Here is a 144,179-nt window from a genome sequence, read left to right on the forward strand (position 1 = left end):
CTTTTGGATGTCAGTGGAACCAGTAATCTTGATTTCTAAACACTGTTGACATTATCAATAATAAATTTAAGTTGAGTATTTCACCTGTAGTTTATAGACTCAAACTATATATTGAGCTACCTCTTCCTATGACCTGCAGTAAAAAGCAGTATATGAGCAATTACAGCTGATGGTATACACATAGTTTCATAGGTGTATACTAGCCTTATGACCACTGGGACCTTTATAAGCCTAACTGCCATGCAACCCAAATGTATCATACAAGTTACTGTGCTTCATATGTTATTGTAAGTGATGAATGTTAATTAGGGAATAATTTAATGGCTGTCTCTGTCCATCAGAGAGATAGGTGTCAGACCAGGGGTGAATTTCCAATTTTTCATCCTCTGGTCCAGGTTGCACTAGAATAAGGTTAGGGAAGGGTTCGACTTCTCAGTGAAGGGGGTGTTAAACTTACTACAGTCTTCCACAAAATTTGAAACAGTACTAAATGGTGTTATGAAAGATATGCTCATACTAAAGTATTCCATGTGACCAATCCTTAGCACCTTGCATTTTTACCACTAAAGCATTTAATCTGTCACCAGGTCCATATAGACTTCAATCTGGAAAATGTTTTATTTGTGAAGTGCTATCCTAAATACTCATTAGAATATTATGTACAGCATTTATCAGGTGCAGCATTGTACCACCTCTCATTGGATTTATTCATTACAAGAAGGTGAACATACACATACACAAAAACATATGCTATGTATATTTGAAACATAAAGGCCAAAGCAATAAGGGAAAAGGGAGATGGACAACATACAGTATGTCCACCATAGTAAAAAAATGCTAAAACTGGCACAGAATAAAGCAGGACAAACATATCTAAGGAAATACATTGCTCATGCATGTGTCACCAACACAAGATGGACTTCAAGTCCCCTGCAAGGTATATTGAAGCAAATGGTCAACATCTGACACATGTGCATTGGTGATGGTTATAAACATGTCTGTGTACAAATACAAACAATACAATAATGTGCAACAGTTAAACAGCAAATGGTATAGGTACAGCCACAAAGCATTCTATAGCTATGTCAAGAATCTCGATGGCAACACCCAGATCTGTTCTGAGTTACAGCACAACGGCATGAAAATTACAGAACCAACTGATATTGCCAACATCCTGGCAGATAGGTTCAGGACTAACTTTACCCCCCCCCCCCATAAAGGGCCCATATCTATACAGGAAGAATGTAGAGTCCCTGTAATTACAACTATGCAGGTAAAAGCTGCACTCGCTAAAGCCAAAAGCACAGCATCCATGGGACCGGACAACATCTCAGGCTGCGTTTTACACAAACTTCAGAATGAACTGGCTCCCCACTTAAGCACCATGTTCAATAATAGCCTCGCATCAGGCTTTGTGCCCACTGAATGGCACACAGCAACAGTTATCCCACTCCACAAAGGGGGAGCCACCACTGATCCCAGGAACTATCAACCTATTAGCCTGACGAGCCTGGTTTGCAAGGCCATGGAACGTATCATCATGGAACTCATAAACAAAGACATTGCTAACCTCCAAACTCTGGATCACACCCAGTTCGGGTGTGTGAAAGGCAGGTCATGCCTCCTTAACCTGATCGACTTCTTTGAGGCAGTCACCAAAGCCATAGATGAGGGTAAGGTGGTTCACATAGCCTACCTTGACCTTGCCAAGGATGTCAACACCATCCCCCATTCTGGAATTATAGCTAAACTCACTAAACTAGGTATAAATCCCTATGTCACAAGATAGGTTGCCAACTGGCTCACTGACAGAACCCATACTGTAAAAGTTGCAGACTCCAAATCTAACCTCACAGCAGTGACAAGTGGAGTACCACAGGGTTCCGTCCTGGGACCTCTCCTGTTTGGTATCTACTTCTCTGAAGTACAGGCTAACACAGAAGGCCTCTGGCTAATGAAGTTCGCAGATGACTGCAAACTAGGAGCCATAGTCATGTCCCCAAATGATGTAGACGTCCTACAGAAGGGCCTCACTGAGACAGATGCCTGATGTCAGAGCCATGACCTCAAGCTCAATGCCAAAAAGTGCAGTGTCATCCCCTTTGGTAAAAACTCTGTACCCATGAACTCCCACATAGGCAGCAATCTACTTAACACCGAATGTGTGATAAGAGACCTTGGGACAAAGGTGGACAGTAGTCTCTCCTTTGATAGTCACATCACCACAGTAGTCAAGAAGTCCTTCTACATGGCACACCTCATCATAAAAGGGTTCTCATCCAGGAAAAAAGAGGTCATTGTTCCCTTTACTCGACACTCATTAGACCCATTATAGAGTACAACGCCCCTTTTGAAATTTACCTCACAAGACATCTGCCACAGCTGGAAAGGCCACAGAAGTACCTCACAAAGTGGATTACTGGCCTCAAACAAATCCTCTACAGTGACTGCCTCAAAAAACTCCAGCTTTACTCCATAGCATATCGTCTACTCCGAGGTGATCTCTGCCTAACATATAAAGCTATGTCAAACCCAGAGCTGTTGGACATGCTACACCTAAAGAAATCCCAATCCCTCCAAGCTACACGCTCTAGGGACCTAAACCTTGTCACCACAATAAACAAGACATGCTGGAGGGATAGATTCCTGTCCCAGAGACTTCCCATACTCTGGAACAGGCTACCCATCTATGTCAAGCAAAGTTCTTCATTAGCACTCTTCAAGAAATATCTTGATAAGTGGATGGGAAATAGGAAATACACCCTGAGGATCACTTCTGTGTCTCTGCTCAACAGTGGCACAGGAAAATAACTTTCTTGGGTGGTGTAAGCCAGGGAACCTTGTTGGCTAGGCTTACGTAGGCCCTTGGGATGATAGCCTAGTACCTACCTATGAACCTATGAACCTACATAACAAAAGTAGGTTTGAATATTACATACCCATATATACTGCAGTACTAATACAAGATGACAGGTGGCATCTCATAGAAAATGATATGAATAGAACATCTAAATGTGTACAACTGATCAAAGGATAGTCGTATATATGCATCTATAGCACAATATAGGAGGGTGAAAGACGCATACATACTACAGCTGTACAATGGGTGACTACTGTGTTTGTGATGTTAGGGACATTCAATTGTTCAGCCATACAAATGAAGGCTGACATATTATACATAATGACCATTGGGCGGGTATAGTGACATGTGCTTTATACATGTCAGATGTGCACATGTTATAATAAAGGCTATATGCACACTACAACAGTGTGGGCTGGAATAAGTAGGCCACATGATATAGTCACTCAATACTTGCATCACTCATATGATAACAACATGGAATCTAGAATGACAGAGTGGAATGCCAGTCTATGTCAGTTGCAACAGCAATGTGACATACTATAGAATTTTTTCCACCAGAGCTATATATTACATCTGTGGAATAAAAAAGTGCACTACATGGTACACAAGTTATCAATAACCATCACACACAAGAGTATAGTGCCAATGAGACCTCCAGACACAACAATGTCACCAGTGGCGCAAATACATTGATATGCCATGTATGTAAACAGGCATATCACAACCAAAATGTGACCAAGATTGTGAAAAATATGCACATATATCCCCCATTTGAAAGTAGTTTCAGGAGAAATGCACTAGATTGGTATGTGTGGGCGAAATGTAAAATGTGTAATGCATCATAGTTGCTAATGATAGAAATTGTTCATGTTTACATGTGAATACTGCCAGCAAGGCAAGTGCGTCACACAGACAGAATGCCACCTGTGGCAGACATATCTGTCACTGAAAAGGACAGATTGTATCTGCAGAATATCGTGACTGTTCACTGCATACAGAAGAGGCAAGCCACATACAGAGTGCAGGAATACCTGTCCGCCATCGATAACATTGTCTGCAGGAATGTCAGCATCAGTTGAGATTGTGACAGCATGTTGATATTGGCATTGTCATACTGTAACAACTGTCATACATCAGTAACAATATATAGACCCATACAAAATTAATTGTGAAGTGTGCATCACAAGGAATATTTTACATGTATGACCACAGTATGGGATTTGTGCACAAATGTGTGCCTAATAATGCTAAATTAGCCAGATAGGGACACACCATGGTGGCAGCATTGCATGAATAGATCACACAGACTATATTTATGGTCACCCTGATGGGCTTCTCTCAGAAGGAATCGAGAATGGCTCATGCCATATCCTGGAAGAAATTCCGTAACATGTCTCTCATCTGGGCCTGGAATACATAGGTGATGACATCAAGGATTTGGTCCATCAAGTCATCTGGCTGGTATGATCATTATCACCATTAATGTTGGCCTGATGGAATGATGATGCATTCTATTCCTGGTTCTTTATTATCATCATCTTCATCCTGGTTTCAGGACTGGTCCTCAGAGTTTGACTCAGCAGGAAGTGGTCATACGTATTGCCATCATCATCAATGGATGGATAGACTGTCATGGGTGCCACACTCTATAACATGACAATAATTGTACATTCTTGCATATTCCTGAAAGATCTTCAAAAGGAAAAGAAAAAACAGTGATATGTACAACAATATATACAAGTCATATTCCACAAACAGTAACCAAGTGTTACGTATGTGATGTTTAAGTCGGTCAGTTCTGTGCCTGTGCAAATCCACAATACAAAAAACTCTTACATTTTCAAACGTATCTGTTATGCAAGTCATATTGTACTAGGCAAGACATTTGGAATGGATCTATCTCATAAGTAATGCATTCACAGAATTGACTGAAGATGACAAACAATACACACATACCCTTTTGTACAAACATCATGTTAGTCATGTGCCATTATATTTACTGCCAAAAATACAGTTACTTAAGGAGTCATGCCATTAATATTTGAAAAGTAAAAAGATCGGAAATATGAGACATCTGCTTACATGTAAGAAAAGCATTTGAAATGGCCTGTAAAGGAGGAAACATTCACACATACATATCCTAAACTATCGGTAGGTTATCCACATGGCAAATAGTATCATAGGCGAAGGTATAACTAATGCATCAACAAATATATTGTACTTATCTAAAGTTATACAATCATAAAAGAATAATGACAGCCACACATAGCAATGACTATAACTGTACATGTCAACATATTGTAGCATAATTACAGTATATCAAATGTGCACTTGACAGCAACAACATACCCTATACATGGTAAGTGTATTGATTGTGTACCTATTGTTATGGTCATGGAAGGAGGTAATACAGGTGTAAAGGACACATTAGTGGATGATAAGGAAAATGCCCAAATGAATAAGAAAACCTAGAAATGTTTATGCATCATATGCTGAAGGAAGGGTGTATGAAATAACTACACCATCACAATACATAAATATTAATAAGCTATAGACACACATTAGTGCCTCTGTGAGTTTAGAAAAATGTTAAGTGCAGAACACAGTACCACCATTTACAAGAAATCACACGAGGCATTATAGGGTCATAGGTTCATAGTTGTATACTAGGCTAACAACTAGTAGGGCCCTTATAAGCAAAGCTGTGCAACCCAAATGACTCACAAATTTGATTTATATAGGGGATGACTTATGACTGTCTCTTCCATCAGAGACATACGTGCCAGATCAGGGTGAATTTCCAATTACCCATCCACTGGTCCAATTGGTTCCTAAATAGGGATAGGGAAGAACTCTATTTCAAATGGATGGGGAGCATATTCCAGAGAATTTGAATTCTTTGAGAAATAATCTGTCTCTTCAGCATGTCCTATTTATCTCACGAGCAAAATTTAGGTCTTTTAATTTAGTAGTTCTGATGCTTTTTGTTTCATGGATGTGCAAAGGGTTAATCAAAACTAGTTCCAGGGATGCCATATATGCCAAGTAAACATCCCCTTTCAGAAATCTGAATAATACTGGAAAGAGACAGGGCTTTGAGGCAATCAGCATAGGACACTGTGTTTACTCCCTGTATTCTTTTTTTAAGTAACCTTTGTGGATGTTCCAGTTGCTGAATGTGTCTGTTCAGGTACATACCAAAGGAGGCATTATACTGGGTCTATATTAGGAGAAAAAAACCTGAATGAGAGAATCCCACTTGAGTGACACAGAAAGAGCGAAAAACGCTAATATCGTAAGAATGAACAGGGGGAATTCATCCCTTTACTTCAATGCAGTGCAATCTCGGAGTTGGTATATTTAAGTAGGGGGATGGGGGGGTGCAGGGGGACTTGCCCCCTGCATAAAACACTTATTGAGAGTTTACGTGTTTTACCTGTTTAGTTTCCCCGGTTCGATATTAGCGGTTTTCGCTCTTTCTGTGTCGCTCAACTGGCATTTGCTCATTCAGGTTTTCATTCTCCTAATATAGACCCGATTATACCCTATGATGGGTCTGATGATGGCCAATTACATTGGTATGATGATCTGTTTGGACCTAGATTCCATTCTCTTGCTTATAAGTTGAGCAACATAGAAGGAGTTTCTTACTACCTTGGACAGATGTTGGTCAAAGGCTAGGTTACTATCTACGTGAGCTCTCAAATCTTCTCAAAGCCTTAATTACCTTTTTCAAACATATCCACCAGATTCAGTAATCTTGACCTTCCTTTGACAAAGTTAAACTCTGATGGATCCAATGTCGGGGGCTTTCTTTGCCCTTGTTGATAATTTCCATAATAATTCTTTCCATAGCTTTTCACATAAGACTAGTCAGACTAATGGGTCTGTAGTTTCCAACATCTGTTGAAGGTCATCCCTTATGAAGGGGAATGGCCATCACAGTCGTTCATTCACATCGCACAAAGCCTGTTTTAGGACTATAGTTAAATAATGCCCCCAGGGGTCCTGATAAGTTATGTTTTAGAATGTTCAGGAGGCTTGCTGGAATGATATCAGGGCCCACTGAGGCCATGTTCTTGGCTTTAGCAAGTACAGCCAATACATGCTCCATAGTTAAAGTTGGATGGATTATGTTTGAAGGTATTTTTTGGAGGATGGTTGGGGTTCAGAGAGGGATAAAGTGGGAACTGAATTTGTCTGCTAACTAGTTCGCTATATCACCAGGCTCTGTGAACATGGTAACATTAAACACCAGTTCAGCACATTGCTGTGTGCTGTCCTTGAGGTTTCTGACACAACTGAAGAAGGCCTTATGGTTATATTTAACCTGAAAGGCTAACTTAACCTCAAAATTGGTTTTGTTTGCCCTAATTATCCCTCTTAGCTGCCTACTTAGTTTTATGAAAGAGTTGTTATATTTATGGGAATTACCCCTCCTGAGTTGTATATCCTGCTTAATTTGGGATACCACCAGGGGCTAGTCCTGGGCTTCCTTCTACTATGTTTATCAGCCTCTATGCAGCCTTTGACATGGTTGTACAGAGTTTCTAAGAGCAATTCAGCATAGGCTGCAGTGTTCCTGGGGTTTGGATGGGCATTCAGTTTTGACAAACCATCACTTAATAAAAGGTAATTTGCCTTGGAATAGTTCCTAACTGTTGTGGTTTTAATGAGATTATGGATTTGATGGTCGGACATTACTAGGAAGAATGAGAAATTGGGGGGGTGCAGTGTTATTCCATATTTGTGAGCATGAGGTTAGGTATGATGGAGCCTCTAAAGGGCATATTCACTGTTTGGTCAAGGCTGTTTTTACTTACAAAGTCCAGTAATCTATGTTCCTGTAGATTTGATGCCATGTAGGAATCCCAGTTTATAGGGAGGAAATTAAAGTTCCCCCATGGATAGGGTGTTAGGTTGGAGGATAAATGTATACAGTAGGTACAATTATGCATTGTGAGCTTCTTTGGATATAGAGGGTGACCTATAACTGGCTAGGATATGGTACACCATTTTGTCTGTAGTGATCTGCATGTGGAGGAGCTCCAGCACATTATCCTGTTTGACCACCCTAGAGGTATGCTTGTTATTGATGTAGGTGCAGTCCATCCTTGGCAAAGAAATGTGGTCTGTTACCCATGTCCTCCCAAGCTGACAAATATTGGATCCCATTAGAATGATGCCAAAAGGACATTTTTTTGCTCATATTGTAGTATCATCCTCTGTGATGGTAATATTCTACCCAATGCTAAGTTCATATCAACCTGAGACATATAGTCTGAAAACTCTATAATGTCTCCCTTCACACAGTCCAGGGAGGTACATCTCAGGTCATTTATACCTACATGGACGATGTTGGAATCTTACTGGTACCTGCGGTGTAATGACTTGGGTGCTCACCTGATTTAGTGGATCCTGGCTCCAAACAAGCAACAACTTGTTGTCTTCTCCTTCTTCAGCCTGGTTACAGGGCCATCAGTATATCTTCCAGTGCAGTCCCCACGATGAGTCCTGGGAAGTGAGTTTGCTTGCCTTAAGGGTTTAATGTTTGAGGGTCCAATGAGAATGACACTATGTGTGGTGTTAGGTGTTAATTTTTTTAAGTGTTTGCTGAGGTACAGCTTTGACATTAGGCACTCAAGGTGATCTGTAGCAAGTATGCATTGTGAACTTTTGAATATGGAGTCTGTTTAGGAAGATTTAAGGTTACTACTTGTCCCTCATTGTGTACAACAATACGACAATCCCTATTTGGGGAGTGGTGTCCTGTGAAAAAAAAATGAAACATGGCCTAAATATCCTGATATTTTGGGAGAAATAGTTTCTAATTTTTTTTTAACATTTGCATTAAACAATTACTTTGTATATGAAACACCTAAATATTATACAAAACAGCATAAGCAACACAAATGCTATGAAAATAAGCCTTTATTTTAGCAAAAAAGTAAAGTTCAGTCCTTTTCTGTACTTGTGGGTATGGCTTGTCCTGTGAAATCTCATTTCCACCAAAAAGTCCCTCTTCAGGCATTTGAAAAGGTATCAACCCTAGGAAGACTGTTTCAATGACACAGCATATGTTAATCTACATATGTGTTATTGTGACAGTCTGATGTGCATTTGGATGGAAGAGTTTAGCTTCCAGTATCATTAGGATGATAATTAAAGATACAAGGGCATGTGTTGCAATAACAGTCTGTTAAACATCTTCAAACAACATATGCACAGCATAAACATACTATCACCCACTGCACATGTTAAAACGTTGTGCAAACAATCAAAAATTATCAGACACCAGTGATCTCACTACAATGACTACCACAAATATATATGTTGAGGTGTCATAACAACAGTAACATGCAATCATAAAAGTGTAATATATGCAATGTCTACTACATGTGGAGATCACACACATCAGATATGTGACATTTAGAACATCATTTCTAGATGTGGATGTCTATAGTTGACAATCAAATGCAAATCATGTGTGCAGTGCATCACAGGCAACATATAACATCACAACATACTTGCATCAAGAATGGAATCAAATGGTAGGGTCACTTCTGTGCAGTATGCAATCTCCAGTGGCAGCATGGCCTTGCCTAGGCCATTTGTATAACAGATGTACAAACATTTTCTTGTCAAGTCCAATGTATGCCAATGAACCCAAAAATATCACATTGACACATGTAGAAGCAATATTGAAAAGAAGATGCTCAAATTTGCCCTTCATCCTGATTGTGCCTATAATTAGACCATTTGCAATACATACTTAAATATGTATTAAAGAGTGCAAAAGTCTAAGCAATAAATCACAATGATGATTGCCATACAAACCAGCAGGTTGAAATTATTTATGTAAGAGAGTACTGTAACAGACTTATGTACCTAGACATAGGTGCTAGCATAGTGGAACTCAAAAAATAAAACTGTCCCAAATTACTGATAATGCAAGATGACAATTTAACACATGAATAGGCAAGCTATGCACACCACATAGTAAGCTGGGAACCACTACTAGTAAAACATTAAAAGTTATGTTGTATGCCACCAGCATTATTCATTTATTCATCAAAAACTCATAACTTAGATGTAAGATATAGACACTGATCACTCTGTGCAAGTATATTAAAGCTGCATAACATTTTAATTGTCTCAATTAACAGCCTATGACCTCATAAGAAAAATGCTTAGTAAAACCTGTACACTATACATTAACAATTACAATAAATACATTTTGGATGCATGATGGGAGTCTTGCCATCTAATTTGCATAAACTGATGCCATCTGAATAACATTTACATCCAGGAAATGTTAATGATGGGGCAATAAGACTGATGATAATAAACCATACCTCTCTCCCTTCACTGGTCCTTCAGCCTGTGCATTCACTCATTGCATAAGGATTTGTTTTGTACATGTTCCCACACATCTGCAGTAATAAAATGCAAAGAAATGTTAAGTTGCAAAAGTGAATGTGCATTATGAGGTTTAGCGTGTTAGGTCTGAATTTACTGTTAGCAAATTACTCACATTATTCAGCAGTGTTAACAATTATAGGTCACATTTAGCATACTGAGTCACTTTTATCAAAGTGCAACTGCATTACACATACTAGGAAAATTGATTAGAAGCAACAAAATGCTGGATTCAAGCCTATAACATTCACACATGCTCACATCCAAATCCAGAACCATACCTACCTAGCTAAAGAACAGTTGCTGTGGGTGAAGGACTTAATGGGTGTCTAATAATAGTGATCTATGACTGTGCAGTTGAAACATGACATGCCATGTATCCCTGTCCAGACATTAATAATGATATATGAGGTGGCATCTGGACAGAATGAGAGGCAGGCCCAGTGTGACAGCCAAACAATTATGTGATTGACATTGGGCTCATGGATCAATGTTATTGAATAAGTATCAAACTATATGCATAATAATGTCAAGAGGAATGGCCTTTAAAAGCTTAGCATATATCCCCCAGTAATCCATGCAATGTGTGCATACTGTCATATAGCGTACAGCAGGAAAAAAGACAACTGCTGCAAAACTGGATAATAATATGCACACTCATAACAGTAACAGTGCAGCCATATATGTAGAATATTAAACAATGACGAAGTCTGGACTAATATATAAATAGCCAATGTACATCAAATATAAACATGCATATTATCATACAAAGTACAGACAGGGACCAATACATACACATCAAAACAATAAGGGGATAAGGTAAACCACAATGAAAGTAAAAATAATGAAGCAGCAAGTGAATAAATAAGCCTGTCTATCTAGCAAGCACACAGTTGTGCATTACAAGAAGTAAATAGCTGATGGGGGATTCAAACTCACAAAGCCAAGGTAAGGTAGACTGCAGTCATTCATTTGACCTCTCATTCCAGCTCTCTAAAAGTGCCACACTTAAGGCACTACATACTCAAATATGCAGTAAATGAAGTAGGATTACAACATACACTCAAATGGAATGCACATTCCATTGTAATGTATGCAAAATGTCCTAGCAAGGCAAAATATCAATAATAGTGACCAATAACACTGTAATATATAATGCTGTGCATACATGAAAGTATCTAGAATTACTGTGGATAACAAGGAATACATAGTTATCCGCAGCATTGAAGATTCTTCTAGTACAAAACAGAGATTACCCATATAGGTTACAAGTAAAATACATCTAAATTGTAAAAAATAATGTCCATGACCACAATTAAAACACACAGCGGGTTTATATCAGTTAGGAATGCAGTTATTGAGACAAGCCAAAAGTGGTAACCATCAGCTATGCTACAATGTAGTGCTTATATCTCAACATTTGAGGTGCATTCAGTCCTTTTACTATACTCTGTCATATCAAATGCATGATAACCTGTGTTAATGTTACTTTTCTTGTATTCACTCAGGAAGTAATGCATGTCAACTCATATAAATTAACACCTAGAACAAAGCTCACAAAATATAACTTTTATGATCTTTGCAACGGAATAACACATCAGTGTTAAGAAAGTGCTTGGTATGGTACATTCTCGAAGAATTGCAGACAACAGCAAAATGTACAGACATCAATTGCCTAGTTGCTGTAATTAATGCACTCTAAATTAAATAATTGTAAAGCTTACTCCCTCAGTCAGACAAAAAAATACTATAAACATATTAATATGAATTTAAGAAAATTATAAGAGTTTGTTTATACATTTTTGTATATCAATGAATTAGTGGGATTTGAACCTATAGATAATCTACCTCAATATATATATTTTTAAATCTCAGAAAAGTGGGAAAAAAGCAAGATTTTTTTTGTTTTTGTTTTTTCAGAGACAGCAGAGGTTCACAAGTAATATCAAGTTATAACAGTGCAGTAAATGACCCCACACAAGAGTGCAAGGTCAAAGACAGAAAATATGCAAGTTTTGAGAAAAAAAACGATTTTAAAATTAAGTGCAAACAGGAAATTCAGTATGCAGCTTTTGGTTGTGCTCTAAATACAGCTACTAATGCAGAAATCAAGTTTAACAAGCCATAAAATGCTCAAACTAGGCAGCTATGCAGAAAAACTTATCAAATAAACAGAGGAAAAATACTTAAAATCTCAAAAGTGGCTCCTTTCTTCTCTCAGCGTTTTCTCCTCTTGGTGGGTGCTTCACCAACAGCCAACAAGCCTGAAAAGACACCAAAACCATGAGGCAACTAGGTTTTAAGAGAGGAAGATGAAGGAGTTTTGGAAATGACCCCTTTTGGCCAATAAAACTACAGTTTCAAGTCAGTAACCACTCCCACGGGGGCATAGAAGCAGCTCAATGTTTATCACTGCCACTGATCAACAGAGAGACTTTCCTTTAGCCCAAGCAAAAATGGCCTCACAGAAACTTACAAAACAGTTCAAGAACAGCAAGCCTGTAAGTTGAACTTTTTTAAATCTCAGAAAAGTGGGAAAAAAGCAAGATTTTTTTTTTTGTTTTTTTCAGAGATAGCAGAGGTTCACGAGTAATATCAAGTTATAACAGTGCAGTAAATGACCCCACACAAGAGTGCTAGGTCAAAGACAGAAAATATGCAAGTTTTGAGAAAAAAAACTATTTTAAAATTAAGTGCAACTAGATTTAAAAAACTCCTTCATCTTCCTCTCTTAAAACCTAGTTGCCTCGTGGTTTTGGCATCTTTTCATGCTTGTTGGCTGTTGGTGAAGCACCCACCAAGAGGAGAAAATGCTGAGAGAAGAAAGGAGCCACTTTTGAGATTTTAAGTATTTTTCCTCTGTTTATTTGATAAGTTTTTCTGCATAGCTGCCTAGTTTGAGCATTTTCTGGCTTGTTAAACTTGATTTCTGCATTAGTAGCTGTATTTAGAGCACAACCAAAAGCTGTATACTGAATTTCCTGTTTGCACTTAATTTTAAAATCATTTTTTTCTCAAAACTTGCATATTTTCTGTCTTTGACCTAGCACTCTTGTGTGGGGTCATTTACTGCACTGTTATAACTTGATATTACTTGTGAACCTCTGCTATCTCTGAAAAACCAAAAAAATCTTGCTTTTTTTCCACTTTTCAAGTTACAGGCTTGCTGTTCTTGAACTGTTTTGTATGTTTCTGTGAGGCCATTTTTGCTTGGGCTAAAGGAAAGTCTCTCTGTTGATCAGTGGCAGTGATAAACATTGAGCTGCTTCCCTGCCCCCATGGGAGTGGTTACTGACTTGAAACTGTAGTTTTATTGGCTGTTTTGGGTCAATTCCTGGCTCTTTCCAGCCCCTGCTATCAAGCACGCTTTAGAGTGCTTTAGCGTGATTTAGCGCGGAGTTGCCACTAGAGCAGCATCGGGCAGCGCTGGTTTAACAAGGTTAAACTTTTTCTGGCTCCATAAAGTCTGTTCTTCATTTTTTCCCCTTAGAACTGCTCTACTAGTAATCTAAACAGTATATCCCTTAACTAAAAAGCGCAGCACTTGTTCCTAAAAGCTTTTACTTGTCTTAAAAGCATCATATTTTCAGGTTTAGCACTTCTGTATTATACAAAGTCCCTCACTAGCAAACCCCCCCAGGAGTACCCACTTCCTTACTAAGTCCTCTCTTATTCAGTTACACCTAACTTCTAAATTTCTCTAGCATGTCAAAGGGCCAGATGCTGGCGTCCTCTCCTGTCCATTTGGTGAATTTGGGAATATTGAGGCAGTGTTACAATTGCCTCATGTACACTGACAACCCTCTCCTCCTCCCACATAACACAAATACTTGTGAGAGATGCAGCTATTTAGCCAAACTGGAGGCTGAGCTCTCTCAACTCAGGACTGGCAAGACCAGACAGGAGGAGAAGGCAACTACACACACCACAAAACCAGTCTCACATAAAGCTATCACAACAATGAATCAAACACATAAACACACAAAGTCATACTCGGAGGCTCTGAGCAAAAATTTACCTAAACAGCAGAGGCCTCCAAAGCAGACATCCAAGCAACTGCCACCTCATGACACACCACAGGCAACACATAAACCACAAAATCAGTGTGCAAAGCAGTCACAGCCCTTAAGGTCAAATACAACACCAAACATACTTGTCATAGGTGACTCCATAGTCAGACACACTGACGTCCCACTCACCAGGCTGAACAAGGAGAGAGTCACAGTAAGCTGCCTATCGGGCGCTAGAATCCGCCACATAACACAAGCACTCGGGTCACTCCACAGCAAGCACAAATATGACACAGTCATTGTCCATGCTGGTGTGAACGACCTGAGACGTACCTCTCTGGACTACATGAAAAGAGACATAGAGGAGTACTCTGATTATGTAGCCCATGCAGGTATGACCCTGACCCTGAGCAGTATCCTTCCTTCACCAAGAATGATGCCACAACATAGAGACAAGATGATCAGCTTTAACAATTGGCTTAATTTCTGGTGTCATTCAAAGGGGATCCAGTGTCTGTCTGCCTGGGATGACATGCTTGACAAGCCACGCTGCTTTGCAAGGGATGGCTTGCACCTGTCACCCCTGGGATTCCGGATATTGGCTAAGGCTCCTGCCACCCCCATAGTGCCTTTTTTAGGCAAGGCTCAAATTCTAAACCTACCACCCTAGAAAACAAAAATAGGAAGAAACTAAGGGTAATGCTGCTCAATGCCAGAAGTCTAAATCTCAAAATGCATGCTCTCGAGGCCCTTCTCTGTATGGAGAACATCGATGTCTGTGCTGTGACTGAAACCTGGTTCAAGGCACCTGAGAGCACCCCGGCACTATCAGGTTTTACATCATATCATGCGTTCCGGCCCCAAAACCCGGACCACACCACAAAAGGAGGGGGTGTATCTATATTCATCAAGGATACCCACACCTCCAGGTTGGTGGCAACGCACAAAGCATCGGAAACCATCCAGGTGCAATTAACCATAGGCAAAACTGCTCTACAATTTGTAGCATGCTACAGGCCACCCTCTCAAACTCAGGAACCCCACACAGCCTTCCTGAAGACACTGGAGGGTATAAATGTATCTCCAAACACCATTATATTGGGTGACTTCAACTACCCGAATATAGACTGGGAACATTACTCAAGCCCCAACTTTCTAGCCCAAAGGTTCCTGGAGTTCATAAATTTAAATGCCATGGAACAACTAGTCACCATTCCCACAAGAGGAGAAAATATACTAGATCTCATCATCACAAACATGGGGACAAAATGCTCCACACCGAAGTATATCCCTCATTGGTGAGATCAGATCACAAACTTATCTCACTGGAAATCCACATCCCGCCCCCACCCCAAACAAAAAAGACCACAGTGAAGAACTTCTCTAAAGCAAACTTCACACTACTCAAGACTGGTGTGGTATCCTTCAAGGCCCCCGAGCCAGTGGAAACCACAACCCAAGCTGCAGAAGCCCTTACAAATGCCTTCTACGAACACCTCCAGGACTGCATGGATCAGGCAATCCCTAATAAAACCAAGACTCTTTCCACCAAGGGCAAACGTCCAGTCTGGTGGACCCCAGCCATAAACAAACTTTACAATAAGAGGAGAAAGCTGTTACATGATAGAGCAAAATCCATAAAAGAGAAGACACCCTTGATCATTATTAGTAAAAAATACGAGCACTCATAAAATCATCCAAGGCCAAATTTGAGAGAAAAATTGCAATAGATTCAAAAGACAATCATAAGGCCTTCTTCAGCTATGTTAGAAACCTGGGTGGAAACTCCCAGATATGCACAGAATTAGTCCAAAATTATACAAAAATCACTGAACCCACAGACATTGTCAACATACTGGCAGACAGGTTCAGTGCAAACTTCACCCCTCTCCCCAAAAGGAGAGATAACTATCCCAGCGGAGTGTAGCCTCCCAGACATCTCTAATGCGCAGGTGAAAGCTGCTCTCTCTAAAGCTAAAAACACAGCATCAATGGGACCGGATGGTGTCCCCGGCTGTGTGCTACATGAACTCAACGAGGAACTAAACCCGCATATAAGGCAGCTGTTTAATCTTAGCCTTACCACAGGATACGTGCCCAAGGAGTGGCGTACGGCAACTGTGGTCCCACTCCACAAAGGCGGTACCTCTACGGACCTTGGAAATTACCGCCCCATAAGCTTAACAAGCCTGGTCTGCAAAGCTATGGAGAGGATCATAATGGAACTAATAAACAAAGACATAGGGGACTTGCAGACATTGGACCTGAACCAGTTTGGTTTTGTCAAGGGCAGATCATGCCTTTTGAACTTGGTCAACTTCTTCGAAACAGTCACCAAGGCCATTGATGAGGGAATGGCAGTCCATACAGCCTACCTTGACCTTGCAAAAGCTTTCAACACAATACCCCACTCGGGTATTATAGAGAAACTTACCAGCTTAAATGTAAACCCATATGTCACAAGATGGGTTGCAAACTGGCTAAAGGACAGAACACACAGGGTTAGAGTTGCTGGCGCCATGTCAGACTCCAAGCCGGTCACAAGTGGGGTCCCACAGGGCTCAGTCTTTGGCCCCCTGTTGTTCAGCATCTACTTCTCAGAAGTACAGGCAAACATAGGAGGACTATGGCTGACAAAGTCTGCAGATGACTGCAAACTGGGCACCATAGTGGAAAGTACATCGGACACAGATATCCTTCAGAGTGGTCTCACGGAAACTGATAACTAGTGCCAGAGCCATGGCCTGAAGTTAAATGCCAAAATATGTATAGTCATACCCTTCGGGAAAAACAAGGTAACCCCAAGCTACCATATAGGTGGCAATCCATTAAGCACAGAAGAGGTTATCAGGGACCTGGGGACCCAGGTTGACAGTGACCTTTCTTTTGACACTCACATTGCTAAAGTGGTTAGACAGACCTTCTACATTGCCCACCTGATCATGAAGGGATTCACATCCAGATCAAGTGAAGTCATTGTTCCCCTGTACTCTTCACTTATCAGACCAATGATCGAGTACAATGCCCCATTCGGGATGTATCTCACCCGACACCTGCAGCAATTGGAGAGACCCCAAAAGTTCCTCACCAAAAGGATAAAGGGACTCCAAAATCTGTCATATGCTGCCAGACTGAAGAAACTCCAGCTCTATTCAGTCGCATACCGCCTGCTCAGAGGTGACCTGTGCCTGACATACAAGGCCATGTCCAACCTGGAATTAATGGACATGCTCCACCTCAAAAAATCCAAATCTACCAGATCCACTAGAGCAAGTGACTTAAACCTTAGCACGGATATAAATAGGACATGCTGGAGGGATAGATTTGTCACCCAGAGACTCCCTATGCTGTGGAATAAAATCCCAGTCCATGTAAGCATTCTATAGATCACAGTGAAACTGCCACAAACAATACAGTGTTGTGTATTAACTTCAGGACAGGTGTGCAGATCTGGCACCAATATGATGGCTCTGTTCAAGAGAAATCTTGACCGGTGGATGGGAGATCGTAGGTTTACCCCGGGAATCATCTCTGTGTCACTGCTGGACAGAGGCACAACAAACTAATGGGCACAGTATTTTTTAACATAAGGGGTGGCGTAAGCCACAAAACTTTGGGCTAGGCTTATAAATGCCTTAGGGCAGATAGCCTAGTATAAACCTATGAACCTATGAACCTATGAATATACATTGCTCAGCAAGGTAAGTTAATACACAACACTGTATTGTTTGTGGCAGTTTCACTGTGATCTATAGAATGCTTACATTTCTTCATAATGCCTAATGTTGCTTACATACTCTGCACACCTGCTTGTTTGGCTAAGTTAGTTGGTGGGCATCTGCTGTATGTGCAGTTAAATGTCCATCACCATTTAATTTAATATTTTAATTCCATTAGGAGTTCCCTAGTCATATTCACATATGTATTGCATATGTAATACAAAGAGATGCCATTTCATATAAGAACATTTGTGATTAGTAAATGCTAGCTGTAAGTAATAGAGGTTAAGGTGTGGATTTTGGTATTTGCTATAGGCATCTGGAGGCTGAGCTTGAACCTGAGTGATCCTGTCTCACAAATCAGCCTGGTCCATAGGGTGAAGGCCATCATATTGGTGCCAGATTTGCACACCTGTCCTGAAGATCCCAGTTTGTCCTTACAGCTCCCTTGCAATCTGGTTCCAAATGTTGATCTAGGTGAAATTCCTTGTTCATGCTTGCATCTTACATTCATGTCCATAGTAGATGGCTAGCATTTGTAGAGTCTCATCATCAGTCCAGTTGGCCACCCGGATGCACTGCACCCTCCTCTCAGTTGATGTCTTCACTATTGACTTTAAATGTTAAAGAAAAATGCCTTTCAAAAAAATACTCATTGAGGTCCCACTCAATTTGCAGGTAGCAATGGTATGATAGGAAAATGTATCAATTTTACATTTTAAAAGTGACATATATAGGGTGGTAGCAGACTATTGGTGGGCATCGGACACATGTTACAAATATTCTCTTTTAATGATACCTATTGGGCATTTGCACTGAGCTCTGGACACTTATGCAGAGACATTGGTTAATACACTATGATTTGAGAACTTACATGGACATTTGCTGATGAGATTCCAAGACATTGCATGCTAATAAACTTTATTAATTATGTATAGTATAAAGGGTACTTAAAATATGTTTGCACTTAGATGGTCTCACTGCAAAGTATAACAGCCTGACTGCTGTCATCAACAAAGGTAAGCTATGACACGAGGTCACCTACATGCATTGCTTTTGTGGAAGACACTGCTCATTATCACTCTCCTGTGTTCATATTGTTCTGTGTGAAACCTCTAACACAGTTTTCATGCATATATTCTGTGATATGCTCTGCACATCAAAATATTAGTGCATAAAAGATGGGGTCAGATTTTCCCAATTTTCTTGCATGTGAGTACATGTCCATCTTGATCAGGAAGGATTTTCACATATTCAACTGTATGACTATAAGCTAACCAGCCCCAGTGAATATTGGATACAGATGGAATCCATTACTGTCCATTAGTAATGTAGACTCACTTTTATGGCTGAAGTTGGTTTGTGAATAACAACAACTTATAGGGTTGTGCACATGTTGTATGTTGAAGGACTGATTTATGGGTATTCCCTGATGCTTCCTCATCTAGTGGTAGCTGTAATAACATTGAACAGGACTGGGAAAACTTCAGGATGGCTTAGCATTTACATTGACTGTTGTCATCACATGTATCCATGACCACATAACTGTTCATTTTTCATAAACTTATTTTCTTCTGCCTTAGTGTTTTAACACTTTCAGTATATGTATTGTTTACCACATCATGAAGGCTACATTTGTGCTGCTTTCTGTCAGTTACTGCAATAACATCTGTGATGCATGCCACATGCTTGAGGTAGAATTGGTGGGTGCAGTCTGTCGTGCATGTAACTGTGGTGATAACATCTTTGTACAACTGAAGCTGTGGAGCATTGGTTATGTGTTTGGCCCTTACTTGTCTAAATATCCGCTAACATGGATTCATATTCCAGCACTGCATATATAACATATCCAAACATGTGAAATAGATTGATAGCTGTGCACATGTATGCTGGTAATGGTAGAACATATGGATCGGCTATTCAGACATGTCCATTATGCTTCTCTGTGCACATGTAACATGTGATGACACAAATCATTTCGCATAGCTATGCACTGTTTATGAGACGCGACATGCGAGACATTGAATTTACCTATACTTTGATTGTTAATGTGTCAGTATGTGAACCCCTGTGCTTATCACACTTTATTTCAGATATCCAATCATAATAGGCAGGGCAGTTTTTCAGCCAAGGGAAATTAAATCATTATTGAGGCTCTGCACCAGCAGCACAACCGTAACTTGCTAGAATGGATGGGCAATACTGTCATACCTCTCAACCCCTTAGTGCAAGAAATCTGGACAATGACTGACAAAATGGGAGACAAAGGCCCAAAAACAGGGACACATTTTAAATATTGCTCTTATAAACTTAAAAAGTGGCTAGAGTAACATGGTTTGAGTTAGCATACGTTTTGTGAAAGATATAAAGTTTGAAACTTAAACATATGTAATTATGTATCGACTTCAGTCCTCAGATCATCCCAGTGATTTGCCAGAAAACCACACATTTTATGAGGAATAGACCAAAAATATGAGGCAAAAATCTGGACAGTTGAGAGATATGAATACTGTGTGGAGTCATTAAGTATGGATGGATCTCACAACATGATCAATGCTGTGGATGGACACTGTAGATCTGGGGAGGCCTGAGAGCAACATTGCTTTGACATGATCTTACATGCAATCAACATACTCTGCTGCTATTGGAGGGAGAATAATGCCACTGGAGGTGGGCCACTATTGCCTCCACTGGATAAGATAATGCCGTTCTTGGCCTCCCTCCATAACACTTGCCAGGATCATCATATACCCAGGGGAGGTATAGAAGCAGGTGTTCCAGGATGTTCAGGTATGTCCAACATTTACAAACACACCCTGATGTGGATACATACAGTAAGTGTTACAACATGTTATATTGCCCACACAATGCATAGATAACAGTGTCAGCAACATGCATGATGATGTGTGTTTCAATTGCATATGCCCATTAGCACTGGAACAGTGGAACAGTGACATCACTTGTCATGTAAGTCTCTCCATATTCTGTTAATGTGTTCCATACCTGTTGTGTGTCTCTGCTTCCAGTTATGACTAAGGATATATTCATAGGCTGTTTGTGTTCCATTTTAAACTACAGGTACTTCTTTGCTTTACATGGTGCATTCACTATAAAGCACAGCCTGATCTAGTAAGGTTGTTAATAGCAATGCTATAACACAAGCACACCTGTGATCTTTGATATTAATGGAGACGTGCTCCTTTCACAGGCACCTCATTGGGATATCAGCACCATTTGTCATGCAAGTGTCTCCATATTATGTTAGTGTGATCCATAGCTGTTTTGTACCTCTGCCTCTTGTTATGACTGAGGAGTAGACTCACATGTTGTTTATGCTCTATTTTAAACATCAGGAACAGACAGATAGACCTGGTAAGGTTGTTTCTACTAATGCTATAGTGCAAGCACATTTGTGATCTTTAAAATTCAAAAAAGAAGACAAACCACACTGGCAACTGCTTTAGTAAATTAGCGCTTTCGTTTACTGGCAAATTGTAAACTTCTTCAGATAAAATAACCATTTTAGCATATTGCTTAAATAGTGAACATATTCTGATGTCATAAATTGCATAATTAATTAATTGCAAAATCAAACAGCAGTTTTTTTAAAAAGGAAATGTTCATATAGGACCAGAATGTTGAGTATTTACTACATAAATATTAAACAAATGCAAAACATAAACTTCAGACTCTCCACGTTTTAAAATAGATGCAGAACGATTTATTAGAAAAATGAAGTGAGCGTTTTCGCGTATCTCCAGATACGCTTCTTCAGACAATGTACAACTTAATGAAACCAATATTTATATAGCAAGAGATAGTTCATCATTCAATTAATTAATTAATCAATTCTACAATTATACATTTAAGCTTCATTGGAAATTTAAAGGAATATTAAAACACATAATAAAAGCACATTCGAAATAAGATGTGAACACTCTAATGAACTTATTACATATATATATTTTCATAATATGCTGTTGTGATGAACAATTAATATTTATATTTCACTAATAAATTTCAAAAAACAAGCGATATACAAAGATAAAAACACAATAAATACTAAACATTCAAAATGAACTGCACTTAGTGTAGATTTAAACCTGTGTATACCATATTAAGGATGATCAAAATTTTATAAAAACCTAAAAAGTGGAATAAAGCATGAAATATACTTATTCGAATATGATTGTTTTAAAACTTATGATAATAAATAATACAAAATATAAGGTATCAACCTATTTCCATATATATCATAGGTAGTCTTATAAACCTAAACTCAATGAATGCCATAGATAAAATTCTAATATTTATATATATATAACAATAAATACAAATATGAAAATATATATATATATATATATATATATATATAAGAAAAACTTATAACAAAAGACCTCAATTATGATGAACATTAGATCACAAGAAAGTTTTCAATTCATTTATAAATTCATAAGTATCAGAAATATTAGTGATGAATATGTAAATAATTGTAAATATTAAATGTTAATAAATATGTTAATAAATATGAATAAATATATGAGATTTAAAACCTGTATTAAAATGCTATATCTAATGAGTTGTTAAGAACCAAATAGACAAGTATTATGAAAAATAAACATGAAGTGACTATCTACGTGTGTTAAGGAAAGACCTTATGCTGACATAATTATTTAGACCTGGAAAATAGTGACCTTTAAGCCTAAAAATCCATTTCAATTCATTTAATTCTATTAAATTCATGTAATCACCACCTCTATCATTTTCTTTCACTATTTGTAGTATCCTAAACGCGAAAGAATGTGATGGGTTAGACATGATATGCTTTGCAAGAGCATTTAATTCATTTTTATTTTTAATGTCGTACTGATGATTGTAAATTCTACTTTTCAATTTTCTTTTAGTAAGGCCTACATAAAATGCAGGACAATGTTCACAAGTAGCTAGATATACTAGGCCTGAGGTATCACAAGTAGCTCTAAATCTTGGTTTAAACACATAAGGAAATTCTGGATGTACAAATTCTTGTGTTTTAGTAATATATTTACAATAGTTGCAATGTTGACAAGGGTAGGTGCCCAAAGGATAACTTAGATTAGGTTGAATTTTACTGTTAAAATCAGTTCTATCACATAATATGCTCTTCAAATTTTTATTATTCCTATATGTTATGTAAGGAATTTTGCTCACCAACTTTGATGTGGAGTCATCTGTCAGTAAAGTCTTCTAATTATTAATCAATATTTTCTTGATATTCTGGAAGTCATTAGAATAAGTTGTTACAAAAGCTATCCTCTCATGATTATTGTGGACATCTTTTCTAAAGAAACCTGTTGAAGAACTTTTATACTTTGGGTCAATAACTGCTGTGTTACCTATATGTAAAACAGTATTCATGACATTCAGTACTAATTTCTGTTCATAGCCTCTATCTATGAACATTTTCATCATATTTTCTGCCTCTTTTAATAAATCACTTTTATCAGTACAGATTCTCTTCAATCTAATGAATTGACTTTAAAATTCCCTTGAAAATGTGTCGTGGATGCATACTATCGTATTCCAAAATTGTATTTCTCCAACATTTTTTCCTGTATAATGTTGAAAATAACTTCCCATTTCTAATGTCTAAGCTGACATCAAGAAAATTCACAGATGTATGTGATGCTTCAACAGTAAATTTCAAAAAATGAGTTGTAGTTTCTAAGTAGTCTTCGAATAACATAAATTCTTCAAGGGAACCATCCCATACAATTAAAATATTGTCAACAAAACGTCTATACACTAAAATCTTAGAAAATGAATTATGCTGAAACACATATTCTGTTTCCCAGTGATGCATGAATAAATTGGCATATGTGTTTGCACAGGGGGTGCCCATAGCCACACCTGATGTCTGTAGGTATAGGTTCCCCCTGAATGCAAACACATTGTTTTCAAGAACCAATTCTAATAAATGGCAGATCAAAATTGCCTTATTCCCATCAATAGTAGGAACGTGCTGCAACACGTCTCTCACAGCTTGAATTCCATCATCATTGGGAATTGAGGTGAAAAGGCTTTGTACATCCATAGTAATTAGCAAATGTTTATCTTTTATAAACCTAAAATCAAGTGATTGTAAATAGTCCAGGAGTTGGTATGTATCTTTAAGAATTGTAGGAATTGCTTCAATTAAGGGCCTCAAAGTATTCTCTAAATATATAGATATATTTTCAGTCATCCATTTGGCACCAGATACAATTGGGCGCATAGGTGGTGGCATGATACCCTTATGTATCTTGGGTAACCCTTTAATAGTAGGAACTACTGGTGCATCATTAGAGAAAAATTCATACAAACTCTTAGAAATCTGGAAACACATCAATAAATCATAAAGATCATCCTTAATAAACTTAATTATGCTATCTAATTTTGTTTGATTAATTAGTGAATATGTATTGTCATCATTTAGCATTTCTTGCATTAAAGCATCATATTCAAAAGTGTCAAACAAAGCTATACCCCCCCCCTTTATCTACTGGTCTAAAAGTTAAAGTAAAGTCATTACTAAGACTATATAATGAATTCATGCTGTCGCTTGACATGTTAAAGAATGCACATTTCTTTTTCTTACTATAAAAATAGTGATAAAATTCTGATTCACAAAGCTTAACAAATAAATCAACATGATGTGGCATAGGTGGAACAAACGAGCTTTTCTTTTTATAAACTGGAAAATTTACTGCATTATCTTTTGCTAGTTTTAAATCTTGTGAAAAATGCAACTTTAATGCTATAGAGCGGGCAAATAAACGTAAGTCAATCAATACATCCGATAGTTTGCTCCCTTGCGATGGTACAAACGACAAACCTCTATTCAATAAATTAATGTCATTGTTATTCAACTCATACCTAGACATGTTTTTTTTATAAATATTAAACATGTATATATATAGTTAATAAAAAACTTTAAATGTATACATACATTGATAGTGTAAAAAACATGGTAGTAATAACTACCTATATAATGCTTTTAATTTAAGCAAACTTTTAATTGAGATCATTTCATTCAACCCTGGTGGTGAATTTGCATCAAGCTTAAGCTGCCATAAGATTTCTTTCTCCTCTAATTTCAGGCTGGATGGGCCCCCCCGCCCTGTATCATGAATACATTCAATGATAACAAATTGAAAATTATGGCCGGGGTTATGTATGATATGTCTGCTGTTTGATTTTGCAATTAATTAATTATGCAATTTATGACATCAGAATATGTTCACTATTTAAGCAATATGCTAAAATGGTTATTTTATCTGAAGAAGTTTACAATTTGCCAGTAAACGAAAGCGCTAATTTACTAAAGCAGTTGCCAGTGTGGTTTGTCTTCTTTTCTTGATTTTTATCAGTGTGTGAATTTCCTTTGTTGAGCTGTTTTATGGAAGACATATCCAGCACTGCTTCGCAGCTGCTGTTTGAAGATTTTCCTGCTTTGGGACCATCATTTGCCATTGGTGTTTCTGCATCAAACTTGGAACTTATGGAGGGAACACAAACACCTGTTAGCCCTGTGGATGGGAGCAGAAATGCTCAAGGTGTTAGCGTTAGTTCGGGGACTGAAGCAAACATGGTGAATTCGAACCCTGGACCCTCTAGTGAAATTTCTGCAATGGGCAAACTAACAGCCCTTTTAGAACTGCTGACACAGCGTGTGGATAAACTAGCTCACCAAGTTGCGGTGAGTCTTTCCTATAGTGACGTCAGCATTAGCTCTTCACAAGCGCCTAATAGCTCTTTGCGAGCGCCTAACAGTACTGGTCACTTTGAGAGTAATGGAGCCTCTACGAGTCGTAATAACTTTAACACAATGAATAAAGAGGCTCACGTTTCACAAGGAAATGGCTCTTTTAATCCCCCTTCCAGTCAAACATCTGATAGTGGCGCGATGATAAGGAGAGTGGAGAATGGTGCACTAATCAACCAAACAGGGTTGAATACTGGAGTCAGTGGTGCTAACAGTGAAAATACACTTCGTAACACCTCACCTTGCTCTGCTGTAAGTACTGTTCACAATTTACCCAGTCTTGATGACTGGCTTAATGAACCTGAAAATTTCATCAATGGGCAGCACAATATTATGAACAATAGAATAAATGTTCGAGTTACTTCTGATAACAACGCTGCAGATATTTGTAGTAATTTGAAACTGTATGATGTAAAACTATTTAAATATAAAAAACTACAGATTGAAGTGCTATATTTAACTGAATGTGCTAAGAGGAAACAGATACCAAAGGGGCTTCGACAATGGAAGTACCCCATGGGTGTTGTTATTAATTCCACATTTTATAAAACCTTAATCTATATGTTTGATAGGCACAGTATTGAATATATTGAATGTTTAATTATTCATTACAATGAACAAATTGACACCCTGAAAAATAAACTTTCAGAACTTGATAGCATCATAAGAAATTATCCTGATTTTTCTAGATATAGGTTTGATTTTCAGAGAATATTTTCAAGTATGGAAAATGTTTTAGTGAAACTGCAAGAGAATAAGAGAAAGAAATTAAAAAGGGACCAGGATGCCTATGAAAAAGGTTCCCCTTATCCACCACCACCATCTGTAGGTAATAATAAGTTACAATCCAATACTAATCAGAGTAGTGTCACATCTCTTAATAAAGCAAGTAGGGATGATAGTAATAACTCAGTTCAAAATGATAACCTTCCACCAGTTATCAGGAGAAGTGAACGTGTTGCTAGTAAATCTAGAAAGTCATCTTTTAACAAACAATATAATGATAATGATGATTTTCTGGAAGAGGGGGAGGGTTTTCAGGTATCTTTGAGGACGAATCAGAACCCACAACGATATCAGAACAAGAAACAGGGGCAATGGAAGAAGAGGAAGAACAACAGGAGGAAACGTTAGGCCCTGAATTATTTTTAGGAACTAACAGGACACCTTCAGTTTTACTTAATTCCACAGGTGATTTCAAAATTTTTAATTACTCTTCCTTTACACCTCGAATAGAGTTAATAGATGTCTTGGCTATAGGCTTAACATTTGTTCCTTCTACCCATTTTAAGGTAGAAAAAGCCTTAGTAGATTTAAAAATCTTTACCAGGAAGTTGAACTTAAATTCTTTGTTTAACAACCAGTGCCCTGAAAATCCTCCCACTGATTTGAGGTTAGCAAGTGTTTACAACCCCATTTTACACCCTACTTTGGCTTTATTTGAGAAAATTTGTGAAAATGACATTAGGATTTTAGCTGAAGCCTCTTTTAAATATAAAGATGCAAATTTAACCAGTGAAGAAAGGGATGCCCTGGAATGTTTGAAGTTTACTGATGTTAGAATAATGAAACCGGACAAAGGTGGAGGGTTGATGTTTATGGATAAAGTGGATTATTTAAACAGTATGAGTGAATTATTAGGGACTGATTTTTATTCAGAAGTATCTTTAAATGAAATGAATGGAGCGATACGTAAAGTCTCTGGATTCATCAGGGACCTATTCATTGATGGCTGTATCGACATGGATACTTTTAGATACTTAGATATTTCTTTTCCCATGACTCCATGCTTGTTCAGACTACCTAAAATCCACAAAAATATCCAAAAACCTCCCTTTAGGCCTATCATTGATGGCCATCAATCAATCACTTTTGGCTGTGCGAAATATATTGATAATAGGTTACAAAAGGTTTTGAAAAGCGAACACCAAGTTTGTAAAGATTCCTGGGCTTTTTTGAAAGCAATTAATAAGATACCCTTTGATAACGACAATAATTTTCTAACTATTGATGTCTGTGATTTGTACACATGTATACCTCATGACATCGGATGTGATTGGGTTAGAGAATTTTTATTGCATAAACAAGTGGACCATCAAGAAATAGAAAACATCATATATTTATTAGCTGTAGTATTGGAAAATAATTACTTTCTTTTCAACAACAAAATTTATCTACAGAAATCTGGTGTAGCGATGGGTTCTCCATGTGGGGCAACCTTTGCCAATGTTGTAATGGCTTATTGGGAGAACAAATTCCTATTTACTGACCCTGTTTTCATTCAAAATGCAATCTGGTACACCAGATATTTGGATGACATCTTTATCTTGTGGAGGGGGAATAAAACTTCAGCCGGGTCTCTACTCGAATCCATTGGTATTGACTAATTTTCTAAAATTCACATGGGAATTTAGTTATGAGAACATCTCTTTTCTGGATGTCTCTTTGAGGAAAGATTTGTGTTCTAATTATATAAAATCTAGTATATTTAGGAAATCAACATACTCAAATTCCTTCCTCCATTTTTCAAGTTGCCACCCTTACCATCAGAAGAGAGGTATAATAAAGGGGCAACTTGTAAGGGCATCCAGAATGACCAGTTTGGACTCAGAATTCCATGAGGAATGTCAAATTCTAAAGGGGATGTTCAGTAAAAGAGGGTACCCAGAAAATTTACTGAATGGATTAATACAGGAAGTCACCATGAAAAGATATAAAGGTGACTTTTCTCCCCTTTTAGTCATTAATAAACCTAATTCGGGTGTAGAATTTAGTAGTAATGAACATCCAGGTTCTGAATTGTGCACTTTCAGCACGATATATAATGAAGAAAAAAGAACTGAGCCTGAATGTTTACTTTCCAACTTTGTTACTACTTTCTTTCAAGATGTGGGAAGTCTGAAACAGATTTTTAAGAAAAATTGGGCTTTCTTGATTAATGATGTTGACATCAACAAAATTATTGCACCAGAACCTAAATTCACTTATAGACGGGGTTTAAATCTAAAAGAAATCTTAGAGCAAGGGAGTACTTAACACCTATAAACCCCACTGTGGAATGTACAAGTGTGAATGTTGTTCTTGGTGCAAGTATTATTAAGACTGTCAGTTCTATTACAATACGGAAGCATAGGATTTACATTAATAACAAGTTTAATTGTAATTCTAAGGGGGTTATTTATTTAGGAATATGTGTCCTATGTACATCATTTTATGTAGGCAAAACTGACAGAAGTTTTAAACATCGTGTGCATGAACACATTTATGCCATTAATAAGCAGAATTCTTGTAATGCTCTGGCTAGGCATATTATACATAACCCCGGCCATAATTTTCAATTTGTTATCATTGATTGTATTCATGATACAGGGCGGGGGGGCCCATCCAGCCTGAAATTAGAGGAGAAAGAAATCTTATGGCAGCTTAAGCTTGATGCAAATCCACCACCAGGGTTGAATGAAATAATCTCAATTAAACGTTTGCTTAAATTAAAAGCATTATATAGGTAGTTATTACTACCATGTTTTTTACACTATCAATGTATGTATACATTTAAAGTTTTTTATTAACTATATATATATATATACATGTTTAATATTTATGTAGTAAATACTCAACATTCTGGTCCTATATGAACATTTCCTTTTTAAAAAAACTGCTGTTTGATTTTGCAATTAATTAATTATGCAATTTATGACATCAGAATATGTTCACTATTTAAGCAATATGCTAAAATGGTTATTTTATCTGAAGAAGTTTACAATTTGCCAGTAAACGAAAGCGCTAATTTACTAAAGCAGTTGCCAGTGTGGTTTGTCTTCTTTTTTGAATTTTATCAGTGTGTGAATTTTCTTTGTACATTTGTGATCTTTGATATTAATATAGGCCTGTTCCCTTCACAGGCACATTATTTGGATGTCATCATCATTTGTAATGTAGGTGTCTCCATATTCTACTAGTGTGCTCCATAGCTGGTGTGTACTACTGCCTCCTGTTATTACCAAGGTGTATATTCACATGTTTGCATGTCATTTTAAATGACAGGTTCCACTTTATACTGGGTGATTTATTCTCCAACCAGGAAGGACAGATCTCGTAAGGTGGTCTATATGGTTGCTATAATTCAATGTTGTTAAATACATCTGTGATCTTCATGACTGATGTGGTCATGCTCACCTGCATAGAATACCTGCAATCTGCTCAATATTATTGCCTATCCCATAAGTATATATCTTATTTGCTATGTGATATGTCATGTTGAATGCTACATGATGCCTTGTATGTGCTTGCTACTGGCTTGTTGAGTACATTTTCTTTTTACATGACAGTGGCATTTCAACCCTCAACATCGGCAGTTCAATCAATGGAGGACATATCAGGTAGGTTGTAGTAGTTCTTTTTCACATTGTCCTCCATATTTGCTTGATATGTAACTGACGTAGCATATCTCTGCTTTATAGGGCCCCTGCATCACCTACAGGCAGGCTGAGCCTGTATGTCCATATCACCATGATTATACATTGAAGTTAAGTAGTCAAATAATATCAGTCATATATTCCCTCATTTTACTGCTGTGAATGTATATGACATGTGTCATCTATCTGTATTTGCAGCACATCCACTATGTGCCTCCTCTAGTAGCCCATCCACTGATCCTGAGGTGGAATGAAATGTGCCTCACTCAGCCACTGCACTGAGTTCATTTTTGGCCAGGACAGGGACAGTCTTGATTGTCATGGTGTAGCTTCCAATAAGGAGAATAGTGTGACCAGACATTCTGATGATGAGGGAACATCAGATGACAGACATGATGATGATGATGACCATGACCTGCTGTTCCATGTTGAGTCTGGTAATCATGATGACACTTCCCCATGACAGACTGAAAAGGTCCATTGGACTACATGTGGGGTTGTAGCTGATGTGCATGGATGCATGTCAGATGGTGTCTGTTTACTATTACAGGTACAGGAATATTCACAGCGACATCATGTCTCTGACCTGCATGTATTTGCCTGTTCCACCAATTGTGTAGCACACCAGTTGCATGTGTTACATGAAGGGCAGGAGTGCAGACACAGAGAGGTCATGGCAGCATTGGCTGCACAGCATTACAGTGTGTTAGCTGTTGCACACTCTGATGAAGGCCTTGGAAATGCAATGCTAGAGCAGTTCTGTAGTACAAAATGGCTGTTATGTGCCCACACTTTACTGAGCAAATTATCTCCAATGGGAAGAGGCAGACCCCAACTCTCACAAGACCCACACATGACCATTGTACATTATTGTCTGCACTGCAACATGCACACAAATCTGCTGTTGGTCAATCTACTCTGAACTCAGCAATCGTGTCCAGACAGATACATCGTTCTACTGGTCCTACTCACACTGTGTCCCACACTGCTAGTGCCACCACTTCCAACTCCTCAGTACAGCAGTGTGGGCTGAGTGTTTCCAGATATGGCAGGGACAACCAGGACCATGGTGTGAACCTTCAGTGTGGGCACCCTATACGCTGACAGCTGGTCTAATATGTGCCCTACTTTGTCAATTTGATCCTGTGGCAATGATTACCTCTGTGCTGACCACTGACTAATCCATCTGTAAGTGGTTTCTTACTTTCTGTGCTTTCAAAAAATTGATGGCAAAGTACTCTGTCACATTTTATTTCTATTGGGTACACCCCTTGTGTTTTGGTATCAGGTGGGCATGCATGGAGTCTGCAATTAGCCTGTGCTGAATAGATAATTACTTGGCCCTGTTTTAGCATCTGTTATTGAATCATGTCCACCACTGGTGTCCTTCAGCATGCTGCAACATCCACAGCTTTCCTTTGGAATTCATCCCTGTAAGTTGCCAAAATTTATAGAAAGTACCTCCTGAATTTTAAAAACTTAGCAACAAGTTGTCAATTCATTGTTTAGCAATATCAGGTATTGTATTACGTGTAAAAATGTATAGAAAATGCTTGTCTCAAAAGAAGCAATAACAGGAAAAATGTATAATATGCCATAAATTACATTTGTTTGTTCTTTTTTTCATTTCAGAATCAAATTATCACTTTCATAACATTAAATATAGAATAAAAAATCAGCATGTAACAATCCTTTCAGGAGACTATTTCTTAAGAGTTGCAGACATGCCCCTTCCTGCAAGTAACTAATTTTATCTGCTACTCTTAATCTTGTAAACAAAAATTAGTTTTCTTTTCATTTTCTAGCCTTAATAACAATTAAAGGTTAGTTGCAGTGGAAGACCTGTATCATGCAATGTTTTTTTTTTTTTTTTTTTTTTTAACAAGGCCTTCTTTCTAAATTTTAAAAATGATTATATGAATCTACCTGCAGCAGAAAATTCAAACCTGTGTCAGGGACCCTTGAAGTCAACAAAGCAAAAAGGCCCTTGCAGACTAGAGGACCAAAAGCTTCTTCACCAGATTCTATGACCATAGAACTGAATGTGTTAATGATCCAATCAACAGAATCAAAAATCCATAGCTACTCTACGTTGGTAGAAACAACAGTGAAAATAAAGCCCCTGGAAACCAGTATGTTAGAATTATATAGACAGAAAGCCACATAGAATTCTTATTATTTCAAAATACTCTGCTTCTCCAAAGAGATGAAGGCCTAGACAAACAATGGAAGCTACAATAATGTTTGGTGTTTTGGCCTTCAGCAAAGATTGAGAGGATTGTGAAATAGCTGTTTTATTACAGCAGTGGCTCCCTGCAATTTCTAGCCAAGGGGGGCCCTCAAGCATTTTTTTTTTTTACAAATAGAAAGCATCAGGTCCTTGTGTCAATCAATCAAACTTGAATAATTTCCCAAAAGCTATTATTAATATGTTTTTGTCTCATGAGGACAAGCAAGACAGTTCTGCATGCAGTAAGTGTCAAAGGTATCATACTTTACAACACAAAACTATCCAGTCCAGTTTAATCTGACTTGAAATTTAATCTATTATGAGGAATTTAAGAAGATGCTCATGTTAGATTAGAAATATTTTGTTTTCTATGTTTTGTCTGTTTCTGGCTGCATGAAGGACAAGCCATTTAATAATTATTTAGCAAGAATTAGAAACACAGTGTAAATATAGGATTAGTTAGTCTGCAAATAATGATTGAAAACTCATGATGTTTGTTTTATTTCTGTGTTTCATCTGAAAGCAAATACTAGCTAGTTAAATGTGTGGCTCCTGTATAGTTCAGTAGTGCTGAGATGTACTGTAGGGACGTTCTGCTAAACAGTCGGGGCAGACTTCCCCAGGTACCAAGATGTTGCTTGCAACAGCACATACTTGAAACATTGTTCAGAGTATGCCATTCAGTGATATATCATCTATGAATGAACACTGTAAACAGAATAAGTAAGAACACTGCTATTTATTGGCATCTTCAAGAAACTGTCTTCAGCTAATAAAGGGAATATAATGGCAGAATAGATAAATAAAAACTGAAAAGGGGGTTCTTTCTCTTCCACCTTCATTATTGCCAGGTTTTTCAGGATTTGGATGGTAAACAAGATGATAATTCCCAAATGCAGTCTCTTATTGACTCAGGGAACTGTCTGTGTGAAGGGAGTGGGGGGGGGCTGTACTTAATTTATAAGCACATGGTCAAATAGGGGCACAGAGTGTCAAATATGGTTAGATGGTGTGAGGCACCTTCAGCATTTGGAGAGTGGAAAAGAAGACTGAAGTTAATAGAAGCACATATGTTCATTTATGAAGCATATACATTTTTGTGATATTCATTTATCATGAAATGTGGCTTAAATACAAGAGCAAAATATTGAGTTATTCTGTAGTTAAGTAATGCTCAAATGTTTTTTTTTTTTATTAGAGTACTTGTAAAGAATTAGAAATTGGAATTCTTCTGATTAGTAGGGTGAAGTTATATTTTGGCCAGTAAGGAACATAGTACTGGTTGCAGCTTGTGCTGTGTGTACCATTAAATATTCTTGATATGTTGTGGGGAATTTGCTTCCTGTATGTTATATAATTTTTTAAAACTTCACTCTGATTATAAACATTGTAATTGTAAGGGCTAGAAGCTAATTTCCAGTATCTGTGTCACTGAATGAGTATCCAAACACCCAATGTTATTTAGTGTCACAACAGAAAAACACATCAGCATGGGTAAAGAGATGTATTTATTCTAATAATGTATATGTTTGGAAGTACAAAAGTATAATTCTCAGTGGAAAATCATCCAAAAGCAACCACCTGGAATTTTCTCACTATCTGTAATGTTATCTGTGAAGTAAAATATTTGGATGCAGAAATTCAGTGTACACTGAACTGAGACTGGAAGCGAAAAGAAACCTGAAATGAATAAAATGCCTAAGTTCTTTATGTTGCTAGGGAAGAATACTCAAATACATTAATTTATTTTACGTTTTGAAAACAAGAAAGAAAAAAAAACAGAAGCAATTAAAGACAAGGCCCCAGGGCCAGTGGAAACTACGGCCCAAACTGCAGAATCCTATATAAACGCATTCTACGGACATCTCCAGGAATGCATGGATCATGCTATCCCAAACAAAACCAAGACCCAATCATCCAAAGGCAGGCGTCCAGTCTGGTGGACCCCTGCCATAAATAAACTGTACAACAGAAGGAGGAAGCTACTACATGATAGAGCAAAATCCCTAATAGGGAAGGCATCTCTAATCAGTACTAGCAAAAAATTACGATCCCTCATAAAATCCTCCAAGGCCAGCTTCGAGAGAAAAATTGCACAGGACACCAAAGACAATCATAAGGCTTTTTTCAGTTGTATAAGTACCCTTTTACATATTTTTTAAAAACAAATTCTTTGTTTTTTTTAAAAAAACCCGGTACATGGTCACATTTGAAAACTTTAGTAACCCATTGAATGAGGGACGCCTTTTTACAGGCGTAAATATTAGTGTAAGTGTAACCTTATTACAAGTGCAAGTACATTACAGGTTAATACACACTCGAATACCTTATTTTAACTTTATATTTAACTGTAAGATTTTCCTATTCATTATTGTGACATTTTTCCATCTGGTCACAATAATAATATATGTTTTTAGTGGTTTATCTATTTGATGTTTTAATAGTTTTATAAACATGGTTTTTACTTGTTGAGTTTAAATGTTTGAGCACATACAATGTGAATGTTTGGTTTGGTCCGTTTTTGTTTTAATAAGCTGGACCGGATATTTCTTTTTTGCTAACAGCTCATTATGTATCTCACAGGTTCACCCAATGCATGAATAAGTGCTAATTGATGGGTGTTTAAATGTAAATCCGTTTGAGAGTTTCACTGTTCAAGCTTTGAAGAAGTTTAGTATTCACTTGTCGAAAAGTGTATGTTATTGACCGCACTTCAGTTTTCATTCAATTAAAGGCAGCTTACAACAGCAATTTCGTTGAGAGCGTCCTGTTTTCTACAGTTTTTGTACTCAGTTTCTTTTTCATTCATCAGAGACTTTTTTCAGTTATGTTAGAAACCTGGGATGCAACTCCCAGACTTGTTCTGAGTTGATTCTAAATGACAAAAAATACACTGAACCCACAGACATTGCCAATATCCTGGCAGACAGGTTCACTGCAAACTTCTCCACCCCCCCCCAAAAGAGCAAGTATCTATCCCAGCAGAGGGCTGCCTCCCAAATATCTCTGATGCTCAGGTGAAGGCTGCCCTCTCCAAAGCAAAAAACACTGCTTCCATGGGACCAGATGGCGTCCCAGGTTGCGTCCTACATGAACTCCAAGAGGAACTAATCCCTCAAATAAAACAGCTATACAATCTCAGCCTCACTACAGGATATGTGCCCACAGAATGGCGTACAGCAACAGTGGTCCCACTCCACAAAGGTGGAGCCTCACGGACCCTGGAAACTATCGCCCCATAAGCCTGACTAGCTTAGTCTGCAAGGCTATGGAGAGGATCATCATGGAGCTCATAAACAAAGACATTGGGGACCTACAGACACTAGATCCTACCCAGTTTGGCTTTGTCAAGGGCAGATCCTGCCTTTTGAACCTGGTTGACTTCTTCGAAACAGTCACCAAAGCCATAGAAGAAGGGAAGGTAGTCCACACAGCCTATCTGGACCTTGCAAAGGCATTTGACACAATACCCCACTCGGGCATCATAGATAAGCTATCCAGCTTAAATATAAACCCCTATGTCACAAGATGGGTCGCAAACTGGCTCAAAGACAGAACCCACAGAGTGAGAGTTGCTGGAGCCATGTCAGACTCGAAACAGGTCACAAGTAGCATCCCACAGGGTTCTGTCCTGGGACCACTCTTGTTCGGTATATACTTTTCCGAGGTACAGGCAAACGTGGGAGGACTATGGCTCACCAAGTTCGCAGACGACTGCAAACTGGGCGCCATAATCAACTCGCCAGCTGACACAAACATCCTTCAAAAAGGTCTCACAGAGACAGATAACTGGTGCCAGCACCATGGTTTAAAGCTAAATGCCAAAAAATGTATAGTCATACCCTTTGGCAAAAACAATGTGCCCACAAATTACCACATAGGCGGAAACCCATTAAGTACAGAGAAAGTTATTAGGGACCTGGGGACACAAGTTGATAGCAATCTCTCCTTTGAAAACCACATTGCCAAAGTGGTTAGAAAGACATTCTACATAGCCCACCTCATCACGAAGGGTTTCACATCTAGATCAAGAGAGGTAATCGTGCATCTTTATTCATCCCTAATCAGGCCCATCATAGAATACAATGCCCCTTTTGGGATGTACCTTACCCGACACCTGCAGCAATTAGAAAGACCCCAAAAGTATCTCACCAAGAGGATCAAGGGTCTCAAACAGATGCCATATGCTGCTCGGTTAACAAACTCCAGCTCTACTCAGTTGCATACCGCCTACTTCGAGGCGATCTATGCCTGACATACAAAGCTATGTCAAATCCAGAATTAATGGACATGCTCCACCTCAGTAAATCTAAATCCCTTAGAGCCACACGCTCGAGGGACTTGAACCTCAGCACAGAAATAAATAGAACTTGCTGGAGGGACAGGTTCATAACCCAGAGGCTCCCTTCGCTCTGGAATAGAATTCCAATTCATGTGAGGCAGAGCACCTCACTGAATCTCTTCAAGAAGAATCTCGATAGGTGGATGGGGGATCGTAGGTTTGTCCCAGGGATTACTCCCGTGTCACTATTAGACAGAGGCACAGTAAACTAAACCTTAAAAAGGGCACAGTATACTCAAATCAAGGGGTGGTGTAAGCCATACAGAATCGGGCTAGGCTTATAATTGCCTCAGGGCAGATAGCCTAGTATGAACCTATGAACCTATGAACCTATGAACAAATTCAGTAATTACTGTGAGCTTAGAATGAACATGACATTAATTTCCTGTTTGTTCTTTACAATGGCACAGAAGTCTGCAGACACTGTGGATACTTATGTTACTGAGCTGAAAAATGTAATTAAACATTATGAGTTTGGTGAGCTGTGAAATCTGTTACTAAGTGGTATAATCATTTTGTGGTACAGGAAATGAAGAAAGAAAGAAAAGAAGAAAATGCAAGCTATTAATAGAAACATATCACGTGTTATTGGAAACCATGGCTGTATATGCAACACGTGAATTTACTAAAGCACAGTTAAATTGACTGATGGAAATGCAAATAAGGAAATTAAAATATGAATCAAATGAAAATGCAAATATGTCAAATAAAGTGAGAAATCACTGTGGAAATAATAGCTATGAAAAAGAAAGCCACATGAGTATATATTCATGAAAAATAGAGAAAAGAAGAAGAGACACAAAGTGCACAGGAATAGTGAACAACTGAAGTTTAAACCTCACGTACTAGGTGTAGTTATAAGCATGAGTAGAAACAATGGTCTGCCTTTAATTTTAAGAATCTGTACTAGAAGGAGCACATTTTCAAAGATACATAAAAGGAATGGTGTGTGTTCAAAGGAATGTGAGTGTCTGTGAACAGAAACATGAAAAGAGCAGTTTACTGGCACTAATGAATTGAAAAGAACTGATACAGTGAAATCTAAAAATGAATAATATTCGCTATAAAAAATGCATATCAGAATGTTGGCAAAAAATGCTGAGACTTAGTGATCAAAAGCAGTAGAATAGTTAGCATTTCTGCCTCACATGTTTGGTTTCCCAGTGCAAATCTCAGTTGTACTGTCTTCTTCTGGAGTCTGCATGTCTTGCCTGTGTCCACATGAGATTTTTAACAGGTGATCCAGTTTTCTGCCACATTTCAAAGACATTCCATGGGTGGATTAGAAATTCTGTAAATTTCCTGTATGTGTGCATGACATAAGAGTGAAGTGTGTATGTCTGTATGTGTCTGTCTGCCCTGCAACAGGTTGCTGTCCATCTACTGGGGTATGTTTTGTCTCTTTCATGGCCTTGTATTGAATTAATCAGAGAAATAATGAATTAATTAGTTCAAAGATTTTGAGCTGAGAGCTAATTGCATTGTTAGCATATTCAGGATATTTGTTAAAGCCATTGAGTCACAAGTGACTGACGTGAATTTAAAAACAGTATGTAAAAGATCTTATTTCAAATTTAACACTTAAAAATGTTAACACTCCTAATGTTCTCTGCCATTTAGCTTGTAAGAGCTAGGAATGTTAAAGCAAATTTAAATTGTGAAAGTGAAGTCTGTACATGTAGAAAAGCAGTAACAGACACATCACAGATACTGTATAGAACCACAACATTGACATCCCTCCTAGATGTGCAGAGTTATTTACAAATTTAAATGCTTACTGTGAAAATATCATAGACAAGTAAACCTGATGCTTTTTTTGCTAGCTCAGCAAAAGTAGAGCAGAAAAGAGCATGAATTTAAGTCAATCAAAAATTTATGGATCATGCTATCCCAAACAAAACCAAGACCCAATCATCCAAAGGCAGGCGTCCAGTCTGGTGGACCCCTGCCATAAATAAACTGTACAACAGAAGGAGGAAGCTACTACATGATAGAGCAAAATCCCTAATAGGGAAGGCATCTCTAATCAGTACTAGCAAAAAATTACGATCCCTCATAAAATCCTCCAAGGCCAGCTTCGAGAGAAAAATTGCACAGGACACCAAAGACAATCATAAGGCTTTTTTCAGTTGTATAAGTACCCTTTTACATATTTTTTAAAAACAAATTCTTTGTTTTTTTAAAAAAAACTGGTACATGGTCACATTTGAAAACTTTAGTAACCCATTGAATGAGGGACGCCTTTTTACAGGCGTAAATATTAGTGTAAGTGTAACCTTATTACAAGTGCAAGTACATTACAGGTTAATACATACTCAAATACCTTATTTTAACTTTATATTTAATTGTAAGATTTTCCTATTCATTATTGTGACATTTTTCCACCTGGTCACAATATTAATATATGTTTTTAGTGGTTTATCTATTTGATGTTTTAATAGTTTTATAAACATGGTTTTTACTTGTTGAGTTTAAATGTTTGAGCACATACAATGTGAATGTTTGGTTTGGTCCGTTTTTGTTTTAATAAGCTGGACCGGATATTTCTTTTTTGCTAACAGCTCATTATGTATCTCACAGGTTCACCCAATGCATGAATAAGTGCTAATTGATGGGTGTTTAAATGTAAATCCGTTTGAGAGTTTCACTGTTCAAGCTTTGAAGAAGTTTAGTATTCACTTGTCGAAAAGTGTATGTTATTGACCGCACTTCAGTTTTCATTCAATTAAAGGCAGCTTACAACAGCAATTTCGTTGAGAGCGTCCTGTTTTCTACAGTTTTTGTACTCAGTTTCTTTTTCGTTCATCAGAGACTTTTTTCAGTTATGTTAGAAACCTGGGATGCAACTCCCAGACTTGTTCTGAGTTGATTCTAAACGACAAAAAATACACTGAACCCACAGACATTGCCAATATCCTGGCAGACAGGTTCACTGCAAACTTCTCCACCCCCTCCCCCAAAAAGAGCAAGTATCTATCCCAGCAGAGGGCTGCCTCCCAAACATCTCTGATGCTCAGGTGAAGGCTGCCCTCTCCAAAGCAAAAAACACTGCTTCCATGGGACCAGATGGCGTCCCAGGTTGCGTCCTACATGAACTCCAAGAGGAACTAATCCCTCAAATAAAACAGCTATACAATCTCAGCCTCACTACAGGATATGTGCCCACAGAATGGAGTACAGCAACAGTGGTCCCACTCCACAAAGGTGGAGCCTCTACGGACCCTGGAAACTATCGCCCCATAAGCCTGACTAGCTTAGTCTGCAAGGCTATGGAGAGGATCATCATGGAGCTCATAAACAAAGACATTGGGGGCCTACAGACACTAGATCCTACCCAGTTCGGCTTTGTCAAGGGCAGATCCTGCCTTTTGAACCTGGTTGACTTCTTCGAAACAGTCACCAAAGCCATAGAAGAAGGGAAGGTAGTCCACACAGCCTATCTGGACCTTGCAAAGGCATTTGACACAATACCCCACTCGGGCATCATAGATAAGCTATCCAGCTTAAATATAAACCCCTATGTCACAAGATGGGTCACAAACTGGCTCAAAGACAGAACCCACAGAGTGAGAGTTGCTGGAGCCATGTCAGACTCGAAACAGGTCACAAGTAGCATCCCACAGGGTTCTGTCCTGGGACCACTCTTGTTCGGTATATACTTTTCCGAGGTACAGGCAAAGGTGGGAGGACTATGGCTCACCAAGTTCGCAGACGACTGCAAACTGGGTGCCATAATCAACTCTCCAGCTGACACAAACATCCTTCAAAAAGGTCTCACAGAGACAGATAACTGGTGCCAGTGCCATGGTTTAAAGCTAAATGCCAAAAAATGTATAGTCATACCCTTTGGCAAAAACAATGTGCCCACAAATTACCACATAGGCGGAAACCCATTAAGTACAGAGAAAGTTATTAGGGACCTGGGGACACAAGTTGATAGCAATCTCTCCTTTGAAAACCACATTGCCAAAGTGGTTAGAAAGACCTTCTACATAGCCCACCTCATCACGAAGGGTTTCACATCTAGATCAAGAGAGGTAATCGTGCTCTCTATTCATCCCTCATCAGGCCCATCATAGAATACAATGCCCCTTTGGGATGTACCTTACCCGACACCTGCAGCAATTAGAAAGACCCCAAAAGTATCTCACCAAGAGGATCAAGGGTCTCAAACAGATGCCATATGCTGCTCGGTTAAAAAACTCCAGCTCTACTCAGTTGCATACCGCCTACTTGAGGCGATCTATGCCTGACATACAAAGCTATGTCAAATCCAGAATTAATGGACATGCTCCACCTCAGTAAATCTAAATCCCTTAGAGCCACACGCCGAGGGACTTGAACCTCAGCACAGAAATAAATAGAACTTGCTAGAGGGACAGGTTCATAACCCAGAGGCTCCCTTCGCTCTGGAATAGAATTCCAATTCATGTGAGGCAGAGCACCTCACTGAATCTCTTCAAGAAGAATCTCGATAGGTGGATGGGGGATCGTAGGTTTGTCCCAGGGATTACTCCCGTGTCACTATTAGACAGAGGCACAGTAAACTAAACCTTAAAAAGGGCACAGTATACTCAAATCAAGGGTGGTGTAAGCCATACAGAATCGGGCTAGGCTTATAATTGCCTCAGGGCAGATAGCCTAGTATGAACCTATGAACCTATGAACCTATGAACAAATTCAGTAATTACTGTGAGCTTAGAATGAACATGACATTAATTTCCTGTTTGTTCTTTACAATGGCACAGAAGTCTGCAGACACTGTGGATACTTATGTTACTGAGCTGAAAAATGTAATTAAACATTATGAGTTTGGTGAGCTGTGAAATCTGTTACTAAGTGGTATAATCATTTTGTGGTACAGGAAATGAAGAAAGAAAGAAAAAAAGAAAATGCAAGCTATTAATAGAAACATATCACGTGTTATTGGAAACCATGGCTGTATATGCAACACGTGAATTTACTAAAGCACAGTTAAATTGACTGATGGAAATGCAAATAAGGAAATTAAAATATGAATCAAATGAAAATGCAAATATGTCAAATAAAGTGAGAAATCACTGTGGAAATAATAGCTATGAAAAAGAAAGCCACATGAGTATATATTCATGAAAAATAGAGAAAAGAAGAAGAGACACAAAGTGCACAGGAATAGTGAACAACTGAAGTTTAAACCTCACGTACTAGGTGTAGTTATAAGCATGAGTAGAAACAATGGTCTGCCTTTAATTTTAAGAATCTGTACTAGAAGGAGCACATTTTCAAAGATACATAAAAGGAATGGTGTGTGTTCAAAGGAATGTGAGTGTCTGTGAACAGAAACATGAAAAGAGCAGTTTACTGGCACTAATGAATTGAAAAGAACTGATACAGTGAAATCTAAAAATGAATAATATTCGCTATAAAAAATGCATATCAGAATGTTGGCAAAAAATGCTGAGACTTAGTGATCAAAAGCAGTAGAATAGTTAGCATTTCTGCCTCACATGCTTGGTTTCCCAGTGCAAATCTCAGTTGTACTGTCTTCTTCTGGAGTCTGCATGTCTTGCCTGTGTCCACATGAGATTTTTAACAGGTGATCCAGTTTTCTGCCACATTTCAAAGACATTCCATGGGTGGATTAGAAATTCTGTAAATTTCCTGTATGTGTGCATGACATAAGAGTGAAGTGTGTATGTCTGTATGTGTCTGTCTGCCCTGCAACAGGTTGCTGTCCATCTACTGGGGTATGTTTTGTCTCTTTCATGGCCTTGTATTGAATTAATCAGAGAAATAATGAATTAATTAGTTCAAAGATTTTGAGCTGAGAGCTAATTGCATTGTTAGCATATTCAGGATATTTGTTAAAGCCATTGAGTCACAAGTGACTGACGTGAATTTAAAACAGTATGTAAAAGATCTTATTTCAAATTTAACACTTAAAAATGTTAACACTCCTAATGTTCTCTGCCATTTAGCTTGTAAGAGCTAGGAATGTTAAAGCAAATTTAAATTGTGAAAGTGAAGTCTGTACATGTAGAAAAGCAGTAACAGACACATCACAGATACTGTATAGAACCACAACATTGACATCCCTCCTAGATGTGCAGAGTTATTTACAAATTTAAATGCTTACTGTGAAAATATCATAGACAAGTAAACCTGATGCTTTTTTTGCTAGCTCAGCAAAAGTAGAGCAGAAAAGAGCATGAATTTAAGTCAATCAAAAATTAGGTGATATTAGAAGCAGCTATAAGCAACAGAAAGGGAGAACATGATGGCTGCAGTTGTAAACAAGCAAGAAACTTGTATTGATTTACAAGATCTGAATAAAGTGATTCAAAAGTGCATTGCCCATTGGTTTTAAATGAAGAATATATCTCAACACTGGTGCTGTGGTAGCGTTGTCGCCTCACAGTAAGACGCTGTCTGGTTCGATTCTCAGCTAGAGTGTCTTCTGCGTGGAGACATGCGTAAATGGGCATACCTTCATTGAACGTTGTGCGTCAGGGCTGGTAACTCGGCACGTAAAAATCAACTACCAATCATTAGCGGACCAGAGTTCCGCTGTGGCAACCCCTAACTGGGAAAAGCCGAAAGACACAACAACAAGTGCATACTACTTTTGTTTCAGTTTCAGATATACATTAGGAAATTTTAGCAGATAAAGATAGATGAAAAAGCAATTAAAGTGCCATTAAAAAGGTATATATCCTTTAGACCTCTATTTGTGATTTCCTTCCAAAGAGCATTTTGTAAAGGAAATTGACAGCTTGGAAGGTGTTGTAAACCATAATTGATTTAGAACTGTGGTCCAGTCAAAAATATATAATTTAAAAAAAAAACTGGTGCAATTTCCTGCCTAGATTGTGACAGCATGACTATATTAAGACAGTATAATGTCAAGAAAAGTAAGAGGAAATGGAAACTAAAAGTGACAAATCTGAGTTGCATGCATCATATAATAACATCAGAGGGACATATTATAACATCAAAGGGACAGAAGCTTGATAAAGTAGTTAGTGCAATTGTGCTTTTGTGTCAGAGTGCTAATATTTTCACTGTTACAAAATATTTTGTCATGTGGTTAGAGAAAGAGGTGTCATGTTACCTAATTTTAAACATGGTGTCATGAAGTGTAGAAGTATATATACAAAGTGTAAACATGTATAGATAGGTTAGCACAGATATGGGATCCTACATTTTAGTCTATGTTGCAGAAGGGCATAGATATACTATCACAGAATATTAATGAGATGTGGAGCCCAGTAAAATGTGTGGTGCTAGATTCTATCAAAATATCAGCAGAATGTTAATTACCAGGATATGCAACTCAGCAATGCTGAAAAAGGTAGCCAAATGTGGGTACACTATTTTAGTTGTTCTTTTTATGCAGATGCCTAAACAAGGATTATAAATGCTTGAAACCAGGATGGCTTGTGATCTAAAGCTGTTTAACTCCTTTGTAGTCTCAGAAGGATTGTTGACTAGCACTTCTTTTTCTTTTTTTTGTCATATATTTTTATGATTCTTCTTCTCTTGCATTGTATGCATGTTACAAGATCCAGTCATTATGCAAGATACAGTACAATCATCATTTTTAAGAAGAATTCAGACATAGTTAGGTACATCATGTATCAAGAGAAATTTCAGTGTTACAACAAAAATACAATGATAACATCCTTTGTATACTATATACAAAATAGTGCTACAGACAGCCATTTTCTAATTAGCATTACGTCACAGTTAACATACTTTTTCAATGTGGATACATAATACAGAACAGGGGTGTCATAAAGCTAATGAGGGTGAGTGCTTTTGTGCCCTTTGTCATTAAACAATCACAATAATGTGTTATTCCATAGTCAGCTAATCTTTCAAAATAGTATCCACGAGAGGACTCTAATATTTTAGGAAATAGGAATGCTTACTTTGGCTATTCGTTATATACTTATGTACTGATATATACTTTATTGCCCTACTTATGAAATCCTCCCATGATAGTTTGGTTCAATCTAGCCAGTTTTTGGGTAATATGCAATTTCACTGGAGAGAAGAGAGTAATTAGAATGTGTAGGTTAAACTTGGGTAATTTTTCAGGGCTAATATGCAAAATTGTAAATTCCCATGATAATGTGGATTTTTGATATCCCATCTTCTCTAGTCTAACTCTCAATGAGCACCATAATTTACAAGTGCATTTGCAGCTCCAGAAAATATAGAGTAAATCTGCTATTTGTGATGAACAGCGCAGTTTGGAGAGATCTCTAAATTGAAGTTGTTAAGTATTTCTGGGGGTGAAGTAAGCATTGTTGGTTATCATTAATTGAGTATATATGAGTTTTTTGAAAGGGATTAATTTCAGCATTGCTTCAATAGAATTAGATTTTTGTTTTTCAGACCATTCTTTGATCTTATCAGTCCAGTATTTTGAATGCAGTAATGATGATTGGTATTTAAGCGATACTATTAAATTGTAAGTGTTAGATGGCATCTTTCTCTTTAGGTTTAGTGAGTTCCATTATGTAATAGATGTATTTAAGTCTTTTTTGTTTGCTTTAGAGTTACCAAATATTGAAGTACATAGTTCTCTGATTTGCCTTAGCTTTATGATATATCCTTTTGGAAAGTTAAAATATTTCTTATATCTTCTAAAGACTTTTTCCTATGTCTGTAAATATCTCAAACTCTACAATCCTTAATGAGTGGATACTTGTTCAGATTTAACATCTATTTATTTAATCTAAGATTTGGGTTCTGATGTAATGGTTATAAGAGGATTTAAGTATTTTTTTAGATTTAAAACTTCCAACAATTTCTGAAACCTTATTATTCTATGTTTTAAGGAGAAGTGAAAATTGCTATCCTTTAAGCTCTCCTGATTTAAGAAAGGAAGGGCTGTTTTTGATATAGTTATACCACAGTTTGATCCATAGTGGATACCATTCATTACTCTTGGGATTATAATCAGCAATTCATATAATCCTGTTTGCACATATTATGTCATAATATAGATTGAAATCAGGTAATCCCAATCCACTCCTCTTTTTTGGATGCATTAATTAATGGTAACTAAGTCTGACTGACTTGGGATATCAGATACATTTAACTAAAGCTATATTCAATTTCTTAAAAAAGGTTTTCTGGACTATTGCATTTGTTGTGTTTAGGTGAAATAGTAGCCTTGAAAGAACATTCATTTTTATAATTACTGCTTTTAAAAGGAAAAGTAGCTTCATTTTTCCTCGGCTCTGGATACCCTGATCTATGTCTGACCAAACTTTTAGTAAGTTATTCTGCATGAACAAGTTCAGGCTATGTTCAAAGGTGATACCTAACTATTTCAGGGATTATTTTAACTTTATTCCTGAATTTGGAAAATAGGAGTCGGTGTGGCACATTGGATTGACAGGGAAAATTAAGAACTTTATAGTTATAAGTAAAAATAGAGGTTCTGTATATAAGTTAAAAAGGTAGGGAGATAATGGACATCCTTATCTTGTTCCATTTAAAATTTGTATTGGATTTGAATTTGTCTTGTTTATGTGTAGAATTCAATGAGTGCTCTCATATAAACGTTTTCTTAGATTTGTAAATTCTTTTGGTATATCAATGTGCGGTAATACAGAGAATGAAAAGTTTAAGTTTACTCTGTCAAAAGCTTTAAAATCATCTAAAGCAAGGTATAGATAGGGTCTTTATATTGTTTAGATAATAAGATCATTGTATCTAAAGTTAATGTGTTGTCACATGTCTATCTGCCATTCACAAATCTTGATTGTTCAGGTGATATTGTTATGCAATAATTGTTTTAATCTGTTTGCAAGTACTGTAGCTAAAATTTTGATGTCTAGATTTATGAGAGAGATTGGTCTATAATTTCCAGCATTTTTAAGATTAGACTTGCCTTTAGGTATAAAAATTGTCTTTGAGTTATTTAAATACAAGTCTGTAGTGCCATATTCTCAATGTAAACATAGATTTTTAGTAAGAGTTTGATATATTTTCTCCAAAGGATTTACAGAACTCTGCTGTATTGCCATCTGAACCATGAGCTTTACTTGTTTTCAGACTATTTATAACTGAAATATTTCTTGTTGTGTGAAGGGAGCTCTAAGTGAGTCCTTTTTAGCTTGACTAATCTTTGGGAAGGTTAGAGTCCTTAAGAAGAGATTCCTGTCTAAATGAGTAGTTTTTAATTTTTGTGGGCCATATAGGTTTAAGTATAAATCTTCAAAAGGTTTAATAACTTCTTGAATAGTATTACATGTATTCCCTTGGAATTCAATTTCTGTTATCATAGGGACCTTGCTGTCGACATTAACCTTGCCAATAATTTTAATGGAGTTTGTGCCCAGTCTGAATACTTTTATAGGGTTTTCATTTCTGAGAAGGAGATTTGTTCTGCATGCATGATATATATGTTTTTTGTAAGTTATTCATTTGCTCTTCTAGTAATGAGTTCAGTTTATTTTGGATTGATTCTTCTATTTCATTTATTTTATCCTTAATTCTAGTCTCTTTTTCTTTGAATATGTTTTATAGTATGACACATTCTTTATTAAAATTCCCCTGATTTTAGCTTTGCTTGCTGCCCATTGTATATCATATGGAATATTAGTCAGTGTTAGGTCATGCTCAAGTTCTTCTAATATATTATTAATTTCTTGTATTATATCTTTTCTCTGTAGCAAGTTTGGATTTAGGGACTGTTTGTACCTCCTTTTTTTAGATTAAGATCACTAGGCCAACTTAATCTTTGAGTGGTCTGAGAAAAACATAGGTTCTGTACAGTAGTTTATTTGTGCCTTAAAGAAAAATCTCAAATATTAGAAAGAAATCAAGTCTGGACCATGATTTATAACACTCAGAATAGTATGCAAATTTTCTTGCTGACAGATTTTTGTTCCGGTAGCAAAAAAGGTGAAATAAGTTAAAGTCTCTTACTGTATGTACCTTTAAGAAGCATTTCCAGATGTAGCAAGTGCAGGCAGCAGTGCCATTTTGAGAGAACAGCCAGCATGTTAACATGTATAATGTTGACTGTTCAGTCTGTTTATAAGTTTATTTAAGTTTAAGTTACAAAGCCTCATTTCTGATGTGTTTGTATGTAATAAAGCTGCTTAAACTGAACCCATGAATGTTTGACTGTTTTATCCTGACCAGATGAGCAACATGGTATCAGAACCGGAATTAGAAAAACTTCCTCGAGCCATGAGATGCAGAGTTGAAGCTGAAGGCAGACTAAGCAGGTTGAGTGAAATGGAGCTCAGACAAACAAAAAGTGCCAGAAACAAGCTAAAGGTAAAGAAAACTGCACAAAAACCCTCAGGTGGAACTGCCTCAGGAGATGGTACACCATCTTCCCCTGGGCCTGGGCACAGAGAGGAGGTTGTTACCCAAACTCAGGTTTCAGATATGGTGCACAGGGTCATCCTATGTGACTTGGATGATAGACTGCTCCAGATCAAGGGCAGACTCGCACATCTTGAGGGGCAGGCTGGCCCAAGTGCCCAGCTCCCAACACAGCCACCTTTGGGGCCATGAAGGAGCAGAGGTAACTGCCCATGGGTGGGGATCTCAGTCCCACTGTTGCCATCTGGGGGCACTTGGTCCTCCGATTCCCAACCACTCGTCCAAGGTGTTTACCTCCTCATGTGTCATACACAGTCCCTGTCTGCTGTCTTTTCTGTCTGCAAAAGCAACCTCTCCTACCCAATTTACCTCCCCAAATGTACTTACAATGCTTGCCTAACATCCCACTCTCACCTTAAAAAAAAAAATGGGCATCTGTCCCAAAAACAAAATTTTGTCCCATACATGGCTTTCCATTTCACACCCATGTACACTGCCATGAATCAATCATCCCATCAATTAATCAACAAAGTTATGTCACCCACTCCCCTTTCTGTGGCGTGTAAGGCTCCATATTCCAAATCGTCCACATCATGCACAGCTGTTGCTGCCCAAGAAATGGAGAGCTATGGTCCTTTCCTACACCCATCCTGCAGATCCCAAGCTGCCTTTCATGTTGTTTTTCCTCCTGTTTGCCCCCATTTCACCACTTTCCTACCACCCTTTTTTCTTTTCTTTTTTTTTGGAAATAGAATGGGTTTAAGTGAGAGTAAGCACTGCTTAGCATCGTGGCGCGTTGCGCAAACCCAAGCAAATCTGCTTAAACCTGCTTTAATCAGCTTATCTGATTTTGACATTATTCTGCACATCAGTAAAACAACCAGTCCTTCCAAGTCTCGAACCCAGGACCTTCTGAACTACATTTCAGAGCAATACACTACTAGGCCAACTCAGTTCCAGAGGATTACTGGTGTTTTTGTAAATATATCTTATAATATATATCTTATATATCTTATAACTATATGAAATGCCTGAATTTTAATGAGAACATATAATGTTTTTTTTCCTCACCTGAATCACTTTGTTTTTTGAAATTGGTCATTGTACTTTTTGGCTTGTTAAACTATCATGTATACTTTATTGTATGTAATTGGAGCTTTTCGGGTCTCCACTGAAAATGGGCTCCTGGCCCAGATGGACCAACCCGGTTAGCAAATGTCAATAAATAAATAAATAAAATATCATGCAGTATAGTGATGTAACATTAGGGAAAAAATACACCCCTGCCAAGTATTGCACCCATGACCCTCTGAACTACAGTTCAGTACAGTACACCACTAGGCCAACTCAACTCTGGGGAATTACTTGTGTTTTTATAAAGATACCCTGATTACCACTGACACTACTTCTACATATAATGTGATAAATGACAGCGTACTTGGGCCTGTGATGCAGACACTGAACCAGTACACAGCCAAAGACATGATGGATTGATAGGAGGCCTACAATATCTGGTACAGCTGACAACTGCACGGACTGTTGCAGAATATCCACAGTTGTGTCACCTACTTATGGCATGCTTGTCATAAAACCTACACCACACTGCAGAAAAGATGAAATACGAACTTTACTGGTGTATCCGGTACCATGGCTTACGTCTTCAAGGGATGTTTAATACACCAAGCAGCACATACTTAAATACATCTTTTGTTGATTGAACAATTGTTTAATTAATTAAATATACCAATTCCCACCCTTATTTAATGCATAAATATTTAAAGCCACATTGCATACATCTTAAAGTGCCTGTATTCACATTAAATACCATTTACAAAAATATTTTATTTGAACAACCTGTTGATATATTCCTAAATGTATTTCCTCTGTTCTGTTATTCGTGTTATTTATATTATTGTTATTATTTTTATAAAAGCATATTAAACAAATACATTTTTAATCTTTCCCTTCATTTAGGAATATATCAATAGGTTGTTCAAATAAAATATTTTTGTAAATGGTATTTAATCTATGTCAACTTTTCTGCAGTGTGGTGTGTGTTTTTTGGAGTAATACACAATGGTGTGCTTGAATGATTTTAGCAGCATGTCAAAAGCCTTGAGGGTGGGACACATGTCACAAATGTGAATACATGTCCTAAATGTCCCCTACCATTCTCTGGATGGTACTACTACTTAATATATGTACCAGAGACACATGCCTCACCTGGACTATTATGGGTACCCTCACCCTGGCCATGCTGTGACACAAGAGCTGACACTGCTCTCTCACTGACATATACAGCTTGCTGTCTCCCAGTGTCTTCACAATCCCCAGTATGACTCCTGGACAGAATGCAGCAGCTGTGGTCTGCTATACATGCAGCAATATGTTCAGCTATCTGCTACAGACCTACCACACCTTCCAAACACCTGGAACAGGGCATCCACACATCAACTATACATAAAGGTTTGGGGAAATGTTCGGGTGACAGGGACATATGTCACAGTCCCCCCCTAGAAAGATACACAGCTGACAGACCAGTGTCAGCTGCAGCAGCATGCACATTCAGATAAAAATGATGTATGGCACTCACATCTGCCTGTCTCCTTACTGACCCCAACACACATTGTTAAACAGTAACCTGTCACAAAATCAGAAAGTCTGTTAACACTGGCCAAACATAACATGCAAAATTGTGGACATACTACATCAATACAAACAGTGAACAGTAGTTCTACCTACCCTCTGTGATGCTGTAGCTCCCACACCTCGATAATGTCCTCCTCACAGGCCAGGAAAAGGGCCATGGCCTACACAAAGGCCTTAATTATAGCACTGTGTTCTCATGCCATTGGCTAATGGCAATGCAACCCAGCTCCTCTGCATGCTATTAGCAAATGGGAGTCACAGACTGGTGCACAGGCAATCACCTGTTCATGAACATTACCTACAAAAGGCAAGTTGTTGCCTATGGTACAGTGGCCTGTGATTTAATTCATGAAGACAGACTCCAATTTCCAAGTAAAAATACCATTGAAATTCTGCTTACAAAGGAGTACAGCACTATACCAGGTATGTCATACAGTTAACCATGCAATGGAATGCAGATGGGGGGATGCAGTCATGGGAAATAGGAATGTCAGCAGTAGGTCTCAGCAACATATCTTGGAAGGACATGTTGTTGTTGGTCTGCTGTCCATGACCTACAGTCTTGCCTTTTGGCTCTGTCTGCAGCAACATAGATTGCAGCAACTCTGGCCCCTGAGTCCCCCCAGCAATGGTCAGCCCACATAGAAATGTTACGGGATTGTCTGTTGTACAATAGTGACAATAACTACTGATGGATACAGCTGGCATATCACATCATGTAGTGCCATGAGCCCCTCTCAGTCTGTAAATGCCATACAGGGTTAGTTTAAAGATTGTCCAGGTGTTCCTGACTGTTTCCGCTGTACTCTGGCTAAGTCACTGTGTACTCCACACCTGTATCTCATTGACAGCCATGGCTAGCATACCTGGTGACCCCCTGCAGCAGTTATAGGCAGTAGTAGTGAGGGGACAGAGGCTCCGCCTCAGCAACAGTGTGTACATATTGAGCATACAATGTAAGGGAATGAATAAAGTACCAGATATTAATGTACCATTACTATGTTCCGTGGTGGCTGGCTTGTCACAGCCACATTCCCCTCACTCTGGGACACCCATTACATATTGTTCAACTAATTTCCAGACATCCACATTTGTCTGGCATGACGTCCACATATATCAGGCACATGTACACATTCCAGAAACATCTGAGTACTGCAGATACTAGACACCTATGAGGAGGAAGTCCTACACCACATATGCACTGCTCTCAGTTATTGTGTAGCACGGATGTTGCTGGAGTGTCCATATGCACTTGTAGTGTCACTCACGTAGCTCTCGGATGTTGGCTGTATGACATGGTACTGTAATGTTGCCCATAGGGGCACACCACAGTCAATGGCAGTGATGTGTGTGGACACATAATAACACAGTCTGTCACAGCACACAGGCCATAACTGGTATACCTAGGACCATACAAGGTTACTAGGCTATGTGCCCTGAGCCCCTATATGCCTAGGCCACATGTTAGCCCATGTATATGCAGGGCAGCACCTGATGCCCTAGTCTGACAGGGAAACAGGTGGTATTCCAAGGGTGTATGTGTAATTAACCATCCAGTTATCCAGGGTCCACCTGCAAAGGTGTAAATAGTTACCCTGCCTGATGTGGACAGGGTGACCATTCCACAGCAGGGTGTGTGTGGGACACACATCTGAGCCACCAAGAAGACCAGTTGATGTCACACACCAGGTTGAGGGCGTGTGTGTGTGTGTGTGTGTGTGTGTGTGTGTGTGTGTGTGTGTGTGTGTGTGTGTGTGTGTGTGTGTGTGTGTGTGTTAATAGAGTGGAGCTTGAGTTGTATTCGTGCAGCAGGGCCAACAATGTGGAGTCCGTGATTGCCTTGCATGTCAGACAGATGTCACCTCTGACTAGTATGTATGACACCTGGTAGAGGGCTGGGCTTATAGCCTATTTGTGTATGGTAGATGTTTGAGGCCCTGGTACTGGAACCTCTGTGATGTCCCCAGCTGCCGCATGTGTTGTGTGAGGTGAATGATAAATGGGGCATTGTACACAATAATGGGCTTTATCGTGGGGAATATAGGGATGGTAGGACCTCATGTCCCTGGATGACATGCCTGTAGGTATGAGGTGGTCCATGTAGAAGGTTTGCCAAACAAAAGAAGCAACATAGTGGTCAAATGTCATGTTAACATCGACCTATGTGCACAGACCCCACATAACTGATTGCGTGCTAGGATGTTTTTAGTACTGTGATAATATGTGGGGACGTCACTCTCCACAAAGGATTTGCCACTGCATGTTGTGGTATGCAGCCTGAGGCCATGTTTATGGCACCAGTCATGTATATGCATGAGACCCTCCTAGGCAGATGTCCACATCAGTAAGGAATCCAGTGACAGCACACAGCATGCAGTCATCTGCAGACATGGTTGGTTATAGGCCAATGGCTGTGCCCTGCACCACAGACATGTAAATCACACATAACAGAGGCCCAAACACAGAACAACAGGTTACGCCACTAGTTATGGGTCAACTGCTTGGGGTGGAGTCCCCTATGTGGATTAGTTGGGTCATGTCAGTGTGCCAGTGTGCTACCCCTATGATAACATATGGTGTGATGCATACTTGGGAGCGTATATCTATTATGCCCAGGTGAGTTATAGTGTCAAAGACTTTGTCCAGGTCAAGGTAGGCAGTGTGCACTGTGACCCGGCCCCATCCATGGCTTTGGTGACTGCGTCAAAGAGGCCACCAAGTGTGACAGTCATGAGCCCTTCCTTGACAAAGCATAACTGTGTGTGATGGAGTGTGTGGAGGTCACCAATGTCCTTGTTAATGAGGTTCACTATAAACTGTGCTATGGCCTTGCAGAACAGCAGTGTTAGGCTGATGGATGTATAATGTGACAGATTGGTGGATGCACCACCTTAGTGTAAAGGGGTGACAGTGGTTGTCCTTCACACAGCTGGGACAAAGAAGTTAGTCAGACCTCCTTTGAATACAGTGGCTTATGTTGTTGCAAGGTTATGCTTGGAGTCATATAGGATGCATCTTGTCATGTGATAGGGTCCCATAGCAGATGTATACCATGACTTTCACATGGCAGTGTTGACCTGTTCCCTACATATAGGAGAAGGGGGCAGGTATTGTGGGCATCTTGATGTACTGATGGGGGACAGAGAGTGAAGCCTACACTGACTCTGTCAGGCATCAAGTATGCTATACCTACAGCACCATTATAGCTTGTGTCCTTTACCACCAAAAGTGAGCAGGTGTAGGTGCTACCTGTGATGTTGCAGACATATGTGCAGAGCAGGAGATGATTGTCTGTAGTGGATGTCAACAGGTTTGGCTCTGGGTTTGCTGTGCAGGTTTCCAGATGTGATCCCATTTGTTTGTTCACACCAAAGAGACATTGCTTGTAAATGGCCAGCTGATGCTAGTTTGTCCCGGACAGTGGTATGTCATCCCTATTATAGACACTTATGTATTCCAGATGTCCACCAGACAGGTGTATGAATCCTTGCAGAGGATGATGTAGTCCTGTCAGGTATACCTGACTCCATGCATCTATACAAATGCACATCTAGCACATGTGTGTATGTGTGGATATCAGTGCCAGTCCCTACAGAGGGGTTTGGGGCTGTGAAGTTTGTATACCACCCCCTAGGAGGCTGTATTCCATGTTGGAGGTGTATGTATGTGTGACCCTAGCTGGATGGTTATTGTGGGAGATGGTGACTGCAAATGGGACCACATGATGGCTGCTTTGCCATGGAGGATGAAACTGTAGGGATGCTGCAGGGGTAACCAGTGTTGTGTAATATCCACTGCAATACACCTTCACCTCATGTGGGGTTAGCCCCTAACTGCACTGAGGTGTTTGTAATTCCATTGTTGATGGCTCTCTGGCCATTTGTGTGCTGGCATGGGTACATAGTTCAATGTATGTTTGGTCATTCAAGTGACTCAGGATCAGGGTATAGACCCACATCAGAATGCTGTTGTGGATGTTCCATATAGGCAGGATGAGCTTCCTGGTCACATGTGGTGGCTGGTACCTAGATGTGATTTGAATAGGTGTGTTGCCAATGATGAACTGCTCCAGTGGTGTCCCCTATGCATCCCATTGCCTGTACAGCATGGAGGTGCATATGTGTCTCATATATACTGAAATCATATGTCTCATGCCATTTCCACTCACACTTTGGGGTATGGCAGCATGATAGGATGGTTGACCAGGTAAGGCTGGGGTGCTCTCTGCACCTTTGAACCATGCGTGTGTGACTGCACAGACATCAGCATTTCCCAGGTTTAAGAATGCTTGCATTGAGGGCAGAGTCATGTGTAGACACCTAGAGTGTAGCAACATGGCCTTCAATGTGTGCTGGGCTGACAGTTATATGTTGGTACTGATAACCTCACCACTTTTCCTAATGAAGGCACTATGGGGTGGTGAGAACCATAGCCACATGCCTGAAGGCCAGTTGAGACAGTTGGAGACCATCTGTTGCAGAGTATCGTGGTCTGTTAACCATATCACCCCTGGCTCACAGGTACTGGAACCCCCCTGGAATATCACAGGATAAAAGTCCACTTGTTAAGGGCAATCATTCCCTGAATGTCTTTCAGTATCAGTCTGGGTGATAGCAGAATTCTGCATAAAGCTGGGGATATTCCTGCATGGGGCACATAATCAGTGTGCTCACTCATGTCTCACTGCACATAGTCCAGGGACGTACATCTCAGGCCAGGCACGGCAATATGTATTGTGACTGTAAAATAGGACAATGGAGGGTTAATAGGGTGGAACAAGCCCCAAGATGTACTGGCATTGCACACGCATAGGCAGGCAATACACAAAGACACAAGGGAGTACACTTATACTCACACACTCAGTTGTCATTGTTGGGAGTTGGCCTATCCAACTGTCTACACTATAGCACTATGTACTTATTGCATGCACCATAGGACTTAAACATGTAGATAGTATCTGCCAGTGCTGTTGGGGTGGATGACATCAGTAGCTGCTGACAGGGAGACCACTGTTGTGGAGGACAATAGTCACAGGGCCAAAATATGGGTGGCCATTACACAGACATAGGCCTGTTGCGTGTGTGTATTCTGCTGTACATGTAATACATACAGAAACACACACACGGTGACTGATGTGAGATTACAACCCCTCTCTACCTACTATTATACCAATGGGCCTCACCATAGTATTTGCACATGCGCTGGTTAAAATTGGTGTACATAAGGCTGCTGCAGTACATCACTTTATGCCTTTCAGGGTCCCTCTCTGTCTCTCTCTGTCTCTCTCTCTGTCTCTCTATCTCTCTCTCTCTCTCTCCCCCTGTCTCTGCCTCTCTATAAATTATATATTTGTATATGTTACCTATATATCTGTATGTATATCACACTCAACAGATGCAGATAAATCTTATATGTACCACATACGGGTAGATGAGGGTAAACATGTGTGATGGGAGTGGGGATAGACAGTTAAGGTGTACATAGCTGTCTGTATGCAGAAAGGATATATGCACATCCCAGTTCTATAGTCAGATGTGGGTTCAAACATGGGATGAAAGTAGCTAAGTGTAGGAGCATGCCCAGTATGACCATCAATAGTAAGAGTGGGACTCTAGGCCAGACCTACCTGTACTCCAGTCCAGGATTTTGTGTGCTACAGCTGATTAGCTGATGAACCTCTGTAAACAGTCTAGCACCTCACTGATATAGTGGCTGAGTGATCTCCTGGCTGTGTGCTATCCTTATTAACGGAGTCATATCTAGGGTGGGTACAGACTGTATTGGACTGAGCAGAGGTTTGCATAATATGTGAGGTATATTTTGCACAGCACTGTGATGTCCTCGTATGTCAGTGGCAGATCGATATAGATTAATGTGAGGAACCGCTGACAGACATTTGTCTACTGACTGCATACACTGCAGAGAACCCATGCTACTACACAAAGTGTTCTAGTCTGCACATTCTATGTTTGTCTTGGCAGTGGTTCCTCCTTCCCCTTATATGTGTCCCTTTGTCCTGCTCTGTTCCAGTTGCAGGCCTTGTCTACAGTTGCTGCTCTTATGTAGTTGCAGTTATGGTGTGACTGAGGTAGAAGTCATAACATCACACCAAGGGTTATGTACTGCACACCTCTGACTGTACCTGTTTAGCAGGTTGGCCAGCATTGTGCCCCATACATCTGCTCTGGTCCCCAGATGGTTTGTGTTGCACTGTTCTTTTAAGGCTACATGTTGGCCTTACCTCTCAAACACTTCCAGCCAGACATCTTGACAGGGCCATATATCATGGTCGGACACAGGCCTAGACATGGGGACAGCATCTTAATATTGCTCTTCCAAACGTAGATAGTTGGGTACACTGGTTTTGTATTAGCTTGCATTTTCTTATGGGTTTGAAGTCTGCATCTCAACCATCTGTCATTGATGTTTTCACATCGACCTGTATTGTTTTGTCAATAGTTTACCAGATAAATGCAATGTTATGGCAAACAGAACAGCTATATGAGGCATACGTGTGGACATTCTGAGAAACCCTGACATTCGTGGGGTATGGATTGTGCCCACTGACTTGTTGTGAGTACTGACACAGTTATGTGGCAGCCTTTGTATCCTGGCACTAGACTGACTTGTCACAACCTGCTGTTCTAGTAGGCACCATCTGGGTTACTCAGAGCTGTGTACTATCCATATCTGTGGCCTACTATCCTTCATAGTCCGTCTTTCCTGCAGTAACAAATATTGACTTCTGGACAGCCTGTAGAACTCCTACCGTAGGTGTAGCTGAGATGCAAACAGTAAGTATTGCCAGTCTCAAACCATGGACTCTGTCACCGACAGTAATGTACTTAGCCCAGTGAGCCACAACAGCCACCAGTCAGTGCTGTCTACTTCCTGACACTATTAACCACACACATACATAGCACATTGACCCCTGCATATTGTGGAAATGGAACATGTTAGCAAGTTGATTGGGACAGCCCTGGAAATGTGTAGTCTGCTGCTATTACCTTACAAGCATAACTGTCACTGCAGTTCTATGGTAGCAGAGGTGCGTGGGATGTAGGGGACAGACTTTTGCAGAATGTCCAGATGTTGCCTCACATTTTGGGTCCATTTATCATAACATTGTGGTTGTCTGGGAAATTACTGGCAAATCCTTAAAGACTGAAGTTAGAAAGTAATGACAGACATTTGAGTTTCAGACTTCTTACCCTTTAGAGAATTCATGCTACTGCAAAACCTGTTAATCTATCAACGTTCTACATTTGTAAGAGCAATATTTAACAATTCTTCCTGTTTTTGTGGCCTTTGGCCCACATTTCTTTATGGCTTTGTACAGATTTCTTGCTCTAAGAGGTTTAGAGGTATGCATGGGGCTCCAACATTGACATACATGCATCTGACTTATGACCCTGCTGTTTGTTAGTTCCTCATATTGTGCAGTGGGTTTTGGTGGCTTGGGGCCTACTGCATATTCTGGGGCAGCCAGTATTTGGCAGAGAGTTCCTGTTGTCCCACATAGCTGTCCATTGTCTGCTGCTATCCTGGTAGCCCACTCCATTCCCTTGCATACATGCAGCAATACCATACATATGCTGCCACAGTCTACTACTCCATTCATTTGTTGTTAAGAAGAGCAACTTACCTCATGCCTGCAGCAGTTGAGAGGACAGTGCTTCAGGGCTGACTCTGTTGGATGCACTCAGTACACAGCCTATACATGGTAAAGTATAGGCAGTGTGATGTGGCTGGCATCCTTTTTACTGTGTGTATGTGAATTGAAGTGAGGTGTCAGTCCCTGGGTCCCTAGGTTGTCAGTGTATGTGCTATGCATTGCCTATTTGCCAAGGCCAGGGCGTACCGGGCATGCCTACATCTGTCTACAGGGACAGGCTCAGGGGGTTCCTCCTCCAAATCCCCCTGTGCCTATGGGGACCTTGGCAATGGTGGGGGGCTGTGTCTCCCTTCCCTATGATGTTCCTACCACAGCTGTTTCCACAGGATCATATTGTGTAGTATGGCAGATATTATGAACATGTGTGCACATGTGGCTGGTGAGTACTGCAGAGCTGCACCAGATATGTCAAGGCAGCTGAAACGTGACTTGAGCAGCCCAAACACATGCTCTATGATGTTCCTAGTTTGTGTGTGTGTCTCATTATGGTGTTCTTCAGTTGGTGTGTGTGCATTTCTGATGGGTGTCATCATCCATGGTTCTAGTGCGTAACCAGTGTTCCCCACTAGATGGTCATACGGGATGACTCCCTGGCAAATGCCTGGTACAGCTGTGATGCATGGCAGATGTGGGAGTCATGATACCTGCCAGGGTTGCCAGCACACACATTGATGATAATGCCCTGGGCATTGCACATGACCTGGCAGTTGATGGAGTGATACCCCTTGCAGTTGACATAGACTGTACCCTCCTCACTGGGTGGTGCTTTGATGTGGACATAAGTGCAGTCTATGGCACTCAGTTCCTCTGAGTAGTGTGCTATATCATGGAAGAGATGCAGATTGGTGATCCTCTCCTCAAGTCTGTTGGGGAAGTAAATGTGCTCACTGGCATGTGTTAGTATGACATCCAGGAGCTGGTTGGTGGTGTTCCCTGGATGCAGATGCCTGTGAGACCCCCATGATGTTCCCAGTAGGTTTTTGGAAAGTACATGTAGCTAGCATTCTTAAGATACCTTTGTTTCCACTGGGGTAGGTTCCCCTCTGTTGGCTCTGGGTCTGAGGTGAGGACGGCAGAGCTCAGTGAGTTCCTATAGTATGTCCCTGTCCACCCTGTAGTGCTCTACTATCTCCAGCTCATGTAGCCCCTGAAATGTTACCCTGGGCCTGAACACTGTTCTCCTTCTCAGTCTGGGCATATTGTCAGCATCATCATCATCACTGACCTCAGTCTGTAGCACATACAGATATAGCAAAGCAGCAGCAGCAGCCCATATCATTTTGTCAGTTAAAATTCCCAAGCGTGTACTCCAAGGTGTAGAGTATGTGGGAAAAATCAGATTGAAGGGGGTCTGCATACTTCATACTGGTATGCTGCAGATGCAGCCTGTGTGATTGCCTGACTTTGATACATTGCATCTGCCAGCTATATTACTGAGTGGTTTGAATGGGCCAGTGTCAGTGGAACAGGGCTCATAAGTCATTTGCACTTGGTTGGCTTTCCCAGGCTATTTCCTTTTATTTTTTTTCCAATTTCCTCCACTACTAAGCCCCTCGGCACTCCACGCAAACCCACGGAGCTAATGTAAACATTGGTCAGCAGTTTGGACCCTCCACTGTACACGGCATGCTTAGCTTTTCTTTAACCAGCTGAAACACATACCATGGGGCTAAGTATAGTTTAACAGCCTCAGACACACACCCCTGCTTAGCTGTGCTCAGATAAGTGCAAACAGGCACCGCTAAGCTCCAATCCACTTACATATGCTATGAAACACACCCCTTTTGATGGTACCTATCTGTTCCGCCTACACCAACACAGTTCTAGCCATACCACAGTTAGTACCTATGGACACGGTGGTCCTTTTTGCGATTCAGTAATCCTGACTCATTTACATACACCTAATTGCGTATACCCTGGATACAGCACTACACCATGTCCTATCTCCTTAGCTACCATTATAACCTGCCATTGTATGCCTCTGCATGCTGGCCACTATAATGCAATAACTTTGAAAACCTTTGTATTCCATATTTTACACATTTTATTTTTTTTTTTAATAGCATGTTTGCTCACTGCTGAGTACTGCTTAAACATGGCATATGCATTAAAAAAGATTAATTTTTCATATATTGCATTACTTTTTCATGTCAGTGGCCATAGATTTGGCCACTTGCATGGCTACTGTGACATATACAACCTTTTATTTCGGCTGTTGCAGCCCCTGTTTAAATTTTATAGTCCGGTACATGGTTTGTAACTGCGTACATTTTGCCTGCAAAGACAGCACCTACACAGATGCCTTTCTGCTTTGTGGATCAGGAAATCACATTTGCATGGTTTTCACCATCAGATCAGGTGATTTGCATTCTGCAGACACCTCCATGTTTGCACGGTGTCCCACGCTCATGCACAACCCCAGCCCTATTTCCTGGATCCCTCTGTGGCCATATACTGTGTTCAGGTAGCTACACTATTCCTACACAGAGAATCGGTCTGTATAGGGTTTTGAATTACCACCACAGTCTTTTCCATAAATACTGTAATATATTATAATGCATACAAACCCCAAATTATATTTTTTCTAAACATCCACAAACAAATGTTCATATCTTGAAAAGTATATGACCTAGACATATATTGTTAGAACATTTTTGTTTACCAGACATACACTTTCACATGACAAAGTGCATGTTTATTGAGATATTTACAGAAATATGAAACACATGTTTAATTATATAATTAGCAATATAAATAATGGATATCTCTCAAGATGTACAACTTACAGTGCAAATATCAGAAACAGCTTTCTTCAACAGCTAAGATTTCACCTAATGTCACTTAACAATCTGTAAGTCACTTGTTTTTTGATGTATTAAGTGCATATAGAAATATTGCTTATTTTCATAATTACTAAAAAAACACTAGCAATATTTCCAGCATAGTGTGATATAAACCAGCATTTTCTATGAATTACCCTGTCTCCCACATTAGTGTTTCACACCATCCTCATCATTAAAATGTAGTTCTTTCAGTTATGAAAATAAATATAAAAATATGAATAATAAGTGGCAAACAAATATTAATATCTCTACTGCAGAGCATCCTAAGCTAACGATCTTAGTGTAATTTTGTTAATAACTCCTTGCCCTTTCTAAAACTGCCTGTTATTAGCTGGTAAGTGACATAGTTAAAAAGCAAGATCCAAAAAAAGTCCTGGAAGCCATATGGAGATATGGGTGTAAACTGGAAATATACAAAAAAAGCATTTTAGGCTTGAGAGAGTTAATGGACATGAAAAATATGGCTGTCAAGAAAGAACATGATATGCACTTCCTATATGAGTATCCTGCAGTATCTGAATGCACTTGCCAGAATGGCAAAGACTCTGGAATGTGGGAGTAAAATATCACTATCAAGAGTGAGCTAGCAGCAGGCTTCGATACACCTCAGGTCTTCATAAATCCTTTTGCTTTTACATTTCCTCTGTCTCCCATTCCTTATGCGGTTCTTCTTTTCCTTCTATCATTTCTACTCTTTCCTTGTTTTTTTTTTTCCTTTCACTGCTCTTTGGCAGCCATTTTCTCCCAGCCTACTATGTGGCCACCATTCATTTTGTTTTAATTCTAATTCCTACATTAATTCGTGTAGGAGCTTGAATACTGTCTACCCTCCTACCTGTTCATTTTTAAACCTCAGTCTTCTTTTATCTCCTTTTCCTTCCATTTTTCTGGTTGTTTCTTTCCTATGAAAGTGCCTCATCCTCCTTCCTCCCATATGTCTCTTTCTTTTCCTTTTCTCAACACCATCCTGTATACCCTCTCTCCTGTTGTCTTTTGTCTCCATATTACTTCTTTCCACCTAAGTAAGTTGCATGTTAAGGCCTGTGTGGGTATGTATTGGGGTCCCCAGCCCCCTTTTTTATACTTAGTGTTAGTTTGTTTTTATGAAACCCTTCTCCATTTCCCTTTTTCTATCACGTTTTTCTTTAATTTTATTAGTTTGGTTTCCACTGGAATCACTGGCTGTTTTCTTAGCATATGAACGATAACTGGAAGTATTGTTCTGATTGCATTTATTCTGCCTAATTATGTGTGTGTTTTATGTCCCACCCTCCAGTATCCCATGCATTTTCTCACTCACCTTCTTCAAACTCTTTTGTATTCTAGGTGTGTCCTACATATACTGTCAGACATTTGGATTATCCCTTCTCCTGAATATGTTTTATTCCTCTCTTTCCATTTTCATCTCGTATCCCAACTACTGCTGTCATTTCATGGTTGCATCTAAACCATGAACCCCTGTCAAATCATGCAAAAATGGCATTCTTTCCAGTATGGCCATATCAGCATTTTCCAACAGGCACATGCAGTCAAGAACATTCATTAGGAATCCTGTCTGTATTTCTGTTATTCCCTCCAGGTATATTAACATCTGATTCATCTTTGTGGCCAATTTTTCTATGACTAGCATGAAGAACCCTGGGCCCCCCTTTAGTTTTAGTGACATGGAAAATCCTTCATTGACTACTACCTTTATCTCTGAGTCATTGTAAATTGCCTTTTACATCCCTATAAATGTTTATACCATTTGTCTTTTTTCTTCATGATTCCATGAGGAATTCCCACCTGATTCTGTTGAAGGCCTTTTGTAAGCCAAAAAGACTCCCTGCCTGTGTTCTCCATTTTGCTCTTCCCTATTCATATACCACCTGTGTTCTCCATTTTACTCTTTCCTATGCATATACTACATTAGGGTCCATCAGTTTATTTCCCAATAATTGGTAGGAAACTGAATAAAGTGATAGGGCTTTTAATTGGTCTGCATATGACATGTTGGTTATACCCCGTGTGTGTGTGTGTGTGTGTGTGTGTGTGTGTGTGTGTGTGTGTGTGTGTGTGTGTGTGTGTGTGTGTGTGTGTGTGTGTGTATATATATATATATATATTTATATGTATATTTATATTTATATATATATATATATATATATATATATATATATATATATATATATGGTTTCATCTCATATCGTCAAAAACTCATTTCATTGAATTTCAAAACAGCTAGACCAAATAATTGAAAACTCAAATCGTCGAAAACTCATATCATCGAATCTCAAATCATTGAAAACTACAAAGCAACCAGAAATAACATCCCAGACACTGTTTACTACATTTATGCAGGGGGGCAAGCCCTACGGCACCCCCCGAAAATTAAATATACCCACTCCAAGGTCGCACTACAGTGGGGGTTAGGAAATTACCTTTTTCCCTCACTGTAGTGTGACCTTGAAGTTGGTATATTTAATGTACGGGGGGTGTGGGAGGTGCAGGGATGCTTGCCCCCCTGCATAAACGTAGTAAAAACTCTGTGGAATGTTATTTCTAGTTGCTTTGTAGTTTTCAATGATTTGAGATTTGATGACATGAGTTTTCGACGATATGAAGTGAAACCATATATATATATATATATATATATATATATATATATATCTTTTTTTTTTTTTTGCTGAGAAATGTCTGCAGGCACTTCAACTATTGCAAGTGCCTGGTGAGGCACATGCTAAAGGATGCTTTGTACTTGATTTTTGGTCTGATGAGGGCCAAGTACAGTGGTACTATGACTTCCTTAGATTTGGATGCCATGCCCTTACTTATAAGCTGAGCCACATACAAGGATTTCCTCAACATCGTGGATACATGGTGGTAAGAGTTCAGATTGCTATCTATCTGAGTACCCAGATCTTTTCACTGGGTTTATTCTTAGGGAGGTGGTATCAGTGTTGTAATTTGCAGGAGTATTTGATTTTCCAAAGGGTATTGTTATGCAGTTCTTCGCATTTAGTTTGAGGCCATGGCTCTGATACTAATCGTTAGTCTGCATCAGACTTTTCTGTAGAATATCAGCATCATTTTTTGAGTCATTGATTGTCCCCAACTTGCAGTCATCAACAAACTTGGTCAGCCAAAGGCCATCTACAGTTGCCTTGACATCTGAGAACTATATCCCAAACAAAAGGGAGCCCAGCAATGAACCCTGCTGTACCATCATTTACTGTTTGTATTGTGGTATCATTCTTAGTGAGGGTATAATGCTGCTCAATGCATGGCTCATACCTGCCTGTGACATGTATTCAGAGAGGTCCATCATGTTTGTCTTCATATAGTCCAGGGAGGTACATCTCAGGTCATTCACACTCACATGGACAATGATTGAGTTATACTTGTATTTGTGATTGAGAGACCCAAGTACCTGTGTGATCTGATGAATTCTGGCCCCTGACAGGCAACTGACTGTGACCCTCTCTTTATCCAACCTGGTGAGGGTGCATCAATGTGTCTCACGATGGAGTCTCCTATGACCAAGATGTTTGAATGTGTGGTGTTTTGCCTTAGAGACTTGCTAGTGGAGACACTGAAATGTGTATTTTTATGTGTAATAGTTGGTGTTGACTTTGTTTTGTTTGCATGTGGTTTCTGATGGCAACATACAGGTGGCCTCTGAGGTTTTGGTAAGTTACTTGTGAGTACCTCCTGCATATATGGGTTTATGTGTCAAGACCATATTTAGTGAGGCAAATGATGTGCATGTGGTAACAACCTGTTCATCATTTGATTTGTCATTATGCGAGAGTTGTGTCTCAGTTTTCATAGTGTAATTACATCTCTTACATACTGTTTGTTTGTTTCAGTATTAAGTAGTTATTGGTATACATGAGACAATTGCTACATTGCCTCAGGATGCTCATAGTGACCAGGCTAGCCACAAAGATAGAAGAAAAGTGCCTATCCATGGTTTCAGGTTTTTTACTATAGATTTAACCAGGGAGAAGAGGGGGTAGATTTAACTGGATTGGGATGATAGCACACTGCTGAAGAATGCATGCTATACTTGGTGTGAGCTGCAGCTATCCAACAAGGAGATGCTGCTCTGCAGCCAACTCAAATGCTCCTAGAGCAGCAGGAAGACTGGGCAAGATTGCATAGATAGTTATTCTAAGGGAAATTTTAACTTGAAAGTGTTTGTATCTATGCAGGGCACTGCTAATAACTGCTGCACGAAGAGCAGGCTAGCACAACCACTGGGTTTATATAGAATCAGAAAAACAAGTTTTGCAACAGCAAGGTCTACAGACCAATTATTAAAATACATAATAAACATTCAGTCAGCAGCCCCCAACTCAGACAGGTTTGCTGTTGCACACTTCTACCACAACAGAGTAGTCAAAAAACACTAAAATGCTGGGTTTAGAGCTCAGTTGCAGGAAAACCACACAATCTGAGTACTAGAGCCCTGTAAAACTTGCAGACACAATGTAATTAAGTACTACAGCAGTAGTGGAAACAGTTCTGCTTTGAAACTCTACTAAAGTGCAAGAAATGTAACAAGTGATGACAAAACTGATAGCAAGGAGAGTGGATAAAAGTCCGGAGAATAATACAGGAGGGGTAGAATGGCTTTGTGAAAGGAAGCAGGCAGAAATAAACTGATGGGCCCTAATATAGTATATGGTTAGGGAAGAGCAAAACAGAGAACACAGGCAGGGATAGAAAATACACTGATGGGCCCTGATGTAATATATGGATACTCCTTCTTCGTAACTGTCCATATTGCCTCTCATCCCTACTGTAGTACTCTATCTGGCATCCATCAGGGCCCCCTAACTTTCTGTCTTTTATTGCCAGCACTACCTCCTTGATCTCCTCCAACATGATTTTTGCATTCAGATTTTCCCTCTGTATTCCTCCTACCTTGTACCCCCTCTTCTGTCTATGACCTCCCAAATGATTTCCTTTTCCTTCTCCTGTTCCCAATATATATGTTGGTAGTATTCCATACAGGATCCCCTAACTCTTCTGTTCCCTACGATATCTCCCATTTTTCTCCTAATGCTTGGTACGTCTCTATCACCTTTTCCTTTTTTATATTTCCTCACTTCATGTCTCCCCTATTCCTCCCCAGTATTCCACCAGTAGTTCATAGGTTCATAGGTTAATAGGTTCATACTAGGCTATCTGCCCTAGGGCATTTATAAGCCTAGCCAGAGTGTGCTTGGCTTTCACCACCCATTTTAAATTAATTTTGCTATGCCCTTTTTCAAGGTTAGTATACTGTGCCTCTGTCTAACAGTGACACAGAAGTGATACCCTGGGTAAACCTACGATCTCCCATCCACTCATCAAGATTCCTCTTGAAGAGAGTCAATGAGGGACTCTGCCTAACCTGAACTGGGATTTTATTCCAGAGTGAAGGGAGCCTCTGGGTTATGGATCTGTCCCTCCAGCATGTCCTATTTATTTCAGTGCTAAGGTTCAAGTCTCTCGAGTGCGTAGCTCGATGGGATTTGGATTTTCTGAGGTGCAGCATGTCCATTAATTCCGGGTTGGACATGGCTTTATACGTCAGGTGCAGATTGCCTCTGAGCAGGCGGTATGCCACTGAGTAGAGCTGGAGTTTCTTTAACCGGGCAGCATATGGCATCTGTTTGAGCCCTTTGATCCTCTTGGTGAGGTACTTTTGGGGTCTTTCCAGTTGCTGCAGGTGTCTGGTAAGGTGCATCCCAAAAGGGGCATTGTACTCAATTATGGGCCTGATGAGGGATGAGTAAAGAAGCACAATGACCTCCCCTGATCTAGATGTGAATCCCTTCATGATTAGGTGGGCTATATAAAATGTTTTTCTAACCACTTTGGCCACGTGGTTGTCAAATGAGAGATTGCTATCAACTTGGGTCCCCAGGTCCCTAATTACTTCTTCTGTACTTAATGGATTACCACCTATGTGGTAATTTGTGAGCACTTTGTTTTTGCCAAAGGGATGACTATACACTTTTGGTGTTTAGCTTGAGGCCATGGCTCTGGCACCAGTTGTCTGTTTCTATGAGGCCCTTTTGGAGGATGCTTGTGTCAGCTGGAGAGTTGATTATGGTGCCCAGTTTGCAGTCATCTGCGAACTTGGTCAGCCACAGTCCTTCCGTGTTTGCCTGTACCTCCGAGAAATATATACCGAACAAGAGAGGTCCCAGGACTGAGCCTTGTGGGATGCCACTTGTAACTGGTTTGGAGTCTGACATGGCTCCAGCAATTCTAACCATCTGGGTTCTGTCCTTGAGCCAGTTTGCAACCCATCTAGTGACATAGGGGTTTATATTTAAGCTGGTGAGCTTATCTATAATGCCCGAGTGGGGTACTGTATCGAAGGCTTTTGCGAGGTCCAAGTAGGCTGTGTGGACCACCTTCCCCTCGTCAATGGCCTTGGTGACTGTTTCAAAGAAATCGACCAGGTTTAAGAGGCAGGATCTGCCCTTAACAAAGCCGAACTGGGTAGGATCCAGTGTCTGTAGGTCCCCAATAGCTTGGTTTTATTTGGGATTGCATGATCCATGCATTCCTTGAAGGTGTTCATAGAAGCATTTATAAAGGATTCTGTGGTCTGGGCCGTATTTTCCACAGGCCCGGGGGCTTTGAAGGATTCCACCTTGGTTTTGAGGAGTGTGAAATTTGCTTTAGAGAAGTTTTTCACTGTGGTTTTCTGGGCAGGGGGTGGGGTCGGGATGTGAATATCCAGTGAGATTAGTTTACGGTCTGATCTTACCAGTGAGGGATACACTTCTGGTCTGGAGCATAGAGTCCCCATGTTGGTGATGATCAGGTCCAGTATGTTTTCCCTTCTTGTGGGAGTGGTAACAAGTTGTTCCATAGCATTTGAGTTTATAAATTCTAGGAACCTTACGGCTAGGGTGTTGGAGCTAGAGTAATGCTCCCAGTCTATGTTTGGGTAGTTGAAGTCGCCCAATATAATGGTGTTTGGAGAGACCTTCATATTTTCCAGTGTTCTCAGGAAGGCCGAGTGGGGTTCCTGGGTTTGGGAGGGTGGTCTGTAGCAGGCTATAAACTGGAAGGCAGTTTTACCCACTGTTAGTTGCACATGGATAGTCTCTGATGCTTCATGCTGTGCCACCAACCTGGAGGTGTGGGTATCTTTGACGAATATTGATACTCCCCCTTTTGTGGTTCGGTCCAAGTTTTGGGGCCGAAAATCATGGTATGAGGTATAACCTGGTAGTGCTGGGGTGCTCTCGGGAGCCTTGAACCAGGTTTCTGTTACTGCACAGATATCAATGTTCTCCATGCTAAGGAGAGTTTTGAGTGTGTGCATCTTGAGGTTTAGACTTCTGGCGTTGAGTAGCATTACTCTTAGTTTCTTATCCCTTGTGATACCTATGGAGGTGGGTTTGTCTTTTGAGCCTTGCCTAAAAAAGGCACTATGGGGGTAGCAAGAGCTTTTGCCAATATCCGAAAGCCCAGGGGTGACAGGTGCAAGCCGTCCCTAGCAAAGCATCGTGGCTTGTCAAGCATGTCATCCCAGGCTGACAGGCATTGGATCCCCTTTGAATGACACCAATACTTAAGCCAATTGTTGAAATTGATCATCTTGTCTTCATATTGTGGCATCATTCTTGGTGAGGTAAGATGCTACTCAAGGTCAGGGTCATACCGGCCTGGGCTACATGCTCAGAGAGCTCCTCTATGTCTCTTTTCATGTAGTCCAGGGAGGTATGTCTCAGGTCATTCACACCAGCATGGACAATGACTGAGTCATATTTGTACTTGCCTTGGAGTGACCTGAGTGCATGTGTTATGTGGTGGATCCTAGCACCCGACAGGCAGCTCACCATGACCTTCTCCTTGTTCAGCCTGGTGAGCGGGACGTCAGTGTGCCTGACAATAGAGTCACCTATTACAAGTGTATCAGGTGTGTTGTTTAGCCTTATGGGCTGTGACTGTTCGGCACACTGGCTTTGTGAGCTATGTGTTGCACGTGTTTTGTTTTGGGGTAGCGGTTGCTTGGGTGTCTGCTTTGGAGGTCTCTGCTGCTTAGGCAGATTTTTATTTAGAACCTCTGAGTATGTTTTTGTGTGTTTATGTGTTTGGCTTGCTGTCGTGGTAGTCTATGTGAGACTGGAATTGTAGTGAGTGTGGTTTCCTTCTCCTCCTGACTGGTTACGCCAGTACTGAGTTGAGAGAGTAGTCATTCCATTATCATTGATATACTTCCACTGCGGTTGTTACTTTTCCTTCTAGTTCATTTTTTATTACTGCTTCCTCTGTTTTTAGTACTTCTCAGTCAGCACCATTTTCTCATAATTGTTTTTGTGTCCTGCCCAGTTCTTTTTTAGGTTTTGCTATATCTTCCTGATGTACATTTTTGTCCCGCTATCTTTCCTCATGATTTTCCCCTAACTGTTGCTTTGATTCCATCCAGCAAGTTCTTCCCGAATTCCATCTTGTCTATAGTCTTCTTCTTCATTGTTTTCTCTATCAGTTTTTGTAATTGTTGTTTCCATTCCTGATATTCCTACTTGAAACCTGCACATCTGAATCTCAAGCCCTCCCCTTGTTTCCTCTCTGTCCTTATTGTCATTGCTACTGTTGCATGGTTTGATATGCATCTCTTCAGTATTTCTATTTCCTTAATCCTTTCTAGAGTTTCCTCTTCTCCTACTATCCTGGTAAATATGTGTTCCCTTTTTTCATAATGTCTTTCCCTCCAAGCATCCTTCCAATCACCTTCTTTCGTGTTCTTTTCTAAGTCTGTTTTCAGCTTTATGCTGTACTTTCTGTCTTCCTCTGGATCTAGTGTGATACTGAAGTTTCTTTTGATGATTTCACTTCCATCCCTTTTTATCTGATTTCATTCTTCAACAAATGTGCTGTAAAAGTCCTCTGAATCCTTGTTTCCTTCTCTTTATTCTTTCTTGCAAGATGGTCCATTTACCCTCCCCACTTATCTGCACCCTTTTAGTCACTACATGTAATCCCTTTCTGAATAAGATGACTCTCAGCGCTTTCTCCCTCCAACTTTGTCTGTTTCTCCCTCCAACTTTGTCTGTTTCTCCCTTGAGATACTGTGGGCTAATGATTTTCCCTCCCTCTTTTACCTTTAATTTGGGGTCACAACCTCTTGCATCCTACTCATTCTGCTGTGTCCATTTTTCATTTTGTTCAGGTGCAAAGCCTCCCTATGTTCTAGATTAGCACATTTAGTCTGAGTTCAATCCCTTCTATTCTCTTTGGTTTTAACCCCTTTTCTCCCCTCATCATCACCTTTGAAGAGGTCTCCCTGCGGAGCTGGACCTTCTTTCCTATGGCTTGTACTTGTTCTCCCACATAAAGTTTGATTTGCCTCCCTCCACACTGAAGTTTGAGTGCCTCTGGACTTGAGTCATTCCTTGTGTCCATTTTGTCCAACTTCAGTTTTTGCTCTGTCCTTGCTATATTTTCCCTGATTGCATCTTCTCAGTTGTATACTCATGTTTGTCTTTTACATTTCCAGCAGTCACTGCTTTTCTCTTTTACATTTAATCTTACTTTTGCGACAGTTTCATGCATTCCATTTAAGTTTGCTCTAATATATTGCAATTGAACTTAAGATTGTGGTTTCCATAATTATTTCTTTCTTAGCTTCCTGTATTTTTCATTCAGGTACCACAACACTTTTGCCAACTGCTTGAAAGAAGAAACTTCATTATAAAAAATGGTGAATCATAAGGAAGACCCTATAACAGATTGTGCCCCTCCCTTTACAATGTACCTTTCTCTCCCAGCGTTGGTCGGGATGTTTTAACTTGTAAAACAGCTTGCCTCTATGTATGTACATAACAGTACCACTGAAACACAGTGCAATTAAAAACATTTCTTACTTTCGACTACTACCCCATGTTAATAGATCCCATTAGTCCTTTTTAGTCTCATTTACTTTTTCCTCCTTTCATTTCTGTGACTTTAGTCATTCTCTTTTTTTGGCATGCAGTCGTGATCCAATGCCTGCATACCATGGAATTTGCTGAGTACATTTGTTCATTTTTCCCCCGTCATTATCTTTAATTTCTTCTTTTATTTCTTCCTATATGACCACGCCACCCAAGTCTTGATGGTTTCTGTCTTCTTGGCTACCTCCTCTGGTCTGATTTTTCTGCCACTGCTCTATTTTATTTTTCTCCCCTTCTCTTTTATCCAGTCCAGGTTGTTCATGACCTCTGGGGTCAAGCTGTGGGTATCTGAATCTTCTAAGACTCCAGTTGTACCTCACCCCTTTGGTAATATGCTCTGCTTTTCATAGCTCGGGCCTTGCTCATTCTGTGAATACTGTCGAGCTATCCTCTTCTGATAGACTTCTGCTTTGACCAGCTTCTTGTTCTTCTTACTAACTTTTTTTCTGCACTCCCCTCACATTTCCTCTGTTTCCTGTGTTCTTTCCTCTGTTTCCATACTCTGCTATGCCCAGAGTATTGTCCACCCTTCTTTATCTGCTCAACATTGTTTACTTCCTCTTTAGTCCTTCTTCCCATGGGTGCATCTTTGTTAGATATCTTCTGTGACCTTTGTAATTCTACTCCTGAACTGGCCATTTGTGAGACTGCCTGCCAGTCTATTTTTGGTGAAATATTTGAATTTGTGTGATGCCTGTTGCTCCAACTTCCATTCTGCACATTTTTTCAATAAAAGCTTGCGCTTCTCCCTTTGTGTGGAACCTGCATCTGTTTCCCTTGTATACTATAATTAAGATGGTAGGGCTGTTAATCCACACAGGAATTCTGTGAGTTTCTCACGGCCCTAACAAGTCAGGTATCCCTTCTCTTGGCTTTTCTAGTGAGTCTTACTAAAGTTCTACAAACCTAAAGGGTATCAGTTTAAGTATTCTGGCTTGTCTCATAATAGTTCTTCTTTAACTGTATAGCTGTGTAGGACTCCTAGTATGTGTCTTGGCTGTCTTCCTCTTACACCCCAATTCTACCATCTCTGTAATTGTTTTAATTATCTGTTCTTATAGTCTGAGTACGTGAAATCTTATTTCTTATCAGTTATATGAACATTGTTACTACTCTATATCTAAGTTGTGTCCTTGCACCCCTATTATCCTAATATTGCTTCTTCTTGATATGTTTTCTAGGTCATTCATAGGTTCATAGGTAGGTACTAGGCTATCGGCCCTAGGGCCAATACAAGCCTAGCCAAAAAATGTGCTCTGGCTTTCGCCACCCAAGAAAATTATTTTCTTGTGCCCCTGTCGAGCAGTGCCACAGAAGTGATCCCCAGGGTGAATTTCCCATTTCCCATCCAATCATCAAGATTTTTCTTGAAGAGTGCTAATGAGGAGCTCTGTTTGACATAGATAAGTAGTCTGTTCCAGAGTATGGGAAGTCTCTGTGACAGGAATCTATCCCTCCAGCATGTTCTGTTTATTGTGGTGACAAGGTTTAGATCCCTAGAGGGTGTAGCTCGGAGGGATTGGGATTTCTTTAAGTGGACCATGTCCAACAGCTCTGGGTTTGACATAGCTTTGTATGTTAGGCAGAGATCACCCCTGAGTAGGTGATATGCGATGGAGTAAAGCTGTAGTTTTTTAAGACGGTCTGCGTAGGGCATCTGTTTGAGGCCAGTAATCCTCTTTGTGAGGTATTTCTGTGGTCTTTCCAGTTGTTGTAGATGTCTTGTGAGGTACATACCAAAAGGGGCATTGTACTCTATAATGGGTCTAATGAGTGATGAGTAGAGGGGAACAATGACCTCTTTTTTTCTGGATGAGAATCCTTTTGTGATGAGATGAGCCACGTAGAAGGATTTCCTGACCACTGTGGCAATGTGATTATCAAATGAGAGACTACTGTCCACCTGTGTCCCAAGGTCTCTTATCACATTTCCGGCATTAAGGAGACTACCAGCTATGTGGTAGTTCATGGGTACAGAGTTTTTACCAAAGGGGATGACAATATACTTTTTGGCATTGAGCTTCAGGCCATGGCTTTGACACCAGGTATCTGTCTCAGTGAGGCCCTTTTGTAGTTTGTCCACATCGTTAGGAGTTTTGATTATGGCTCCTAGTTTGCAGTCATCTGCAAACTTTGTTAGCCAAAGACCTTCTGTGTTAGCCTGCACTTCAGAGAAGTAGATACCAAACAGGAGAGGACCCAGGACTGAACCCTGTGGTACTCCACTTGTCACTGGTCTGATGTCGGATTTGGAATCCGCTACTTTCACAGTGTGGGTTCTGTCCATGAGCCAGTTGGCAACCCATCTTGTGACATAGGGATTTATACCTAGTTTAGTGAGCTTATCTATAATTCCAGAGTAGGGGATGGTGTTGAAAGCCTTGGCGAGATCTAGATAAGCTGTGTGAACCATTTTACCCTCATCTATGGCTTTGGTGACTGCTTCAAAGAAGTCAATCAGGTTTAGGAAACATGATCTGCCTTTTACAAATCCAAACTGGGTAGGGTCCAGAGTTTGGAGATTACCAATGTCTTTGTTTATGAGTTCCACGATGATACATTCCATGGCCTTGCAGACCAGGCTCGTCAGGCTAATGGGGCGGTAGTTCCCGGGGTCCGTCATGGATCCCCCCTTGTGGAGTGGGATAACCGTCGTGGTGCGCCATTCAGTGGGTACAAAGCCTGAGGTGAGGCTATGATTGAACATAGTACTTAGGTAGGGTGCCAGTTCATTCTGTAGTTCATGTAGAATGCAGCCTGGGATATTGTCAGGTCCCATGGATGCTGTGTTCTTGGCTTTGGAGAGTGTGTTTTTACCTGAGCAGCCGTGATTATAGGAACTCTGCATTCTTCCGGTATAGGGATTGGCCCTCTAGGGGGTGAGAGGGAAGTAAAGTTAGCACTGAACCTATCTGCTAGGATGTTGGCAATATCAGTTGGTTCTGTATATTTAGTGCCATTGTGCTGTAACTCAGAGCAGATCTGAGTGTTCCCATTTAGATTATTGACATAGCTATAGAATGCTTTGTGGTTGTCTTTAGAGTCAGTGGCAATTTTGTTTTCGTAACTAGCTTTGGAGGATTTTATGAGGGATCTCATCTTCTTACTGAGGTTAACCAGGGAGTTCCTCCAGTCATGGGATTTTACTCTTTTTTGCAACAGTTTCTTTCTTCTGTTGTAGAGTTTGTTTATGGCAGAGGGCCACCAGATTGGCTTCCTTTTTTTGGAGGATAGCATTTTGGTTCTATTAAGGATACCATGATCCATGCACTTGTGTAAGTGCTTATAAAGTGCATTTGTGTAGGATTCGGCAGTCATACCTCTATTGTCCGTCTGCATGTGTGTCGTGAAGTTTGCCACTTCTGTCTTAAGAAGTGCGAAGTTGGCTTTGGAGAAGTTTTTTAAGATGGTTTCCCTAATTAGGGTGGGATGTGTATGTCTAGGCTGATTAGCTTGTGGTCAGATCTGACCAACGAGGAATTGACCTCTGGTATGGAACACCGGTTTCCCATGTTGGTAATGACCAGGTCTAGGATATTGCTGCCCCTGGTGGGGGTGTGAATAAGTTGATGCAAGGCATTAGAATTTATGAATTCTAGAAAACGTTGAGCAAAAGAGTTGGTACATGAGTAGTTTTCCCAGTTAATGGTGGGTAGTTGAAATCAACCATTATTAGGGTGTTGGGTTGTACCCTAATACTTTCCAGTGTATCAAGAAATGAGGAGTGGGAATACTGGGGCATGGTGGGGGGGTCTGTAGCAAGCTACAATTTGGATTGCGGTCTTGCCCAGAGTTAGTTGCACTTGGATAATCTCGGATGCATTATGCTGTGCAACTAGCCTGGATGTGTGGATATCCTTAATGAATATGGACACGCCTCCGCCTTTAGTGCTTCATTCTGGGTTAGGTGGCCGAAAGGTGTGGTATGAATTGTAGCCTGGTAATGCAGGGGTGCTCTCTGGAGCTTTGAACCAGGTCTCTGTCACTGCACAGATGTCAATGTTCTCCATTTTAAGGAGTGCCTCAAGTGAGTGCATTTTGAGGTTTAGACTTCTAGCATTGAGTAGCATTACCCTCAGATTTTGCTTGCTTGTACCTGTTACAGTGGTGAATTTGTCATTTGAACCTTGCCTAAAAAAGGCACTATAGGGGTAGCAAGAGCCTTAGCCAGTATCCGGAATCCTAAGGGCGACAGGTGCAGGCCATCTCTGGCAAAGCATCATGGTCTGTTGATCATGTCATCCCAGGCAGACAAATACTGGATCCCTTAGAATGACACCAGAAGCTTAGCCAATTGTTGAAGTCAATCATTTTGTCGTTGTACTGTGGTATCATTCTGGGTGATGGCAGGATGCTACTCAGGGTTAGGGTCATACCTGCCTGGGATACAAGATTGGAGAGCTCCTCCATATCTCTTTTCATGTAGTCCAGGGAGGTACATCTCAGGTCATTAACACCAACATGGACAATGACAGTGTCATATTTGTACTTATTGCCGAGTGACCTGAGTGCATGCATTATGTGGCGGATCCTGGCACCTGACAGGCAGCTGACAGTAACTTTCTCCTTGTTTAGTCTAGTGAGTAGAACATCAGTGTGCCTGACTATAGAGTCACCTATGACTAGAGTGTTGGGTACATTGTTATCCTGTGGTTGAGTGGCACACTGAGTTTTTGGGCTATGTTTCATTTGGGTTGTGTTGGGAGGTGGAGTTTGCTTATGTTTATGCTTTGAATGTCCCTGATGCTTGGGCAGGTTTTTATTGAGAGCCTCCGTGAATGTAGGTGCGTGTTTTGTGATTCTATGTGTCTGTTTTGGTGGTGTAGGTTTTGAGGGACTATGTGATGAGTGTGGTGTGGTGCAAGTGTTTACCTTCTCCTCTTGACTGTCCAGTCCAGTCTTGGGTGAAGAGAGCTTTGCTTCCAATTTGGCTATATAAGTGCATCTCTCACAGGTTGTAGTGTTGGGTGGTAGGAGGAGAGGGTTGTCTGTGTACATGAGGCAATTGCTGCATTGCCCCAAGATGCCCAGATTCATCAGGTAGACAGGAGAAATTACTGGGAGATGACCCTTAGACATGCCTGGATAAGTGCTTATTTATTAAGTACTAAAAACTGCTTTCCTCTAGACAAGTGAGGAAAGTTGAGTGCTGTAGTAATTTGCAGCTTATGTAGTGCTTACAATGAGTTCTGAACAAGTGCAGTGTTTAAAAAAGCAGATTTGAGTGCTGAAACTAGAAAACTGGCTAGTTATAAGAAACAAAACTAAGCTAGAAGGCTTCCCTCCAACACAGAAGGGCTTGGGGCTCAGAAGCCTACAAACAGTCTAGACCACTTAACAGAAAAGGGAGGAAACAAGTTAATTTTTTTTTTTGTTCTCCTTCCCAGATGCTCTCTTTGTACATAGTAGGTGTGCCTGAAGTCAGTATATGATCTTACTGCACTCAGTTGGGTGAGCAAATGAGATGGGCCCAGAAGGAGTATCTAAACACAAATTTACAAGAGGGACTGGCAGTTTCAAAGCCACTAAGATTAACACCAAAACAAAAACAGGGAGGGTGGAAGAGCAGATTCAAAACTTCCTGCTCAGTTAATATTCGTGCAACAGAATTTAATCACTTTAAATACTGTATTATTTGAAAAAAGTGCAGATAAAGGTACTTAAATTCTCTTATACGTCCAGTTGAATACAGCTAGATCTCAGCCGGCCAAAGCTGAGGTTTGTTACATTTTTCTTCTTTGCCATTGTAGCTTTTTTTCTGTTTCTGTCAGACTTCTACCATATTCTTGCACCTCTGATCTCAGTTCCGCTCTGTTCTCTTCCATGTTCTGGATTATTTCTTTCATTTCAATCACTTCTCTTTGTCAACTGCCTATTTTTTTAAAATGACTTATTGTTTCCCTCATTAGGCCAGGCCTACATCATCAGTGATGCCATCATTTTGTGGAACAGTTTACAAAGCTGTTCTTTCTGTAGAGTGGCTTTAAATTCTTCATTTTCTCCTTTTTTCCATCCTATTCTTTTTTTACCTTGGAAATGGTTGATCATTTTTTTATCCTTTGTCCAGAGGTCTGAGCCTAAGCAGCCACTATGTTTGACCCTCTGGAACTCTCCATACTCCTACATTTTGAAATATTTCCTGTCTAATATAAATACATTTTCTTTTACATGAGACTAACTCATACGAGGCATCAGTATAGAAGCATCTTTTTTTCACAATCTCTTCACAGTATCTAAGTTTATTGTCCTTGATATTACAAATGATCAGTTTCCATTATTTAATCATCCTATTATATTGATACAAAATAAATTTAATTGCCAAAATTTTCAAAATGAACAAATTAATTATTAACTATTAGCTAGTAGAACAGCATCATTTCAGCAAGTAAATATAGGGTGATAAGATTACCATCTATTTCACAAGAGGCAGACATCAAGGCACACGTTACTTCATTCACACCACCGCCCTTAACATAAAGAACTGGTTACCACTGAAAAGAAGTGGAAGCCTAGTGTCATCATGTTATAAAAACTGTACAACTATATCCCTAAATCCAAACAAACTTATCATTTCCCACAACTGAGTATAATTAATATTATTGAAAGCTTTTGTGTCACAACTTAAAAGGTTTGTACCCTTAATTACATTTTAAAAGTTCTGTCCCCTTCTGTAAACTGAGTAACTCAAAAATACACCCTCCCAGTGTTCTGTAGCTATACTCATTATGGCTGTACCAGAAACATATCTTTCATCCCCTTTGAAGGCAATGGAAGAGGTAGCAGACATATACAGAAAAATGCTTTTACCCACAGTTAATTCAGGGAAATCATTCTCTTGCTTACTCTTTGTAAAATATTTTGGGGGGAATCAGATTGCCTCAGCAGTTCCAAAAGAACATTATCAGACAATCCTTGATAACCAAAAATATGTTATCAGGACAATATCTCTTTCAGTATGTTTATAACTCCATCTACACCTCCACATTTACTAATCATTTCAACTTTCACTGTACCCCTCAGTCAAGTAGAAATTATATCTGCCATTTTCTGAACAGGGAAAACTCTCCAACATTCTCATTGAAAAAACAGGGGAATTTCCCTTTTACCTTGGTCAAATTTCCCTTAGTCAACCTGAATACTATGATTTGTCTTCCCTGAAAATAGGCCATTGCCTAGTGGGGCTTACCCAGTCAACAAAAACATAAATAAAAAAAATTAAAACAAAATAAAAATAATAAATAAGCTACAGAACAAAATTAATTTAGGCTAATAAGAACTGCCTAAATACAGCAAACAAAAAGACTGCTATGCTCCTACCTATGCTGTATGATAAGTAGATGTTTGAGCAAAAGAGTTAAAAACAAATTTCCTTATTTCTTTTGTATGTCATAAGTGACCTTGATGAGGCTGTAAGAGGTTTTGCAGTACAAAGAAGTACATTTTGGATGGTCTGACTGTTATCTAGTAGAGCATATGCTGAAACGTCCCTCATTATGGACAGTCTGACTGTTATCTAGTAGCAACATACGCTGAAATGTCCCTCATTATGGACAGTCTGATTTTTAAGTGATACTTTTCTTCCTAGACTTACGGCTAGATAAAATAAACAGTATCTAGTAGTGTGGTGTTCTGTCTGTCCCAAATGATTCTGTCTCCTTTGATTGAACCGCACCATAAATACTCGGGGGAAAAATAATGTGTATATGTCTAGCATCATGCCCTATCATGAGTAAAATGGAAAAAAGGTAGCTTGAAAATAAGCTGGAAATATAAGGGATCAGTATAACACAAAAGGCAGTTAATAAACTACTGTTAACAACATGCAGAAAGAACAGTAAATGTCTAGAACCTCTACAAGGTGAATCCTGAACTTAAAAAAGGGAAAATAAAGTTAAAAATAAAAAAAAAACTGAAGGAAAAAAGGAAACTTTACCTGAATGGGATAAGCCTTAATAAATGAAAGGACTTACATGAAGGGAAGAGTCCATTGTGCTACACTACATGGAAGGGGAAGGAATGGGCCATGATGATGATAAAGAAGATGTGAAAAGAGTATAATAAATAAGGCAGACTAGAAAAGTTGTCACATAATGAATATAGAGAAAGTTAGAGAATGTAGGAAATAATGATGTATGCAGAAAAAGAACAATGGTACCCTGCAGAAGAACATGAAAATGTCCACAAGGTGACAGTATATAAAAAGATGCATACTAGAATAGTCAGCTGTGCCGAAGTTGGAATCAGAAAAAAAGCATTACCTGACCAGTAGGCAGCATGCTTTTCTATAAAAACATTATTTGTTGCAGTTGTTATAGGACTTAGTCTGTGGGATTCCAAAACAATTTAGGCTTGTGATAGCTATCCAAAGTGCTTACAATAAATAATAAACATTTCATCAGTTTCTGTTCATTGTTTATATATATTTTTGTGGTTGTACATCCCAAGTGTTTACACCCAGCTTGATTCTAAAAACTGGGTCTGGGTTTCTGCAATCCAAGAGGGCTAATAACGAACCTCTGAAGTCTATAAAAAAATTTAGAAAATTTTGTCAGGCACATTATGCAATATGTCTGAAATTTTATACTGGCATAAAACACCAATGTAAAATGTCAAAATAACACTAAGGTCTTTTCTGATTAATAAACTTTTTTGGCAGTTGAGGTGCTCCAGCTGTATGTCATGATTGATGCTGTAAGCAATATATGGTGAAAAGGCTATATTACAACACCACCAGTACTGACATATAGGTCAAGTTGTAATGAGGCTGTATTGATGTACTGTATTAAACTAATATTAGAAAAAAGAAAAGTTAAGTTGGGCACTAACACTACCCAAAAAACGACAGGCATGTATACATGTTTGGGGTGTAAGGCTTGTAGATTCATTTATGAAGGCCCTTATGTTTCAATAACATATTTAGATTATACTATTTCAGTGCTAGGGAGGTTAGACTGTGGTACCATTGCATTGTGTTCAGCATGCCCTGCATTTTATGTGGGGATGACAACAAGAACTCTTAGGAAAAGAATAACTGAACATCAAAATGCATTCAGGAGCTGCCTGTGTACAGTGAGATGTTCTGAGGTAAATGTTCTGTTTCCATCCATAGATTCATGTTGTGCTTGAATATGGATGGGGATGAACTTTGCTTTATGTGGATAGGCAGCCTATTCCAGAGCTGTGGTATTCCTTGCAAGATATACCTGTCTCTCCAAACTGTTCCGTTGATGTTGCAGAAGAGGTTTAGATCCCTATCCTGAGCACTTCTGATGTCATTTGACTTGCTGATGTGCAGTAAATTCATCAGTATTGGGTCATACGATGTCCTGCATGCCAGACACAGGTGACCTCTTATCAGTCTGCATAATACTGAGTATAGTGACGTGCTTTGAGTTGTTCCATGTAGGACATGTTGTTTAGTCCTTGTATCCTTTTAGTAAGGTATCTCTGTGGGTGTTCCAATTGTTGTATGTGTCTGGATAGATACATGCCAAAGCGGACATTATATTCAATGACTGGCCTAATGAGGGCTGAAAAAAGGGGATAATGACATCCCTAGATCAAAACACATTCTCTTTGCTTATAAGCTGTGCAATATAGAAGGACATTCTTACAACAATGGATACATGTCAGTCAAAAGTCAGGTCACTGGCCACATAATTTCCCAAATACCAAACTGGGTCAACTCTTAGGGACATATTGTCAATGCGGTAGTATTTCCCAACAGACACAATAATGCATTTTTTCACATTTGGTTTCAGCGCTTTCAGGCTAGCAAGCCCTTCTTCAGATAATGCACAACAGATAAACACATTTGGAGATTCAATGACTGCTCCTAGCTTGCAGTCATCTGCAAATTTAGTCAGCCAGAGTCCTTTGGTATTGTCTTTTACTACAGAAAAGTAGATGCCAAACAGGAGATATCCCAGCACAGAACCTTGAGGGACTCCACTGCTGACTGGTCTCTGTGTGGAGGTAACTTTCCCTATTTTGATTTCTTGTGTCTAATCTGTGAGACAACTGTCAATCTAGCTGGTGGCATAGGGGTTTATTCCCAGTTTATTTATCTTTTCTACTATGCCTGAGTGGGAAATTGTATCAAAACAATCCCTGTGTCTTCATAGTTAGGATGCTGGCAAGGGCACAAGCCATCTCTATTGTCTACTTGTATGATGCCCCCAGCAGATGGCTCTTGTACCAATAAAACTAGGAATTTCCCACCACTGGGAACAAATCGAGGTCAACTATGTGGAAATGTGGCTGTCCACAGATAGATGGGGAAAAGTACTCAAAAGAGTGTCATACATTTTTGCTCAGACATTGTGATCTCTGAGTCACCATTAAGTAGTACACTTTGAGGTCACACATTGCTGTAAGCAACAATTAAAAGTATATGGAAAATCAAGGTATTTAGCAATCATGCTTGGGAAAACATGAAATAAGTACTTATGGACTCAATGGTTGAGGCGAGGCCCTTTAAAACAACTGTAGTGGAAATGTAGTAATGTAAGCAATATATCTTTGTGAAAAAGCAGATATAAGGTATATTTCTGATATCAGGAGGTAGTTTAATCCTAAAGAAGGGACATGAAAATGCTTTTTCTCCTTTTTGAAAACTGATGTTTGCCCTTTTTAGTAAAGCTGTTGTTTACCATGTATCTTAGGCTTTATTACAATTAGTTATGGGCAGTGGAGAACAGTGTCCTGGAAACAGAGGTTCATAAATTCACAGTTTGGTTAACACGGTTATGACCAACTGACCTTCAAGTAGCTTGAATATATATATATATATATATATATATATATATAGAGAGAGAGAGAGAGAGAGAGATTAGATATAGATAGATATATAAATTTATGTATCCTCATTGTTAACTGGATGCAAGAAACAGTCCTAAGTACTGGACAGTATTCCCTGATGACCAAGGCCAAATGACAATAAGCATGTAGCAACATATGCATGTTTGGTCCTCAGCCTTTAATCTAAATAAGGTATTGATTATTGGAAACAATGGACCTGGCCTGCAGCACCAGGTCAACAGGATGGACCTGTTTATATTTTCAAACACCACAGACTTCAGACAAAAATATAAATAATAAACTGTTACCTGAACAAAACCCGACTTTTATTTAAAAAAAACTTACAAGTCTTAAACACCTCAGCTCAACAGCCTTCAAGGATCAAAACTGATTCTAACCAGTTACTTAAAAGTTTTCTCATTATAATATAATTAATTATTCAGATCATTTAAAGTGACAACAGCATTCTGTCTCTAATAAAAAAAATCTGCCAGATTACATCCACATTTAATCCCCAAAGATGATAAATGTGATCATAGCATTTTGATATCATGTAACTTTCCTTGTACAATAACCATTGTTTTAATTATGCTCTCAAATGACGTGGATGCTACAATATAGTCATTCTTTGATGTTAATTATCTCCCACATGCTCTAATATTCTCTTTTTCACTGCCGTTTTTGTTCCCTCTACATAAAACTTAGGGCACGCACAAAAAATAACATATATCACTCCACCCAAATTACATGTTAAGTGATGCTCTATTTTATATAATGCATCATTCGGCAAATATACTTCCACTTCCTGAATAAAATTTCATGCAAGACCCACAATTATAATGTCCTTTTTCTAATGCTTAACCTTGTTGCTCATTGTATTATAGCAGCTATGTACTATGCTATCTGCTAAACTACTACCCTTCCTGTGGAAAAATAAGGGACTTTCAGGTAAAATGCACTTCAGCAGTTTATCAGTTAAGAATATATGCCAATGCTGGTGAATTACACTGAAAATATTAAAAGTACAGAAAGTATATTTAAATATACATACCATAACATCCTATTGTTACTTTATCCTTTCCAAATTTTCTACCAAAGAGAAATGTGCATCAGTTGCTATGTCTAAAAAGTGACAAGTATCCACAAACAATTATGGATATTGCTGTAATTCATAGGCAGACATATAAAAATACACCCATCACAATCTGTGGAATTCAACATAATCCTTAAAATTTCTAATAAAAAAAATTAATAAAGCAAGGCAAAGGGCAATCACAGCCACTTTGCCATGGCTAACAGTAACTAACAATGGGTGCAGGACACGTGTGAGGAACACAAGTAACTCACACACCCAAGGAAATAGGGTAATAGAAAAGCAGATGTAGGGTGAGGGTGAAGAAGAGGTACACACAAGAGGTATGATGGAATAGGAAGGTCAGAGGGAGACTCAAAGGGACATGAGTATTTTTTTTTTTGAGAATGGAAGAAATAGAAAAGACACAGACAGTGGAAGAGGGCAAAAGAGCATGTATAAACATATAAAAATATCACAAGACATGACAGACAAAGTTCAGAAATGCACATAAAGAAGAGGTAAGGTACACAGATAGCACGTGTACAGACTATACAATGCAGGTGAAGGAAAATTGACAAACAGGGTAGGGATACATGCCAGCCAAGGAAAATGCAAAAATATTTATGTACCAATGCACACATCACTGCTGAGATGTTGCAAACTGTGTGACAATCATACCAAAATGAGTACAACCAATGGTATGTGTATGTCACAGAAGAATAGATAGAGAAGCATTACAATTGGAGTGCACAGTAGATATCAAATACACTCAGCCACTAGGCTTTCAGCAGGGTAAGTGTAAGCTACAAAAAGGATGACCAAATGGAAGAGCAGACTAGAACCTCCAACTCTACATGTAAAAGGAAACAGCACAACCACCACATAACATTTATGTGGATATGTAATAAACACATAAGTACTACAAATAATAATAATACTGCAAGCAGCTTATACACAAATATTCAAGCATCCATCAATATGACAGAAAAACACAGATGTCATTCATTTAGGTTGTGTCAGCAACCATCACGCACAATTAAATTATCAAAATAATCCTGTTGATAACTCCCAACACTACATTTTACTTAAATTTATATACACATTAATGTTATTCACAATAAATCTACAAGCATTACACTTACTTTGTAGCTGCATTATGGGAAGTCTGACATAAACATTAGCATGCCTGGAGGTCCTTAGAATACACAATTAAACCTAAAGCTTTAACTATGTTAGGAGTATTTAAAGAGCAATAGAGGTGGACATGATAACACTCTCTCACTTTGCTGCTGCTGCTCAAGCCTGTGCATACACTCTATGTATAATGCACAATTTCAGGCATGGTCATCATCGGCTGCAAACAGGAAAAGAGGACATATTACATGAACAGAGGGATTTTTCAGGTCAGTATATAATTACTGCTATGTACAACAACAGAATAATGAAAATTGTGAATATTACATTAGCTAACCTTGACATAAAATGTGATAGTATGTTTTGTACACTCAGTCATTACTATGTCGTAACCCAGCCACTGGGGATGCACAAGCCAATGCATTTCTTTGTGCCGGTCCCAAGCCCGGATAAATGGGGAGGGTTGCGTCAGGAAGGGCATCCAGTGTAAAATTTTGCCAAATCATACATGCAGACAACAGTACAGAAATACATACCGGATCGGTCGAGGCCCGGGTTAACAACGACTGAAATTGGTCTGCTGCTGGCCAAAGGAGGAGAAGAGGGGGAAGGCATGCCCAAAGGCAGGTAAAGGCTAGGACTGTGATAGTGAGGGTCAGAACTTTGAATGCTGGCAGTATGACTGGTATAGGGCGAGAGCTAGCTGATATGATGGACCGAAGGAAGGTTGGTATATTGTGTGTGCAAGAGACCAGATGGAAGGGGAGCAAGGCTAAGTGTATCAGAGGCAGTTTCAAACTGATTTATCATGGTGAGGATGGGAGGAGAAATGGCGTAGGCATTATTCTGAAGGAACAGTATGCTAAGAGTGTTTTGGAGGTGAAAAGGGTGTCGGATAGAGTGATGTTTATGAAGCTGGAAATTGATGGTGTAATGATGAATGTTGTTAGTGCATATGCTCCACATGTTGGGTGTGCGATGGATGAGAAAGAAAAACTTTGGAGTGAGTTGGATGAAGTGGTGATGACTGTACCCAAGGGTGAGAGACTGGTGATTGGAGCAGATTTCAATGGGCATGTTGGTGAAGGGAACAGAGGGGATGAGGAAGTGATGGGTAGGTATGGTGTTAAGCAAAGGAATGCAGAAGGTCAGATGGTAGTGGATTTTGGAAAAAGGATGGACATGGCTGTGATGAATACATATTTTAACAAGAGGGAGGAGCATAGGGTGACATACAAGAGTGGAGGAAGATGCACAGAGGTGGATTATATCTTATGTAGAAGGGCCAGTCTGAAGGAGATTGGAGACAGTAAAGTGACGGTAAAGTGGTGGCAGGGGAAAGTGTAGTTCGGCAGCATAGGATGGAGGTTTGTAGGATGACATTGGTGATCAAGAAGAGGAGGATGAGTGTGAGGGCAGCACCAAGGATCAAATGGTGGAAATTGAAAAAGGGTAATTGTGAAGTGATGTTCAGGGAAGAGTTAAGACAGGCACTGGGCGGCAGTGAAGAGTTACCGAATAGCTGGGTAACTACAGCAGAGCTAGTAAGAGACATGACTAGAAAGGTGCTTGGTGTGACATCTGGAAAGAGGAAGGAGGACAAGGAGACCTGGTGGTGGAATGAAGAAGTAAGGAGAGTATAGAAAGAGGTTGGCGAAGAAGTGGGATTTTCAAAGAGATGAAGAAAAAGACAGGAGTATAAGGAGATGAGGTGCATGACAAAGAGAGAGGTGGTGAAGGCTAAGGATAAGGCATATGAAGAGTTGTATAAAAGGTTGGACACTAAGGAGGGAGAAAAGGACCTGTACCGATTGGCTAGACAGAGGGACCATGCTAGTAAAGATGTGCAGCAGGTAAGGGTTACAAAGGATAATGAGGGAAATGTACTCACAAATGAGGAGAGTGTGTTGAGCAGATGGAAACAGTACTTTGAGGGGTTGATGAATGAAGAGAATGAGAGGGAGAGAAGGTTGGCTTATGTGCAGATAGTGACTCATGACATGCAGTGGATTAGCCAGGAGGAAGTAAGGATAGCTATGATGAAGAACGGAAAGGCTGTTTGTCAGATGACATACCTGTGGAAGCATGGAGGTGTTTAGGTGAAATGGCAGTGGAGCTTTTAACTAGATTGTTTAATGAAATCTTGGAAAGTGAGAGGATGCCTGAGGAATGGAGAAAGAGTGTTTTGGTACCGATTTTTAAGAATAAGGGTGATGTGCAGAGTTGTAGTAACTACAGAGGGATTAAACTGATCAGTCACAGCATGAAGTTATGGCAAAGAGTAGTGGAAGCTAGGTTAAGAAGGGAGGTGATGATTAGTGATCAGCAGTATGGTTTCATGCCAGGAAAGAGCACTGCAGATGTGATGTTTGCTCTGAGAGTGTTGATGGAAAAGTACAGAGAAGGTCAGAAGAAGTTGCATTGTGTCTTTGTGGATTTAGAGAAAGCATATGACAGGGTACCTAGAGAGGAGTTGTGGTATTGTATGAGGAAGTCGGGAGTGTCAAAGAAGTATGTAAGAGTGGTACAGGATATGTACGAGGGTAGTGTGACAGCAGTGAGGTCTGCAGTGGGAGTGACAGATGCATTTAAGGTGGAGGTGGGATTACATCAAGGATCAGCTCTGAACCCTTTCTTATTTGCAATGGTGATGGACAGGTTGACAGACGAGATCAGACAGGAGTCCCCATGGTCTATGATGTTTGCAGATGACATTGTGATCTGAAGTGAGAGTAGGGAACAGGTGGAGGAGACCCTGGAGAGGCGGAGATATGCTCTAGAGAGAAGAGGAATGAAGGTCAGTAGGACTAAGTCAGACTATATGTGTGTGAATGAGAGGAAGGATAGAGGAATGGTGAGGATGCAGGGAGTAGAGGTGGCGAAGGTGGATGAGTTTAAGTACTTGGGATCAACAGTTCAGAGTAATGGTGAGTGTGGAAGAGAGGTGAAGAAAAGAGTACAGGCAGGATGGAGTTGGTGGAGAAGAGTGTCAGGAGTGATTTGTGACAGACGAGTGCCAGTAAGAGTGAAAGGGAAGGTCTACAAGAGGGTAGTGAGACCAGCTATGTTATATGGGTTGGAGACAGTGGCATTAACAAAAAGGCAGGAGTCAGAGTTTGACGTGGCAGAGTTGAAGATGTTAAGATTTGTACTGGGTGTGACGAGGATGGACAGGATTAGGAATAAGTATATTAGAGAATCAGCCCAGGTTGGAAGGCTTGGAGACAAAGCCAGAGAGGCAAGATTATGTTGGTTTGGACATGTGCTGAGGAGGGATGCAGAGTATATTGGGAAAAAGATGCTAAGGATGAAGCTGCCAGGTAACAGGAAAAGAGGGAGGCCTAAGATAAGGTTTATGGATGTGGTGAGAGAGGACGTGCAGGTGGTTGGTGTGACAGAGCAAGATGCAGAGGACAGGAAGAAATGGAAACAGTTGATCTGCTGTGGCGACCCCTAATGGGAGCAGCCGAAAGAAGAAGAAGAAGAAGAAGAAGAAGAAGTCATTACTGTGTCATACTTTAGACTATAGACACATGAGGATTACTGTAGTCAGAGATTCAAACCTACAGCTGTCACCTGTGTTTGCATTACAAACCAGAAGGCTACTTATCTAGGTAACTGATCTTGGCTGGAGAGACACTGATTGAGGTTCCCTATTGATTTCTCGACAGCTTAGGTTGTCGAATGCCTATTCATCGACACCTAAGTGTCGAACGCTTAAAATAGCGAACAGTCACATAATTGAATTCTTTCCTCAGGAAAGAATTTGCGTGGCCATTCTCGGGGATTTGCCCTTTCCCCAATGCAGAGCGGTCTCAGAGTTGGTATTTTTAGTTAGGGGGGGTGTGGGGGGCAAAGCCCTGTTTGGGTGTGTTTGTTTTTTTGTGGATGGCCAAGTGAATTCTTTCCCTAGGAAAGAATCAAATGATTTGGCTGTTCGCTCTTTTTAGCTTTTGGTGCTTAGATGTCGATGATTTTGGATTCAACAACCTAAGCTGATATAGATGCTTGATTGATAGTTATTAAACAAATTACATCTTTGAATTTGCAGGGAAGGATTACAAAAATAAAATGTGAGGTTGTGTGTGTATATTACATGATGAGTAAAATAAATGTACAAGTGCTACCATGTTCTGTGTATTTCAACAACAAAACTATGCAGTCATCACTGAAATAACCACAACTATAACAATTCAGAGTTCCAGCTGTCATAGTTTGCAATAAAATATTTGATTGCACTTGAAACACATAAATAGACATTAAAGGAATTATTGTTCAGCTGTGGGATTTAATACATACACATGTAATTTAGGTATGAGGGCAGTCAATGAAAACAAGTAATGGATTATAACATAATGTTCTGTAATTCAAACTGTATAGGAAACATATGTATGTATTACCTAGCATTTACATATACAGCATTATTAATAGAAATATGATGTTTCTAGAAATGTTGAGGCTAACAGAGATTATGTGTAGTCATCCACTGCCAAAGCGCTTTATGTGTCAATGCACCACAGCCATCAGAGGAAGAGCTGGCTTCATTTGCACCTCGTGCTGTTATCTCAAACCAGCACCCATCTCTCAACTCTTCAGGCTGACTTACTACAGTGAAGTGCTTTTTTATAATTAGATTCACCTCTCCCCCAAAGGAAAAAAAAAATCTCCATTCTTTCTACAAGCACACCAGCCAGGTGGCCAGATGCATGAAATGCCCCACCCCTTCCTGCCTCAGTCATTCAGGTCCCATTTCTGTGCCCTGCCCCAACCCTCTTTCCCCTGCCAAAGTTTAAAAAAAAACTTCTTTTAAACTGTTGAAAACTGCTTGCTACAAATGTAGCAAATAGTTGCTACAGGCTATACCCTGCCTGCACAGAGCATTAAGGCTCTTACGTATTAGAAAAAAAAAGTCTTCATTTAAAATGTAGCAATTTGCTTGCTACAAATGTAGTAAACAGTTTCGACAATTTAGGACACACACAGAGAGCTGCAGTCCTCAGATTTGACCACAAATGCAATACTGGCTTTTGAAAGCTGGTATTGCACTAAAGAGTGATTGGGATGATTAATGGCCATACCTCTAAACCTGGAAACATCAAAAATCTGGACAAAGGCCCATGAAAAATAGATACAAATCTGTACGCTGATTAACATAAAATTTGTGTACATAATTATGTAACCCCGCTCACTCCAATGGAATTGTGGGATATCAACTTTTCAAACGCAAACTGAAGAACAGACAACCAAAATATGGCCCCAGACCCACACCCTGCATTAAATGTTAACTATTTTTTTTAATTTGTAGCAATGATGTTCACTGGGAAGGGAGAAGATGATGAACCTTAGGATTTTGTTTTTGGTGACTTGCAGTATGTGGGTTTTATGGTAAAATGAGGGCATTTAATGGTAGGCAATAGTCTAATCTTAGCAAAAGAATATTATACTTTGCTAGGACCTCCAAAAGTCATTTTTCATGGCCTACTGATCAGTGGCATGGCCCTTTGAGTCTGCTGCCCTTCCCTGCTCACAAAATTATGATCGAATGGAACCTCCCCATACACAGCCCTCCCCCTGCAACCATTCCAATGTCCCATTACTTGGCTATTTTGCCCCATTTATCATAAACACTGTAATGTGCATACTGCTTTACTTCTGCAATGCTTTGGATTTCATTTAAAAGTTTTATTTTACATTTTACAGCACAAACACTAATAGACATATGTTAAACAAAGCAACGCAGTCTCACAATGAAAATAGACTTAGCATTAAAACTGATCTCCCCTTGAAATTCACATTCATTGAAACAGCACTGAAACCCACAGTCAAAGAAAATATATCTGGCCAGTGGCAGATAAAGATTGCCTTTGGGCTGTTTTCAAATCATAATGCCCCTTGCACATGAAACATACATGTGTTCTTTGATACACCTTCCAGAAAGTATTAAATTATATTTCCTGTATAATGCAGTACAGTTGTTAGAGGGTGTTTTAACTTTTTTGTTTTGAACATTTTTCCAGTAAACAATGAAACAAAATGCATAAACTAATAATGACAAAACTGCCCAATTCAGAACATTTCCATCATAAAAGTCTACTCATACTGCTGCATATGCACAATATGCACAATCCCTACAGAAGTAAAAGTCATCTAAATAATTCCACATTAAAGAGATCTGTAACTAATGAAGAGGTTGCTGCTGGCAAATAACTTTATATTTCATTGTTTCATCTACAAATAAAGTGCCTGTAACCCTTGAGGAATAAATTGCCTATGTTACATTAAAAAATGATAAGTTAGTAATACTGCAATAGGCAATGGAGGGCAAACTGATAACAGGTTCATAGTTACTAGTTATCACCACCAAAGAGGACATGCTCAGGACTGCAGCATCCACCCCTTTTAAAAGTACAACACAGTACAGTATCAGCAATGCATCTACATACTGTTGCAGTACAGCCCACAGCGTTCTGCATCAAAAGCAAGCATTCTACCTGCTATGCTACTAACAAAGCAAGCAGACTTGGGATAAGCAGCACTAAACTTTGGTTCCCCTGAAGCTCTCAGCCCCTTCTAAAATCCACTCAACTGTATCTCTCAACTTTGCAGCAAAAAAAAAATCTAAAAAAAGCCAAAATGTAGGGTTCCTATTAAATGATCAAAGACGCATTCTTTCGAATGCATCTTGAACGAACTTGAAATCACCAAAAGGCACAATAGCAAAATGGCATATAAACAAATTCTTTCCCTGGGAAAGAAATCACTCAGCCGCTTCTGTTACTTTGCCATTTTCATAACTGTAGTGTGATTTCGGAGTTGGTATATTCCACATTGGTGGGTGTGGGGGGGGGGGCACTTTATGTAATGTTTTACATTTTTTTTGTGTTTTTTTTTTGTGGAATAGCGATTTTTTTTTCCCTTGGAAAAAAAATCACTGTTGTAAGCATTCGAGATTGTAAGCTTTCGCTTACATGGGTTCGATAAATTATTGTTTGCTTTTTTAAGCATTCAATGATTTAACATAGACCCAAAATTTATTGGGAGGACAAAAGCCCAAAAAACAGGGACACATTTTAAACATTGCTTGTATAATCTTGGAAAGTTGCTAGAATAAAATGTTGTGTTACCACCATGTGTTTCCGCAAAGATAGGAAGACTGAAACTTAAATGGCTATCATTTAGTGAATTCAGTTTTCACTATACCTCTCAACCTCTTAGCACAAAAATCCTGGACAAAGCCAATAATGGGGGAATACAGCCTCAAAAATGGGGACAAATTTCAAATATTAATCTTATAAACTTAGAAAATTGCTAGAATAAAAGGTTTTGTGTTACCATGTATTTTTCTGAAGAATATGAAGTCTGAAATTCAAATGCCTGTCATTATTTAGTAAATTTAATCCTCACTGATTTGCCACAAAAATCCAGAAAACCCAGATTTTTTGAGTAACAGAACAAAAATATGAGGCAAAAATCTGGACAATTTTCCAACTGGTGGTGGGTGGGGAGTTCAGGCTCTTGCTACTAGTACCCAAGGTACGGGGTTTGAGTCTGCATAACTAGCTATCAGGTATATTTAACTGGGGCATTACACACACACACATGTACAGTGGAGCCCTCAGTCAATTCTGACATCATGCATTCCTCTGTACATGATGACATTAGCTGGAAAAAAATAATTAAAAAGCAAGTTGTGAAATTAAGGGGTGCCACTCAGGAATCGTGGCACCCATTTTCTGAACCTCAAAAGTGGTAAAACCCTGAGAAATTCAGTATAGTTGAGAGGTATGTTAATGGCTGATGGATGCACTTGGGGACATTGACCCTCTCACCCCACCCTAGCTAAACTTCTGATGGCCATATGAGATGTGCACAAATCTGTACTGAATAACTAACCAACCAAGTCTAGCTCTCCCATGTTCAAAGGAAAGGCCGTACTGCCAAGATATCACCCAGAATAGGATACAGTGTAATTCAAACCCAGGATACATAAAAAATAACTTATTAGCCCTTTATGCTAATGGACATCACACTTTATTTTAATATTGTAAAACTCTGTAGAATAATGGCAAAATATGCATTTATCCACCTTATAACAGCAGCATGTGTCAGCACACTGAATTTATCTGTCATAGTTTGCAAAATAAAACATCAAAAGATAATTTTGAAAAAGAAAAAGCCATTAATGGTATTAGTGCACAACTGTGTGATTTCATGCCACCCATCTCCACATACAGTGGTAAACCTACAGCCATAACAGAATAAGGATTTTACATCAACACTTCTTGTATTTGCATTGTATTTACAAGACTCAGACATATTTCAGCCATGCTGACCTGTACTGTGTTCATCCTATGTAGGTCAGCTTAGTGGTTGTGGACTTGCATGCCAGTCCAGTAGATCCCAGTACATCTCCTGTGTTCCCTTGCAATCCAGTTCCAGATGTCAATCATCAGAAAGTTTCCAGGGAGTGGTTGCATCCTCTGCTCATGTCCAGCATAGCACAGTGAGCATCTGGGTGGTCTCCACCTCAGTCCAGTTCTGTACCTGGACATGCCAAACTTTTTCTTAGTCAACATACTCACTATTGCAGTTGAAAGTTGTTGAAAAAATAAAAATGCTGAGGTCCCACTCAGTTCAGAGGTAGCAATGGTATAAGCAGTAAATGCGTCAATATTACACTTTAAAGTTGGCGAATATAGGATGGTAGCAGGCTGTTGGATGGCATTGGGCATGTGTTACAGATATTCACATTTAATGATACTTATTGGGTAGTTGCGCTGATTACCTTGCACTTACATCAAGGTATTGGTTAATGCACCACTTTTCAAGAACTGATGTAGATGTTAATGAGCCTCATTCATTATGTATGGTGCAAATGGTACTGTGTGCACATAGCAAAACTCACTTTAAGGTATACCTGATTTACAGCTATCTTCAAAAGTTGTCACTTGCTGTTTTTGTTTTGGTTGAATGCATTGCTATTATCACATACTGTACCTATGTTATCATCATTCTGAATAAGTCAAAAACATGTTTTCATGCATGTGTTTTTTGAAATTGTCTGCATTACAATCTGTCTGTTACATAAAGGAGGCGATATAGAATTAAACAATATGCATACCTATGGGTTAATGTCCATCAGTAACAAGGAGATTTTCCCCATGTGCAATCATATAGATAAAAGGAAACAGCCCCATTGAACTACAGATATAGAAGAAATTAAAATATGTATGTAGTTATTTCAAAATAACCTGTAATGTCTAGTGTATATTTACAGAAATCAATGACTTCTTCTATCCTGTTCAATGACTAATTTACAGATACTCTCTGGTGCTTAGTAATATAGTAGTATTTATGAGCACATTTAATTTGATAGAGGCACCATTAGGATGACTTTGAATGTATGCTATTTCTTGTGGTGATATGTAGCCATGCCTGCATAACAATTCATTTTAATAAGCTGACATTTTCTATCCCTGTTTCTGTATAAATTCCAGTATGTGTGTTGCATACCACATAAAGATATGAACCTTTTTTATGATGCGCGTCACTGACTGTGATAATATATGAGCTGCATCCTCCATTCTTGAGGTATACATGCTATTTGTGTTTGGATGTGCATATAACTGTGGCAACAACATTGCTATAATATTGGTTATATGTTTGGCTCTTACTGGTTGTGATATCCTCTGACATGGGCCCACATCCCATCTCGGCAAATATGACTTGCACAATATTTTTAAATGACTTGATAGATTTACATTGTTATATGGGGTTACGTGTTCATTAAGAGTAGCTGTACATAACATTAGTATAGATGACATGGAATGTTTTGCATAGCTATACATTGTAAATTAGAGGTGAGCCATTCAATTGACATGTGCTTTTAACATTACCATGTCAATATGTGAACACCTACATAAAGTCTAACATGTGCATATCATCCTGTCTTTCAGATGTTGATCAGAAATAGGGGAGACAACTTCTCACATAGAGCAAATGCTATAATAATAATTGTGGCTCTGCACCAGCATGACAGCATCATTTTTGGAGATAGGGCAATACTGTTCATAAAAATCAGGTATGGATGGACCTGATAAACATAATCAATACTGTGGGTGGTCACAATAGATCCAGGGAGGTCTTTCAGTGGCGTTGTTCTGACATGATCCACCATGCAGCCAATAGACTCCACTGCTATGAAAGGGCAAGAAATGCCACTGTTCTAGCAGCAGAAGTACACTTAAAAATGAAAGCACACCTGATAGGATGCACAACATAAGTGTTATCTTACCACAGCAGTACATACATAAGACAAGAAGCAGCTACTTAAAAAAGAAACATTGTGGAAGCCAAAGATGCAGGCCAATACGTTTCCTGGCCTGAATGATGCCATTTGTATAAAATGCTTTTTATAACTGTTTTTTTTAACATCATGTAATTTTGTATTGAGTTATACTTACATGCTGTGAATTCAGTGTTTTTTTACCTTTTAGGTCTACTATTTGTCTTAATTAATTTAATTATTGTTTGACATTTCTGATTGGTCAGTTTGTATTATAAAGTTGCCTTATAGTCAGTTGTTCAATTCTCTGATGAAGTTCCTTATGGATGAAAGAACTCAAAAATTAAACTTCCTTTAAGAAGATTCTGCTTCCCTGTGGTGCCTGTCTGTGGATGTTATCATTGTTCAGTTATACAGAAATATTGAAGAAAACAGTCATTCATATTAACATGAACTGTTATGAAGTCATAGCTACATATTAGCACAATAAACAGTGTACATTCAAAGTGATCTCCATATTGTTTGTATCAGATTAAATGTATTAACAGCTACTATTATGTTACTAAGCATCATAGAGTATCTGTAAAGTAGTCCGTGAACATACAACTCACAGAAACCCTTGGAACTTGATGGTTTCTGTAAACATACCACAAATGGCACAGGTTAACCTCAAATTAATCTGGATATATTTTCATTCCAGCTGTATCAGTATATGTATTACTATGCATCAGTGAATATTCATAAAGTAGTTAATGAACATACAACTTATGGAAATCCTCCAAACTCAGTTTTCACAAACATACCACAGATATTATAAAAAACAGGAACGGTGGCAAATATGCAGTCAGACAATAAAAATGTATTTACAAGTTTTAAGTGCTTTTCGTCAGCCATTGCATTCATGTATATATAATGAACCTTTTATTGAGTGAAATTGTTTCTGAGAAAGTCAGCTTTTGGGGCTGACGAAAAGCGCTTAAAACTTGTAAATACATTTTTATTGTCTGACTGCATATTTGCCACCATTCCTGTTTTTTTATTTTTACTAGTTGTTTTGTCAGTTTGTTTTGTTTTAGTATACCACAGATATTACAAGGTAATTAGAAATAGATATGATATATTTTCATTCCATCTTTATCTTAGGTTCATAGGTTCATAGGTAGGTACTAGGCTATCAGCCCAAGGGCCTACGTAAGCCTGGCCAACAAGGTTCCCTGGCTTACGCCACCCAAGAAAGTTATTTTCCTGTGCCACTGTCGAACAGAGACACAGAAGTGATCCTTGGGGTGTATTTACTATTTCCTATCCACTCATCAAGATTTTTCTTGAAGAGTGCTAATGAAGAACTTTGCTTGACATAGATGGGTAGCTTGTTCCAGAGTATGGGAAGTCTCTGGGACAGGAATCTATCTCTCCAGCATGTCCTGTTTATTGTGGTGACAAGGTTTAGGTCCCTAGAGTGTGTAGCTTGGAGGGATTGGGATTTCTTTAGGTGTAGCATGTCCAACAGCTCTGGGTTTGACATAGCTTCATATGTTAGGCAGAGATCACCTCGGAGTAGACGATATGCTATGGAGTAAAGGTGGAGTTGTTTGAGGCGGTCAGTGTAAGGCATTTGTTTGAGGCCAGTAATCCCATTTGTGAGGTACTTCTGTGGCCTTTCCAGCTGCTGCAGTTGTCTTGTGAGGTACATTCCAAAAGGGGTGTTGTACTTTATAATGGGTCTAATGATTGTCGAGTAGAGGGGAACAATGACCTCTTTTTTCCTGGATGAGAACCCTTTTATGATGAGGTGTGCCATGTAGAAGGACTTCCTGAATACTGTGGCAATGTGACTATCAAAGGAGAGACTACTGTCCACCTGGGTCCCAAGGTGTCTTATCATGCATTCAGTGTTAAGTAGAGTGCTGCCTATGTGGTAGTTCATAGTTACAGAGTTTTTACCAAAGGGGATGACACTGCATTTTTTGGCACTGAGCTTGAGGCCATGCCTCTGACATGGGCATCTGTCTCAGTAAGGCCCTTCTGTAGGATGTCCACATCATTTGGGGACTTGACTATGGCTCCTAGTTTGCAGTCATCTGTGAACTTTGTTAGCCAGAGGCCTTCTGTGTTAGCCTGTACTTCAGAGAAGTAGATACCAAAAAGGACAGGTCCCAGGACTGAACCCTGTGGTACTCCACTTGTCACTGCTTTGAGGTCAGATTTGGAGTCTGCAACTTTTACAGTGTGGGTTCTGTCAGTGAGCCAGTTGGCAATCCATCTTGTGATGTAGGGATTTATACCTAGTTTAGTGAGTTTAGCTATAATTCCAGAATGGGGGATGGTGTCGCTGTTTCCTTTTATCTATACGATTGCATATGTGGACAACTTGCTTGTCACTCATGCTCATTTACCCATCTGTATGCATATTGTTCTACACCCCTCCATTATGCACAGACAGGTTATATTTCAGACAATTTAGCCCAAAAAATGACTGTCAACATGTATTACTCATTATGCAGATTAATGATGAAATAGTTAGATGATAAGAGCAGTCAGTTTCACCATAGCAATGCCAACAGGTAACAGATTACCTTTGAAGCTAGCTGTAAATCAGCTGCACCTTAAATTGAGTTCAGCAATGTGCACACCAGTACCATTTGTGCCATACAAAATTAATGAGGTTCATTAACATTCGGTGCTCTGGAATATCATTTGTGCATATTCATGTTTTGTTTGTTTGTTTGTGTCTTTCGGCTTTTTCCCAGTTAGGGGTCGCCATAGCAGAACTCCAGTCCGCTAATGATTGGCAGTAGAGTTTTACGTGCTGGCTTGCCGGGCCTAACACACAACCTTCAACGAAGGAACGCCCGTTCACGCATGTCGTCACACAGAAGATTCTCTAACTGAGGATCAAACGGGCAACGTCTAACTGTGAGGCGACAATGCTACTGCAGCACCACCACCGCAGTATTTGTGCATATTCATGTTACGTTCTTGAAATTCAGCACATTAACAAATAGCTTACCATAATGGGAAGGTGCTCTGAACAACTACCCAATAGGTATCAGTATACAGGACTATATGGAACACATAAAAGTCAAAACACAACGCCTCGCTTGTACAGCATGCTCGGCCAAACCAAAATGAACAAAGCACTAGAGGCCAGCATAAATAGTCCAAAACTTTATTGTAGTAATCTTCAAGGACATAAAAATATCCCAAAATAAATCCAAATCCTGACCGGTTTCGGCAAATGCCTTCTTCAGTGAAAAATAGTCATGTCAATAAACACAAAACATACTGAATATTTATATGATACACCAGCCAATGGCAATCAATGGCATGGTCCATACCCATATTTTTTAAATACAATATATTGTTGGAATAATATGTATAAATAACAACATATTCCTGGTAATTAAAACCACCTTAACATCCAATAAATATTGGTATATGTATATAGATGTTATTTTAAAAATACTATCCATATAAATATAAGGAAATAATGTATTTAATGTTTGATAGTAGGTATGTGGTTGTGAACTACTGTTAGTTAACTGCATCAGAAATAAACTAATAAATTGCATATGCATAATACTAACATATAAAGCACAAGGACTGACCAAATAATAAAACATACTGGCTAACCCACAAAATATGTTAGTATAAATAATACATTAAGGAGATATCCATATGAGCCAAGTTATACATAAATAAATGTGTATATAAACAATATACTTATCATAAATGGTCATTTAGACCAGGTGGAAACAAAGCTCCAAGATGGATAATCCAGTACTTTTCTTTATGCCTCAGTATGTTTTGCCATCAATTTTGATTATTCCTGTTACCAGTAATTCTGTCAATAACAGTAAACATAAACTTTGCTGTGGGGTGTTTAATAGTGTGTTGATAAAGAGCATTTGTAGGTTTCTTATTCCGAATATCACTCCGATGTTCCCCTATTCTTATTCTAAGTGATAGTGAAGTTTTTCCCACATAGAAGGCAGAACACTGGCATGTGGCCAAATATAGAACCCAGCTACTTGAACAATTGGCAAATATCCTAAAATTATAAACTTTACTAGTGTTAGAACTACTAAATTGCTTCAACTTGTTCACCTGCTTACACGAAGAACAATGACCACAAGGAAAAGTTCCCAGAAGTTCATCCCCTGCTATTGTCAATTGTTTGTATTTGGCTCCTCCACTTTCCCTCTGTTTATAGTGGGAGAACAGGTATCCCAGAGTTCTGCCCCTCCTATATGACAACTGGCATTTTGTTCCTAAAGTATCACGAAGAAAATCACTAGCCATCAGAATATTCCAATTATCATTCAAAACATTTATTACCAAATGATGATTCCTACCAAATGTAGTAATGAATCTGATGGTGGTATCTTGTGTATTCGATGTATGGTCCCTATACTCAAGCAATGTATTCCTATTCTGCCTGTCCGAGCATGTACTAGCGGATACAATATCAATAGTACAATACCCCCTCTCCAAGAATCTATTTTCCAGATCAATTTTAGCATCCTCATAATCAATAGTTGAGGAGCTAATACGTTTGATTCTGAGAAATTGAGATTTGGGGATATTGCGGATTGTGTGGTGCGGATGCATGCTAGAAGCATGAAGTAATGTATTATATTGTGGATATTTACGGTAAATTTTTGTACTTAAAGTATGATCATCATTTCTATAAACAGTAACATAGAAAATTAATGGTGTCAAGATGAAAGGTAACAGAAAACTCAATTCCCCAGATGTTACTGTTAAGATATCCCACAAACTCATATAGATATGATGAATCAGCACACCACACCATCCAGCAATCATCCAGATATCTCCTCCAGATGTCAATCTCAACCATATAGATGTTGTGCATTGGGTTGTAAATAAGGCATTCCTCAAGGTAGGCCATAAAAAGGTCAGCATATATGGGGGCAAAAGATGCCCCTATGGCCATCCCCCGTAGTTGCCAGTAGCACTCTCCTTGGAAGTATAAGACATTTTTACTAAGCACATGCTCGGACATGCAGATAATGAGTGTATTGAAACCCGGTGGGTACAGTTCAGCCTTCTCCAACCAATATTGCAGAGCCTGCAGCCCAGCCCAGTGTGGTATACTCGTGTATAGGGACTTAACATCAAGAGTACACATTAACCAGTGAGGTTCCAGTTGTGTATCCTGTATAATTCGCAAAAATTGCATGGTATCCTGTATCCTAGCCCTAACTTGTTTAAGTAATGGTTTGAGCTGTTCGGTTAGGAACACTGAAAGTGGTTCAGTGAGTGAGCCATTTCCAGATACTATGGGCCTACCTGGAGGGTTGGTAATAGATTTGTGTATTTTAGGGAGTAAATACAAAATTTGTTTGGAGGGATCATTTACCTTAAGGTGTTGAGCTGTATTAAGTGTTATAATGCCCTCTTCCACTGCTGAATCAAGAAATGCATCTATCTCTTTTTTAAATTTTGGTGTAGGGTCAATTCCCATATACATATAGCATCCAGAATCTGATCATTGTCTGAGCCCTTCCTGGATATAATAATCCATATTCAAAATAACCATAACCACTGCCCCTCCCTTGTCCGCTGGGAGTATGGCAATATTGTGATTATCTTTAAGTTCAGTTAGAGCTTTTTTCTCAGACATGTTAACATTATCCTGTAAAATATGAGATTCAAAATGTGGAAAATGTAGGTCCCTTAGTACAGCTTGTTGAAAAATAGCTACATTTTTATTCATGGGTGGTTGAAAAGATGATTTATGAAATCGAAATTCAGCATATCTTTGAGAATTTGCTGTGTTTTGTTCTGAAAAAAATATTTTTAGGTTAAGACAACGACAGAAATCCAAAACATCTTGTGCAATTTTATATTGATCAGAAAAGAAACTGGGTACAAATCCCAATCCTTTATTGAGTAATTTCTGTTGGTCATCAGTTAGTATAGTATTGGATAGATTTAAAACATTGTTACAATTAGTTTTTGTTATTTCAGTAAAGTTTGAATCAATCCTTCCATGGATTCTGTCCCTATTGCGATTGGTATGTTTCCACCCCCCTCTGTATTTGCTACCCCTTCTAAAGGGACATTGATGTTAGTTTTTTTCTTTATAGGTGAATCAACCAAGGATGTACCCTCACTATCGGTATACGAGGACTCCTCCCCCGAGGTGCTGGTATAAGACTTGTCTCTATGTTTTAGTATAGATCTTGGTCTTTTTCTGGTCCTGTCCCTAGTGATTCCAGGACCAGATTCCTGAAATCTCACTGATCTTTGAATTTCTAAAGGATGTCCTTTATTATAGTCCATAATATCACGATTTAATTTTTTGATCTTCCTATCCTTAGTCATTTTGTCATATGTGGTTAATTCCTTGGACAACCCCACCACCAAATTTTGATAATTGGTTGTGGAATTAAATTTTTTACACTCTGCACTCAAAGTTTTGACTTCCAATATGTTTGTATCAATAATCCTTTCATAGTATGAAGCCAACATTTTTACAAAAGTCATAGAGCCATCCACTGGTCAACCTCTGTTTAGATCTGCTGACCATGGGTCGAAGCTTGATACGAAGCCCTCTTGGGGCCATATTTTTGTGCAAATAGGCCCTAAATAATCTAAGGTGCCATATATTTGCTCTTAGCCCTTTAAGGCCCTTTTCTAAACTTTGAAAAGCCAATTCACAAACATCAGATATGTCAACATTCTGTTGACCTGGGATGTTGCTTGGGACAGAATCTACTCCAAAAACCCTGATATTGTCCCGATCAGCACACAACCCATCCAAAATATTATGCAAATCCATCCTAAGAAAATTGTTATGAATAATAAATAGGTATGGGCAGGTTGTCCAAAGAAGTATACCACAATAGAGAAAATGTAAGAATCAATAAATAGGATATGGACAGTGAAGCTAAGGGCAGGACCAGAAAATGACTAGTGGAACACCAATAGTATATATTTAAATTATTGGCAAAAATATGTTGCCAACAATCACCAATGGGTAGATCTATAACATAAAAGACTGTCTGAACCAGTACCAAAAATATTGCAGTATGATATATATTCTAATAATATATCACTATACATACATTTATCTCGACTTTACCTAGGCCCTAATATTCAAGAACAGTGATACTCCCATCTATCTAGAACACATCTGGAACACATGCCTGATCCCTTTCAATGGTCTTACCATCCTATATTCAGTAACTTTAAAATGTGATTTTGATTCATTCACTGCACATATTATTGCTACATATGAACTGAGTGGGACCTCAGTATTTTCCTCAAGGCATTTTTTGGTACAAGTTTCACCTTCGACCCTGAAGATGTCAACCAAGTGGAGGCTTCAGTGTGTGTAGGTGCAAAAATGGACTGAGGAGGAGACCACCCAGATGCTCACCGTCTGTACTTGACATGAGCAGAGGATGCTTACAGTGTACCAAGTGTTTGAGAATGTTGGAACATGTCAGTATTGTATGCCACAGTGTCATAGCATGCCTGTCTTGATATGTCATGATATATATATATATATATATATATATATATATATATATATATATATATATATATATATATATATATATATATATATATATTTTTTTTTTTTTTTTAATTTAATTTTTTATTTTTACATTTGTTGGCCGGGCTAGTCTAACTGAATATATGTCCATTTTCAGTAGAGGCCCAGGGAGATAAGCTCTGAGGAAACAAACAAAATCACATATACAAAAATGAATGTATACAATGAACATTGCAGGTGCAGTACAGAGAATAATCAAAGAGGTCATTCGTTCATAACATAGTGCAAAATATACAGATACAATTAGTACAATACAAAATGTAGTTGCAATACATCATAAAGAAAAAGATGGCAGCTGAATTATACAATATATTAGTATACAAGTAGTCATAAAGAAAAAGTAGGAGCTGAAATCATACAATATATTAGTAAAAGCAGTCTCCTTAATGAGATTCTGAAGATGTAAGTTATAGTATAGAAGGACAAGGTAAGTTGTTATTAAGAAAAGGAACTTTATTACTGAGAAGAGGAGGGTAGGTTGGACCAAGTAAGAAGAGCTAGTAGATCAGTCAGGTTTAGTACAGGGGCACAACCAGTGTGTTCTGAGGAAAAGTTTCAATTTGGTTTTAAAGAGTGATATAGAGGGAAGACAGGAAAGTTCGTTAGGCAGAAGGTTCCAGGATTTTCCAACAGTATTAGAGAAAAGAGAGTCCCCAGCCCTGTTGTTTGATTTGCAAATATTTACAAGAAGTTTATGTGATGATCGTAAGGTCTTTAGATTGTTGTAGGGGGTAATGAGGGTAGCTAGTATAGGGGTATTGGTAGGTTGGTAAAGGGTTTTATGGGCAATGGTCAGTTGGTGGAATTTAAGCTGATTTTGTAATTCAAGCCATCCTAGCTGCTTTAGATTAAAACAGTGGTGGGTTCTGAAAGGGTTACCTGTAGCAAATCTGGCTGTTATTGTAGGAGTTTTCCATTTTATTAAGGTTGTTTTTAGAGAGATTGGTATATATGGGTGAGGCATAGAGGAGAGTAGAAATTAGATGGGTGTGAGCAATAGTTATTCTAGCTGCAGGAGAGAGGAAGGGTTTGATCCTGTAGAGAGAACTTAGTTTTCTATTAACAGATTTTAGAGTATTGTTAATATGGGTGTCGAAGTTAAGATTGTATCTATGGTGATACCTAGTAGTTCTGTATTTGGATCTGGGGATATGAGAGTACCATTATTGGATGTTACTGTGAAGTCTATTGGGGGGGACTTACAAGTAGGAGTAAAAAGGAGGAGTTTAGTTTTTGGGGGGTTCAGAAGGAGACAGCGCTGTGTAAACCATTGTTCAACTGTGTTAAACACATTTTGGGTAAGGGAGTGAAGTTCAGATATAGATGTGGCTGAGCATATAAGTGTGGAATCATCTGCATATTGTATGCATGCAGCTTGGGGGCTTGCTAGGTGAAGGTCACTGATAAATATGGAAAACAGGAGAGGTCCTAATATGGACCCTTGAGGAACACCAATGTTAATGGGCAGATGGGTAGATAGAATGTTATGCCAGAGTACAGCCTGTTGTCTGTTATCTAAGTGGGACTGGAACCATTTTATAGCTAGTGCACCTAGTGACAGAGATTTGAGGATATTTATAAGTATCTGGTGATTTACATATCAAATGCCTTAGACAGATCTATAAACAGTGCAGAGGAAGGCATATTGAGGTTACGTTTTTTGTTAATACAGTCAGTAAAGGAAAGGAGTAGTGCTGTGGGAAGGTCTGAAACCATGTTAACAGTTTGAAAGCAAGTTATTTTGGATTAGGTGGTCTAGTAATTGTCTGTGGATGCATTTTTCCATGATTTTTGATAGAGAGAAAGTAGGGCTATGGGACAGTAATTGGAGAGTTCAGTAGAGTTCTCACCCTTGTGAAGGGGGATAATATGGGATTCTTTCCAGATTTTAGGGATGTGTCCTTCACTGATGGTTCTATTGATGAGAATGGAAATGGGACAGGCGACGGATTTGGCTGCCTTTTGTAGATATTCAGCAGGTAGTTGGTCTGCTGAAGGAGAGCATGGTTTCAGTTTTTGGATAAGGGTAAGAATATATGTTGTAGGGACTGGTTGGAAGAGAAATGGAGGGGATGGGTTAGAGTTAGAGTTGGATATAGTTAAGTTCTGATTAGATAACTGACTGGCAAGAGTTTGAATGGCCTCAATGAAAAAGGTATTAAAGGCATTAGCAGTCCACTTGGGATTCTCCTGGTCTGTGCCTTGTGGGTTTAGTGTGATGGATTGACCTGGGTGTAATAACTGATTAATACTCGCCCAGAACTTTTGTGGTTTATTACGGTGAGTCTGTTGGAGTTGTAGGTAGTAGTTTCTTTTGTCAGACAGTATAGCTTTTTTAGTTTCATTTCTCAGCTGTCCGAAGTTTTGTTGGTCTACTGGGTTTTTAGATACATGAGATTTATTGCAGTATTTATTTCTGAGATGGATTTTTTGCCTGGTTTCTTTTGAAAGCCATGGGGCAGATTTAGATCTTATTCTAATAGAGCGGGTTGGTGCATGGTGGTCTAGTATGGCTAGGAAGTTAGAATTAAAGTAATTAACAGCTTCCTCCAGTGTGAGGTATTTTAAGGGAGACCAGTTACATGCTCTTAGTTCTCTCTGGAAGAGATCAAGTTTTTCTTGGTTCTAATTGTCCTAGATATGGTTGGATTAGGTAGATTGGATTTAAGCCTGATGATGTAGGTTAGTGAGTGGTCACTTACATCATCAGGGAGGGTTCCAGCTTCATATGTCTGGGGATGATTATTTATGAGAATCCAATCTAAGGTACTTTCTTTCTTATTAGGCTTGTTTATCCTGATAGGGGAGGTAATGGTTTGAGAAAAACCAAAAAGGTTAATATGGCTGGTAGGGTGGCTACTGCTACAACACTTCCAATCAATGTTTAAATCACCTAGGATTATGGTTTCTTGAGGTAAATTTTGGGATAACCAACAAAGGATATTTTCTATGGTGGCAATGTTATTACCAGGAGGAAGATAGATACAGATAATATAGATGGATTTGAATGAGTCTTGAGATGGTTTATAGTCGTATGTAGTAATCTGTAACCCAGATTTAAATAGGATAGCTACACCACCACCCTTTGTCGCAAAATATTATAACTGGGTGGGATGACTTCATTGTCTTTAGTTGCAGGTTTTAACCAAGTTTCTGTTAAACAAAGAATGTCAAAGGAGTAGACTTCCAAGAGAGCATGGAGTTGTGCAATTTTGTTAATGCTACGTATGTTGAGGTGAGCTAATAAGAGTGAGTTAGGTGGTTTGGTAAGGGAATGGATAATAGAGGGTTTGGGGTTGAGGAGTTGAGTGGTAGTAGCAGTTGTTGGGCCTGGGTTTGGGAAAATGTCTCCATCTTTTAAAGAGAAGAGTAGTGTTTGAAGTCTAGGATTTGGGAATTTACTATATAGAGGTAGAGATTTTATGGGATTGGGAGAGTCATATCTAATGTGGGCTATCCTATGGTATTTTGCTAGTAGATAGCTGGGTGAAGATGTTATGTTAACATAGTTAGTGAAAATATGTAGAGAAGAAGAGGTAGATAGCTTATTGAGGTAGAGAAGGTGTGGATATAATGGGTGTTCATAGGAGGTTAGCAGGTAAGCTAAAGTTAAAGGTGGTAGAAGTGATACATCTGGAAGGGTAAGTTGTTAGGTTGCTGTTATAGGCTCGGAGGTATACTAGGTGTGGAAAGGAATAGGTGGAGGGTGTGGTGGGAGAGATAGGGAGTGGTAAGTGAAAGGAGGGAATTGGAGTTAAGTGGCCGATGGTGAAGGGTCTGTGATTGGTGGAAGAGGGAAGGGGTGTGGTTAGAAGGTATAAGAGTAGGACCCCTGGGGTAGGTGGAATTTGGGGGTAGGATAGGGGAGCGGAGTGAGCCCGTAGGGCGAATGGAGCGGGTAGAGACAAGTGAAGGAGAAGCTAGTGAAGAAACTATCAGCAATGCTAGTAACTGAGGGCAAGTTAGGCAAGTCAGGAGTGGGAAAGATCAGAGATAAAACAGAAGTCTATGAGAAAAAAAACAGGTGGGTGTAAACAGTTGAAGTAAAGGGTAAGTGAGAAAATAAGAGCAGATCTAGGACTTAAGAGATGTAGTGTAATTACAGAAGAAATATAGCGGGATAAGCAGGAGATAAAGGATGGGATAATGGTGCCACCTAGTGGGCAGATCTAGTATTGTATGTAAGTATGTAAGGGAGCTAGCTGGTTTAAAACTAGGGAAGGAGTAATAGCTAGTAAAGGGGGTTATTATAAAGTAGAAGAGGTTTTTTGGATGCAGGGTAGATAGGAGGGGGGTAAAGGCTGCTGGCTGTTCAGGCTCGTAACGTACTTTAGAACCTCTGAAGCAATAGTAGATGGTAGTCAGCTTTACAAGCAGGACTTAGACAACAACATACTTTCTTGCTTCCTTTAGAGAGGGTGCAGGGAAAATAAGGCTGTTAGATGAGACCGCAGGTATTTTGATAGGGTCCTTTCTCACCAGGTAGGTAGGTTCTTAGAGACTATATCAGGAACAGCGCAATGGGGAGCAGGGTACCTTAGGGAGAAAGAGAGACAAACATGGAGGAGAGAAAAAAGAGTTAGCACATAGCAGGTAGTTATGACAATTAAACAAAAAAGCTTTACATGAAGACACAATTAATAAAGTAGCTTATATTCATGCCCTTATTTTTGAAAGAAGCTATTGGAATCACTTTTAAGCTAGTAGTACTGTGACATTATAAATTAGTCTAAACTATCATTTAGAGGAACTCTGAATCAGGTTTACTGAAATTGGGAGCAAGCAAAAACAAAAACATAAGCTTCTATATCCAAATATAAACTATACCAGCAAAAATAAAAAATAACTGGAAAGCTACCTTAGAGAGAAATGACTGTACTACTCTATGCAGGGACAGTGAGTTTACAGTGTGGAATACAACACTGAAAAAAAAGAAAAATAATAGTATCACTTACTAGAGATGCTACACATGGAGGGCTTTCAGCTGCAATTAGAGCAAATATGGCATCCAGGGTTTTTAAAACCTTTGGTGTGTTGTACCTGAGCAATCACTTGAGGGGTGGGGGAAGGGAGGGAAACCTTCAACTGGAATTTAAAATAGCGGGGGAGAATCCAAGGGACTCTGCTAAACCTAGCTAATTATCAAGGACAGCCAAGGAAATAAGGTAAACATACAGGCACCCTTGTTCAAGGACTGGAAGGTTTCTCCAAGAAAAACTATGTGTAGGAACACACCACAGGGGGAAGTTGTATGCTGCTTACTAGTCTGCAATGGCAGATTTTATTCTCTTTTATATTTGTATTCCCCTTTGCTCATTGTTTACTGCACACAATGTAGCTAAAGATATAAACAGCTGTAGAATTTGCACCTCTGTTTGGTGTTTAGTGAAGAACAAGTATTGAGGAGGAGGGACTGAAGGCTATGACTATTGAGAGGGGATAAATACATTCACATATAACAAATTATCAGCAGTGAAATGGAATGAAAAGGGTGGGGTGGGCTAAGAGGAAGAAAGTTTGCAGCTATTGCCCCTTGGGTATGCACTCTAGCTGATTGTAACAGATTTTAACAAGGCATAACAGTAGTCACAAAAGCTGGCACCTACAGTACACAAGCAGCAACAACAAGGTTCCTGGAGTTAAACCAGGGGCTGCAGTCTATTTTTGGATGATTGCTGGTTAGAGTTTTCTTTGGGCAAGAGAGGATTCCTTGCACACACAAGTGTAGGGGGGGCAAAAATCAAGTCCTCCTCAGTGGCTACACAAAGCAGCAACAACAAGGTTCCTGGAGTTAAACCAGGGGCTGCAGTCTATTTTTGGATGATTGCTGGTTAGAGTTTTCTTTGCTTTTAGCAGGAGTGAGAGGATTCCTTGCTCAAACAAGTGAGGGGGGGTTCCAAAGCTATCAGGTCCTCAGTGGCTTAGAGATGCTACACCTGGAGGACTTTCAGCTGCAATTAGAGCAAATATCATATATATATATATATATATATATATATATATATATATATATATATATATATATGTGTGTGTGTGTGTGTGTGTGTGTGTGTGTGTGTTTGTGCTGGTTGTACATTTGTGTTTTGCATGCATAATGATGGCTGGTTCATACTTGAAAAAGTAGTAACATCATTTTTCATATAAACCGTATGCCATGTAATGCACTGGAGTAACCCAATTACACTGTCTGATTGACATAGTGGCCCACACATGGCCTTCTATTGATATCATCAGTACATATTGATATCATCAGTACATATTGATAATTGGTCATTGGGAATGTTGCATGATGATGACTGTACACCTGCTATCCTCTATTCTTTTTATTATACAAAGTATAAATACACCCTATGGGCCATATCATCTGACAATTATGTTTTAATGACAGCTGTAATGTATTGTGATATACCTTGAGCAAACATGTCACAGTTAAATTCTCATATATTTAGATCATGTTAATGGCATACCATATAATGTCTTTAACATTATTTAGGTTCACGTATGATTGCGTTTATGACAGACTTGTTTTGTACATGAATATGATTTATGTTAGACAACATTTTTACGTTGCTATGGATTGAAATCATGCCTTTCATTACATATGTATATACATATGTGATAAACATATATATACCATGACATATCTATCGTGAACTGGACAATAACAAATAAGCCCTCTCTCTGTCACCACTCTGGCTGCCTCCCTGGCAGTCTTAGCAATCATCTACCCACCTACCCACTTAGGCGCCAGATATCCACCCCGAAAAACATCATATTTTAACATGTCCACAGCAAAAGAAACTTCTCCCCCAAAACCTTCAAATCCCTGCTACAACAATGCAACTGGTTCCCACTAAAACATCTCCAAATAGATTCAGCATCAACATTTCAATAATACATTCCTCAATATTCTAAATAGTCTTACACCCCTTAGGAAGATGCATGTTAAATCAAGGCATCTACCATGGCTAACTAAGGACACCAAGCAACTTCTCAAACAGAGAGACAGAGCCTTGACTCAATATCAAATGACCAAACACCAAGCCTCCTTTGTCACCTACCAACAATTAAGGAACCTAGCCAAAAACAAATCAAGAAAGGTAGAAAGTTATAGCTCAATCCAATAATAACACTAAAACAGTCCCCAAAAATTTGGGGAGTCATAAAACAACTCCTTAAACATGGTCAAGCCATAACTCCATCTCTCACAACCTCAAATACCACACATAGCATAGCTTCCCAATTTAACTCACACTTCATCAATACCATACTATCCCTCATAAAAATGACATCAATACTCCTTTATTAGTTCCTAGAGGATCAGTACCTTGCCTCAATTGTTTTTCTATCAGACCAATACAAACTAGCATCATTAAAAACTTCTAAACAAATTAAAGCCCACATCCATCACTGCTGACCTACTCCTGAATGAATTTCTCAGATTGGCAGCAGCTGCCATCTTTTATCCCATCACTATCCTAATCAATCAGTCTATTTCTGAGCAATACATCCCTATTTCTGAGCAATACATCCCCAAGCTCTGGAAAATTTCTTATATCATCCCTTTGCACAAAGGTGGCTCCTCAAGTGATTTCTCAAACTACAGACCAATTGTTATACTCTCACCACAAGCCAAAATTCTTGACAAATGTATACATGCACAACTCCTTGACTATCTACTAAATAATAACCTTGTCTCTCATTCCCAAAATGGTTTTAGCCCCAAACACAGTACCACAACCACTCAAATAAGTTTTACGTATACCATCAGCCAGCTCAGAAACAATGGCCAGCTCATCTCTTCCATTTTTCTTGACATATCTAAGGAATTCAACACTGTATCCCCACAAAACCTACTCAGTGAACTAGCATCCTTAAATCTTTACCAACTAGCCCTATTTTGGTTTCACAGCTATTTATCTGACCACCAACAAGCAGTCAAATGGCTAAATAAACTCTCTCCCCTACTACCCATTTCAGTTGGTGTCCCACAAAGCTCAATCCTAGGTCTGCTGCTTTTCACCATATTTACTAACAAACTCTGTACTCTCACTCACCTAGCCACCATTGTACAATATGCTGATGACTCCTCCCTCATATGTTCAGCTCCATCCCTTCCAGAACTCCTAGAAAGAACCCAAAAATCCTTCCTAAACATTGAAAAATATATTTCTGACTACCAACTAATACTCAATCCAAACAAAACAAAGCTACTGCTCTTCTATAATATCAAAACACATGATCACCTTCCCCCCTTTATCATCTACTCTTCCAACAAAACCAAAACTGAACCTGTTGAACACATCAAACTTTTTGGGGGCACAATAGATAACTGCCTAAAATTTGATAATCACTTAGTGTTATCCATCAAAAAGGTTCACATCAAACTTGGCTCACTTTACAGAGCCAAGCCATACATTCCTTAGCCAGGACACATCTACTCTGCTCCCTTCTATACACCTCTCACATTTTCACAAATTTCAGAAAGTCTGACTTAAACAAATTTAAGGCTTGTTACAATAAAATAGTCAGATTTGCTTTGAATCATCCTTACAGATCACACCACTGCTCTGTTCTTCATGAACTAAAATGGATTGAACTACCCAGTCTACTATCCTTTCACTAACTATTGTCCATTCCATTGTGTACCAACCCAAAATCTGCCTCGCACTCAAAAACTTAGTTCAGCCATACACTAACTGCTGAACACTGAGATCCTCTGGCAAACTCCTACTAAAAGTCATTAAGGCCAACAATAGCTTTGGAGACTCTCTGTTCTCCAGCCAGATATCTAAATGCTGGAATTCATCCCTCAACACATATGAAACACCACTTGTCCTTCCAAATTTAAGCTGCTCCTCAGGGATCACCTTACCAACAACTGGCTATGTTCCTGTACTAATCCTGGATGACCATTCTTTGCTTTCCTCTCTTAGTACTTAAAACCTACTCTTTAGCCCACTAAGTCTTAATACTCTAAGACCACTCCCTGCTTTCTTTCCCAGCTCACTAAACCTTTCTCTTCGTACGCCATTTTTACTTCCTTCTCCAAATGTCCTATACATATTCCTATCCATAATGTCGGATACTGCCAAAATAACTATTGTTGAGATAAATTTATTGTATTACAAAAATAGTCTACTATTGTAAAAAAAAATTCTGCTGCATGTTGTTTTCCTCTACACACTGTATATTTTAAGATTTCATACACATATTTCATGTTGTATTAACTATTTGTTTTTATGTTAATTTTTCTAACTGGAGCCTTACTTATTACCCTATGTCAGTTGGCAGCCATCTCTGTATCGCAGTATTATTAACTTTTTTGTAGTGGAGGTTTTCTCCCTGGGCCTCCACTGAAAATGTGTTTCTGACCCAGTTGGACATTCTTATTAAACAAATGTTAAATAAATAAAATAAAATAAATATGGTGTTACAGTTGCATAAGGTCATACATTACTATGATATGACATACGCCTGTAGATTGTGCCAGTTTGGTTATGTTATGTAATCATCTTTTGGGGAGCACATATTCTGTATGCATTTTTTTACTGTGTTTAACCTTGACAGAGTGTGGGATCCATGGCAGCTCTCCTATTAGAAGCTGGAAATGATGTGTCAGATCACTGCCAGGAAACTCAGACTGTGAGAATCAGGATGATAGTTAGGTTGATGATGACAATGATGAGAGGCTGGGACCTATACATGCCAGCACTCCTGTTGCTCCCCAAAGAAAATGTCCTCCACCACCACCACAGAGAGAGATCATTTACAGGACCAGATATGGGAGGTGATTAACAGATGCCTTCCAAAGCAGATGAGGGACTTGATGGAGAACTTTTTCCAGAACATGGCACAGGTCATGCGTAACTTCTTCCAGGAGATCTCCCATAAGATCATCTGTGATATTTAACCCATCAGGGTCATATTGTCTGTGTGATCCAGTTATGTAATTCTGCCACCATGGTGTTTGCAATATTTCAAAATGCACTGTATAGACGCAATTGTGCAGGCATTGCATATTTTTCTCATGCTTATGTGACATATGTCCTACTGTATACTGCAAATATCATGTGATAGGTGGCATTATGTTGCAGCTGCAGTATGACGCATACATTATCATAATACACATGCAGTAATCAATTCAATGTACATGATATGATGTTCTTAATGCATACATTGTTCCATATGTGCAGTGTTGCTACTCCTTATTTCTGTATGTGTGTACTCCCATGCATGTTGTGCAGCATAATATTGTTATATCCAATACACCGTGGCCTTGTATGTGACAGATATGACTTTTGCAGTTACCATAATGCTTGTATTTTTCTACTGTATACGTGGGTGGGGGACAGCAAGTCACAAATTTTGTTATTACCATAGTTCGCACATATCACAATGAGATTGGTCCATTTTGTTTATCTGCACATTATCTGTTTGTATGCATTGCATTTATTTCTCCATTGATTGTTGCTCTGTTATGTCTGTTCACCAACATGACAGGTCCTCTTCCCTGTGATTTCTGTAACATTGGTGTGTCATGCTGTGACATCTCTGCACATTGTATGATCAAGAAGCAAATGTTCTTATACTTTGGAACTGTGTAGATTCAGTTATTCCATTTTCCTATGCTGCATATGCTGTTGATGTTCATCGTGTTTCAATGTTGCAGTCATTACTCTTGGGTTATCCTGCTGGCAGGCTACCCTCAGTTGGCCAGAATTCCAAAGTCTAGGTCCGACGTCGGCTGCTGTCGCCTCTTCCCTGACGTGAGTGCGCCAGAGGTATAAAAGATGCAGCCGACGCCATTTTCTTCAGTCTTTCTTGTTGCACGGTGCCTGAAGCAAAAGCAGTTCGCAAGTTCCGGTCGGCCGACTCCTGAGATTTTCAAATCCGAATTTCAGAACTGAAGTCTTCATTAAAGCTGAATACCCCATTGGGGAAACTTTTTCCTTGCTTCAGACCGATGTCAGAAAAAGTTAGCAATTGTATTTCTTGTGGGAAGCAAATACCTCATAAGGATTTTCACTCTTACTGTATTCCTTGCCTAGGCCCCGATCACAACGTTGCTAGCTATCACTTTTGTGCTAGATTTAACCAACGCGCTATCAAGCATCGGTTCGATTTTGAATTTCATTACTTTGGCCAAAGATTTAATTATATAATGCCGTTGGATCAGCCAACAACCGGAGTTTACAAAAAATGCAAGGACAAGGAAAAGGATAGATGTCCGAGGTCCAAAGCCAATGACGAAGCCTCTGCTAGGCCAGTCGCCGGTTCGCCGGTTCTCAGTGAGGCACTTTCGCAGCCCCTGGTGCCCGCTACCTCAGAGCCACAGGCTGCTTCCGACTCCCACGTGGAGCCGACTGGGCCTCTGGAAATTCAAGGTATTAGACACTCGGAAGTCATTCCCTCAGATGGGTCCAGAGCCGCTGAGCAGGCATCGGCTTCTGAGGGTGTCTTCAGACCTACACAACTATATATTAAGCCATCTTCAGCTTCAAAGACAAAGACTAAAGCAGCTCTAAAGACAAAGAAACAAGTACAGCATTCTCCTTCTCAGACTTCCATGCCTAAAAAACAGATGCTCAAAATGGCCGAAGACCTAATTAGTTTGATCAGGGGCTCCCATCCCCCTCCTGATAAGAGGCCTAGGCAAGAGACAGAGTATGATTCTTCTGATCATGTTTATATTTCCTCTGATTCCTCTTCTGAACAGGATTACTCTATGAGGATTCTGATGCTGAAGAATCCATTCCTTCAGCCTCTCCTCCTGAGGATTATTCTTTTGGGGAAACCTTGCATACCATGAGGGGGCATTTCCACTGGGAGAGCCAAGATTATTCTGAATCTAAGAAAAGGCTCAGAAACTTTCTGCTACTTCCTCAGCACAGACCACTTGCTATTCCACCTGTCCTGGATATTGTAGAAGATATATTTTCAGAGTCCGGCCTGTCCCCTTTACCCCCTGCACCTGCTAAGCCAGACAGGTACTACAGGGTCCCGGATTCTCATAAATTCCTATATAAAAACTCCGCTGCTGACCCAGAAACTATATCTCAGGGTCCCAAAGGGGTTAAAGCTTCCACTGCAAAAAAACCCTGTCCCCTCTGATATGGATTCTAGGGCTCTAGACAGATTGGGGGAAAAGGTCTACACTTCTGCTACCCTGGCTGTAAGGGCTTTAAATTGTCAGCTTCATATGCTTAAATATCAACAATATTTAATGTCACTGCTTAAACAGAAATTGCTGACAAATACTGAAGGTTCAGAGAACAAAGAATTGCAGGATTTATTGCATGCAGCTGAACAAGTGGGGAAGCATACTTTGCAATGTGGTTATGATTCACTGGAGACCTCTTGCAGGGCCACTGTTACAGGTTCTGTTATTAGAAGGCATGCTTGGTTAAAGGAACAGAATCTGCATGATCATATTAAAGCAAAATTATTAGATGCACCATTACAGCATGATACTTTGTTTGGTACTAAAGCAGAAGAGGTGTTGAAAAAAATGGAGGATAAAGCAAAATCCATGCAGACAGTCAAGGATTTCTTACAGGTGCAGCTACCCAGGTTTAGCAGGAACTGACCCACTAAAAAGTGGTCCTTTCCAGTGTCAGACAGACCACAAAGAGGCAGATACAGGCGTCCCAGAGGCAGATCTCAGCCCCAAGGCTCATACAGGCCTAAACAATGGGGTGCTCCTACCTCCAAAAGTAGAGAGGACAAATCACAACCTTACAGGAAACAGTCTAAATGACTTTCCTCTACTAGATCCAAGCACTTTTCTTTTGGCAGCCCCCTTAGGGGGAAAACTAGCACTTTCTTCATCAAATTGGCAAATGGTTACTGAAGACAAATGGGTCCTGAACATAGTGTCCCAAGGCTACAGGTTCCATTTTCGCACCCTACCAAGGTCAAAAGGTATGCCAGACCTGCCACACAATCAATAAGCAGAGGCACAAAAACAAATTATAGCCCTCATGGACATGAGGGCCATTCAGCAAGTATCACAACAAGAGCAGGGGTAAGGATTTTACTCCAGACTTTTTGTAGTACCCAGAAAGGACAAAACCTGGAGACCAATACTGGACCTGTCAATTTTAAATACATTTCTGGAAGTTACAAAATTCAAGATGTTGACTCTACAGCAGCTACTGCCCATGCTGGGCAAAAAGGCTTGGCTCGTAACTTTGGACCTAAAAGAGGCATACCTGCATGTCCCAATCAGACAATCTTGCAGAAGATACCTCAGATTCATAGCTGGCTCAATGCATTACCAATTCTCTGCAGTGCCCTTTGGCTTATCTACTGCACCCAGGGTCTTCACAAAATGCCTGGCATCAGTAATAGCATTTTGCAGACAAAAAGGAATTCAAATATATCCCTACTTGATGACTGCCTAATTCAAGCAGAGAACAAAGACATTCTTCTGAAGCATCTGGCGTTTGTAAAAAGATTACTAATTGGCCTAGGGTACACAGTAAACAAAAGAAATCAAAACTAGTGCCCTCTCAAGAGATAATATTCCTGGGTGCAAGCTTAAATACAACTGCCCAGATGGCTTATCTCACGCCAGACAAACAAAAACATCTGACTACTTACTTCAAGAAATTGGCAGCAAAAAACCACTTATCTGCAAGGAAAATCCTGCAGGCCTTGGGTTTCATGGCATCCTGCATTCTATTAATTCCATATGCCAGACTGCATATGAGGAAACTACAATGGTATCTAAAAAGTGTTTGGACTCAGCGTTACCACAGCCTGGAGACAGTAAGTGCACTCATTCCCTGCCTACAACAGGAGTTTTGATGGTGGGCAGAAGCCTGTCACCACAACAAGGGTATGTCATTTAGTTTACACACAGCCAGACAGACACTGACAACAGATGCATCAGATTATGCCTGGGGGGGCCCATATGGCAGGAAAATGTATTCAGGGCACATGCCCTGCAAACCAGATGCATCTTCACATCAATCAAAAAGAGATGCTAGCTGTTCAAAATGCCCTGACAGCTTTCAAGGACCTGATTCATCCAGGACAGTTACTGATAAAGCAGACAACACTACGGTCATGTGGCACATAAATAAGCAGGGAGGTACACATTCCTATCCCCTGTGCAGACAAGCAATGACCTTATGGGACACAGCATTGGCTTTTCAAATTCACCTGCAAGCACAATTCCTGCCAGGAAAAACAAATACTCTGGCAGACGAACTAAGCAGAAACCTCATGGATCCCCATGATTGGGAACTGGATCCACAAGTCTTCAGCATGATAATAAGGAAATGGGGATGCCCAGACATAGATCTATTTGCCTCCCCTCACAACTGCCAATTGCAGAGATTTTGCACAAGGATTTATCACAAGCAAGCATGGAAAGTGGATGCCCTATCCATCAGCTGGAAAAATGTAATGGTATATGCTTTTCTCCCACTGCCTCTCCTTCCCAGGGTACTCCTAAAGGTCAGACAAGAGAAGCCAAAAATAAAGAGAAGCCAAAAATTATACTGATTGCACCAGACTGGCCATGCCAGCACTGGTACCCAATCCTAAAGAGCTTGTCTCAAGGTCCAGCATGGATATTGCCTCAAACTTCTCACTTGCTGACCCAACAAAACAATCAGATCCTGCACAGCCAACTCAGGACCTTAAATCTGGCAGCATGGCGGATAATGTAGCCATTCAGAACACTCCTCTTTCAAAAGCTGTTATGGATGTTATCTTGGAGGCCAGGAGGCCCAGCACCAGAAAATCTTATGCAGAAAAATGGAAGAGATTCTGTGTTTGGATCCAGGAACAAGGCATTGACACGTGTGTACCAAATATCCCTCAGATTTTACAATACCTAACTGAGATGCTGAACAAAGGCCTTTCCTTCTCATCAATTAAGATTCATGCCTCTGCCATTTCAGCCCATTACAATACGGAACCACCTATTTTTTCTCATCCTTTAATAAGGCAGTACCTCAGAGGGGCCAAAAACATTAGGCCTCCAAGGAAAGCACCAATTCTGGCCTGGGACCTCAGTTATGTTTTGGAAAAACTCACACTGCCTCCTTTTGAGCCAGCATCAACAGCAGATATAAAATTCTTATCCTGGAAAACAGCTCTGCTCCTAGCAATAACCTCTGCAAGGCAAGTTTCGGAGTTACAAGCACTCATGGCTGTGGAACCTTTCATCATTTTTCATCCAGACAGGGTTTCTCTGAGGACAAACCCTACATTTATGCCTAAGGTGGTGTCCAGTGTGGCCCTTAACCAAACCATTCACTTGCCAACCTTTTATCCTAATCCACAGAACAAGGGTGAGAAAATTCTGCATTCTTTGGACATACACAGGCAGTTATGCTTCTACTTGGACAGAACTAAAGCTTTCAGAAAGACTGAGCAACTTTTAGTGTCATATGCTGCAAGATCACAAGGAAAGGCTATCGCAAAACAGACTATTTCTAAATGGATAGGCCATTGCATCCGTATCTGCTATTTTCAACATGGCAAATCAGTGCCTAAGGGCATTAGGCCTCATTCCACCAGAGCAGCAGCCACTTCAGCAGCCTACCTCAGAGGAGTACCAACCAAAGATATCTTAGAGGCTGCCACTTGGAGTTCAGTGCACACCTTCACAAAGCACTACCACTTACCTCTTTAAGTCCAGAGCAGGCTTTGCCACTACAGTCCTGCAGGGCCTCATAGCCTCTCCGAATCCTATTTAGCCCAGCCACCCTTCCTCAGCTTTGGGATTCAACCCAAGAGTAATGACTACAACAGTGAAACACGATGAACATAGTACAGTTGTGTACCTACCATAAATGTAGATGTTTGAGTGTATTCACTGTTGAAGTCCAGGTTACCCACCCACCATCCCCTTTTTCTTTGCTGGGACTTATCTGCACTTCTCTATCCTATACAACCTATTTGGTGTATTTGCTTGTAGATGAAGGAAATGTTATTTTTGTGCATGCATTTTTATTGGCATATTTTTCAGCCTACCAATTTGGGGGCACCTGACATCTGGGGAAAGAAAAACTGAAGAAAATGGCATTGGCTGCATCTTTTATACCCCTGGCGCACTGACATCAGGGAAGAGGCGACAGCAACCGATGCTGGACCTAGACTTTGGAATTCTGGCCGACTGAGGGTAGCCTGCCAGCAGGATAACCCAGGAGTAATGACTGCAACAGTGAATACACTCGAACATCTACATTTATGGTAGGTACACAGCTGTACTTTCACAGGACTGCCCTTTGCACAGTCATACACATGGATGGTGATATGTAGATCAGTAAGGGTGATTATTGCACCTGTTGTATTATGCTGGCATGACAGTATATATGTGTTTGTGATACTGAATATTATTTTGTGAACCAATGCTTCTTGCTGTTTAACAGTTGCATATTACTGTGTTTGTGTAATTTGTACACAGATGTGTTTAGAGCCATCAACAATGCAGTCTGCCCATGTGACATGTTTGCCATTTGCTTCAATGTAACTTCATGCTTTAGTGTAATTTCCACATCACTCTATGTGTTGAATGCATGCATGTGCAATGTGTCCCCTTAGATAAGGTTATCTGACTCTAATGTGTGCCTACTTTCCTTTGTTGGCATTTCCTCACTGATGTGGGCCTATATTGTCTACTTCCTTTCCAACTTTTTGTTTTGACGTGCATTGTACATATACATGGCATACATTAACCTTCCTCTACATTATCATCATTGTCATGTAATTGCACTGTTTCAGTACTACCTTCTGCCAACATTTTGCCCAGTATACACATAAGATGCTGACAACTGCTTCCGTTACATCACTGTTCTTGTTATACTTGTGTGTTGAGTATTACCCAGGAATTTGTTTTCTTCATTCTTATGCACAAGCTGGCATTCCTTATCTTTCATTATTCATACATTTCCTACCATTTAGTGTTCCGTATCATTGTTGTGCATGTGTACTGACATTTCTTTCTAACAGGATCATGTTTATCCTTTGTATGTCACATATATATGACAACACATCTATGTTGCCTCTGACATGACATTTTTCTGACATATGCATTCCATTTTACATATGTCTAGGTTGTGTGCACTTTTGTATTAAACAGCCACATTCTTTATTTTGCTACAGTCCTGTTGTTTGACACTATGCTTGGACATTTACCTTTTAGATGAAGAGTTGGAGGTTCGAGTCTATTGTCTGCTTCTGCATTTCCTTAGCTGGATTTGCTTATAAATGTTTTTGCTTGCATTACATTTGCATGGCTGCCAGGCTACTTAAAGATTGTATTCAGTATCCACTGTGTACTGCAATCCCCATTTATTTCCCTACAAAACACACCTACCATCAATCATACCCATTCAGGTATGATTATCAAGCAGTTTGCAACATCTCAGCACTGAGCAGTGCAAAGGCATATATGTAGTTCTGCATTACACCGTGGCTGGCATGCATCTCTACCCTGTGTGTCTATTTTCCTACACGCATATTGCAGAGTGTGCTGTCTGTGCATATTTTATGTTTATTTCCAACCTTTGTCTGTCATGTTGTTTAATATTTGTTACACGTTTACAGCAGCTGCTTTGCCCTCCTCTCCCTCTTTCCTTGTCTTTTCCATTCCTTCTACTCTTCAAAAATCAAACAAGTAGCCTATTCCCACCCACAAAAAAAATCCTATGCCTATTTGTGTGTCCCTCAGATTTTCCTATTTTGTCATACCTCTTCTATGTCCATATTCTTCACCCTCACTCCATTTCGTTTTTAATTCTTATTTCCTTGGGTGTGTGCATTAATTGTGTTTCCCACATGTATTGTTAGCTACTGTTAGCCCTGGCAAAGTGCCTGCAATTGTCCTTCACATCAATTAATTTTATTATTTGAAATTTTAAAGATTCCTTCATATTCCATATATTCTGATTAATGCATTTTTATACATCCATGCACAAATTATAATGAAATCCATAATTGTTTCTGGATATTTGTCATTTATAGGTTCATAGGTGTTTACTAGGCTAATGACCACAAGGGCCTTTTTAAGCCTAGCCATGCAGCCCAAATCTCTGACAAGTTCTGATACCCTTGATAAGTGTAAGCATGGCCCTGGGAGATGAACCATTTACAGGTTACCTGAGTCCATTAGAGACATATGTGCCAAACCAGGGATGAATTTCCGGTTTCCCATCCAATTGTCCAAGTTGCACTTGAATTGGGTTAGGGAGGAACTCTGCTTCATATGGATGGGGAGCCTGTTCCATAGATGGGGTAGTCTCTGGGATACATACCTATATCTCCAGCAGGTCCTATTTATATCACAGGCAAGGTTTATGTCTTTAGAATGGGTAATTGTGGTGCTGTTTGTTTTGTGGAGATGCAGGAGGTCCAACAGAGTGGGTCTGACAATGCTATGTATGCCAGGCATAGATCTCCACTTAAAAGCCTGTAGGAGACAGAATACAGGGATAGGGCCTTGAGGTAGTCTGCAAAGGACATTTTACTTATGCCCTGTATTCTTCTAGTAAGGAACCTCTGTGAACGTTCAAATTGTTGGATATGCCTGGTTAGGTACATACCAAAGGGGGTATTGTACTAATGACACATCTGATGACTGCCAAATACAATGGAACAATGAATTCCTTGGACTTAGATGACACACCTTTGTTAATAAGTTGCGCAACATAGAATGAGTTCTTCACCACTGTAGACATATGATGATCAAAGGCTAGATTACTATCTATGTGTGTCCCTAAGTCCCTGACTACTGGGTCAGCTCTAAGGGGTGTGTTGTCAATATGATAGTCACCAGGGACGGATGACTTCCCAGGGGATACTATTATGCATTTCTTGGCATTTAGTTTTTGTCCATGGCTCTGACACCAGTTGTTTGTTTGTGTCAGCCCCTCCTGGAGAACATTTGTGTCAATGTAAGATTCAATGACAGCTCCTAATTTACAATCATCTGCAAATTTAGTCAGCCAGAGACTACTGACATTGGCTTTGACTTCTGAGAAGTAAATGACAAAAAGGAGCAGCCCAAGGACTGATCCCTGAGGGACTCCACTTGTGACTGGCCTCTTTGTAGAGGTGGACTCCCCAATTCTAACTTCCTGGGTCCTGTCTGTGAGCCAGTTGGCTATCTACCAGGTGGCATACAGGTTTGTCACCTAACCTCCTGAGTTTGTCAACAATGCCTGAGTGAGGTATTGTGTCAAATGCCTTGGCCAGGTCAAGGTAGGCAGTGTCAATGATTTTTCCCTCATCCATTGCTTTGGTGACCTTCTCAAAGAAGTCCACCAGGGTGAGTAGGCATTATCTGCCCTTGATGAAACCAAACTGGGTTGGGTCTATTGTCTGGAGGCTTACTATATCTCTATTGATCATCTTTATGATAATTCTTGTTAGGGCTTTACATATAAGACTCATGAGATGTATGGGTCTGTAGATGGCCCACCTTTGTGCGGAGGATAAGTTCATAGATTAGTACCAGGTTAATTACCTTACTGGGCCATGCCAATTCCAGCAAATTGCCCCATGTGAGAATCAAACCTGGCACCTTGTGCTTTTAAGGTGAGCAACTTAACCACTATGCCAGCCTCTCACTCCTTTCTGGACAGATTGCTGCAGATTTGTAGTTCTTTAGCAGTTTTCTAGTAGTTGCATTGAGCTTGTTTAATTTCCATAGATGTATATTAGTAATGCACTTTCTGGTTTATGAACACTTTTCTTGACATGCAGATTTGATGTGATTATTCGAGAGTATACAGACATTGCTGGATAAATCTGTTTTGTTCTAAGTTATTTTATGTACACTGAGTCATGTTTGATCAGGAATCTTGTTTTTTTTTTTTTTTTGTTTTTTTACAGTCTGCTGCTTGAAATCTGTTTTTCTTTTTGTAAACTCTGTTTTTCTTCTTGTAGACTTCTCCATTGGGAAAAAAAACAGTCAACTGTAATCTTTGTATCACCAAAACTTAGAGAAACCCCAGGATTCATCAAATTTCGTGTAGGCTCTGTGCAGAACCTACATGGAGTGCATCTGCAACCGTGATGGTGGTCAGCGTGTGGCAGCACACAATCCATATTAATGAAGCATGGCAGGCCTAACTTAGGTTTTGTGGGTTTCAACAGTATTGCTGGCCACGAAACTTTGTAAATGAACACAGATATCGAGTCAGTGTAAAGGAGAGCACATATGGTTCGTGGATTTGCGTGGAATGCCACAGTGATCACCAAGTCTGTGCCATAGCTCTGATCTCTTAGTGCAAGAAATCTGGACAAAGCCTGAGAAAACAGGGGAATAAACACCCAAAAATAGGGACAGATTTTTACATACTGCTCTTATAAACTTAGAAAGTTGCTAGAGTAATAGGTTTTGTGTTACCATGCATTTTCTGAAGGATTTGTAGTCTGAAACTCAAATGTATGTCATTATTTAGTGACTTCAGTCCTCATATCATCCCAATTATTCGTCAGAAAACCATACATTTTATGAGGAATAGACCAAACAAAATAAGAGGTAAAAATCTGGACATTCTGTGAAAATCTGAATAGTTGAAAGGCATGTTTGTAAAATGCAGTTTTGCTTCCTTGCCCCCAAATGAACAGTACACATTGGAAGTAATGCAAACAATACCTCTCAATATCTTAGGGCAAGACATCTGCACAAAGCCATAAATAATGGGGGAAAGGGCCAGAAGTAGGGACACTTTTTAAATATTGCTCTTATAGACTTAGAAATTTGATAGAACAACAGGTTTGCAAAATGCAGCGTTGGAGTCTTGTATCCAAATGAACAGTACACATTGTACACATCACAGCTCTCACCATCTTAGTGCAAGAAATCTGGACAAAGCATGACATAATGGGGGTCAATGGTACAAAAATAGGGCAGCTTTTAAGTATTGTTCTGTTAAACTAGAATAACAGGGTTTGTGTTAAGCTGCATTTTTTAAAGAATTTGAAGTGTGAAACACAAATATATGTAATTATTTAGTGAGTTCAATCCTGAGCTAATCCCAGTGATATGGCAAAAATCCCACAAATATTATGAGGAACACACCAACATTTTGAGGGGAACATTCTGTGAAAATCTGGACAGCTGAGAGGTATGGTATACATACTTCTAAAACCCTTACAACAAAAAATATGAACAAAAGCCATAAATAATGTAGGGACACAAGATGGCAATTAGGACCATATGCCTCAATCTCCTGGCACAAGAAATCTGGACAAAGCATGACATAATGTGGGGACAAAGGGTCAAATATAGGGACACATTTTAAATATTGCTCTTATGAACTTAGAATGTTGCTCGAATAACATAATTTGTGTTATTATGCCTTGTCTGATGGACATGAAGTCTGAAACTTAAAGGCATGTCATTATTTAGTGACTTTAATCCTCAGATCATATTAGTGATTTGTCAGAAAACCACAGTGTGTATGAGGAACAGGCGATATTAAGAGGCAAAAAGCTGGACATTCTGAAAAAATCTGGACAGGTGAGAGGTATGCTAGGGACACATTAAATACTGCTCTTACAAACTTAGAAAGTTGATAGAATAATAGGTTTTACATTCCCATGAATTGTCAGAAGGGAATGAAGTCTGAGACTCAAGTGTCTGTCATTATTTCCTGACTTCAACCCTCAATACTTTAACAATGATTTACCAGAAAACCACAAGTGTATAAGAAATATAGCAAAATATGAAGCAAAATCTGGGCATTCTGAAAAAAAATCTGTACATTTGAGAGGTGTACCTGTACAAATAGCTGTCATTCTGTTAGTGCAACATAGCTGCAGAGAGGCCAACTTAATGAGAGGAGAAATAACTAGTAATAGGGGCATATATGACAGATGTCACATGGGAATGTGTTCATATATAACACTCCCAACCTCTTAGAACAAGAAATGTGGATAAAGCCATAAAAAATGGGGAACAAAGAGCATAAAATATGGACAGATTATTAACATCTCATGTCGAAACTTATGAAGTTGATAGAATATATAGGTTGTACATTAGCATGAACTTTCTGAAGTTTGAAACTCAAATATCAGTTGTCAGTTACTGACTGCATTCTGCAATGACATGCCAATGATTTGCCATGAAAACATGTTATGAGGAAAAGATCACAAATATGAGACAAAAACCAGATGCTCTGCACAGATCAGGACTATTTAGAGGCATGCACCCAAATGTCTGTAATGCTGAGTCACAATAATCCAGAGATCATCCCAGTGATATGGCAGAAAGCCACATATTCGATAAGGAAAACATCTGGGCATCCCAGGAATATCTGGGCATTTGGCATTTGAGAGTATGAATGTGAAGTGTATGGTTCAAACACAGTACAGGACAGTCTACCTACAGTGCAGCATACTGTGATAGGCCATTCCTGCCATTCTGTACTGAAGCTATGTTAATAAATTGCAACAGGACATGAGACTGCCATGTAAAATGATCACTCAGGTGAAGTGTATGTATTGAATGGGGACACACAGATGAATTGTAGGAATAAACAAATTGAAAGAGTGCAGGTGAAACTCCCACATGTACAGCAGAGGAGGGCATGTCAATAGAAGATGGTTGTAGTAGCAACACCAAGCACATATCTATATAATACAGTATGGACTGTACAATGAAAATGTGTTGTGTGTGACTGATACACAAGGTGACATAACAATGGGGAAAATGCATGTGTGAGATAAGCATCCTTACGTAATTAATGCAGAGGACATCTATCAAGAATCTGACCTACAATTGTGGTAGGGTGCATATTGGGAAGGTGTGCAAATTGATATACCTGAATATGAGTGTACTCTCAGCAGAGGTCTCCAGCATGGTGGTCACAGGTAAAGGATCATGGCAAAGATTACAAGAGCCAACCACAATCATGGACAATATCTGAATAATACCAACACTAATCCCATACCTCTGATATAGCATGTGATGTGGAGTGACAACAGATGAGCCTGCACACACACACTGGACAACTAGAATGATACAGCCACACTCTATGCGGGTAACCACACACACACACACACACACACACACACACACACACACACACACACACACACACACACTGTCATAGCACTGTAATATCTGCAGAAGGTGTTAGGAGGGACAGTGCTAAACCTGTATGTAACAGTATGGGCACTACAGGCTCATTGTCTTGTGTGCAGGGACTATATCAATGGCACAATTCACACTGCTACAAATTATATACATGCCATTAATTTTGTCAATGATGTATGCAGTGTGTGCATAAGCAGAACAGGTAGCACACATGCATCGGGTATAACAACTTGATTGGTGTTCTGCACCATCAGACAGTCATGTATATTCCACAGAAGGAATACCTAGGTATGGCCAATAAGCTGCATGACAACGCACTGTGACAACGGTGGTACACTTCCATTACACATCACTGGAACATGTGTAGGGAGGTACATGTAGAAGGGTGCATTGTACTCTGTTATTGGTGTGATGAAGGCTGTGAACCATGATGTTGGTATGCCCCCTGATGTGCATGTTCTTCACATACCCAGTACTGGTGTTACAGTCAGGGAAGTCATCAACAGTGTGAACACATGCTGGTGGACGTACCACTTACCCTCTACCCCCAGGACACAGGTCACATACCTATTTGTCTGATTATAGTGTGTGATGTCCACATTATTCTTGTGTGGTGTGTCTGTTTCTTGATACAAAACATCCCTCCATGTCTCTCATCAACACAGGTATTGTCATGGCTGTGGCAGCAGTCTCTGGTATGCGTTCATACTGTGTGTATTATACTAATATCAGAGTTGGAGTCAATGATTGCCCACAAGCTTTAGTCCAGGCAGTTGTTTGGACACAGCCTGTGCATGTCATCTGTGATGTCCATCACTTAACTAAGGGGTAGGCAAGGGCCTAGCAGACATGATTGATGTACTAACCTGATCACTGGACCTGAGATATATGTCACATCATAGATTTCAACATAGTGAGATAACATGTATGGCATACACTGGTCTAACCATTTGATGATATAGCTGTTTATGGCTACATGTGACAGTGTTGACTGAATACCATAGTGTGACTTTTTGACAAATGCCTTCACCTATTCAAGTTCCACAAGAGGATACTGTTGCCATCATCCGTGGCCTTGATGATCTCTTTGAGGACATCTATCAGATGTAGCAGACCTGATGTAGCAGTAACATCTCCCTCAGGTCTGTTGCATACACATGGAATATCATTAGTATACATGCAGAAGAGGTCCATGATGACATGTTGGCCAACCTCACAGTCCAGGAGAGTCAGGATGTTTCTATACATGCATGCATCAGGTGCTGCCTCCCCCCAACGCAGGTGGATGCATGTTGATGTACACCCTTGTATGGGAACATAGGCCATGTGGAGGGTGTGTTGAACTCTGTATTCCACTGTATTAGGAAGATGTATGTGCTGGCTCATGACATAGGTGATCTGTGATGTTGTTACAGCACACTGATTCTATGTGATAGGCATGGAGGAAGGTAAGACAGTGCATGCTACCTATTTTCATCTAGTCTAGGGTTTTCACACAATCACATACACACACACACACACACACACACACACACACACAGGTATCATTGAGAAAACCCCCAAGCTGTTGATTAAACCTTACATCAGGTGATGGGTAATCTATTGGCTCACTGATAGAACACATCATGTGACATTTGGTGAATAAACCTATGCCAGTAGAGCTGTCACCATTGGCAAACTAAAGAGATCTGTGCTTGGCCCTTCACTGTTTGAACTGCATTTGCTGACAGTTCAAGCTAAAGTATGTGGCCTTTGGCTTACCAAGTTTGCTGATTCTTGCATAATGTGTGCAATCATAGAGTCCGCCAATGGTGATAACATAGTACAGGAGGAGCTAACACAGCTGAATAGTGACAAAAGCATTCTACAAATAAATGCAGAAATGTGCGTTTTTAATGCTGTCTGTCTGAAAAATGGAGTCCCATGTTAATCACAGCATTGACAGCAGTCCTGCTATGCAGAAACCCAGTGATGCAAGCACTGGGAACACATTTAGATAGCAATCTGAACTTTAACCACCAAGTGTCTACACTGCTATTGAAAGCCTGTGTTGCGCACATCATAAGTCACACCTTCATATTGACATCTTAGGATTGCATGACAACATTGTAGTCATTACAGCACAAATAAAGTATAATGATCCTTTTTATATATACCTCACCAGACACATGTAACACCTGGAGAAATCACAGAGCTTTCTTAGCAAAATAACACAGGGCCTACACACCATACCATGATGTATGTGGATAGATTAAAAGCCATGTCACTGTAAATTTTATTGTGTAGGATGACATGACTTCTGCCTCACCCCTATGCAAGTCTCTGACACTGACCTGGTGGGAGTACTGCATATCCAAAAATGTAATAAAGTTAATGACATCAGCAGTGTTTGTTGAGGACTAAATAACAGTGTTCACATGCTGGTGTAAAATGCTCTCTGTAATGTCAAACAACAGCTCACACACACACACACACACACACACACACACACACACACACACACACACACACACACACACACACACACACACACACACACACACACACACACACACACACACATACCCCCAGTTGACTACAGTGAGAACAGAACCCCTACCTATCTAAGTAGACAGGCTACAGAACACAGTACTTAATGCAAGCTCCATGGCACAAGTCTGATTTATGCAGGACTGCAGGTGAACTTATAGTAGATGACATCAGCATGTCAAGTGGGAGACAAAAGGTTGGAAGGTCTTCATGAAATTAATGTGTAGGCATGTGCAAGTATCAAAATACTGGCAATTCATGCCATTGGAGATGTAACTCTGGGATACACACATTTGCTCTTCTGTCTAGATACAGACACACTTGACTGCAGTGAGAACAGAACCCCTACCTACTTAAGCACACAGATTACAGAACACAGTACTTAATGCAAGTGCCATGGCACCGGTGTGAGTTATACAAGACTGTAGATGAACTTATAGTAGATGACATCAGCAGGCCATGTGGGGGACAACAGGTTGTAAGTCCTCATAGGCACATAGCTTCATGGGTTCATAGGAGGCTACTAGCCTAATAGCACTAGGGTGTGTAGAAGCCTAGCTATGTAAAAACACAAGTACCCATATTGAGCAATATTGGATGGTTGCTTTTACTCATAACATATTTGTGAGCAGCACCAGCTGGCCCTGTCCATGAGGGACATAGGTGCCAGCTCAGAGGCAACTGTACAATCACCCAACCAGTAGTCAACCAGTAGTCAAGGTTGAGATTGAACAGGGTCATTGAGGAGCACTATTTCACATGCAGTGGGAGCCTATTTCAGCCTCTGGGGTGGCACCTATGTCCCTCATAGATAGGCCCAGTTGTTGCTGCTCACAAAATCACTGTGCCAACAATGACCATCTAAATATGCTTGTGGTTTTTACACATTTAGGTTTCTATTGCCTTTTGTATAGTGATAACCATGTACTCCTAAAACTTACCAATACAATATGTGAGATATACAAGTGTACAATGAATCTAGAATAAATGCTCTCTCTCAGGTAACAATGTACCAGATATTAAACAGGCTGTTAGCACACACACTTCACCTCCTCAACAAACTGAGTGCACAGCAAATAAACCCACATATGCATAGTTACTCATCAAAAGCTTACAGCAAACCTTGTGCACACATAACAATCCCAACCGAACCATCTACACATAAAAATAAATGTATCGGTGTCTCACCCATTAAGCTCTTAAGACAAAACACCTCAAAACCAACATCTTGGTTATAGGCAACCCCATAGTGAGACACACAGATATCATCCTCACCAGGTTGCACAAGGAGAAAGCCACAGTCAGCTGCCTGTCAGGTGCCAGGATCCCCAAAGTTACGCATGCACTCAAGTGTCTCAACAACAACCACAGTTACATCTATGTCGTACTCCATGCTGGAGTAAATGACCTGAGATGTACCTCACTGGATTATATGAAGACAGTTATGACTGATGTCTCAGATTATGTGCCCCAGACAGGTATTTCCATAGCCCTAAGCAGCATTCTGCCTTCACCCAGGATGATGCCTCAATATAACCAAAAGAATTATCGACTTCAACAATTGGCTTAGCTACTGGTGTCAATACAGGGGAAATCCAGTAGTTGTCAGGCTGGGATGATATGGATGACAGACCATGCTGCTTTGCCAGGGATGGTCTTCATCTGTCACCTCTTGTCTTTTGGTTACTGGCCAAGGTACTTGTTGCCCCATAGTGACTTTTTTAGGCAATGTCATAAGAACCAACTTCCTGACATAAAAATATCCTCAAAAGACAAACTCAAGGTTACACTGCTTAATGCTAGAAAACTGATCTCCAGGAATAAAAGGGAACAGTCTCATCAGAAAAACACATTCCATAGCTTGAACAAGCAAATTAGATGTGGTGTAAAGGCCTATAAAGCTAATTACAAAACTAGATTAGCATCCATTGCTAAGGACAATCACAAAGCATTCTTTAGCTATGGTTGTAATGTCAAAGGAAAGGCCCAGCTTTGCACCAAATTCAAAGTGGACAGTACCACTCATACTGAACCTGAGGACACAGCCATCCTGTTAGCAGACAGATTTGGCAACAGTTTCACACCCCTGTCTCCACTGATCATACCCCACAGCATACCTGTCAACATTTCTCTATCTATTATCTTCAAATAACTGGACATAACCACACTTAACAATACCAAAACACAGCCTCTATGGGACTGGATAACATCCCAGGCTGCTTACTAAACAGTCTAAAGTAAGAGTTAGCAGAACCACTGGGTAGTCTCTTCAACCACAGTCTAAGTACTAGCTTTGTCCCGGCAGAAAGGAAAACAGCAACTATAATACCCTTATACAGAGCGGATCCCTCAACCAACCCAGGGAAATATACACCCATAAGCCTGACCAGCCTTGTCTGTAAGGCCATGGAGAGAATCATCTTGGACCTTATCAACAAGGACAGTGGTGACCTTCAAACTCTTCATCCAACCCACTTTGGCTTCATCAAGGGCAGATCATGCCTGTTAAACCTAGCAGAATTCTTCAAGTGTGTCACCAAAGCCCTGGATGAAGGCAAATCAGTACATACCCCCTATCTCGACTTGGCCAAGGGCTTTAACACAATCCCCCACTGAGGCATCATTGTGGAACTCACCCACCTAAGGGTCAACCCATATATCATTAGATGGGTCACCAACTAGCTCACCAACTAAATGCATACAGTCATAGGTGGTGATTCCTCCTCTACCAGCAGACCTGTTACCGGTGGTGTCCCACAAGGGTCTGTGCTGGGCCCACTACTGTTTGGAATGTATTCCTCACAAAATCAGGCAGAAAAAGATGGCCTGTGGCTCAACAAGTTCGCTGATGATGGCAAACTGGGAGCAATTATTGAATCCCCAAACAATGTCAACATACTAAAAAATGTGCTTATGTACATAAATGATTGTTGCCAAAGCCACAGACTAACAGTTAACACAAAATAATGCACTATTATCCTTTTCACAAAGGAGATGTCAGTACAAATTACACTATTGATAAAACCATGCTATGTTCTAGCCCAATGGTGAGAGATTTGGGAATGCAGGTTGATGACAACCTCACCTTTGATCATCATGTGCCCACAGTGGTAATGAAAGCCCTTTACATTGCAAACCTCATAAGTGAGGGCATAGCATCTGAGACTAAGGATGTTATATCTTCAATGTACTCTTCTCTCATCAGACCAGTTATAGAGTATAATGCTCCCTTTTGCATGTACATCACCAGACACCTGCAGCAGCTGGAGAGACCTCAGAAGTTTATCACTAAGAAAATCTAGGGACTTCCAAAACATTACCTACATGGACAGAATGAAGGCTCTGTCACTGTACTCTGTATTGTATAGACTGCTGAGAGGTGACTTGTGGTCAGATACTGACCTGGAGGCCAGGCAGACATCACCTCATCCTATATCAGATAGATGACAGTGACATGGCTTTTAATCTATTAATCTATCCACATACACCATGCCCTGGTTTGTAGATCCTGTGTCATCTTCCTGAGAAAGCCCTGTGATCTCTCCAGCTCCTGCATGTTTCTGGTGAGGTACATGCAAAAGAGAGCATTATACTGTATTACTGTTCTGATGAGGTTTGACTACAGTGGTGTCATACAATCCTAAGATCTGAATGTGATGGCATGACTTATGATGCGCACCATACATCTGTCCTGGAAGATTGTTAAAGAAAGTAGTTATAAAGTAATGATACACATTACAGTTTCTGATGCCAACAGCTTTACAATAGCATTCACTATAACATTGTGAAATTTTGATGCTATCAACTGTCTAACTTTCAAAGGCCAATATAAGTCAAAGGTACAATGACCAGCTCAACAACAGAAATGCAGATATACTAAGCACTAAGTTAGCTATGCACCCTGAGCATCAGACAGAGCTTTTGTATCCTTGAATCCAAAAGATAGAAAACAGGGATATGGCACAGTTATCATCACTTGAACGGGGTGTTGTGGGGGTGGATTCTAGGCTGACATAGAAGTTCATTGAGTGTGAGTGAGTAGAAAGGAGAAGAAGGGAGACATTGGAATAAAACAACAAATAACCAGTGAGACAAACTGAGTAACTGTTGTGTGTGTATCTGTAGGGGTCCTCCAGGTGAAATTGGTGTGTGAATATCTGCATGAACACAGCCAAGCTCTGTGTTAGTTCTTTGTCTTGGTTTGTTGGACAGGTGTGAGCCATACATGGTAGAGGTAGCAGTTCATCTTTGTCATTCCTGACCACAAGAACTGGCTCTGCCACGAGTGGCACTGGAACATCCATGCCCACAGACAGATGCACTGCTGCTATCTTTACATGACTGATGTCTGCTGGATGAACTCCTATAAGAGGTTGCCCAGGACCATGACCCCATGACCTGCCTTGTCTGGGTGTGGACAGCAGACCGACAGAGCAGTGGAACTACAGTCACTATGGGAGCATGATCGGTCATTACCACGTTGGTTTACAGCAGATGATTTAGTTGACCTATGCCCATGAGGATGCCATTCCCCTCCTGGCAGACATTCCATCACAGACACTGCTCATTTCATGACACACCCCTTAGTCCACCACAGACACCCCTCATTCCAACATGTCATACAGCCAATCCAGTTAATTGGCAACATGGTGGAGTCAGTCACACATTTCAGACTGTGCCACATCCACAACCCTGAGCTCTTGTCTGGAGCACCTATGGGAATGTGCATGTGCCTCCATGACAGCCCTAAATATACAATGAGTGGCATGAGAGGTGACACCTGTACCAGGTGGAGGAGGGACAGCAGGCCCCCTCCAAGCATCTGTATCAATCCTCCTGTGTGGCACCTCACCCACACTTGAGCTATGGATAGACTCAATAGGCACTGAAGCCACAGTAGCCACACTTCTCTGATCAATGTCCTCACCCTCTACCTGTCCAATATCTGTGGGGTCAGTGGACTGGGTAGGTGTAGACCTACTGGCTATGTCTGATGGAAATGCAGGGGATGGCTGTATGTCAATCTCTGTGTCAGATTCAACCTCTGCATCCCCCGACTGTGCCTCAGTTTGGCCACCATCATCATCAGAGTCTGCAGATCCACTGACATCAGGTGGCACAGGGCCCACACTCCCACTCTCATGATCACCTGTGATAAAAAAGCATGAAATATAGGAATACATTAATACCTGCACTACTATAGTGCAATACATGCTAACAAACTAACAGTACTACCACTATTACAGACAGTACAGCAATACACACAACAGGCCCGAGATCAATATCACAAACTAAAATATTTCTTTAAATTGCTCAGCACTACTGACATAAAAAAATACTTGGCTTACTATCTGCAGAAGATGTACTGTGCTCCAGATGGTCCAGGAAGAAGTTAAGCAATAGGTAAGGGCAACATCTTCTCAATTAACAGTAACACAGTAGGTAATACGTTTACCCCTTTATATGTGCATTAATGGTACGTTGAACAAGAATGTGTCTGACAACTCCAAACTAAGCTTATAATTGTAGCAATCTTCAATCCCCCCAAAACAACAAATGTTGATATAGAGTTAACTTACTCATTTCAGTTGTTTTACTATACAACAGTATTCAATTGTTGAGATATCAAAGCTTACCTGGAAGCTCCTCCTGGGATGTGCTTGCTATCGCAAAAGATGTTGCACCTACATCCAGGATATACTGTGCTGCCCTTTCCTGGGAGCTATCTGGATCTCTCATACTGGCCAGGAACTCTTCACAGGGGGTTAGTGGTCGTTCCCTAGCATACCCTCCCCTGCTAACCATTTGGTCATAGAATACTTCAGCTGCTCACCTCCTTGCAGATGTTATCATGTCAGTGGCCCTCTAGTGCACCTGTTCATATGTTCTGCCATGGCCACGGCATTGACATCATGAACAATCTGCTGCCATATTTACATCATGTGAGTCATATCTCCCATCCCTTTTCCAGGACAAAAGCACCATGTTGGCAAAACCCATTGACTATAACTTGATTTTCAGCATCAGTGAAGGGAGGTCTCTGTGGATTCACATGCTTGAGTGACATACTTGTAGGTATCCTAAAAGACAGCAGAAGTATAATACACATAAGTATCACATAACTACAAAATAACTGTTTTCAGATAAAACAGAAAAGGTAGCCATTTAGGGTTGCCACCTTTTCAAATGGTCAAAGTGGGACATTTTCGGGACAAACATCAGATTTTACAGGCCGACACATACCCATGGTCAGTACAAAGGATAGAACTTAACTTTTTTGCCTACATACTAGCTTATTCTTGTAGCATTTTAGTTGCTTATTCTGTTTCTTATAACATTTAGGTATTTTAGATACAGAATAACTGTGTTATGCAACTATTACATACAATATAGGACATAATGATGTCCTACAATCTCAGGACATTTGCCGTTTTTAATATTTTTTGTCAGGACATAACTGCCCAAAGAGGGACTGTCCCTCGCAAAGTGGAACAGGTGGTAAACCTATAGCCAGTAAGTATTACCCATTGGAGAAACATAAAACAGTCTAGAGAGATGAAATACTGACAACAAGTAGGATGCAAAATTAGGAGTTATGTACTTACCATAACTTGGTATCTGTGTTGTCCACTTCATTCTTCCTCACTGATGGGTTACGGATCCAACCCTCAGATCTAAGTCGACCGCATTTCCAAGACCTGGATCCAAGTCTCAAGCTCCTCCCTCTTCCCATAATGCACTACACCCCCAACTCCTCAGATTGAGTTTGCTGCCCTATTACCTACGGTGTTAGAGAGACAGGACAGATAATAGAAAGGCTGAGGTTCAATCATGGAACTTGAGGGTTCCAAAATTATCCAAAGATCGTAGAAATGCCAAGGCCTGGGGATGGCTGGGAGGGAATAGTGAGGAAGAATGAAGTGGACAACACAGATATCAAGTTATGGTAAGTACATAACTCCTAAACTGATGTTGTTCCCTTCATTCTTCCTCATTGATGGGTCAGAATCCTCAGCTACATAACTCTTGGGTAGCCTTCAAGGAAGGATATGTTGGAGCATTGTTAGCTCAAAGGAAGCCCTGGTTCTGGTGACAGTGCTCAAATTGTAATGTGTGATTAAAGTACAAGTCTTAGACCAAGTGGCTGTGGCACAAATATCATTAATTGAAGCTCAGGAAGAAATAACAGATGATAAATCTGGTACAGAAAGCTCCAGCAGGATGAAGCAATTCCAAACCTTTCTGAAAATAGACCAGCAAAAAATTCAGCAATCCATTTAGCCAAAGTAATTTTGAAAGCTGCTTGACCTAAACAGTTAAGTGAGAAGATATAAATAGTTTCCATGGCCACTTAGGCATATGGAAGGGTTTGTCCGTAGTGATATCCTATCTTATAAACAACAATGCAAGAAGGCTTAGCAGGTAAAGCCTGGAGTACAGAAACTCGCTAAAGTACTAGCTAACAAAGGATTATTGCCTGAAGAAAATAGACTTCTGTCTGCATTATCTACTGGTTCAAAGGGTTTCTGAGTCAGCCCCCGAAGAACCAATATGAGATCTCAAGGTGAAATAAGGGCTTTTATGGGGAGGTTCTAAAAAGAAAGAGTCCCTTGTAAAGGCTTTGCATAAGCTGGAATTTGACAAAGAGAAGAATTAATTTCCAGTAAGAACGTTATATGGTACCCAGTCTCAACTTGACAGTAGAGAAAGTAGGTCCTTTCTCAAAGGAGTGCTGAGAAAAGAAGGATGGCCAGAATAGGAGCTGAAAAGGATCAGTGTCCTCTTAGAAGTCCATATCAAAAATCCTATTACAAGGATTTGGAAAGAAGACTAGCAATTAAAAACTGGTTAATATTTGATTCTGTGGCTACTTCAGGCAAAACGGTAGGATTGGTTCAGTTTAATAGTAGAAAAGGACTCACCTTCTCCTTAAAATGGTTAGCCAGAAACGAAAATGGGATAGTAGCAGAGGGAGGTTTCAGAGTTAGAAAAGGAAACATATATGGATAATTTATTTATTATCATTTCCCCTTTGTTAACTGGGATAGTCCAACTGTGTCAACAGAAACCATTTTACAATAAACTTTTCATATGGCCACAAAGGAAAAAGGGGGAGGTGAGAGAGAAAGAGAGAGAGAGAGTAAAAGTGTACCTTATATATGTCAGGATAAACAATAACTAGTAGAGGTCATGAACCAATGTCATGAACAAAGCAAGTAAACAAGCATTGTCTTACAACCACTGGAAGTACAGAAACCATACAGTCAGTTTGAAGGAATGGAGATCTGGATGCTGGATCTGCTAAAGGTGAGATAAGAGATCCCAACTGGCTCCAGCATCCATGAAAGATAGTTCAGATAAGATTGGAGAGATAAGAACCATACTAGAAAATTCCAACAGATTGTTTGCTTTTGGATCACTGATAAGAGTGGAATAAACATAAATAAGACCAGGGGGCCAATTGCGAAACCAAGCATCCCTCAAGAATTCCTCCAGAGGTGGAACTAGAGAGAAATAGTTGCTGTATTTGCAGTTAGGGGGAAGGAAGAAGGATGTAGCAAGGGTGGCCCCCAACAGCTAAAAATCAGGCTTGGAACTGATTGATTGAGGGACTACTCGTGAAGAAACAGATTAGACCTACTGAGTCTGACTGCCAGAGAATTTCGATTTCTAGTGTGTGTTGCAATTAGAAACTGGTCTAGAGAAATCATCTATTTCCAAACCCTTATGGCCTATCTGTACAAGAGCTAAGATCTACTTCCTCCTTGTTTGTGCTGCACTAAGTTACTGGGGTGTTGTTGGTGTGTATTGCAATGGTCCCCAGAGGAGAACATCTTAAAAAGGACTTGCAGTGCAAGTAGGACAGCCATCAACTGTAGGGCATTCCTACACAACCTAGCTTCCCAGGAAGGCTATGTGCTTGGGGCCATCTTTCAATTGACCCACCTCCTCACATCGGATGAGAAGCATCCAGGTTCAATGTGGCTGTGGAGGGGTGGGGGTGGGGACAACCTGGCTAGAAACATGATGTTCGACTAGATCCACTAGTGAAGATGACATTTGCAAATTGGTTTTATAGAAGCAGATAGGGACTGAAAAGGAAACGCACCACAAGCTTTCTGAGGTAATCTTATGGGGGGGAATAGGAGTGACAGAGTCCAACCCCTGATTTCTAACTGGCGTGATGTGGTGAAAAATCAAATAAGCTGCCTGGTTTGTGGTATTCAAGTGAGAAGTCATGAATTCCAAATTATATACAGAGCTTGGAAAAATAGACAAAAACACAGCAACAGCAAAACTATAACAGCAACACACCAAACAGCCAATGCCTTTCTTCACTTTATTTTGGACCTGGTACCTCGGCAGTTCGCCTTCAAGGATCACATTTACTTGCTACAAACTATTGGTTTTTATAGCACATATCCAAACAATTAAGCAATAATTCAATTAGTACAAAATTTCTTTTAAAGTGACCTTGTCAATAACAATATTCTGCACATATTATAGAAAATACAAACAAAAAATAATACCCATAAATTCATTTTTGAATAGAAAACTCATTCTTTAAAAGATAAAAATTCATTTTATATGCCAAAACATTATACATATTATTCAAAAGAATTTTTTATAAACACACACACACACACATATATATTTTATTATAATGTTATTTTAAATTAATTTTATGTATTTTTTAAATATTTTTTCAAAAAGTATTTTCTTAAATATTTTGAAATAATTGTTATTTGTTTTCATTTATTTATTTCATGTCTTCTAAGTCCATCATATCCCCAATTCTAAATTTAAACCATATGGCCTTAAAGTATTGAACTTAAGAATCAATTTTGTCTCTAATTCTAATAGTTTGTTGGTGATGTTATCACCAATACAAACAAATGGTCTACCCAAGACTCCAAATCTTAAACTATCACTGTTACCTTCATGAATATCCACAAAATGTTTAGCTACTGGACTGAGTAAGTTCAAATTCCTAATGTCTCTCAGATGCTCTAAAATTCTGACTCTGACCATCCTCTTGGTCTGGCCAATATACCAAATATTGGCACAACTGCAGGTCAAGGCATATACTACCCCAATAGATTTACAACTAAAATAATGTTTAGGGGTATGAATAATACCATTAATGGAATTAATATTAACAACCTTATCACAAAGACTACAAGAGTTACACTTAAATGTACCTGTTTTAGCCAACTGTGTAATTCTATCATTACAACAGTTGTAGTTCAAAATGTTTTTCAAATTTTTCCCTTTTTGAAAAGAAAAAATGACATGATGGGGGAACAATTCACCTATGTTATCGTCCTCACTTACCAAATACCAAAACCTTCTAACTATACCAACTAATCTATTAGAGAATGTAGTATACTTAGTAACAAAAAATAATTTCTCCACATTCTTCTCTATTAGTGAAGGTCTACAGGTATCATGTTTAAATGTCATGATGTCTTTGTCCTTCCCATTGTTTTTTACCTTTACCATTGTGTTATTTAAAAGTAATGCATCATATCCTCTGTCCCTTAATCTCAAAAAGACATCATTTAATTCATCATCTGCATCTTTCTGTATACTAGTGTGAGAATGAATTCTCTTGAATTCTCCAAAGGGTAGTGCATTTAACAAATGGGGGGGATGCATGCTGGAAGCATGCAAAAACATATTAACTGAAGTGCTTTTTCTGTAGGGTCTAAATTCAATAACATTTTCTCTTATGAACAAAGTCAAATCCAAGTAGTTGATTTCATTCCTATCAATTTCATAAGAGAAAGAAAGACCATGTGTGTTATTATTCAAACTTTCAAAAAAATCATAAAATTCATGCATTTCCCCTTTACAAACAAAAATTAAATCATCAATAAAACGCTTGTATAGAACTACCCTATTCTTGAAAAATTCAGTGGGATAAATGAAGCTTCTTTCAAAAAAATCCATGTATATAACAGCATATGTGGGGCAAAAGCTGCCCCCATGGCTGTTCCCTTGGTCTGTAAAAAATATTCTTTATTAAACATAAAATAATTGTGCATTAAACAATATTCTAACAATAAGACCAAAAAATTAGTTCTGGGTCCCTCACCCAACATATTATTGATAGCTTCTAATCCCCATCTCTTATCTATGTTTGTATACAGTGACTTGACGTCAATGGTTACCCAATAGTACTCAGAATTCCACCTCAACTTGGAAATAACATTAATTAAATCATAAGTATTACTAATATGAGCACTAACTTTGTTTAAATACATCTTTAACTGAGAATCCAAAAAAATATTAACATTCTCCATGTATGAGCCTATTCCCGAGACTATGGGTCTCCCAGGAGGGTTAACCATGTCTTTGTGAATTTTGGTAGGGCATATAATATAGGGGGATTCGGTTCTTTAATATACATCTTCTTAACATCACCATGTGAGAAAAAACCCAATCGTTCACCCTTTTCCAGTAAAAATAACAAACCTTCATTATAAATTTTAAGTGGATCATAATCAAGTTTTTTATATTCTTCAGCATTCATAAGCAATTTATAAACCATATTACAATAGTTTGATTTACTTAGAATTACCCAATTTCCCCCTTTGTCTGCACATTTAAAAATGTATTGGTCTTTAATGTCTCTTAAATTTTTTAAGGCTAGCCATTCTTGCCTATTAAGATTAAATTGTTTATTCTCCCCACAAAATTCCTTAAATGATGCCTCAATTTCTTTCAAAATCACCTTTTGAAACAATGTTATAGCTGGTACAACAATGGCTGGAGTAAAATTACTTTTAACATTCTTAAATTTTGGCATTTCTAATTTACCATACCCAGTCCTGTAGTTTTCATTACATTCATTTTCAATTTGGCAACTAACTGACATTTCAATATTCTCTTCTAGAAAGCTTTCATCATGTTCATAATTATATATTGAAACATTCATAAGACTTTCATCCAACTCTGTTTCCTCATTTTGTTCAATTTGTTCAAAGTATTCTGCATTTGGTGTTTTCTTTTTAACACATTTACTGAAATACACTCTAAGTAACAGTTTCCGAATGAAAGCCTTAACTTCTAAATAAATGTCAGCATATGTCGGAAAGAAAGTGGGAACAAACTTGCTCCCTTTGTTTAACACACTAAGCATGCCATTATCCAAATGCAAATCAGACAAATTTATACATTGTAATGTATTAGAATTATTCATACATACATTTTCTGCTATCAAATGTTCATTTATAACGACCCTTGCGGCCATTTCTTCCGTTCTTTCCTTTGTTCCGACCATCATTTTGAAAATTCACAGCTTTAGCGGAATTGGAATTGGAAGCCTCAATTACATCCTCAGAAACTTCTCTGTTCTGGACCCGGCTAATGTTCTCGGTCCTGGCAAAAGAAACGTTCTTATTTGCAGCATGGCGTTCAGCCGATGAAACCGAAGCTGACATGTTCCTTCGTTTGAAACCTCTCGTCCAGCTTCTCCCCCTCAATTGGTTACGTCCCGACTCACGTTGCCAGCTGAAAATAATGCCGGTGTCATAGTCCTTTAAGTCCCGGACTAGTTTGGCACGTTTTTTAAGCACTACATCCGCTTCCAATGTATTTATTTTTTCACTAATATCAAGCATTTGAGCTCTATAATTCACTTCAACCAAAAGTTCATTTTGCAGAGTGGAAATCTCTTGTTTTAGTTTCTCATGAGTTCTATTGTTACGTTTTACAAGCGTACGCAACCAACCCAAAGTACATTGAAGAGATGTTTGTTTCCACTCTTCAAGTAAGTCAGATTCTTCGTCTGAAAAAGGTGCAGCCGGTAATTTATCTATTCGGAGCCCTCTGGGTGTGACATTTAGACTCAAATACTTTACTAACAGTCTAGTATCATAATAAAGAGCGGATTCTTTAGCCATTAACTTGTTCAGAGTGCTAAAACGACCATCAGCTTCCACATTACCTCTCAGATTCCAAGGATCATTATCAATGAACTTCCTTTCATGTTCCGACACCATCTCCAAAAATGAAAGAGTCTCCATAGTAGAATTCCGCTCTGTGTTCCCATTATGTGACATGATGGAAATAAAAGGCAAAATTGCTCGGATTCTCCAAACAAAATTTTCTTTAGACTTAACCTCAAGATCAGCACGGCTTGGAAAAATAGACAAAAACACAGCAACAGCAAAACTATAACAGCAACACACCAAACAGCCAATGCCTTTCTTCACTTTATTTTGGACCTGGTACCTCGGCAGTTCGCCTTCAAGGATCACATTTACTTGCTACAAACTATTGGTTTTTATAGCACATATCCAAACAATTAAGCAATAATTCAATTAGTACAAAATTTCTTTTAAAGTGACCTTGTCAATAACAATATTCTGCACATATTATAGAAAATACAAACAAAAAATAATACCCATAAATTCATTTTTGAATAGAAAACTCATTCTTTAAAAGATAAAAATTCATTTTATATGCCAAAACATTATACATATTATTCAAAAGAATTTTTTATAAACACACACACACACACACATATATATTTTATTATAATGTTATTTTAAATTAATTTTATGTATTTTTTAAATATTTTTTCAAAAAGTATTTTCTTAAATATTTTGAAATAATTGTTATTTGTTTTCATTTATTTATTTCATGTCTTCTAAGTCCATCATATCCCCAATTCTAAATTTAAACCATATGGCCTTAAAGTATTGAACTTAAGAATCAATTTTGTCTCTAATTCTAATAGTTTGTTGGTGATGTTATCACCAATACAAACAAATGGTCTACCCAAGACTCCAAATCTTAAACTATCACTGTTACCTTCATGAATATCCACAAAATGTTTTCTATAATATGTGCAGAATATTGTTATTGACAAGGTCACTTTAAAAGAAATTTTGTACTAATTGAATTATTGCTTAATTGTTTGGATATGTGCTATAAAAACCAATAGTTTGTAGCAAGTAAATGTGATCCTTGAAGGCGAACTGCCGAGGTACCAGGTCCATAATAAAGTGAAGAAAGGCATTGGCTGTTTGGTGTGTTGCTCCTATATACAGAGCTCCTTGGGATAGGTTTTGTCTTGCCAGGTTGTAGTAACACTCAGGGATCTGGAGATTTGAAAACAGGTAATTCCTAACTTATAACAGTTGATACTTGGTTGGAGTAGAAAAGTGATAGACATTAAGATAGAGAGACATCTGAAAAACCTTTGATCCCCAAGTGAACAGCCACTATTGCCATGCATCTGGAAGACAGCTTGGTGACTGTGGTGAGCCTGAAGAACACAGCTTTGAATTGGTAGAGATGGGCTTCTAACCAGAATCACAGAAAAACTATAGAAGCACCTGTTTAATTTGATGACGTGTCCTGATAAAAGATACAGAGTACATCTAATCATCCTAGCACATAGTCGGCAGGATGGACTGAACCATGAGTATCCGGGACTTTGACGTCTCTACCTATAGATTGTTTAGATCCCAAACAAGAAAAGGTGGTTGTAATAATGTCTGGAAATTATACTTTGCAGCCAATTTTAGTTAAGCCATTTCAGACATTCAAGTGCCACGATAAAAATGCCCCCTTACTGTCTCCACAGATGGGCAGTTGGACAGTGCTTTGGGGATGCTGATAAGATTTGTTAGAGAAGGTATTCTGAAGCCCTGGTCCTGCAAAGCATGAATACTTTTGGGGTCCAAGCTCTGACACCTAGTCTCCTAAGAATGACTGCATCCAGAAATATATAAGCAAATTTGGTGGGCACATCCATGGAGTCACCAGAATGCAGGATAGGCAAGAAGTGCAAGTGAATCTGACTGCAAAAGACTGATGGGCAGTTACACCTCCTGAGGGAACCAGTTAGACAAGTAGAAAAGGGATTAAAGAAAAAAAAACAAGGGTGTGGTGTAGCCCAGTATTATATATGTTTGTCTGAAGAATAGAGAAATGGCCAGTATGCCAAAGCCTGTAAGGGAAGGGGGCCAGAGTTAGTTCCAGAATATTAACCCCGCAGGAAAAACTCTCCATAGTAATAATGGTACCCTGGCCAGAAGATTAGATGGTTTGAGTGACTGTGCAAGCCATGACAGTGAGAGACCGAGCAGGCATCCATGCCAGATGAACAAATAGGCAAAAAGCAAATGCCCTTGGATGCTAGCTCAGGGTTCACTGGGAGGACTATCTTAATTGAGCAGATCAAAAGAAATGAACTGCAGGATCTGAATATATATATATATATATATATATATATATATATATATATATATATATATATATATATATATATACCAAAATAGGTGGGGGGCTATGCCCACCATACCCCCAATGCCCTTCCCCACTGTAGTGTGATCCTGGAGTTAGTATATATAGCTAGGGGGGTGTTGGGGCACATACCCACACAATGGGGGTGTGGCAGGCGTAGCTCCCCACCTATTCTTGTTTTATATTGGCCACTTTATAATTCAGTATGTTGAAATTTAGCATTGTAAGATTTCAGTATTATGGGTTTCAGTCAAGTGATTTTTCAGTATTTTGAAATTTCAGTCTTATGGTCTCAGTCAAATGAGTTTCAGTCATATGAAGTTTCTATCATCTGATAGGGATCCATATTTATACACATATACATACATATATACCCATGCATTCATACCCTGCTGTCTGTATACTAGAGAAATGGAGGGCATGAACTGGTAATAATATTCGGATATACCCTCATGTCCACACAGTTAGGATCTGAGTAATTCAGATCCATGGTGTCTCTTTTAAAATTCAGTCCCAGGTCAGAGGTTCAGCTTCTCTGAGGTCAGATCTGCATGACATGGATCTGAGCTGTCCATTAGTAGGTTGACCTGGGCACCGAGATTCAAGTTTAAATAGGTCAGATGCAAAAACTTTGGATCTGAGGAAGCAGAACAGCTAATCTGTAAAATCTGAGCCACTGAGAGACATGGCTGAGAATGCAATAAATAATGAGAATGTTGGATCCGAGGAGTGCTCCTGAGCAAAGTACCAATGCATTCTGTTGCAGAGTACTCAAAGGGCTGGATTCATAAGTGCCCTGCTCTCCATGGGCACTAGGATTTCATTGGATCCAGACTTAGTGTCTGAGGAACAGGAAATTTCCAGGTGGTTTTTATTTAGCGAGAGGGTTGAGCCCCCAATGAAACCAACAAATTAAAAGGTTCTGAGATGCAGAAGCCAAGCACCCAAACCCTGCAACTCCAGCCAACGATAACGGCTCTCTGTGTTAGCCAAACATTTCCACCTCCTAAAGTAGCAAACTGACCAGGTCACAAGGGGATATGTCAATTTTTAAAATTGCTAGAACAACAGGAACTGTCTAAGCATGCATATTTCTCACTCAAACACAGAGGTATGTCATTATTTAGCTACTTCAGTTCTCCCCCAAAAAGAAGATATAAAGAAAAAGTCTGGACATTCTGCGAACATCTGTACAGTTAAGAATAAAATTATGAAGAAGTAACAGAAA

The sequence above is a fragment of the Protopterus annectens genome, chromosome 3.part0 (assembly GCF_019279795.1).
Source record: "Protopterus annectens isolate FY-2018-M chromosome 3.part0, PAN1.0, whole genome shotgun sequence".
In the NCBI taxonomy this organism is placed as follows: domain Eukaryota; kingdom Metazoa; phylum Chordata; order Ceratodontiformes; family Protopteridae; genus Protopterus; species Protopterus annectens.